Source organism: Pogona vitticeps, chromosome 3 (assembly GCF_051106095.1).
Source record: "Pogona vitticeps strain Pit_001003342236 chromosome 3, PviZW2.1, whole genome shotgun sequence".
Taxonomy (NCBI): Eukaryota; Metazoa; Chordata; class Lepidosauria; order Squamata; family Agamidae; genus Pogona; species Pogona vitticeps.
Window position 1 is genome coordinate 116,533,413 of NC_135785.1, and position 144,179 is coordinate 116,677,591.

Below are 144,179 nucleotides of genomic sequence, written 5' to 3' on the forward strand. Positions count from 1 at the left end.
CCGAAATCTGTGGCAGCAGCCGCAGAGATCGCAGATTTTATTTCCCAAATAAGAAAGCCCTTGGGTGAGGGGAAATCTGTAGGTAAACCCAAAGAAACCTACAGCAAGTACTCTCAGGGACCAGGGAAAAGCCAGCAAGGGGGAGGGGCCCATGGTGAAGGGAAGCCCTCAGACATGAAACCAAGACCTCAGATTTTGGAGGGAAAACCAAAACAAGATGAGAGAGAATCAAAATACGCCAGAAAATGTTATTTCTGTCAGGGAAAGGGTCATCTAATCTCAGAGTGTCAGAAATTAAAGCAGCTAAAAGGAATGGTGCCTCAGAATGCTAGTGGGACCAAGCCAAAAGCTGTGTTCTGTGTCCAGAAGGAGCAAAGCTCATTGTCACAGAGGGAGCCTGTTGCCATGACTACTCAGTCTGGAACAGCTACCTCTGCTGATCAGGCTGAGGAAAATGGTCCTCTTATGGAGGTGAAGCGCTGCTTGCTGATAAAAACAGATTCTCAGTTGTTTGAGACAGCAGGGGTGGACGTAGGAATACTTGACCGTCAGTATAGGGGACTGCGGGACACTTGTTCCCAGGTAACCCTGTGCCATCCAGATATCATCCCTAGGGAGTTTATAATCCCAAATGAGAGCATGAAGGTGGCAGGGATTGAGGGGCAGATAATCTCTCTGCCAGTAGCAGAGGTACCTGTCAACTTTCAAGGCTGGAGGGGAGATTGGCGGATAGCGATTTCATCGACTCTGCCAGCAGCCGTGCTCGTGGGAAATGACCTGGCTGAACATGTGAAACGGGTGCTAGTGATTACACGCTCACAAGCCACCACAGGGACAGTTCAGGGGGGTAATGATGAGCCAGAGACGGAAGCAGGTGGGGGGAGTTCAGAAGCTGTGGTGGAAACCTTAACCACAGACAGCAGATTTGGACAGGAGCAAAAGGCAGACGCCACTCTCCAAAAGTGTTTTGAACAGGTGACTGACGCCCAGCTAACACCTGAAACCCCAGTGAGATTTCTGGAGAAAAAGGGGATTTTATATAGAGAAACCCTGAGGAATATCTCAAAAGGGGGAGATGGGATCAGAAGTCAGCTGGTGGTACCTGAAAAGTATCGCCCTATGATCTTACAAAGGGGTCACTCTGACATGTTTGCTGCGCACTTAGGAGTGAACAAGACACAGCAGAGAATAACACAGAATTTCTACTGGCCTGACATAGGGAAGCAGATCAGGGAGTTCTGTAAACAATGTGATGTGTGTCAAAGGCAGGGGAATAACCGCGACAGGACCAAAGCAAAGTTGTGCCCTTTGCCTGTGATTGACACTCCGTTCAAATGCATAGGGGTGGATATAGTGGGACCTTTGCCCAAGGCCACAAAGAGGGGGAACAGGTTCATCCTAACAATTGTGGACCATGCCACAAGGTATCCTGAAGCCATACCCCTGACTAACATTGAAACTAACACAGTGGCCGATGCTTTGGTGGGGTATATGTCCAGGATGGGATTTGCCTCAGAGATAATCACAGATTTGGGAGCATCGTTCACATCAAAGCTCATGAAACGCTTATGGCAGATCTGTGGAATTAAGCACAAGGAAACCACTGCCTATCATCCTGAAAGTAATGGGTTAACTGAGAAGTTCAATGGGACTCTAATGCGCATGATTAGGGCTTACTTGGCAGAGAATCCAAACAATTGGGACCAGAAGCTGCAACCCCTTTTGTTTGCTTATCGATCAGTGCCACAAGCCAGTACCGGGTTTAGTCCATTTGAACTTCTATTTGGGAGACGGGTGAAAGGGCCCCTTGATTTGATCAAACAAAATTGGGAGCAGATCACCCAGGATGACCCACAAGACGTTGTGACTTACATAGACACCTTGATGAATGACCTAAAGCGAAATCTAGAGCTGGCAGCAGAAAACCTGCAAGCGCAGAAGGTCAAACAGAAAACATGGTATGACCGCAAAGCTAGAGAGAGGCACTTTGACCCAGGGGAGGAAGTGCTTTGGCTTAGGCCCTGCAGAGAGAATAAACTGCAGCTCAAATGGGCAGGACCATATAGGGTCATTTCCAAGATGTCAGACCTGAACTACCTAATAGAGCAGGAGGAGAACCAAGCAAGGAGGGTGGTTCATGTGAATGCCCTAAAACCCTACTACAGAGGGGAACAGAGGGTTTTATTCGCGATAAAAGCAGCTGAGAGTGAGGAAGCTGAATTACCCTTCTGGGAGGGTAGAGGGGAAGTAAAATACAACCCAGAGGAGGTAAAGATCAGTCCTGCACTCACCCAAGACCAGCAGCAAGAACTAAAAATGCTGCTTAATAAATATCAACAGGTGTTTTCCAACAAGCCGGGGATAGTGAAGGGAGTGATGCATCGGATCCACACAGGGGATGCACCCCCGCAGGCAGTATCCCCATACCGAGTAACGGGACCCTATAGGGACAAGGTGCGGAAGGAGCTGGACGAGATGCTGAGGGAGAACATAATCGTCCCCTCTTCTAGCCCTTGGTCCTCTCCGATAGTCCTGGTGGACAAGCCTGATGGGAGCATTAGGTTTTGTGTCGATTACAGGAAATTAAACCGTGTAACCACTCCTGATGCCTACCCAATGCCCAGGCTAGACAACCTGATTGAAACCATAGGGGGTTGTCGGTTCATCTCATCATTGGACCTGGTAAAGGGATATTGGCAATTAAGAATTGATCCCAGGGATCAAGAAAAGACTGCCTTTTGCAGCCCTTTTGGTCTCTATGAGTTTCGAGTCCTGAGCTTTGGTCTCAGAAATGCACCAGCCACATTCCAAAGGCTGATGGACCAGACCTTGGCAGGGCTCAGTGACTTTACAGTGGCCTACATTGACGACATAGGGATCTTCAGTAATACCTGGGAAGATCACCTGATACACCTGGAGTTAGTGCTGCAGAGGTTAAGTGCAGCAGGGCTAACAGTAAAGGCCAGCAAGTGTCAGCTGGGTAGCCCAGAAATAAAATACTTGGGTCACATGGTAGGGGGAGGAATGATAAAACCCCTGGAGGCCAAAATAGAAGCTGTTCGTGATTGGCCTAGACCCAACACCAAGAAAAAAGTCAAATCATTTCTTGGGTTGGTGGGCTACTACAGAAAGTTCATCCCGAGGTTTAGCGAGATTGCGGCTCCGCTGACCGATCTGACGAGGAAGAAGGCTGATGACCGCATCCCGTGGACCAGCGACTGTGAGGCGGCGTTCCAGAGGTTGAAGGAGGCGTTAATCAACTATCCTGTGTTGCGTGCTCCAGACTTCGACCGGGAGTTTATCATCTACACCGATGCGTCTAACAGCGGGGTAGGAGCAGTTCTGTGCCAGGAGGATGAGAATGGTGACCAGCATCCAGTGTCCTACCTGAGTAGGAAACTTCAAAAAGGACTATGACTTTGAAGTGAAGGTGGTCAGAGGGTCAGTGAACTGTGTTGCTGACGCCTTATCAAGAAGACCTGAAGACTGAAGACGGCGAAAGAACATGGACTATATGTATATAATGAAAACAAAAAGTTAAAATGTACCTGGTTTTAAATTGGTTTGTATTAATAAAGGTAAATTGATGTAATGTATATGGTAAATGTTTAAATGCCTATTTGAAATGTTTAACTTAGAATGTAAGTAAGTATAATATGGTAGGTATAATTGGTGTTATGTGTTTTATACAGGTTGTTTTTTTGGGAAAAGCACGTTAGCTTTCCCCCTACAAAACAACTTATAAAGAGGGGAGGTGTTACATAACAGCACTGATGTTACCTGTCTGTCATGGGTTTGGAGGGAAAGTTCCATCCTATGGGGAGTGGAAGGCGGGACATCAGGAGGAGGGGCTGTACTGTATAAATATGTGATGCCTGTGTGGTGAAGTTCAGATGCTGAGACAGACTGTGAGACACTGGGTTGGGACGAAGCAGCAGCTGGGGAAGAAGAAGCTGTTGTGGGAGTCTGGGTGTCTGACAGGGTACTACTGTGTGTCAGAGTACCAGCCTGAAAGGTTCAGGGGTCTGTGGGTTAGCCAGAACTGATGGGTTCAGGGTCTGTGCTTTAAGTTAAAGGTTCTAGGTGAACCAAACTGTATGCTTGTGTGTGTGAGAATAAGCCACGTTACTTTATTTTATTCACCTGATTGTTTTATTTACCCTGTTTGTATTTAAAATAAACCTTATTCTTTTATTGTTTAAAAATCCATCCCTGGTCTGTGTGACTTATTATAGGGAATGGTTGGTGGCAGCTTAGTAACTGTGTGATAGATCCCAGTAGGTCTGGGTTTGTCACACCAGGTAGCCGGCTCAAGGTTGACTCAGCCTTCCATCCTTCCGAGGTCGGTAAAATGAGTACCCAGCTTGCTGGGGGGGCAATGTGTTGCCTTTATAATTAAAATTGTAAACCGCCCGGAGAGTGCTTGTAGCGCTATGGGGCGGTATATAAATCCAATAAATAAATAAATAAAACAAACATGTTTTGAAGCTTACATTTGAAGATTACCAGCTAGGGGGTGTTGGAGGGTGGATTGGGCAAGGGCTGCAACCAAGCTCGCTTCTCCTCTTCTTCCCCACATGGTTCTGGCAAGCAAAAAAGGACCAGCCATGCCAGGCGGGAGAGGTGTGTGCGTGCGTGTGTATAGCAGTGAGCACTAGGCTGGAGGTGAGTTGGGGATTAAGGTGAAGTCTCCCTATTTGCTATTATGTTCTTCCATCTTCTGGCGGGGCTGCCATGGCTGTTGGAGGAAGAGGAGGAGAAATGCAGCAAATTACTTGAGACCAAAGGTGGGAGTGCACAGGGGGAGGGGCTCAGATCCAAAGCCCAAAGTGAAGGCAGTTCCTAATTGCAAAGTACAAGTCCTGTGGCCAAAACCCAAGGCACATAAGGTTAGGAGATGTGGGGCGGTTGTGTGTCTTGAGGCAGCTCTTTGACACAGGCATTTGTGTTCATTCATGTTCCCACAGCTCTAATTATTTCTCCTCAGAACTGACAGAGTGCTAAACTGAGATTCTTCATATTCTAGTGCAGAGCTATAAGCTGTGCTATTTAAAGTAAAAAAGAAGGGGAAGAGAGAAAAATACTATAATAAACCAATTGTCCCAGTAAAAGATCAGGTATGACCATTACAGTAAGTTGGAAAAGGAAGTAACTAGAGGAAAGAAAACAAACTCATGAGCAAACATAGCAGCCTCAGCACTACAACATGCATTTCACAGAGCACTAAACTAAACAGGCATATTAAAAAAAATACTTAGAGGAGAGATAACTTGAAGGGGATTATTCCACTGCTATGGCATACTGCACACCACTGAAGATCTCAGTGTTAATGCCACCCTAGGACACACCTGCAGTTGCCCCTTTGGACCAAGATAATTCACCCAACATGCCAGGGGGCAAAAAAAGTGAAGCAAGTGGAAATGGTACAAAATATCCACACACACACACACACACCGCTGGTTGACAAAAAGAAATTAATGTCCATGGAAACAGACTTGGCTTCTGCACAATGAGCTTTACATCATGTAGTTGGCAGAAAACCCATCGATTTTAACCATGCCAACTCAGACACAACTAGCAGGGTATAATGCAGTGTAGTCATACCCCCAGTTGGCTACATGATTTCCACAGTGGCAGAATGTTGACAGCCTGACTCATCTTGTCATTCTGTAGGGAGGCTATGGCCTCGACCTATTAAAACAGAACACAGAAAACTAGAAACAGACGAGTACTGCACCTGATATGGAAAAAAATAAACAGAATAGATAAGTTGTGCAGGTTTTTGTTTTTGAACTACAGCTCCCAGAATTCTCCAGGCAGCTCTGGGGAACTATAGCTATTAAATTCAGTATTATACATTTACAATTAAGGGAAACAATTATGTGTGACAATATTTTGCTTGGCATTCCAGAAGTTAATAAAGCTTTTCTTCTCCTCCAAGTCTATTTAGACTCATTCTTTCATTCTGATTATGCATATTTGTATATCAGTGGAGCGGAATCTACATGGGCGTGTTTCCAGAGTTACAACGGGTGAATGATGCATGGATGCAATTCTGGAGCAGAGGCCAAAAATGTGGGGTGTCAAGACATCTTGGTGCAGGCACAGAGCTCAGTCAAGAAGCAAGCTTTCATACACCATTCATAATCTTTCATACACCGTTCAAAATCTCAACAACAGGGCAAAAGGCATAACAACAAAAGAAATGGAAGATATCAAAATGCTCCCATTGAGCTCACTGGTGAGCAAAGAGAGAAAAGAAGAAAGAAATAAAAGTGGTGTGTGTGTGGGGGGGGGGGAGGCTGATCTCCTCCTCCTAATCTATGCACATGTTGTTATAGAGCAGAAGGTTCCAGCTAACCAAGCAAATCTATTGCAGTTATAGACCTACGGCAGGAGTCTGTAATTGAGGATCAAAATACATATTATACTTCTTTGAATTGCATGGATCTGAGCAGCATGATTTTGGTTATGCACGGATTTTTTTCCAATAAATAAATATTTTGATAAATAAATAAATATTCAATAAATACTGTACTGCTATTCATCTCCAGGAAGTGACTTGAGAATGGTGGGTCTCAGGCTTATCGAAGCTCCTGTTTTGAGCAGTGTGGTGGCCCCCAATCTGATGATGGCAGCCTGGCTGGCCCCCTCTTCTGGCAGGGCAGCTCCATGTGGCAGCTGGGGAGGATGCTGAGCTATGCCAGGAGGCTGACATGGGTCTGGGGAGGTCCCTACCTCCCTCTCTCGCTCCTGCCCTCCCTCCCTCTCTTCCGCTGTCTTTGTATGCATGTGTGTTAATCAATTGTTCGTGCTTTGTAGCTACATTTTGGGGAGCATAAGATTTATACATGGATTTTAAACTACACGGGGGATCCAGCACCCCTAACCTCAGTGTTGTTGAAAAGAGAAGTGTATGTTTAGCGTGTACAATATTTAGAAGAAATGCACCCTTTTGTGCTGAGCAACATCTATTTGTCATAGCACATGCTTATCTTCAACTTCATATCTTGCATTTAGCATGCTTTGTTAAAAATGAGCTTAATTTGGAAATGTTTGCTGAAACACACATCTCTGATGAAATTCATTTTGAAAAGCAAAATGGATTGAGGGGAATGTACAGTGCCTTTAATGTCTATTTTGACCTTAGATAGTAGAACATCAAATGCATTCTCATCAGCTCAGATGGTGTGATTGCTTAAGCTGATATGGAGGGGTTTATATTCATTCTTTCTGAGGCCATTCTAGTTGGCTACATCAACAATGCATGAGGCAGGGCAGCAGGGATGCTAGCTGCTATCTGAATCTTCTTCTCTGCAAACCTGGTGCATCTGATTTCATTTTCTCTTTTCTTTCCATTTCTTTATTTCTTTTAAAAAGCTTAATAATCTAGTGATAGGATAGCTAGATAAACAAAGGAGGGGAGGAAAAAAAGTGTGTAATCAGCAGAGAGAGGGGAGGAAGTTTAAAAATTGCAAACCTTGCTTGCAACTTTTTAAGGTAGCTCTGCTCTAACCGTGTACATACCCTGCAAACCCAGAGCAGAGCAGAGCTACCTTAACAAGCTGCAAAAAGCCTTTTAAGTGCCAATTTCCTTTCCCCTTTCTTACTCTTGTGAATTAACCAGGGGAAACCTGACTTGTGACTTCACAGTGGATCCATTTGCATGTTCCCTGTTGTGTAGTTGCAGCCTGTGTGTCCTCCTTTTCAACTATAGTGATGAATAAAATATTAACTTATAAAATTAGAAGTACAGTAATACATCATATTATAACATTAACATTCAGAAATACAGTACAAAAATCCTATAATACATTAAGATACAGAGAGTCACTGTGATGTATGGACAGAGTGTCAGACTAGGACTCTGAGAAACCTGGGTTCAAATCTCTGCTCAACCGTGGAAATAGTGGGTGGCATGGTAAACCACTCCTTGAACATCTTACGTATATCAAAAACCCTGTTAGAGTTTCCACATAACAGCACATATCAACAATATAGTTCAGAAAAAAATATTTCTGGCAATAAATCAATAAAACAGCAGCTTTGTAAAATTGGCACTGTTGGTCCCCATTCCACCACCAACCCCGTTGGTGGCAATTTTCTGGTTTTGAATCATTCTCTTTCCAGTTCTGCAGTTCCCAAAGGCTGCCCCAGGATGAAGGGGATCCCTAGGGATCCCCAGAACCTGGTGTGTGTGTGTGTGTGTGTGTGTGTCTGTGTGTCTGTGTGTCTGTGCGCTTTACTCTAGAAAGCTTTTTATTGCCCTGAAATGGCCGCAGCATAGCTGTGGCTGATGACATCATCCTTGCTGTGTGGTGCAGCTGAGCCAACAGAATTTCAGCCTATGAGTCTACAGAGCAGAGCTTCCTTCCTTCCTTTTATAATATGAGGCCAAAGGCCAAAGAGAGGGAGAGAGAGAGAGAGAGAGAGAGAGAGCATAGCATAATCCTGTCAAATAAATACAAGGCTCTTTGGCGTTTCCTTGCATATTGGGCCATCCACTGGTATACAACAGTGTCCTGGTTGCCTCATCACTTTGGTTGATTTCTTCTCCTGCTCATATGCAGCTGTACCGTTATTTATACAGGAAGGCAGATGCTGTTTCCTTGAGGTCCCTGGAACAATCCAGGGCAAATGGAGCAGCCAAGCCATAGTGGCTGGGCTCCTATGCAAGAAACCCATTTTTTCGCTGTCTTTCTTTCTTTTTTACTGAGTAATTGAATGAAAGAGGCAGTCGGAGCTGGTGGTGGGAGCTGACTTCAAGCCCAACATCATTAGGAGAACTACACACAATGGGAAATGACAGAGAGATTCAAGTGTCCAATTTCTCTCTTGAACTCTCTGAACAGGAGGCTCCAGTTAGGAAAGTCCCTGCTCCCCCTGCCTGTCCCTCACTTCCCTTCCCTGACAGTTTCTTTATTAATTAACAGAGTTGGCCAGGGGACGGAAACAGAGGACAATAATCAACACAGATGGGGCCACAGACCTATTTTTAATAATGTGCATTGCATCCATCCTAATTGGCAAAGAAACACTGACCTGATTGGAATGGCCAGGCGGGAGCCCCTTGGGCCTTTTCTTCCTTTCTTTTCACCCCCACCCCACCCCGCCTTCTCCCTGTACTTTAATTTTTGTTTGGTTCAAAACTGACTTGGGATCGAAGGGGCCAGCGGGTAAGAAAAAGGAAACCGAGCCTTGGAGGAATGAACATCAGAGAGCGGAAGGGTGGCAGACCAAGCCAAGACGCTCCGGTTGAGTTTGGGACTGGTGGATGATGGAGTGGGTGGGTGCGGGAGGAATCGGCTCATTTAGTGGCGGTATCACAAAAGGATGGGTGGAGGAGCACAGCTGCTGCCAGGGAGATGGGTCTACTCCTTGTCAGGAAACATTGGGGCTGGGGGAGGGAAGAGTATGTACGTCCGTGTGTGTGTATGTGTGTGTGTGTGTAGAAGGGCATCTAATCTCAAGACCAAAGCTGCCTGCTGAGCAATTATTACCACCCATGGTACAGCAGCTTTTGGCAGCCTTCATAGAAAGTCAGGTCCTAGGGTGCTCGGCACGGTGTGAAATCATTTGAAGAAAAAGATGTTAATAATGGGTCTGGCAGGATCAAAAAAAGAGAGGGGGTTAGGTGGGGATAGAATATTACAGCCATCTTGTCCTACAGAATCAAAACAAACAGCATGGCTGTGGAATGAGACTTGGCCTGGTGCATGCCTCTGGCAACCCCCCCAGCCTGCTCCCCTTGCTTCGCTCCCCCCCCACACCTGTAGTCCCCATGATGTCCTGGGAGGACCCTAGTGGGCCTGGCAATGATATACACTGCTCACGAGGAGAAAAAGGGCTAAGGGGGTTTATGGCCACTTTTGCCACTTGCTTTCAAAAGCCAACTCCCAGCACCATCTCAAGGAGGTTCGCCTGATGCGTTTTCAGTTGGAGTTGATGCCGGAAGGCTCCAGTGAGGTCTAAGATACTTAGTATTTATTTATTCAGCATTTAGAGCTCTTCCTAACCTGAGTCCCTAAACTATAGTTCACCTCATCCATAAATCTAAATTGCTCTGCCCCAAGTGCAATAACACTTGCACTGTCAGCTATACCTGGAGTATCCCAGTTTCTGCTCCAAAGGACAAGGAGACTGAGCCCCCCACCCACCCAGTGGCAGTCCCCTCCATTGTCTCCGCTTCTGTGTCAGTTGTTTTCCAGGTCAGCTGTCTTCCCCAGCAGCCAGAGCTCTGGCGAGGAAGGACCCTTCTGAAGGCTCAGTTGTCCTGGGAACCAGGCCCAGGAGAAGAAGAACATTTATCTCCTAAGCTTCTGAAGCCCACCTCTCTCTTAGTACATCATTTTCTTCCACCGCCGAGGGACTGCCAGCTGAGACAACATCTGCCAAGCACTTTTGCTGTCCTACAGATTATGGGTAGAAAGGCTGAAGTGACACATCCTGTGTGGATTCAGTCACTTGAACTCCTGTATTTTAGAAACAGCGGTTGTGTGGGGAGATTTGCTGATTTGAATTAAGGCAGACAGAGGTGTGTGTGTGTGTGTGTGTGTGTGTGTGTGTGTGTGTGTGTGTGTGTGTGTGTGTGTGTGTGTGTGTGTGTGTGTGTGTGTGTGTGTGTGTGTGTGTGTGTGTGTGTGTGTGTGTGTGAGAGAGAGAGAGAGAGAGAGAGAGAAGTCTAGCTGTTTGTGATATTGTTGAATACCCCAAAGTTCATTAACCTCATATTCAGCTTCAGATTTCCCCGTCTCTCACCAGTTTAGACAGGAGAGATGGAATCCAGGCAATCATTCTGGGGGGACAAAGCATTATTTCTCCACTTCTCTTAATGGCTTGTGTGCAAAGTGGACAAACTACCCTGATGTATTTTGTAAAGTTAAGATGTTGCAGCTCCCAGGCAAGAAATTCCCACACCAGATTTAATTCATCACTCAGGATAGATTTGAGAGGATAGCCACATTTGCATGTAAAGTGGTGGTGAGTCCCTTAGCTGAACAGTACTGTATAGAGTTGGCGAGAGAAACCTTCATCTTATGGTACACCTTGTTATTATTGTTATTGTTTTGGTATATGCTGGAGCACTCTCTGGGTAGTTCACAACATAATTATGCATGCTGTATGCAACTTTCCCCAAGATCAACTCACTTATCGTTTGGAGCTAGACTGCTTAAAGCAGTGGAATACATTGAAGCAGGAGGGAGTGGTGCTTGGTCCTCTCCCCTGCCTCTATTTTCCTTTTCATCTGAAGAATAAACCTCCTCCCTGCTCTGCATGTGAGTGGGGCAAACACATGAAGGACTGCCTCATCACATCAAGTTTAGCCCTACGGATGGAACTAACAGCAGGACTCACAGACACTCTTGTGCTGGATCTCTGTTGGAAGAATCTCTGCTGAAGGAGGGAGAAACCATGCCAAAATATCCTGGTGGGCGTTTCTAGGACAGGAGCTTTTAGAACTGCACGGCCCCTGCTCCTGCCAACCGTTCTTACATAACCGGAGGATGATTTGTAGACAGAGGCAGGGCTTAGATGGTGAACTACTGGCATGGTCCTCTTGAAGTACGTAGTTAAATCTTGATGACATTGTCACAACTTGAAAAAGTTTATTTTTGGACCCTAGGCAGCATGGCCCCCCCGGCTATATTGTCTGGGGATTCTGGGAGCTATAGTGAGAAGTATTGCTTTCCCAGGTTCCGAGTGTTGTGCACACAAATGAATTAATAGTCCCAAGCAAAGCAGTGAAAACTGAAGTGATTCACTAAGATCACATTCAACATCTGGAAAGCAAAAGCAGTCCAATGTCTATACATTTTGTTAAGCTACTGGGAAAGAGACAAATATATACCTAATAAATAAAATCATAGGCTCTCCTCATAGCAGCAACATCTACCACCACCCAGGAATCAGATAGATTAGAAGAATCAGATACATTAGACATGCTCCGTTCCTTGATAGAGAATTTACCTAGTAGATTCTGTCCATTCGTTCTCGGGCCATGCCATCTCCCTCCTCTTCAACCAAGGGTGATAAGAACCACTGGCCTGAGTTATACCTTCTGCCTGCAAAGGAAGGATATGATTTTGGAGACAGAGGGAAAAGCTGTGGAGCAAGCTTAAGTCACTCTATTCTCTAGGAACTTGCCAGCTCAGAACTCCATGTAAATCAAGGGCAACACTGACTAATTTCCTGGGTCGTTCATGATGAAAATACCATATTTCATGGCTTGTTACCTATTCATAGAAAACTCCTATTAAAACTTGCCAGATTATTTGTACAATTTAAACAAATGGTAATAAAAATTATGCAGTATTCTGTTGCCGTTAAAGAGGCCTTCAGGTTACTATGAGGTAGATATATATGTGGTAATAATCAGAAGATGGGTCTTCTATCAGGTCTGCCAGTTTTATTTATTGGTTTACCAAAAAATATACAAAGTGCTTTATGATCTTTAAGAACAAGGTAGAAAAGATACCACTAAATAATATCAATCCATTAAATTGCAGGTCAGATCAAAAGAGAAAAGGAAACCTAAGAAAATAAACGGAAACTAAGAATGAAAGACTTACCTTGAGAGATTTCTCTTGTCGCTTCACTGACAGTCAAGAGTTCTCCAATCTGGACACATGGAAAGTCCATTCTCTGCACCAGCACCACAGAAAGACTTGTCTAGCAGAAGGTAGGAGATGAGCAGGGCCTATAGAAGGAAACAGCCCCTTAGAGATCCTTGCCCAACCTGTTCCAGATGTTAAAAGTGATAACCAAGACTTTGAATTGTACCTAGAATAGAACCACCAACTGGTAGAATTACCTACAAGAGCACAGCAATATGCTTTCTACCACTGGTTTCAGTCTAAACTTGAGTTGTAAATCCTGATTTGTTTCATCTTCGCACAGAAAATGAGAGAATGCAAAGATTTCTCTCTTCATCATGAGAAGATGAGAAGGACTCACCCCCCCCAACTATCTTGGAGGGATTTTATGCATTTTCAAGACTGATTTCTAGAAATGCTCAAAATTGAAAACAGCAACAATTGTTACCTTGCTGCATAGACTACTGGACAGCTTTTTTTTTTTTTTTTTTTTTTTGCATTTGTGTGATTGATCAGTGTGATCATTTGGGCTTGATGTGCTCATTATCACAAAAAGAAAAAAAGACACTCATTTTGCTTAAAGGCATTTTTGTGCAAATTACAGAGAACATGAAGGAAAAAAAGCACTTTACGTAACTGATAGTGGAGCTAAAATGTTGTTTGGGGATCAAAGAATTTTCAACAGGATCTTTTCGTGTCAAGATAACTTGCCTCATCTGAAATCAAGACAGTGACAAAGCCTATTCATGCCACTAGTGAATTTTCTAGACCCTCATCCAGAACACACCCCTGTAGACTGTGTTGTAATAATTCAGTTTCGATATAACTAAGGTATTCATGGCTATGGCTGGAGCCTTCTGAAGGAATCAGCACAATTGGCCTCAAAGCTGGGCAGAAGCACACCTTGCTGGCATTATCACTTAAGAACCCAAAAGTAGCACAGGATCCAGAAACACCCTCAAGGCTGTAAAACAAACTTTACTATGAGTGCGATACCAGATCCAAAACAAGGCCGACCCTTGTGGGTCAGTTGACCTAATGACCCAGAGTATTTCTGCTTTGCATACATTGTCCATAATCACACCATTATAACATTGAAAACTTCTTCAAAACTTTTCTGGCATGATATGAAATAGAGAAAAGTTTTGTTCAAACAGTTTAGGGGACTCCATCATAAGCAGAAAGCCAAGGAATAGAGTAGGGGTCCCCCATTTTCTGGAATCTGTCCTCAGGAACTACTGTTCAAGAATGACTATAAAATCCAAAGATGGCCCAAAAAGATTCTATAAGTGCCAATATACTGAAAGCCAGCACAACAGGCAAACCCAGAGGAATTAGCATGCATGGACAGACACTCCCTAACCACAGGTGCCATGTCAATCTGAGCTGTTCAGTGTCAAAACCTGGCCAAAACCCAAATTGAAATGGATCTGGATTATAATTATTCATACTTCACTCTGTGTCTCTCATCACATTGCGCTATATTGGTGCTTTCTGTCCAGAATTTTTCTGAGAACAAAAGATATGTTGCAGAGGAGATCACCATGCAATGGAGCATAGAAGAAAATGTATGCACAAATTCTTATTTGCATCCATTTCTGCTTACATGATGAGTTCAACAATAATTGTATCCCTTCTGCTGTGTTCATAGCTCTAATTACTTTCAATATAATTACTCACTGGATGAATTTGTTCATGCTGGGAATGTTGTAATCCAAAAAAGTAGCTCCTTCAGTGTGTGAGGAGGGACTCCTCAGGTGTAAACTACTGACAGGTATAATACTTCTTTTTAACATTGGAAGTAAACAAGGAGACAGAGAGGCTACAGCCTTCAGCTAAAGCCTAAGTCTTATATGTCAATGGGCTATACAGTGGTGGAGCTTTTTTATACACAAAAAGCAATGTTATAATGTGCCAATGTCTGCAGGTCAAACTGTTGTTTAAAATGATAGATGTGGGTTAAAAAACAGGCAACCTTAGCAGAAATCTTTCAGCTGGGATAGGAGGGAGGTGGAAAGCGGATGTTTGGATAGCTCCTTCTATTTCCTTCTTCTTCCCAGCAAAGACACCAGATTAAAGCAAGTTGGTGATACAGTGAACCCTTCTGGAGTGGCAAGGACTTCAGATCCACTCTGGCATTTCTCTAGAATCTTGCAATGTCCAAACAAAGTTTTTTTTAAATGAAAGTGAGGTGGCCAAGAAAGCAGTACTGACCACCTGCACATGAAAAAGGTAACTGGCCAGCAGGGAGCACCATCGCCTTGCTTTCACTCAGCATTTCTACTGTGCCTTGGCAAAGGTAGAGGAGCAGCATGCTTAGTATGTGCGTGTGTGAGCATGTGCCTATGTGTACACACGTGCATGCAGAATTGGTCTTGTTTGACACCAGTAAGATCTGAAGCCAAGGGATGCAAACAGTGGCATTTGCCTCCCAGTGAGTCTTCTTCATGATTATGTAGTAAGACATGCAGTAGATGGCATATACAGAAGATGAGGGGTTTTGTGCCGTCCATCGTCCATGGCCCTGCCCAGACCAGGTTGCTGGTTTGTTTTCCCCCCTGAGAGTGCCAACATTGTGACAATTGTTGAAGAAAAATGGCATGAGCCTCCTTGCCTCACTTTGCCACAATCAAAGGGTATTAGGTTTTGCCAGGACAACAGCATCTCATTCACTGAGATTTCATGCCAGGGATCCTTGCAATGTCACAGAGGGGGGCAGGCCCAAATTGCTTCTGGGCCAGCTGGTTCTAGAAATGGCATTCTACTCCCTGCCTTGCTCTGCATGATACAATAGCTCAAAGTGCATGCAGTCCTCAGAGGCTCTTCCAGTTCCCTTTCCTTGCTCTTGGATTTTGGGAGCTTTGTCACTATGCAGGCATATTGAATATATGAATACCTTCACACTGAACCATGACCATTGGTGCCAGTTGGGAAAAATGCATTCCAGTCTTCAAAACCACCTCACACACAAAAATTAAACTCCCCCCCCCTTCCAGTGTCACTCACCTTCTCCTCCTGGAGACCTAGAGTGGCACGGAATTCCCTTGAGACTTAGCCAGGTGCCTAGAAACATGGCAACCCTGAAGTAGTATATTAGGAAAGTGTGGGGTAACTCTTCCTCAAATCAATAATAATTGCCTTTTATAGCACTTTTCCTGAGTAGCCAACAATACTTTATACACAATTATTCCAGTAATTCTTCTGAAAACTCAGACTTCTGCAAGGTAGGTTATCATTACTATTGCATATAAGGGAATCAGCTAAGTCTGAAAGAAAATGGCTTCCCTGAGTGAGGTATTATCTGAGGTGGCCTCAAGGTTGGGTGCCTGTTGCATTCCCTGCCCTGCTGTGTGTCTCCTCGAGAAATTGCCCTGAGGCCTTCGGGTATTCTTGGCAACACTTGCCTTTAGTATTCCTGTCCCAGGGCAAGTGGCTGTTGAAACAGATCATTTTACCCAACAGAGAAAGAGATGGGCCTGTTTCATGTTCTGACCTAGCTCTCTGTGTCCAACAAAATGAATATTATTCTTGACAACTTCCCATGCAGTTCTGTTCATTTCTTGGAAAGTGGAAATTTGCTAGAGAGACCTGCAAGTATCAGTCTTGTAGGCATACTTCTCAGCTTGCTTATCAAAGTAATATTTCTTTTAAATAACAAATAGTCAGCCTTTTCCAGGATAACACTACCTGATTATGCTGCAATGAATCTACTGAGCCATGCAGAACCCTCATTTTAACAACTGTTTCATGACAGTGGACCTCACGTTCCACAGACCTTTTGTTGAGCCATGGAGAGAGCAAAAGGGAATGACCAACACAAACAGTCATGTGATGTGATGTTGTGTGGAAGAACAAATTCTTCTGAGACAATATGTAAATCACCAGCAAGAAAATACCAGTTTAAATGCCAGCAGCATCCATAGTCTGGCAGTACTTTCATTGTGTGTGTATTATGAGCCATCACATTGGAACTGACTAACAGTGTAGAGACCTTAATGGAGTTTTCAAGGTAAGGTAAGTAAGTTAAATTTAAGGAGTAGTTTTACCAGTTCCACTCTTCCAGTGAGTTTCCATGGTTGAGCAGGAATTCAGACCCTGTTCTCCAGAATCATATAACAAACTATACAATGCCAGGCATTCAGAAATTAAATTCCACATTTAAAGTATTACGTAAAGAAAATGAAAAATCTTTATTCTCAAAATTCTAAAATAATTTTTTATGACACAGAAATGGAACAAGGAATAAATGTGGAATTAATAATTGCAAAAACAACATTTTGAAGAATATACCTGGCTTTGGAACTCACCAGAATTTTAAAAAACTGCTCAGTGCGTTTATCTGCGTACTAGTCACCATCCCAAACAGAAACTCTTAGCAACAATAAAGGAATCTGTCTATTTATCTGTCTGTGAAAGAACTGAAAAATATCCTACTGCTGGGCTGGATAAAATATAAGCAGTTCCTCAAATTTCTTTCTACAGATTGAGCGGGACAAATGTGGGCAGCAAAATTCCTTCCCAATCTCTTTCTCCCTTTTCTTATGGCAAGTGAGTGCTATTTTCATTCATATTGCTGAACTGCTGGAAGAAACAGGACTCAGCCCAAGTGTAGCAAATTGTTTATGAGCAAATGCTTCATCCTTTTGCTGATAAAGTAAACCCATCCTATCAATCCCATCCAGCCATTATGTTCCTTCCCCCAGATGTTACTGGGACTCAAGCAGAAGGTATAAAGGGGGGCAACTCATTTTGGAGGAGAGGAGTGGAAAAATGCACCATTGTTTTCGATTTCCTAATATCTTGGTTGAGAATTTTCATGATTTCCTCTCCTTATTGCAGCTTCCACCTCTTATGCAATACCCTCCATTCTCCTCCACCTTCTGGGCCATTTCAGATTTGGTCTCAGCATGTTTCCACAGAGAAAGATTGAAAGCAGGTCAGAAGCATCCCATTCCATGAGACTGAATGTCTAGAACCTGAGGCCCCTCTGGCATATCCTAGTGATGTCACAGGAGGTGGACCTTTGTCATATCAACATGGCAGGCCAGGCAAAGGTTGGGAAGTTAGGAAAAAAGGCCAGCACAACATACTTGCAAGCGCTTTCCTGCGAGGCCTGGCACCAGTTGGTAATGGTAAAGGTTTGTGCCGAGCCTTTCCAAATGCTTGTCTCACATAAAAATCAGTTTTTCTCCTCCTCTAATGCTGCCTGCCCTGCAGTTTGTTGCATTGCTTGTAGACGTGGAGGAACATAGCGGTTCTTCAGACTTCAGCTGGCAGTCTAAAAACCTGATAATCTTAATCGAGGGTGAGATCAGAGATGTTTATCCTGGTTTGATGCAGATTTCTCTACACCACACACTGGGATTTAAATCACTGCTGCAGGCCACACAGGCATGTTTCATTGTCCCAGGAACATGTGTTTCAAGTGTCCACCCATCATACAGACCCTGCCCTATCCTCTTCACCCTTCTCTGCCGCTATCTCCATTTTTGCTGGCACTGTTTTAAAAATGTGAAATAGCCCTGACGTATCAACAACTGGCAAGCATTTGATCAGTGCTGTATCACTTTAACACTATAGCCCTTAATGAAGAGAAAAAAAATATTTTACCAGCATGAGCAGAAGATGGGCAAAAGGAATGGGATTTTCTCTGTGCATCACCAGTCATGTCATCTGGACCTGCCCAGCAGCCACCCTGAAGGACTGATATAGATGATCGTAAGAGCCAAAAGCAACACAAAATAATCTGAATAGAAATGTTTCAAAAAAGCACAAGGCCTGCCAGCTGAAGGGGCTTGGGCTTTTTATGTACATCATACTCATGTCAAAAGATTGGATTTACTTGTAGTTAGTGCTAATGCTGTGTAGTTGACAGAACAAATATAGAAAGGAACGCAAAAAAAAAAAAAAAAAAGGTACAAACAGCAGGGAAAATGCCCATCTAATTGCTCCCTGAGAGACAAAAAGTGTCTCCTGAAAAATCAAACTACTATACATATGTTTAGTTGTGTGATTTCAATTCCTTGAGTGTATCTGGAAAAATCATGAAAAGGCCATATGGTTGGGGAAACAATACAAAAGCAGGAGCAGGTGATAACTTTAACTGTCCTTTAAGAGTATAAAACCAACAAAAAAACAACAAAAAATAGTGAGCTTTTGATGATAAATCGTCTTCTTCAAGGCTGTGCATCAAGTTCTTGTGGGCAGTTCCAAACTTACGTGCTGTTTTAAATGTCCCAAATTTGCATGGCTGATGGTGTATATGTGGGCTGTAAACTTGCAGGAAGGCTCTTTGAGATTACATTTGCTTAATCAAGTGAAGTGTTCAGATACTTCAGATATTGTTGGACTCCAGCTCCCATCAGCCCCAAACAGGATGGAAGGCCACAGGTTTCCCACCTTATTTAAATCAAAACCATTCCTTGCTTCAGCAGCTTTCCATCATCAGAGGAAAAAAAGCTTGGGGTGGACAGATCTGAGTGAACAAATGTCCTGAGGGAAAATCACTAAACTGTTGCTCATTCCTGCCACTCTTTTGCAGTTTGTTGGTGGTGCCTTTTGTTTGGGAAAACAATCCCACTGGGGAAAAGAATCATTCAAGTACACATAACGTGTAGCTTGGTTCTAATGAAACAGTTATTCTAGGACAAACATGGACTAAAAGGGTGTGTTCTTGTGTATAGGTGGATTCCTTCTGCACTGTTTCAATCCCACTTTTATCTTCCTTCCTTCCTTCCTTCCTTCCTTCCTTCCTTCCTTCCTTCCTTCCTTCCTTCCTTCCTTCCTTCCTTCCTTCCTCTAGTTTGGATTAATAATGATAATGACACTTTCAGTTGCTTGGTTTTCTGTGGAATTCACTGCATATCTTACTTTGAAGTCCCATTTATTTCAGTGAGGTTGACTCCAAAGTAAATACCTGTACTGCTGTTGACTCCGAATGTGGTAATATGTGCCTGGGAAATAAGCCCAGCAGTCACTGTGGGACTTGTATTTGAGGAACTGTGCATTTGAGGAAATAACCATATTTTAAACATATTGTAAACTTAACTCCTCTGAGAACTTTTGTCATGGCAGTCTTAAGAAGTCATTTGTTTTGACTAGGCTTGATTTTTTAGTTGGACAATATGGGAATGAGTTGACCAGATCATTTTCCTTCTGCAAGTGCCAATGACCTGATGAGTTGGTGCCCATGCTTGATCCAGAGTCTTTTCCATTCAAAAAAATAATTTTATTATGAATTGTACAGGCCAGAGATTCCTAGGTGGTGTCATCCCTTGTCAGGGCTGGCCCAAGGCACATTGCTGTCTGAGAGGTCCCTCAGCTGTGCAAGCCAAGGTGCATCATATCCAAAGTAGCACATCAATGAGAAAAGAGACAGAGAAGCAGAAAGACTGTTGCCACTGTCACCTAGCCCTCCCTCAACTGCTTGCCTTGCTCTTGCAACTCACACTAGAAGAGTCTGCACTGCCAAGAGCAGTGCTGAATGTGAAAAGCCAAGTACCCTTTTTGTAGTCTTCTGAGTGCCACACAAGGACCTTTTTATTCACCTCGAGGTGATTTCAAATCTTTTAAACAATCCGGGGGTCTTTTAATCTGAGCTTTGGTATCTGAGGTACCATTCATTACACCACAAAACTGGTGTTATCTCTTCTTTGTTTGTTCTTCAGTTTATCATCTCTATGTTTCCTATACGCACTACTTATTTTGCACATTGGTGTACATTTTCTTGCATGCTGGGTGAGTTATCGGGCTGTGTCCTGCCTTCCTGCATGACATGCACACAGAATTGCCCTATGCAGTGTGAACCCAGGCATAGCATCCATCCACTCATGAAACCAACTTGTGATTGGTCAAGTTGTATGGTAGCAGCAGCAATACAGTAGTATCAGAGAGAGGGGCAGAGGAACTGGAAGGGCAGGGCGAGATCATGATAGCACTGCTCTTCTTATTCCTCACCCCAATCCCAAGATAAAAATTCCTCAATAATAGCAGACAGCAAGACTGGTACCTCAAAGCATTGCTCTCAACCTTGACATCTTATTCTGAGCTCTGGTTCCAGTGCGAGCCCACCCACCCAAACAGCAAATCTGGTTCTTTCTGTAGAGGAGTCTAAGACGTCAACAGCCGGTCTCAACCCACTGATGCCCCTGTTATTCCTGCATTGTTTGAAAAGACTCTAGCTATTAGTATCCTAATATTTGTCCCAACTAGAGTAGAGCCATTGACACAACAGGTTTCACATGTGTTGACTTACCATTCAGAGATTGTTTCAACAGGTCTGCTCTTAATATGAACTAGCAAAAGGATACTGGGCTCAGTGTTAAGGCAAGGGGATCTCTGGTTACCTCAGAAGAAACAGAGTGTGCTGTGGGATCATTTTGAAGCTGTGGAGATTCTCCTCAGCTATGCTGTGTTTCTTGCACTGCAGACAGAAACTGAGCAGGGGGATGAACAAGACCACCACATCATTACTAGTATGGTCCAGGACTTGAGCAAGTAGTGCCAATCAGTCCTGCCACCTGCAGTGGGCAAAGGCAAAGAGGGCAAAAGTGGGCTTCCTTCTGGAGAAAACAGAACTGAACCCAAACTTCTGATTATAAAAAAAATCCTGTTTTTAGAAAGCCAGACTTCTTAGTACAGGAGGGAAGGGGAAGGGAAGAAAAGAACAGAACAGAACAGAAAAGAAAAGAAAAGAAAAGAAAAGAAAAGAAAGAGGCATATCTCTCAGCATTGTCTTACACCATGCAGAGTTTTAATAAAATCATCTGGAGGAAGCAAGCAAAGACTAATGATCTAAGGAAGGTGTATAGTGAAGGAGGAAGTGAGACAGCTGAGATGGTACATGGCAATTTTCAGGAAAATTCATTAGATGCAGGAGGTCAACCTGGAAGGTACAACACCCATGGTCTCCAGTCTCCATATACTATAGATCAGGGAGGACAGGAAATAGACACCATGAACCTGAACCCCAGTATGCGAACCAGTAAGATCTGACAGGTTACCAGCGAGATTTGGTGAGATGAGACTTATGGCTGAATCACCTTGAAGGGTATACTTTGTTCTAAAGAAACTGAAAGAGACGGGAGGTTGTATTATACATAAAGAATGTAGACACCTGTGTAGAAATTCACGAATCTGAGAATAAAAGCCCTGTTGAAAGCATCCACGGAGGAAAGAGAAAAGGAACGAACAAAAATGATACTGTTCTGGCAGTATGTGAGAGAGACCACCCAGTCAGCTGGAAGACATGGACGAAGCTGTCCTGAAACAGACAACAAAATGTTCACAGAGACAAGCCACAATCATAATGGGGATTTCAGTACCTTGATCTAGTCTAAGAATGGGGCAGGCAGTGATTTTTTGCCTTGCCTTGCTGACAACTCAGTCTCTCTCATAGTGGAGGAAGGAACAACAGGAACTACTTTCCTGGACCCAGTCCAGACCTACAGGGAAGAGCTGGTGGATAAAGTGAAAGTAATGGAAACCAAGAGGCAAAGAGACCATATTGTCTTGGAATCTGGGTATCAAAACACGTGGAAACTTCAGTATAGACAGTGATCTAACCCAGGGGTAGGCAATTAATTTCTATGGGGGGGGGCACATGAAAAATCTGAACTGTGTTCAGGGGCCAAACCGACTTTACTTAAAAATAAAATGAAACAGTGATGTTATGATTGTTTTTATTTTAAACCTGTTAATCTTCACAAATACTAAAGAGTTTTTTGCAGTATGTTAAAGATAAGCAACTGATCAACTTTAGACAAAAAGCTATAAATGGTTTTGATGTTCAAAACTGTCCACGGGCTGGACAGGAGCAGCTCGTGGGCCGTATGTAGCCCTTGGGCCGCATTTTGCCCAGGTCTGATCTAACCTGAAGTTTAGAAAAGCTGGTTTCAGAGAGGAGAGCCAGATGGGATCTCTTGACTAGAAATTTTGGAAAAGAAAATAATTCCAGGTGAATGTGGGACTCTTAGAAATAAAGTACTGAAGTCACAAACTATTCCAATATGAAGGAAAAATAGAAGACATCTAAAGAAGCCTATATGGGTAAACAGAGAACTCTCTAGGGAGCTGGGATCTTAAAAAGACATGAATGGGAGTTAGAAAGAGGGACAGATAATTAACGAGTACAATAGAGTAGCACAGGCCTATAAGGATGATGTCAGGAAGGATAAGATCCAGAATGATCTGAGGCTAATGAGGGATGATGTGAAGTATCAAGCAAGGGTTATGTTTGTAGAACGAAGAAGGAAGAACCCACTGTCTGGGGAAGATGGTGAAGTATTAGCATGTGTCAGAGAGAAGGAGGAAGTACTCAACCCTTTCTTTGCCTCAGTGCTCTCTTGCAAGGGGAAGTGTGTTCAAGGGGAGGCAAGCAAGACAAACGATGCAAGCAGAGATTGGTAGCTCAGGAATCGGGATACATCACAAGATGGATCATGAGAACATAGCATTTTAAAAGGTTACATCTTCACAACCATGATGCAGAAGAAACCTACAAAGCTTATTCTTTTTGAATCACTGTCCTCATCGAGGATTTTTAGATGTTAGGAAAGTGTGAAGGCAGGAGGAGAAGGGGATGACAGAGGATGAGATGGCTGGACAGTGTCATCAAAGCTACCAGCATGGGTTTGGCCCAACTCCGGGGGGCGGTGGAGGACAGGGGGGCCTGGCGTGCTCTGGTCTGTGGGGTCATGAAGAGTCGGACACGACTAAATGACTAAACAACAGCAACAAAAAGTAGTGTAAGACTAAAGATGAGTAAATGCAGTCCTAACTTCAAAATGGAGAGCAGGGGTGGCAGATCTGGGAAACTACAAACAAGCTAATACTGAAGAAAATTCTTGGACAGAATGGCCACACTAAAGAGTATCTAGAAAATACTGTGTTGATTTCTAGGAATCATAACGAGCTTACCAAAACAAGTTATGTCAGACGTACAGCTTGGAACAGTTTCTTTTTGGACTAAAACTCTCAGAATCTTTTTGCCAGCATGGGGTGTATGGGAGCTGCATAACCCACAAGAAACTTTCCCAAATGCTGACCAGAACAGCATTTCTCCTCCTCCTCCTTGAAAGTTACTGGTTTGTAGATTGTGGGAATGCTGTGCATATAATGTCAACTGGTTTCAATGAAGCATCTGCAGAAGTTTCCCATTATGTCTTTTTAACCTGATTGACAGAAAGGTAAAATGGGTGATGCTTCCATTAACTGGATCTGTAGTAATTCAGCAACCAGTGTCATTTCTTATGAATGGAACTGAGGCACCACATGTCTGGAAAAGATGTTATCACTCTCCAAAGCATGAACATCTGCAGAGATTTTTCTGGGACAAGGCAAAGCAGCACAGTATACAATGAAGAATCATTATAATTCGTGTGTGTTGCATGCTCTCATAACATGCTTGTGATTTTTTTCTTGTGTGTGGCACACACTTTTTTCCTTTTCATGTCAGTTAGAGGCATGCATAGTTGGACATACAGAGTACATTTTAAAAAAATTTCATTTGCTGTGATTGTCAACGTCTAGCTGTGCCAAGATCCCTCATGGAGACTCCCCCCCCCCCCACAAGCACCAGTTAGGTTTCCCAGCGTCCTGGTCTTGTTCCCCCGTTTTCTCAGGAAGAAAAAAAAACTTGCATAGGGAAATTTCACAGTAAGGAGAAAAGATGGATTTTTTTAAAAACCTGGCTTCTTGCTGAAAGTGTGAGGCTACGAGATTCACATCCCTCCAGCACCGCACAGCAGAAATTTGAAATTTGACAGCAGTAATGTAGAAAGCTGTACATATTCTAGCTTTACAAAACAGACACCTCAAACTCTAGCAACATTTTGTTTCAAGTGAAGGATATTTAACACAGAAACATGGGCATACACAGAAGGAGGAAAAACATCACCAGCAGGTGAACAAATGCAAGGCAGCAGTCTTAAGAATGTTTCAGTTTTAAAGACTTTTCATTTTACTTGCCACACTGTTATCAACCACCTTTCATTTCTGTATTGCTCGAATTTCTCTCGGAAATCCACATTTTGTGTCTGTAAAAGTATCTGATAGTCTGAACAACCTGGCCCCAGGGCTACCAAAAGAGGAAGATATGACCCCTGGAAAAGCTTTACCTAAGGTTCACACCTGTGCTTCTCAATGGGTAGATCTAGCATCCAGACAATTCCTACCCCCACCTCCAGGTGAAACTCTGAATAGTTCTCTTGTTCCTCTGGCTGTTGTAATGGTCCTTGGGGATGGCTATTAAATTGATATGGGAGGTACGCCTCCTCATGCACCTTGCAGTCAACCCCAGAATCTGTTACCACATCAAAGGGCAAGTCACATTAACAACAGAAAGCGATGTTAGCTCTCTTGGCTGTAAGAAAAACCTCAAAATTTGTATCAGGGCAATACCTACACTTGGCTCACCCAAAGATCACAAAACTGTACAAGCTTGTGAGACTCCTCATCAAGGAAGATTTTGTAAAAAGCTCTCATTCTGCGTATACCTTTTTAGCAGAAGAAAAGCTGGCTTCCTACTATACCTGTGAGATCTACGTACATGGCCAGTGCCTTATGATGAACTGCAAGAAGAAGAGGGTTTCAGTCTCTTTTCAAGTCACGTGCACACATACTAGAACACAGTACACTCTATCCAATAATGAAATTACCTGCTTCAAAGCACCCCCACACGCATACACAAAAGTGCTGCTACTTTCAAAAACCAAACCCTCCAGAAAACTGGACAGCAACATTGGACTATACTGAAAGGTCCCTCTCAGATGGTGTTGTATATACTCCTCAGAGGAAAACACTGGGCTCCTTTGAGTGGTTTGCATAACTTACAGTTTTTCAGCCACATTAACTACTACGTATATTCAGAGAAATAATACAGAATAATTTTATCTGCAGGAATTGCTGAGGTAATTCTTAAATGTTTACAAATTCTTAACCTATCCAACACAATTTTATAAGATTAGAAAAATCATGAACTCCTGTCATTATTGGGAGACTCTGCCTTTGTTAAGTGTGGGGTGGATTGTGGTTATACACAATCCCTAAATTTCTGTTTTGTTTTTTCAGTGGGGCAGCAGTCATCACATAGGAAGGTCTTTCACCCAAAGGCTTTAAAATCAATGATCTTATTATGATAGACAGTGTCTCTGTCATTAATTTACTGGCTAGAAATACACTGAGGGCAGGCTATCTTGTTACAAAACAAAGACGAACAGAAGACTGACTCCACGTTTTCCCAAATAATTTGACTTACCCAGGGGTTAGAGACTTGTTTCTAAACAACAACACCATCAACAACAAAACTGAAAACAGGGACTTTGGGGATTACATGGCTCTTCTAAGATGATAAGTGATCCCACCCATCAGTGGATTCCCATAGGCACCATGCAAACAAAATGCTGAATTTGATAGGCATATAGGCCAATCTAGTACTTAGCATTTTTTGCTTCAGTCTTTCTGACTGATATCTTAATACTTGAATTTTTGGTGAGGGACTTTATGCAGAGTTTTTTGAGAGTTCAAGTTTGCAGCAACACAGCTGGCACAATAGTCTAAGGCTCTGACTATACTGGCCCTTTAGGAGTGGGCTGGTGTGGTCTAAATAAGGTAGCCTTAGGTTGGGAGAGAAGCAATACACCATTTGATGCAATCCAGCTCCCTCCACTGTCAATTTCTGGTGTAGTAAAGTGGCTTAATAAATAAACCACCATATTGGCAAATTGAGCACTGCTCTCCTGCTCATCTGCAGAGGGGCAGGGGAAATGAAAATAATTTTTTGCCTCTGCTAGACTATCACTGATGCACTGAATCACTTAGATGAAATTTTAAATAAACATTCCTTTGCCTTCTGTGTAGTGCCAACGGGAAATGGCCTGCAGCAAGGTTTCAATCAGCTCTTCACACAAAGGAAAAGAAAATATTTTTAAAAAAGTTTTAAAATATATTTAAAATATTTAAAAAGTTTTAAAGATTATTTATAGGGTCACAAACATGTATGTTCTTTTGAAATTATTATTTTTTAAATTGTAAAGGACAAACTAAGAGTAGCTCCTAAATGTTTTCTGTTGGAGATGGGGGTATAGGATTAAGTTCTAATATCACCTTCCTCCAGCTTTGTGGCTCTAATCCATACAAACATCCCCCCCAAGGAAACATTAGGAAATCCAACTGTTGAAGTTTAGTATTTAAGGTGGTCTATCTTTGAGAAGTACTTCTCAATCAGGCATGATTTACAGTGAATTAGGATGTGCCTGTGATGTCTGATGAGCACGCGTTTTTGGAGGCCAGGCAACTGGCCTGCCCAAGGCACACAACAACAGGTCTTATCATCATCATCATTATGATGATGATGAACTGGTCTTATCTTTCTGAGTCAAACAAGTAGACCAGGGAATTAATAGGGACACTTTGGGGAGCCAGGTCCAAATGGTGGATTCTCCCAGCTCCTGTGCAAACTTCTAACTTTGGGTGATCTTGATCTCCACATTTCTATGTGAAGTTTTAAAATGTGCAAGCAGTAGAGGGGACAGCTGCCACCTCAGCGCCACACGTTCCAAGGAGACTGGCCTTTCCCCAATGTGGAATCCCTGAATGCTCCAACTTATTTGGCCTTGCCCAAAGAAGTTATGAAATGCAACCCCTAGGCTTTGGCACAGCTCCTTCTTCCCCAGAGTGTGTTTCTCTGCTCATGTGAGAGAGTTGATAATTGTGAGCGCTCCCTAAGAGAATCTGTGGGGCCATGGGCTACAATAGGCAAGGTTTGAGGGTCTGTAACTGTAGACTTTAATAAAGCCACTGACAGCAAATAAGAGTCTGACATGTGACTCAGATTACCGACAACAAGGGCTGCTTTGTGGCTCCATCTGCACCCTGATCAGGTCCCATACAGCAGCTGAAAGAACAGAACAAGCTGCGGCTGCCTTTAGTAAATACAAGAGTGACACAAAGGCAACTAAACAGACCAACTCTGTGCGGCTCTGCTACAGCCTCCTGCCTTCCCTCACCCATCGATGTGCTCTGTCCTTCCTGGAGTCTTTTTTCCACTGGAAATAAGGTGCTGACCAAAGGCCGAGGGGGGCAGGGGAGCCTGTTTCTTTGCCCCAAATTTCCTCCTCCTTGCACTGGCTTTCTAAAGGAAAGATGGAGGCTCTTGGGCTTGTGGTTAGCTGCTGTAAGCTCTACTTTCCTAGATGGATCCAATATATGTTCAAATAGTCCTGGAACAATCTGTGATAATGTGAAATGAACTGTAGAGGTGTAAGAATGCTAGGAGTTCTACTTACCTTGTGGCCTGTAGCTGAAAACTCTAGTGCTACTTAGTTTTCTTCTCAGGTGGCTAAACCCCTCTGGAAGCACTAGCCAAAGCCTCTGACCTTGTGGCCTGATATAAGCAGGCCTCCTCCTCCTTTGTAGCAGCTTGGGCTTCCTAATGGCTAGCTGTTTTTCTTCCCTGGCTCTCAGTGCCTGTGTAGCTGACAAAAGGAGAGAGAATAGTGTGTTGTCAAGTCAGTTCTGACTCATGGGGACAGTTTTCAGTGTTTTCTAGGTAGAGAGTACTCAGAAGCGGTTTACTGTTCCCTTCTTATGGCGACTCATTGGGACTCTGCAGCTTGCTGAAAGCCACACAGGCTGACCCTTCTGGGAAGCACCCTGAGGGAATTGAACTCCCAACTTCTGGCTCTGCAGCCAGATTCCTAACTCACCAAGCTCTCCAGCCAGCTGTATAATCACAAGAATGAAAGTAATCCAAAAAACTCTGTGCCAAATATTCCATGAAGTGGACAAGGCACACGATCGTTCGGCATTTCAAGTCTTTCCGAATGATTTGTGGATGTTTCCCAGAGATGTCCTCCACCTCCTCTCCGGCTGATGGTTCAAAAATACCAAGATGAAAGGGTGCATCAATGAAAGGAGCACCACCGTCTTCTTACAGTGGGGTCTTGACTTGAGAACTTAATCCGTACTGGAAGGCGGTTCTCAAGTCAAAAAGTCTGTAGGTCAAGTCTCCATTGACCTACAGTGCGTTGAAAACCGATTAATCCCGTAATAGGCCGTTTTTGTTCCATTTTGGTTTTTTTCTGGTCTGCAAGTCAATTCTCAGTCTGCAAGTCAAACCTAAATTTTGCGGCCAGAGAAGTCTGTAACTCAAAAAGTCTGTAAGTCAAGCTGTCTGTAAGTCAAGGGTCCACTGTATTTCCTTCTTCCTTCCTCCGCCTCACCCTCCCGCCACCGTGGGAGCTTCTGCTGTGGGCTCAGCCGTGTCACCTGGACTGCACCCCCACCCCCGACTGCTGCGGCGGTGGCTTCAAAGCTGCTGTGGAAACTGCTGCTGTGGCTGCTCTGGCCTCCCTGGTAGCTTCTCCTCCTTTGAGAACTTCAGACATTCCCAAGGTGAGAAGCCCGCCTGAATTTGCTATTCCGTACATGGAAGACTATTGAGTGGATGATGCTTACTCACCTTGTGCTTTGGTTTCCATCTGGAGTGCTATGAGAAAATGAATTGCGCAAGGGCAATTAGTCCCTGTGGTATTATTAATGATGAATGAAAATAATCTCTCCCCATGTACATTTGATATTACACAATCCTTTGGCAGTGGTTTTGCAGCCCTTCCTTCTCTTGGCTGAGGGCTGGTGCTTTAAAAATGAGTACCTTTTAAGCCTCCACCTTCTGGCATCAGTGTCTCTCCGAGGCTTCCTTTTCTCCATACGGATCTGCCTAGCCCAACCTCACAGTCTTCCCTCAATGCCCTGCCCATTGTTCCTCATTCATTGCCAGTGAAAGCGCAAGGAGTGGGCACAATGGACGGGCCTTTTCCCATCATGGTGCCAAGACAATGGAACAGGCTGCCCAAAGGAGTTTGCCTGGCACCGTCGTGATTCTCCTTTTGGCAGGCAGCGAATGCCGGCCTCTTTCAGCAGTTATTTTTAGGCACAGAGTTTTGAAATGTTTTGGGTTTGTTTTGTTTTTTTTTATTATCACTGGTGCTGTTTTTACTCTGCTTTACTATAATTCAGTCTGATCAGCATTGTGTGCCATCAGTTATAAGCAGCTCAAGAACATTGTGTAATTTTTAGAGAAAAATGGATTTTAAATACTGTAAATAAATGAAATACCGTGTGGGATACTTTGGAGAGATTTTTTAAAATAAAAAAACACAACCTCTTTACTGACCTTGAACAGCCTTAGATGCCAAGAGTCTTCAGAATGTTAAAACAGGAAAAATGGAAAGGCTGGCAAGATAACCCTATTAAGTTGTGTCCTATTAAGTGCCCTATGAAGTTGTGAGTGATCTCTTTTTTTTTCTTTTGGTCCTTCTTACAATTTAGTTGTGTTCTTTGTCCTTCCCACCCCTCAACATGGGAAAGCATCTCTGCCCAATGTTTATCAAATTATTGAACCCCTTCCTGGTGACAGAACTAATGCTCGAAGGGTTTCAGTCCTATGTACAGGGGAAAATGTTGCTTTGTACACTTTACAGCTCGTGCCACTTAGTTGTGTTTGCTCTTGTGGCTTGGGAGACTTCAACAGACTAGGAGCTCTGGTGGTCTTTTTGCTCACTTTATACAACCCCCTCATTGCACTAAGCAGGCAAACAGCTGGACTACAGGAGATTTTAGAGCTGGAAGGGATAGGGAAAAATTAGACTTATTTCCCCTGGGCTAACTCCACCCGGTGTGATGTAGTGCAGTGTCTCCCAACTTTGGGTAACACAGATCATTTTGAATTGCAACTCCCAGAAACCCTAGGCAGCACAGCTGGTGGTGAAGGCTTCTAAGAATTGCAGTCCAAGAACATCTGGACTACCCATGGTTGGGAACCACTGGTGTAGTGGATAGAGCAGCAGATTAGGATTCAGGAGACCTAGGTCTGAATCTTTGATTGGCCATGGAAACTCACTTGGGGTATGGAACTGGTAAAACCACTCTGTAAATATCTCACTTACTTTGAAAGCAAAACCAGCAAAATCAGGGAGCTGGACAGGGGAGAGATTGTATTTGTATTCAGTGTGGAAGGGATTGTCACTCTTGAATTGGCCTTCTCAGCCACACTAGACGCTGTTCCAAGTCCTCTAGTCAGACCATGTTACCATAGTCAGGTTGGACTTGAAAATACAGAACAATAACAATTCTACCAGTTAGACCCAACTAGAAAAGGCTCTTTTGTTTCTGTTCATGGAGTTTTCTTGACAAGGATACTGGAGCGGCTTGCCAGTTCCTGCTCCAGATGGATCGCGTTTAGTCAGAACTCTCCACCATGACCTGTCCATCTTGGGTGTCCCTGCATGGCATCACGCATAGCTTCTCTGAATTACTCAAGCCCCTTTGCCACAACAAGGCAGTAATCCATGAAGGGGACTTCCGGGAGGTAGTGGAAGACAGGAGGGCCTGGCGTGCTCTGGTCCATGGGGCCATGAAGAGTCGGACATGACTTAACAACTAAACAACAAAGAAAAGGCCCACTGGATTGCTAGTGCTTACCTAAGCATTGACTTAGCAGTTGGGCCTGCTGTAGTTGGGATGGGGACCAACAACTGGATTTAGGGATCTGTTTCAAAGAGAAGAGGGGCCCTGTCCAGTTATGGGTCTCATTATCTTTTTTTTTTTTAAAAGACTCAGGCTTGTGGGTAGTTTTGGATTTAGGGGTGACCTTGAAATGAGTGTGAATCATTTCTAGTGGAGGAGGGTGGTCTCTCCATGAGGGTCTTCTGGCCTAGGAGAGCCCAGTGGGTGGCGGCGGTGGGAGAGGAAAGGTCTCCAATAAGAAGATGTTAGCATCTTTCAGGCACTGAGTGCAGGAAAAGAGAACCTGCCCCTGATAACACCAATCAAAAGCAATTTCCCTGCTGAAAGGTGGCCCTGCAAAGGAGAGGAGCCACCAGCAGCAGCTGCATGCCTCTGCTGTCAGAGTTGGCCAGATCTGTCAATTAAGAGAACACAGAGCAATCTGTGCGTGCTGAAAGGGATCCCTTCAGCCGGCTTGGCGGCTGAGAGACAGGCCTTTTGTCTGCCTGCATGTCTCAAATAGTTTCAAGGTCCTGATAAGACGGCATCCCATAAAAACTGGCCTTGGATGGCATACCTCAGCTGCGGCACAGGAGGTGAGTGGAAGAAAGAGGTAATCGTGCACTTTGGTGCACTAGGGGGCAAGTTAGTGACAGATGCCTGATTTGGTGGTCCTGATGTAAAACCTGCTGTCACAAACTCTTGCTGATGGATAGAGTAATTTACCTTTCTCCTCTCAATGGAGTTTCATAATGAGCTGAGGGGTTATGACAGCACTGAAGAGGGGGTGGGCCACCTACTCTCAACATGAAGCAATGCTGGTGCTGAAAGTCTCTTTTAGGGGTGAGCTGGGAGGACCACCAGTGTTCTTTGATTAATGAATGAGCCATGATTTGAACACAGGGCAGCCACAGGGTGACTGACAAGAACAGGGTTACTCAGCATGCTTTGTGGCTGAACTGGACGAAGTTGAAGATGAAGATATAAGGAGCAGAACCAGGTGAATGCCCCCATCTCTGCCATTTTCATTCACTAACTGTTAGATGTAATGGTATTCTAGCAAGTCACTAGGCATTCTGCATGTCTGGGTGTTATTTGGGTTAATAGTCACTCCTAAATAAATGTTTGTGCTTTTCTAGTCCTAGCTGGTTGTCATTACACGGTATCTGTGGAGGAAGAAGGGGGCTGTGCATGGCACACCTTTCCCCAACACATCCGCGGGGCATTGGGTCCAACCCCTGCACCTTTTTGACTTGAGTGCAGTCAGCTGAAGGGAGATTCTAAGAAGGTTTGGCTGTACACACTTAGAATCCTACTCGGAAACACACTTAGCATTCTATTTCCAACCTTCCTCTCTGAGATTGGGGCAGCACTTCCACATGCCAGGAAGCTGGGTGCAGGGGCAATATATGGGTCCCTGCTTCCCTTTCATGGAGGCAGTTCAATAGCGCTGGAATGGCGCTTCTGATGTATGTACCTCCTGTGTTCATGGTTTTCAGTGGCAAGGCCTCTGGCTCTGACTGCTTATCGCTCCTAATAGGATCATTCAGGAGTCTAAATTGGTTGATCTTTGTGAAGTACGGATCGTTGCAAAGATGTTGAACTACTGAAACAAAACGGTAGACAATACAACATTTAGATTCTGATCTAATGTTTGATTTTGAAATTTGTAATCCCATAGCATTTAATGCAGTGTGGTGGCTAGGTAGTCTCTTGATTGGACTCTTGTACAGTCAGGACACAGTTAAGTTGTGCTTAACTGGATATCACCCCCTTCCAGTAGATTAGATTATCTGAATGGCAATGCCTTTGAGGGAGGTAATGTTGCCGACAATTTTGTTTGAGGAGAATATGTAATAATTTCAAAACTTGGATTCAATCTAGTAAATAATATGTTTCCACAGAGCTATTCATGGCAAGGACCACCTCTCAGTAACCAATTTACCAGAGAGATATAACATCATCAAATTACAAACTGATGCCTTGCTCCAGAAGTGTACTAGTAGTTTAAAAAAAACCTAGTTCAAATGTACCCAGGATAATATAACTATTCTTGGTTTTTCCACTCCAATTAATGATCCACCTACCTCAAAAGCACGCACATAGGTGAAGATGGAATTGTGCCTCTCCCTTCCTCCCTCTCTCTTTTTTGCAGCTTTTAAAACTCTTTGCTGGCTTTAGTGTAGTACCTTTCATCTGTAATGCACCTAATCCAGAGAGGTAACTGAAAGCACCGCCCAGCCATTTGTGTCTCCAATATTTTTCCCAGTTGTCTCCCTCTGAGCAAGCAGCCTGATTTCATAAAAGAAAGAGAGATGAGAAAAAAGAAGGGACACCAGCAGAGGAAAAAAGAGGGGGGTGGGTGGGGACAGAGGCACTAAAAGCTCATTTTCCTGGTAATTTACTCTTCTCTTCAGCTGGGTCCTGCTGCTCGGAAGCCTATTCCTGTTACAATATTAGATATAAACAAGTAAACTGTGTAATGGATCACATTAAGCAGACCCTGCATCTTGAGGCAGGATTTAATTTGCATGGCAGATTATCTTGTCTGCAGAAGGAGAGACACCCTGGGGCACTGACTGCATTAATAGGATCTAGTGTCTTAAAATCCATTAAGTCAATTGAGTGGACCAGTCTATAATCTCATTTCAAATACAGCGTGAAAATGCTTAAACACTGGCCCTGTGACATTGACAGCAGCGAAGAAGTGGCTAAAGGGATGCTGGAGACCTCACTGTATGTACCATATTGCTTGCTTGCTTGCCTGAGGCAAGTGTGTGTGTGTGTGTGTGTGTGTGTGTGTGTGTGTGTGTGTGTGTGTGTGTGTGTTGAGGGGGAGGGGATGTTCTCTTTTTGTAAACTCAGTTTGAAAAGAGCATGACAGCAGGAAGGAGCAGGACCCAGAATAGGAGGCCAGGGTGGTGGAGGGAATGAAGCTGGAATGTCTTCCAAAGCCTGGAGAGCTGCTGGCTGTACTGAGGTCCCAGGCTTAGAAAAAGATATAAGAAGGCCAACTTTATTACGGACGCCGCTCACATTTATTTTTGTGTCCTGCTTCATTTACCATTTCAATGACTTTGATTTTCTTCAGGTCTACAGTATATCACGATTTTTCTCAAAACAAGGCCTTCCTAGTTTGCCAAGGCTTCATATATTTTTTGGGGGAACCTGCAGGTCACATTCCCATACTGGGAAAATGCTGCAAACAGCCAACAATTTTAAGTGAAATCTGTTGCATTCTTTCCTTGCCTGGTCCAAGTAATCATGCTTGTAAAACCTCTAAGTAAGATCAGAAAAAAAGGAAGGGATGCAGGAACCCTGTTGACAAAGGGTTCCCAACAAAAGGGTTAGAAAAACGAATCAGCATGTGCATCTCTAAAGGAGGGCATTTCATGGTCATGGCCAGACAGGGGCGATCCCATTTATGCATCCGTATTGTCATTTATTTATTTTAGGTACAGCAGACAATAATCCGTAATTACAATTATAGTATAAATAATCACAGACATATGGTAAACTAAAAGCTACAGAATAATAAAAGCAGTATAATATACAGAGCAGGATTTGAAGTGTATCTCAAAAGCTTTTGTGTCTGGTAAGTGGCAGGTGATTGTCTCTAGAAAGAGCATTCCACATCGGGGGCACCACCACTAAGAAGGTCCTGTCTCTGGCTAATACTCGCTTTGCCTCATACACTGGATGTGGGAGTACAGTAATTATGAAACAAGAATAAAGGAAGGATGTGGTCTCTTTGGAGACATGTGATAATGCCCTCCCTTGCCTTTCTACAAAATTTCTAGGAACTATTTGCACTTTGGTCCTTTCAAGACTTGACCCCTTTCCACATTCACATCTATTAATGGATTTTTGAGAAAGAGTTCTGAATATGTATGTAATATAGGTATAATTTCCAGTATAATGTGAGGAACAAATAAGCTCATTTTATGATGAAGATCTCCAACTTTTCTTAGCCTGTTGGAGTTTAGCCGGATTGGGCATGATCAGTGCTACAAGAGCTTCTTTGTTTGGAATGGACAGCTCGTGGAAAAAGAAACTTGGGTTAGGCTTGGGTTTCATGAGGGAAATGTTTTCTAATGGTTCCCTTACTTTCCATACTTCTGTTGTACTGAATCATGGCCATGTGGAACTGATTTATTTCCTCCTATTTGAATCATTATGGCCAGCCACACCATGGTACCAGTTTATTTTATTTCTTGCTTTGAGGGGCAAATTAGCCCCTTGAGGTATAGAATGATAGATCGATTAATCAATCAAGAGATAGAGATAAAATTATATTTATCAGTACATTGATATATCAGGAACAAGGTTCCCTCTAAGGTGCATGACTTTACAAGTGCCCATGATTCTGCCCCCCTCTGCACAATTTTCCTTTTCTCCTGTGCACCCACAGCAATAATTTTTTAAAGCCAAGTTGGGTTATGATGGGTTATGTACAGCACTGAAACACAGGCCAGTGGCCACTGTGGAGGCAGCTGGGCAGCAAGTAAAAGGGTGCTGGGCAAGACCAGATAGAATAAGTTTTACTAGCTAAAAAACTGAAAACCTCACACAAAAGGAGCAGATTTTGGCATTCAGATTTACAAATTTGAAAGACAAAGAGAAGATATGGCAAAAGGCTACAGGAGGCACATTAGCAGGATGAAGGTTGGGGTTGACTCAGATTAAGCTCAGATTAATCAACACCCCAGTATGCTCAGAGGAGGGTTTTCTTTTGTTTTTTAATTTGATGGCTACTCTTGTTGCTGAACCTGTATGAGACAATTGACTAAATAATTTTAGTGACCTTGCAGAATCCCTCACAATAAGCAAGGTGACTGTAGAGATTCAAATTCCATGCTACAGCTCTCAGTGAGCAAAAGCTATTTTTCTGACCATGCCATCTTGTAGGAGACACATATTCCCACTCATTTAGATATCCAGTCTCTGGATCAATGCAAAGTTCTCCGAACCTTTTTGCTTTACCTCAGAACTAAAGCTGGCTTTACAAATCAGTACAAATTTGAATCATTTGCCTTAGATTTTGGCATTTGGCTAAGGCGACGCACAATCCTAGTGGCAACTGAAAGACTTAACAGGTTTCATTTGGCACCAGGTTTCATGGACTGCATCCCACTTCATGTCCACCCCCTCAAAAAGTTTGCATTGGAATGGGCTTTGAATGTCTCCATATTCCCTGAGAAGACCTGAGTGGAAACTGCATCAGGTCGTTGAATCAGAGGAACCAGGGAAGAATAGCCAGTGGAGGAGGGTCAGAGAGTTTTGCCCTATCTCATAGTGTGTGTGTGTGTGTGTGTGTGTGTGTGTGTGTGTGTGTGTTTTATTTTTCCTCCAATTTTCTTTAACCTAATTTCCCAACTGGGTGTTAGGCAGAAGCTTTGGAGGACCTGCACCTTCCACTTGTAATTCTGCAAAGCCTCTGGGAGGATGCTGGCATCTTTGTCAGGGTGGGCCTCATTAACTCAATTTGTAGCAAATAAAGCATGAATTATGGCTGTCGTTCTTTTACCCTTATAACATTCTTGTGGGAAAGGTTAAGGTGTGAGAAGAAAGAGCCAAGACTCCCTATAGTTACTGCAACATTACATGGACACTCACTGTTTTTCCCTTCAGCACAACGTATTCTTTAGCATCAGTGACCTGAGAGCACTTGTGTCTTGGGAATATATTAGAAGGGAATAAATAGCTATGTTTCTCAGGAAAGATGCCAGTCCTTGAAGGTTCACTTCAGTCTGTTTTAGGAACAAGAAAGAAAGAACTATATGGAGAAAAGCAGAGAGTACTTCCATTTTATAAGAGACTTCAGGTTAGGTCCTGTTATTCCCATTCCACAGATAAGAAAAATGAGGCTGACACTTTAAAATATTACTGCGTTAAAGTCATGCTGTATCCCATAAGCATACATTTCTCCACCTCCCACTCCAAAGAGGCACCCTTGAAGGACTGGTGAGTATAACACTTGATAGGTCAGATTCTTGAACTGAAGTAAGGAAGGTGCCTCACCTCCACCTTTCAAGCCCCTGTCCCAATCTTGGACTGCCAAGGACAAGGAACATACTGCTATTACATTTGTGAGGACATATGGATCCAAAGACAGTATTCCTGCCTGAACCCTCTGGTCTACAACATTAGGTGTAAAACAGCTGATCAGACAGAGAGGTGCACATTTGTGTTTTCCAAGGAGATCTAAGTAAAATAGAGCCATTTGTCATTAAGAACAGCTGACAAAGTGAGGGCTGGAGGTTACTCTTCAAAACTCATATCTGTTTACAAAAGGTGTTAAGGGCAATCATGGGAATTAGAGGTCTCAGTGAGCTTCACACTCGGACCAGGAAAAATGGCTGAGTAAATCATGAAAGGCAGGGTTATAAATGTTGAGATGAGCAAGGATGATCGAAGCAGGGGAACCAGCTTTTCTTCCGATTGGTGGCGGTTTTTCTCAGTCTTGATTCTGAGAAGGGGGAAAAAGACACAAAAAAGTAGGCTACTAAGATATGGAGAAAATGCCTATAAGATGAGGTAGTTCAAACAGAGGACTCCTCTCCCTTGTGTATCCACCACCAGATTTAGACAGGGCTTGCTGTATTGAGGAATCCTTATAGGAATGTTTGGGAAGGATAAGTCTTTGATGTGGGACCCATAAGGTTTTTGGCAGGAAAAAATAAAGGGAATTCTGTTTTCCTGAGCAGAACGAAACATGCTTAGAGGACAACGAATATAAATGATATCAGGCAACAACAACAACAACAGCAGCAGACAAAATCATTGTGGGTGCTGTATTTTAATGTGAGCTTTTGTGGATCAAGTCCACTTTTTCAGACTCAAGAAATATGTCTCTCGTATTTATACATGGCCCCATATAGACTCAATCGGTTGTCGATGTTTAAGGAAGTAGACATAGAAGCTCACATTAAAATATAGCAGTTAGTCTTTAAGATACCACAATACAGTGGTGCCTCGCATAGCGAGGTTAATCCGGAACGGATTAACCTTCGCTATGTGAAAACATCGCTGTACGGATCAAAGAAAGCCATTGGAACGCATTAAATTGGCAGAAAACTCACCGTACAGTGATGTTTTCTGGGTCCGGCAGCCATTTTCGCGCCCTCAGTAAGCAAGGGGAGGGCGCGAAAATGCTGCGCGCGGCCATTTCGGCCGCAGCGAGACCGTGGATCAGCTGTTCAGCGGGTCAAAAATGGCCGCCGGAACACCCAAAATGGCCATGCACAGCGTTTTCGCGCCCTCCCCTCGCTTACCAAGGGCGCGAAAATGCTGCCCGCGGCCATTTCGGGTGTTCCGGTGGCCATTTTTAACCCGCTGAACAGCTGATCCGCGGGTCGCAAAATGAAGGTCGGTAAGCGAAACGCTTACTGCCCTTCGCTATGCGAATTTCGCCCATTGGGGCCGAGCGATGCCTTCGCATTAGCGATCCCAGAAGAGGGATCGCTATGCAAATTCATCGCTGTACGGGGTGCTCGTTAAGCGAGGCACCACTGTATTTGTATCTCTTGGGTTTGGTTTTTGTTTGTTTCTTTGTTTATCTGATAATCTTGCACAGGGTAACATGGCTATTGCATTAATTAATTAATTAAATTTGTGTCCCGCCCGTTTAGATAGCGTCTACTCTGGGCGGCTCACAATAAAATGGAATAAAAATAATATCAAATAATATCAATTTAACAACAGTAAGAAAATCATTCAAGATGGAAAAAAGGGATAAATCAGATGGTGACCGGAGGGAAGTTTTCCTGGAAAACTACAGATATTCATAAGAAAGTTGTGTGTACTGTACTGGTGCAGTATGTTTGCAGAGGAGTGGTGGAGGAACCTAACGTGACTTGTCAGGGAGATTGGCAAAAGTGGATCACAAAAGTTTTTGGTTTTGTAAATGTGTTGTATTCTGAACTGGTTTCAGATTCTGAGCCAGCACAGCTTAATGCTGCTCTCAGCTCCCTGTCTGCTGAACTTTATTTAAATAAAGGGATTATTTAAGAGGCACCATAAATCTCCTTCAGAAGAAACTGATATTATCTCCTCTTTGGGGGATAGGGTAAGGTGAAACCACAGTTAATAGGTTTCCTTTAGGTAATTAGCTAGAGACTCTGTAGTTCCTATGGCATAACTACAGGGTGCTTCCTCAGAGGGCCCCCTCCAGAGGGAGCCCCAATCACAGGGGCCTCTGCCTTTTGTCAGGACCCCCACTCTCTCTCTCTGGACTCCTCAATCATCCAGTACGTTAGGCTAAGAAGTTAGTGTTGGTATTTGCTGCTGTGCTCTGAGTCATGTGATCTGGCATGCAATAGGAAAGGCCTACGCAATCTTCAGAACTTGTGGCAGTTCATCAATGAGGTTTACACTACTTGTCCTACACTGGCAGCTGTTAAGGAATAGATTTTGACCTATGAGAGCAAAGCTACTAAAAAGATGATGAGAAAAGCAGTCCTTTAAAAACTTCTGGTCATGATCAAAGATTCATGCCTGAAGAGTTGTGAATAAAGCCAAATCTGTACAATCTCCATGATGATGATAAAAGTCATTAATATTTGACTAGGAGATGATCCATGTATTCTTAGTCAGTAAACACTGTGCTTTGGACATTTTTATTGAACTGTAGGATCACCACAACAAAATGAAGTTTGAATTGCAAAGCATGCAGAAAGAACACTTTGTGAGCAAAATTATTCTGCAGACACTCTGACAAAATGTGTGTTGATGATGAGAAACAAATGCTATTTGGTATGTTATACTTCTGGTTTGGCCAGTATCTGACATTTTGATTCTTGAATCCTAAACACTAAATGTTGAGTTCCAAATGTTATTTCAGGAACATGCTCTTGATACATACCCCATCCCATTTTAACTGTGAATACATAATCTGTTTTTATATTTTTCCCTGCAATTACATTGTAGATTTTCCTGGGTTATGAATTTGGGTGAATTACTTGCTGTAGCTCTATGAAGTCTAATGAATCTTCTAGAATTAAAGTGAAATAATAAACACACTATGTTTACCATTTTCTAGTCTATCTCATCAGCTTCCTTCTAACAAGGGTGATCTTTAATCAGCATTTAAGTGCAGGGAGGAGAAAGAAGACCTGGCTGTGTAGGAGGTGCTTCTCTTGAAATATCCCACCCGTTTTCCCCAATTCTGCTCGTGGTAAGGCTTTCTTCCTGCACCAGCATGTGCTTTGCTTGTTGGTAGGCAGGCAGACAGACAGGCAGATGGAAAAAGGGGGAAGGAAGGGCAAAAGGAGACGCCGAGAGTGAGGGGCTGACTGCTGTGCTGCGGGAGCTTTGTGTGTGGCAGAGATTTGTGTGTGTTTGTGTGGAACAGGCACTGTTTAGATAAACAGATGGCAACAAATGGCATAAAATTATATACCCATAATGTCAGTTCATAACATTTTGTTCGACATACTTGATTTAATCGCCTAGCTGACGATTTTGCTTTTGGGCCCATATGGTGGCAAATGGCAAATGAACACTTTTACACAGCAACTCCAATCTGGTACTTTTATCACGGAGACTTGGGGAAGAATCCAGGAAAGGAGATGCAGATGGAGGCTAGATGAACAAAATCTCTCTCTCTCTCTCTCTCTCTCTCTCTCTCTCTCTCTCTCTCTCTCTCTCTGTGTGTGTGTGTGTGTGTGTGTGTGTAGTAATGGTAGGTGGGGGCAGAGAAGGAACTCCAGAGACACACACAGAGAGAAAAGATCAGGAATACCTGATGAATTTCAGGGAGCAAATTACAGCAGTAACCTCCAAAGATGGGTCTGGCAAGGTTTTAATAATCCTAAGGAAAAAGAGAGAAGTCGGGGAAGTCAACTGGCAGCAGGGAAAAGTTGGAGGGATTTCAGGAATGAGGAGAGGGTGTACAGCAAGTAGCTGAGTGGATGGGCTGGAAAACCTCTGCTCCAGACAGGATAGTGAAGCAATTAGGGAGCAAATGAGTCACAAGAATCTTCGATAAAGGAAGGAGGCAATATGCTATTTCGATACTTGACAGAAGAATTAAATTTAAAAGCAAGATTGAAAAAAGACAGGGAGAGGCATGGTGAGATATTTCTTACTGTTCACAAATAAAACTTGTTAGTGTTTAAGGTGCTACAAGGTTCTTTATTGTTCATTCTACAAAGCACTCTTTAGGCCTTGACTACTTATAATTTGGCATGTTCTCCTCTTCCAAAGTGTGCTAGCTGACTATTCCTGAACAGGAGGCCAATATATCTGTGAAGCTTGTAAAAGGGGCAGTTGAAACTCAGCTCATGGTTTTGAATCTGTTTTCATAAATGTTTTGCTGTGCTGAATGCCAGTATCTTCTCACATGGAGGACATAGTTAGAGTCTCTCCTGTAAGAAATTCCTTGACTCTTTACAGTATTAACAGTTTGCTTTTCCTTGGAGAATCTGGCCATGTATGTGCTCAGATAACTTACGTCTGTACTCATTTACTCTGTACTCTTGCTGGTTATGCAGCTGCTCTTCATCAGTTTTCCAAATCACAAATACCCCAAGAGAAGTGTAACTATGACACAGCCCCTGCCCCTGAGTATCAAAGAGTTCTGCCAGTGCCATTTTGGGAGGAAGTGGAAGTGAAAAGTAACCAGGATGCTCCTGCCTGACAGAAAGAAGACCATAAACTAGGTTATTTTTGAGGCAAATGCTGAGAGTGAACTGACAGTAGTTGGGGAACAGACGGTTCAGGATCGATCGTCCTTTGATGCATGGACTTATGTGTACTTCCGAATGTGAACAACTAGAAGAAGGTTCCAATGGGGATGGGACTTGTGGGCTCAGTTTGACTTCAGTGGACTCTATGTATGTTTCCATCCATCTGAGTTAGCAGCCATTTTGAATCCAGGCATGGCAAAGGGAGGGTGCCATGTCATTTCCTAGATGTATGGCTGTACTCTAGAGTTTGAGTCATATTTTTCTTTTAGGTAGCTACAGCGAGGCTGTGACTACATGGGCAAATTTGCTTCCCTTATAAAATGGGTGAATTTGAAGTATGACACAAAGGCTGTTTTTAAACTTTTCAGACTTTTTTTTTTTTTTTGGCTTCTAAAGCAGTTTTTCTCTCTCTGCCACTGAGAACATCTAGTTTTTCATGCTGGAAGGATTCGAAAAGGTTTTTCCCCATGTGGTTAGTTGTGACAGTTCTTGTAAAGACAGGGGGCATGACTGTGATGTTTCAATGATGTAGGCAGTTTGGGAATGATTTTCAGGGGACCAGGAAAACACACACAGAGAGACACACACACACACACTGCATTCTTTCCTCTCTCTGGATTGAATCCTTTGTGGGTGTTTTTTTTTTTTGCTTTTTTAGAAATTTCTTGCATACTGTATATGAGATTAATGCACTGATCATCATACAACAACAGCAGATTGGGTGCTGGAGCAAATCAGAGCAAACACACACACACACAAACACACACACACACAAACACACACACGCGCGCGCGCACACACACACACACACACACACACACACACACCATGGGTACCAAGGTTTTTTGTCCCAGTTTCTGTTGACATTCGCCCCCCCCCCCCCAAATTGCCAGCAGTCCCAGTCCAGATCTCTGTCTGGTTCCTACTAATGGCACAATAGTAACAGCAATCTCTTCCTTGTCCCCCAACTGATGGCTGATCCGTAAAAGAGTTTGTAAAAGTCAAAGAGAGAACACACAAAACAGTGTGTCCTAAGTCATGTACCATGATGATGATGATGATTGCGTCAACTGGAAATTGGAAATAGTAATGCCCATTGAATTAAAAGACCTCAAAAACATGGGGGTGGATAAATGGAATGTGAAAGTGAAGAGAGTCAAAACCTCTACAGCACTTTGGGGGGGGGGTAATTAAAACCACAGTAATAAAAGCCCAGCTGGGATGTATATGAAAGTTCAGGAAAGGTGCTGTCAAGTCCAAGAGGATGCCTGTGTGCTTAACGAGCAGTGCCACAGAAGCTAATAGAGGCAAGAAAACGTCCTGAAGAAAATGGCACTTTTTCCCAAATGGGGATAACCAAATGGAATGTAAACCTGGGGAAAAGAAAAGTAAATTAACAAAAAGGAATGAGAAAGAAAGAATTGAAGGAGTAGATTGCTAGAAATGATAAGATTGACAGCCATCAGTTCTTTAAATGCAGCAAAAGCAGAGACAGATGAGGGAGAGAAACTGAATGAATTCCTGGCATGCTGTAGCTTTGTCTACACACCCATTTTGGAGTGGATTGGAGTGGGCTAAATAGGGTTGCCGGGAGGTCCAGTCTGCCATTTGGCAAGCTCTTTGCCCCCAAATGGCATATGGGGCTGGTCCCCACCAGCCTGCTGTGGGAGGAGACAGGAGGGAACAAAAAGGGGGATTTTTGTTTGCTTTCTTCTTAAAGAACCAGTCCAGAAAAGGAAACAGAAATCCCCCTCTATTTCTTTCTGCCCTCCCCCCCCCCGCTGCTGCTTTGCTTGCCTCTTTTAAAAAGCCAAGCCAAATCACACACACACACATGCACAGGGAGACACACCACATGCACATGGACACACACACACACACAGGGGCACACTTGCACACAGGAGGGTTCAACTTTCCAAAGGCAGCCTCCTTGCACAGCTTTTGGAAATTAAACATGGAGCCAAGGAAGTGTTTAATTTGCCTTTATCATGAAGCAGCTGTCTTATTAAGCCACTTTACGATATTGGCAAATTGAAAGAGGAAGGCTTTCTTTGTTCCATTCTCAGTGATCACACATGCTGAAGGCCAACCAAAACAGAGCGATCCTGCCCACACCAAAAAAAAAGTAGAAACCCCTTGATAGGGGCCAGAAAGATGCTGGTAGGAAACCTCGGGGGGGGGGGGGAGGCTGGTTTGCTCTAGCAAAGATGTTGTCTGATCATCATCTTTACGAGTACACCAGCCCAGTGGTCTAAACAGTGGACTAGATGCCCATCTGATCATGTGAGAGTTTGGACAGATACTGAGGCAGAAACTTATTTTGCAGGAAGTCAGTTGGAAGAACTCAGGCATATAACGTGTGGTGAGATATGGCAATCTGGTATACCATTGGAAGAATTACAGAAGAATTCTCAAGAGAAATCACTAATCTTATGACAGAATTACATAACTTGACTCCAAGACTGCCTTCCATAGCAGAACATGGGGGAGGAAGATAATGTAACCCCATATTTACAGGAAGGGATCTGGGAGAGACTGTGGAAATTTCAGGCCCCTTAGTTTATTCTGCTGTGTGCAAGTGGATGGAAGATGCGTTTACAGATAAAATGATGGACCATATTACAGATCATTTTGCAGTGTTAGAACTGAATTCCAATTTGGGAAAAGTCTTGGCAGCATTTCATCTGTAGGCATGAGGGGAGGGAAAGGGGGCAGAACCTGTGGAAGGGTGGGGGAAACTTTGCAGAATGGATTAAGACTTCCAGCACTGATACGGAAGAACAAGTCTTGCTGAAGAAAAGTTCACAGGGTTTTTGCAAAAAGTTTTTTCACTAACCCTTTAGACTTCTTCGACGAACACGTAACAGTTTTCAAAGCGACAGTAGTGTCTGTCTGGACAAAAGGATTATCATCAACCAATGATGAAATAAATCTATTATTCTTAAAGGCCCCACAACCCTCATTCCCTATTTTGGGAATGGTGTCCAGAAGACACTGGACTCAACCAAGTTGCTAGTCCAGTTTTGAGTAGACTGGCTGAATCAACTACTGAGTCAACACTTTTATAAAGACCATTGATAAAATAAGTCTAATTAAGACTAGCAATTCAATGAGGCACTGCATACTTGGAATTCTAGGACGTTTTTGACAAAGACTCCTGAGTAAACCTAGCAGTCTTGGGTAAGAGAAGAAGATATGTTACCACACAAAGATCAGAGCCAGAATAAATGGACCGTTTTCACAATCAAGGGACATAAGAAGTAGAGTCCCTTAAAGATCTGTATTATGGTTTTTGTGTGTGTGTGCTTTCAACACGTTCATAAATGATTTGGAATCAGGGAAAAGCAATAAGGCACCCAAATTTGCTGATGACAACACTTATTTAAGACAGTTTAAAAAAAAGGATTGAAAGAAGTTTCAAAAGTGCAAAAATGCATGTAGAGGCAATAAAAGGGCAATTGTTGTTCATTCAGTACAGTGCATACATTCAGCGGAGTGCATGCAAGTCAATATAAAGTGTAAGGTAACACATATATAGGACAAAAAAGTTTCCAGCATCACATATTCACTGATGGGGTCTGAGCAACGGGCCATGAAAGGGATCTTGGGCTCATGGTGGAAAGCACAATGAAATAATCAATCCAATGTGTGGCAGCTATGAAAAAGGCAAATCCATCATAAGGAGAGGAATCGAAAAGAGAACAGCCCATATCATAATGCCTTTATACAAATCCATGATGTGACCACACTTGTGGACAGTTCTGATTGTCATATTTCAAAAAGGACTGTCGATCTCAACAAGATGCAGGGAAAGCTATGGAAATAGTTAGCGATCTGAGACAAGAAGGAAGGGATTGGAATATGTTTGGCTTTTATTTTGCAAAGAAAGATGTGTAAGGGGATGCAATAGAAATATACGAAGTTACACACAGTGTGGAGAAAACTAATGTCAAGAGATGTTCTCAGTTTCACATAATAAATGAACATGGGATCGCCCAATGAAACTGAGCAGTGGGAGATTTGTGACAGACAGAGGAAGCACTTCTCCAGCCAGCAAAGAGGAATCCCATGCCAAATGAACAGGTTCTATTGGTGTCAGTTTTTGAGGATGGCAGCCCATTCCATCAGAACATAAGTGCCACAAGACTGTTGTTTTATGCAACAAAAGAGGATTGGGCAATTTAATGGAGGATAAAGTTTTCAATGGATGCCATCCATGATGACTACATCCCACCCCCAAGACCAGAGGTCCTGCCTGAGTACCAGTGACTGTAGAGCATTGGTGGACTTTTGCCCTCATGCTTTGCTTTTGGGAGCTGATGAGTTCAGAAGTATCTGAGACATCTGATGAGACACTATGGGAAAGAGGCTGTTGGACTAGATAGTCTTTGGTCAGATCCTGCCATGTACTTATGTTTACTGTTAGATAGATTAAATAAGACAGAAGGGAGGGGGGAGGTACTTTTGTTAAGCTGGCCAAGAGAAACAGAAACAGAATTAATAGCTAAAAATTGGATGTGAAGAAATGTAGCCTGGAATGAGATTTTTTTTTGTCTGAAATACAGTTAACAGTAGACAACTTCACTGGGGTGAATGCAGAACTGAATAACAAGATGAAAATTCCTTCCTTCCTTCCTTCCTTCCTTCCTTCCTTCCTTCCTTCCTTCCTTCCTTCCTTCCTTCCTTCCTTCCTTCCTTCCTTCCTTCCTTCCTTCCTTCCTTCCTTCCTTCCTTCCTTCCTTCCTTCCTTCCTTCCCCTTTTGGGCCTAAGATCTCAGCTCCATCTCCCTTTGGGTGGGGTATCAGTGGGTGATACTGCAGATCATAGGAGGGTGGCAGCATGGAGCTATGCAAAAAATCCGAGAGACACTGGGGATGGAATTTCTAAGACTCAAGGAAGCACTGTAATAGCTCTTTCCCATTCTCTGTGGTTTCCCTTTGCCTTAATGTGTTGTGTGCACAAATTTATTTCTTTTCTTTGTGCTCATCTTTAAAAAACAACAAAAATCAGTGTCACGGGGGGCGGTTGTCCATTTATAATGAAGAGGGGCTGAAGATGAATTACCCAGACAGTGTAGTCATTAGATTGTAATAGGACAGAGCATTTTGCAGATAGGGAGCACTCCTTTATGCAATGGGGTAGAAGGCATGTTTTTAATTGAAAGATTGTCCCGTGATCCAGCTCGTCTCTGTTCCTTGCCTGGAATGGCCAGTGAGGACCACGGGGGAAGTAGCGATGAGCCACTGCTGTGACATGGAGGAGTGGAATTGGGCTCTGGAGGTCTTGTACCAGGAGGCATTCCCTGCAGGTGCCTTTACAGGCACGAATCAAACTGGTGGCATCAGTATAAAAACGGTTCAGCCAGATCTTGAGAACGGCCTCCAAGTGTATATGCAGAGTGTGTTACGCATCTTTAAAAGGAGGGAGGGAGGGAAGGACCGGTCTCACTGCCTGGAGCCACACTAGACACAGGATGGAGAAGGAGGAAGGTCTTGAATGCAAGCATCCCCTCCTCTTGATATTTGGGGTCGTGGATATAAGGAGCCATCACCAGGTGGAAGACAAAGGCACTGACAGGTGGTTTGACTCATTCTGTTCCCCAAAGAATGCTCTCCTTGCATACTTGTTCTTGCCATATACTGTCCATAGTCACTTTGGAAGAGCATTCAGTTTCCTTCTTTGGTGACGTGGTGGTTCAGTCTCTAGGAGAATTTGTATTTTGAGACAGGGGGCTCTTTCAGGCACGCTGTTCCACTTTACCCCAGTGAATGATTTTTGGTACTGATGTCCTAGTTTCTTCCATGTAAATCGCAAGGCAATTCCCATGCTTTTTACTCCTCTAGAGATGTTAATGCTTTTTTCAAAAAAAAAATTTAAAAAAATCCTGGCACTTTTGTTTCCTAATTATTCCACTTATGTGGTGTGTATTTATGACCCATGTGTTCCGTCATGCTCACCGGTGTGTCTTCTCTGATGTATGCTGCTGTGTGTTCTCACATTGCTTTGTTCTGTTGTTCTTTCATTTTGATTTTTAATTGCACATGATCTCCTGTCTCCACATTGGCAAATTCTCCTTTGCTGTTTTCTCATTTGTTCTCTCATTTGTTTTTAACTTTTTTTAAAACTATGGTAGGTAGCACTATGACTGCCTTCAGCTCAATGGAAGAAGGGCAGGATACAAATGTAACAAGAAGATAACACTCCCTACCCAAGTCTAAGTGAAGGACCCTACTAAAAATTTAACACTATAATAATGTTTTCATGTGCTGTGGTTTTCACCAGTAAGGTGAAGTCTTCTATGCCATACCATATTTGCCAATATTGCAGCTTAGCATTAAATCATAGCACTTAACCATTATCATCATTTTTTAAAAAAATAATAGCTGAAATCCTGTTGTGTAGCAATGGCTATGTTATCAGCAGCATCAGCAGCTAATTGCTGCTGAGTAAAAGTTTCCTTTGGCATTCTCAGGATACCTACGACTTTGTTGCATTCTGTGCTAGTTGTATGCACCCCGAAATTACCCTTTGCCAGTGGCAATTTGGATGTCATCCTTGTTGCACACAGAGAGCTGGGCAACAGGATTTCAGCCACTTCATCGCTGCAGCAGCAGGCTCATTTGGCACGGCAGTGATGTGCTCTACTTAAGGAGGGGAATAACACCTGGCATTTACAAAAAGCCTATACTCTGGTTTTTATCAGTGATGTGGGGTACCCAGTTTTACATATTTTTTTTGGCAATATTGCAGTTTAGCCCTGAATCATTGCCATTATTTTTTAATTGCATTATTGCCATGTCACTTAGGGCACTGGGCTGTAGTTAGGAAGATAGTAGAGCTATTGGCTCTTGCCTTTCCATTGGACTATTTGAGCAACATGGAGAGGGGGGATTTGCTGCTTGGGTAACAACCTATCCTCCATATTATTTTACCCAGGCTTCGTGCCCTGGAGAGGACACTCCAGCTTCGCATACAACATCGAAACACTAGACGCTGTTCCAAGTCCTCCATACCGAGCATGTTACCATAGTCTCTCAAGACTGAAGGAAGCCTATGTATTAGGCAGGAGGATGGAGCAGATCCAGGTCCAGTGTGGATGGCGTGCACAAGGGCACACAGGGCTGCTAAAAGGGACAACCTGCCTTTGGCAGTTGCATGAGATGCCCTAGTGCCAGCCTTAATTCCTGGAATGAATTGGTTTGAGATCCTTCTGGTCTGATTCCCTCTTTTGCTGATGCAAAGGGAGCTGCCACTCAATGGTTGCAGCAGCCTAGATGATGCTGAATCAGCTGTCCCCTCTTGTGGCACTGTGCCCGTGCCTGCTCTCTGATTGCAAATGGATGACTCCAGCACAGCCATGAGAGGCAGTGCCGATGGGATCACAGCCTTCACCGATGATCCTTTTAATTCCTCTCCCACCTGCACTGTCCCAACCTAGGGAAGAAAGAGGAGAAGGGTGAAAAGACCATGAGAGGGAGCTTCTATGAGGGGCCTCGCCTCTCCGACTCTCTTCAGCCTCGCCTCTGTCCCTGGAAGCATCCCCCCTTTCTCTCATTTTGTACCATTTCTGGCAGTTGGCAACAGGGACTGCTGGAGACAAGAGAAGCTCCCTGGTGTCTCTTTTAATTGCCATTTAGTTAAATGAGAACAGAGACCTACAAATAAATGCACACACACCCTTCCCCACTCCCTACTGCCAGAAGCTCTGCATTTCAGTCAAGTGCTCACTGGAGAATTTGCCCATTTACTCTTGTTATTTGCATGATAAAGGCAGCAGCAGCTAAGCCATGCTCCCCTTGAAAACCTGCTGAAGTTGGAGTGAGCAAGCAAAAGGCCTGGAGGTTGCCTGGCTGACAGTTGTTTTTTTTCTTTTCGTAGAGTAGGGGAGGGGGTTATTTTCACTATCATCAAAAAGCACTTCCACAGGTCAGTGTGCTATTGACCCCACCTTTTCAAACTATTTTGATTCCTAGTCCTGGACCCCTCAAGAGGAAGAACATGCAAAAGCTCCACCTTTCCCTCCCTCCCCACAACACACTGTTGGGCTCATTTGGCACAAACAGAGGAACCTGACGCTCTTGAGCTCTGGGAAAACAGAGCTGCATAATCTTTATGGATGCTCCAGCCCAAAAGTATTATTTAATCCTTAGCTATACAATAGTTATGCCATTTTCCTCTAATGAGAGCAAGGCCACATAAATGGCTTGTTTCTTTTCCCAGCTTTATCCCACAACAACCCTGGGACGCAGGTCAGGCTGAGGGACACGTGCGCCGGCCCAAGGATACACAGTAGATTTCATGGCTCAAGAGGACTTGGGACCCGGGTCTCGAGTCACAGTCCAATGTGCTTAGCGCTGGCTAGGCAGAATCTCTTTAGGTTTTCCCTGCTCTCAGACATGCACCTTTTGAGCTGGAAATTGCAAATCACAAAAAAACAGAACTGCTGTACTGTTTTTTTTTTTTTTTTTTTGCTGTACACCGCCAAACAGCCCAGAAAACCTACAACAACCATACAGTATTTTTTTTATTTAGAGTATTTCTATTGTGACAGCCAAAAAAAGTCCTCTAGGTAGTATACAGAAAATGTATGTGCTATAAAATATAAAAATATGACTGGAACACCCTGTCAGTAAATCATAAAACAGCTTCAGTAATATAAAATAAAACCACCCATAAACCAGCATTAATTGAAAAAATTGCTTCTGACTTAAACCCCCTCCCCCATATTTCTATGTTGTTGTTGAGTCCATAAGTTCCAAGAATATATGGGGTGGACAACATGAATATTAACACTTGCGATGCCTGGGTTCCAGTGGATCAGTGCCTAAACCCTCCCTTTCGGAGGGTCTGAAAAGGGAAGATCTGTGTCTTCAGCTGAAATTGCTGCTTTCCCTGCATGACTGGGAACAAGGAGGGAAATTTTCCCCTCCAGATCTTCCAGCCAGTTTGAGAGATCTGGGTGGCTGGTGGCTCTGCCAGTGATGGGAATGTTGTGAGCTATAGATCCCCTTAATCAGTTCTTGGAATGTGGAAAAGGTAATTTGTGATGGTGGAATCATATGTGTTGTTTTCATGCTCCAGCCTAAGGTTTCCGACCAACATACTGTGGCTGCTCCCAACCAACCTGCATCATCATAAACTGTCAAGCCAGGAAATCCTAACCCTCCCCACCCCCAGCCTCTGCTTGACATGTTATATTAAACGACTCCCTTACAATACTGCACATAAACATTTATTGATTTCTTTTATAACTGAGAATTCTAAAAAAGTATCCACATAGAATTCTAATGACTGGGTGGCAGGATGTGGGGTGAAAAAGGCACCTGCTCTAGAACAAAAGTGGAATCTAGTCATTACATTACTCGTGTGTGGGCAACCCATCATTTTATAGTTTAGCGCCTTGGTGATCTTGGACTTATTTCTGTGTAGAATCAAGGGTGTTTTGTGTTGGGTTGGGGAGTGACAGTAATTGTGTATGCCACAAGGGTTCCTCAGCCATTCTGTGACAGGTAGCCCAAGAGACTTTAGTGCCTTAAGCAGCACATTCCAGTGGGCAGTCCTGTGGAGGTTAAATTTAGTGCTATAAATATTCACCGTGCAGACATATACTGTACATACTGACAAAAAATGAGGTTCATTGTGTTCAACTGGGATAATGTCCTAGTACCTGAGATTAAGATTAACACATGAGCAAGTTCATGCCTCATCAAAAACTAGCAAACCTCATGCCAGCACACTTGTCTAATACCAAGCCAGCCTGTGCAGATTAGAAGGATTGGTGCAGCTTTTTTCCTAAATTCTCTGGGAATGGAAGGGATGCTTGATAGCTGTGCAGAAAGATTGTCTTGGTCTCCTGATATTTGTTTGTTTCTTCAAAAAGTTATAGCCTGCCTTTCTATCCTGCCTATAAGACCCTCAAGGCGATAACAAATCTCAGTGAAATGTTCACAGCATTAAAATACAATAGGACCAGATAAAAATCAGAGAATACTACAGGCCTCTTTCTTCTACTGAGTCCTCTAGATTAGAAAACAGCTGTGCCTCCACAGCACAGCAGAAGGTCAAAGAGAAGACTCCTCCTAGGCCCCATGGCAGGGCTTGAACCTTCATTTCTCAATCCAGGAGATACTCGAAGTTGTTGTTAGAGACTTTCTGTGTGGCCTGTTCAGGTTTTGCATTGCCTCTGTCATGCAAAATATTCCTCCTTACCTCCCCTCTGCCCCTGACCAAACTGGGCTTGGGTTAAAATCTTGTCCCAAGGTGGTTTGCGTTTTTATTTATTTATTTATTTATTTATTGGATTTCTATCCCACCCATCTAGACCAAAGGTCTAGATGCTGCCTTGAAAACAGGGGAGGTGTTGGTGTGAAGCCTCCCTGAGTTTACCCCACCCTTCCTGCCTTCCCTTTACGATGTGCAATCAGAACAATGCTTCTGAGAAGTGTATCAGGATGAGCAATGTAAACAGCAGTATAGTGCAATACGTTAGGCCACTTGACATCATGTATGCAGGATGCAATGTTCTGTCATTTTTAATAGAACCTGCGCACCGGCAGGAGTTGGGTGCAAAGTACACCAGGAGCCATGTTACTGTAATTAGGGGAACAAAAGGTGTTCCCCTAATTACAGTAATTAGACAGGGTTGATTTGAACCTGATTCAGGTTGATTTGAAGTTTCCTTCTATTGGGATGTGCTCCATGCATACCTCATACCTATGCTATCGACTTCTCTTATATGTAAATATGAGGTAGATAAGTTTGGCTTTATTATTTTCTTGTGTGGGGTCTTGACTTCCTTAAATTTGTCTCTTATGAGTTATGTTAAGTTATGTCTTTTTGCTTTTTGATGCTTTTAAGATACATTTGGTCTTTCTGCATTTTTATTTGACTTTAAGACAACATGAAATCTTCTCCGCCCAATGGCCTGGCCATTTGGTGAAGGCTCACTGGTGCTGAATCTACTCTTACCCCTTGCCTACCTACCAGGAGTTTGGTTTTGTTTCCCTTTTGTGGGTGCGGTGACAGAACTATCTTGCAAAGTGGGTTTGCTAGTGCAAGGTACCCAGCCTTGTGGATTTTTGTCTTCCTGGAAGCACAGCCACAGGTGGGAACAATGCGGTAAGGAGGGTCCCATAGTCATCGCCCCAACTCACCAATCTGGGTTTCACCCACTTCCAGAGACAACAGGCTAATGTGGCTTAGTGTCTAAAGAGGGGACCCCCAGGCATTTGCCAAAAAATCCTGGTTTCCTCTGCCATCGCATTATCTTCTTCTGTTGTAGAGCCCCATTGTTGAATAGTGCAAAAATGATGGCAAGTGGAATGGGGAATATATTCTAAGAATTAAGGGGAAAGAATGACTTTCAGCACATGCTCAGGCAAGAAATTTGCTTTCAATAGCAGAAATTCATCGTCATTTAGTCGTTTAGTCATGTCCGACTCTTCGTGACCCCATGGACCAGAGCACGCCAGGCCCTCCTGTCTGCCACTGCCTCCCGGATTTGTGTCAAATTCATGTTGGTTGCTTCAAAGCAGTGGTTCCCCAATGTTGAATTACCAGATGTTTTTGGACTACAACTCCCAGAAATCCTGGCCACCACAGCTAGCGGTGAATGCTTCTGGGAGTTTTAGTCCAAGAACATCTGAGGACCCAGGGTTGGGAACCACTACAAAGAGAGGCACTCTACCCCTACAGCAGCCCTCCTTACTAAAGCTTTCTTCTGTCTCATCAGCTTCCTCTAGAGGGGCAAAAATAAGTGTTTGCGCTTTGGCAATGAAACACTTGGAAGCTAGACACCTCACTGATTCACTGAAATAAATCAGACATTCTCCCAGAGGTGCTGATCTACTTCCTGCCCAAGATTTTGAAACACTTGGATCTATTTTAATGCCTTGATAGTGACATTATCTGTCAGTACCCTCACCACTTCTTTTTGGAGAGTATTATCCTAGCAACAATGTATTGTTGTCTAGTGACTTGGATTTGACACAGCAATTTTATAGTAATAATAAGATACAAATCTCAAAAAATTAGGAGTGTTACATCTTCCTTATTTGAGGCTATATTGTACAGCTAATCAAATGAGACATACTGGATGTTGTATCTCAGCCTAATAATTTAATATGGCTAATGTTGAAATTGCAGGAAGTTGGTTGTTATTATTAATTATTATTAAAAATATTTCTACTACACCTTTTTCCTAAAAAGGACTCAAGGCGGCTTACCTCATTAAAAGACAGTATTTAATGTTAACAATGGTAAGTATACAAATATAAAAGGATCAAACAATTGCCATATGAAAAAAACGTTAGCAACACCAAAACACATTCCAAGTAGTAATGTACAGTGGTGCCTCACTTAACGATTACCTCGTTAAATGACGAAACCGCTTGACGATGAAGTTTTTGTGATCGCTTTTGCGATCGCAAAACGATGTTTAGATAGGGAAATTTCGCTTGACGATGATTGGTTCCCTGCTTCGGGAACTGATTTTTTGCTAGATGATGATTTTTAAACAGCTGATCAGCAGTTCTAAAATGGCTGCCCACTGTGCAAAATGGCTCCCCGCTGTGTTTTAGGATGGATTCCTCGCTTTACAGGCACAGAAAATGGCTGCCCCTATGGAGGATCTTTGCTGGACGCTGAGGTATTTAGCCCATTGGAACGCATTGAACCAGTTTCAATGCATTTCAATGGCTTTTTTGTTTCGCTTGACGAGGATTTCGCTTAACAGCGATTTCAATGGAACGAATTATCCTCGTCAAGCGAGACACCACTGTACAAGAATCCATTTAAATCCACACTCAGGCAGCCAGTCAGTGAGGGAAAGCTTGCCTGAAGAGAAAGGTCTTCGCCTGCTTGCAAGAGGTTAGCAAAGATGGGGCCAGGCCAGCCTCCTGTGGGAGAGAGTTCCAAAGCCTGGGAGCAGCAACAGAGATGGCCCTGTCCTGTGTCCTCACCAAATGCACCTGTGAAGGTGATGGAACCAAGAGAAAGGTCACTCCTGATTATCTTGACAGCCAAGCAGGTGGTCCTTGAGATAGCTTGGGCCCAAGCTATTTAGGGCTTTATAGGTTTGAACCAGCAATTTGAATTCAGCTTGAAAATAAATCGGCAGCCAGTGGAGCTGCTGTAACAAGGGGATTGTGTGATCTCTGTGGCCAACTCCAGTTAGCAATCCGGCTGCAAATGTGCTTTGTGGCCACTGAGGTTTTCTCACACTTTCTACAGGCAGCCGCACACAGAAGGCATTGCAGTAATTCAGCAAAGAAGTAACTAGGGTATCTGTCACTGTGGCCAAATCAGACCTCTCAAGGAATGGGTGCAAAATGGCACACTAGTTTTAATTGCGCAAAAGAATTCCTGGCTACTGCCGATACCTGGGCATCCAGGCTCAGAGATGAATCCAGGAGTCCTATGCACCTTTGCTTTCAGTGGAAGTGCAATCCCATCTAGCACAGGCTGCCTGATTCGCCTTTCAACAGACCAGAAGCACCTCTGTCTTGTCTGGATTAAGTTTCAGTCTATTCCCCTTCATCCAGTCCATTACTGATAGCAGATACTGATCTAGAGCTGAAACAGTTTTCTTGAATTTAGATGGAAGGGAGAGATAGAGTTGGGTATCATCCGCATACTGGTGACATCGATCCTCCAAAGTCCAGATAATCTCTCTCAGTGGTTTTTTTTTAAATAAATAAATTTTATTTTCCAACATATAGTTCAAAAGCATATAAATATAACACCATATATCTTTAAAGGATAAACATAAATTGTAAGCTACAAGCTACAAGCATTCTTATTTATTGGTATGATTTTTCTGGTGAGATCCTATCCCATACTCCCCCCCCTTATAATTCATTTTTAGTTTCTTTATTGCGGGACTTTTGCTTTCCACCAATATAAATTCCAGCTTAAGTAAAAAGTTGACTTTTCTTGTCCTTTTAATCTTTTGGTTAATCTATCCATTTTTGCACTTTCTAGTATTTTCTTAGTACAGTGGTGCCTCGCTTAACGAGCGCCTCGCTGAGCGATGAAATCGCTTAACGAGGCGCTCTGGGCCATCGCTGGAGCATTCACTCAGCGATGGCCCCTATGGCGATTTTTCGCTTTGCGATATTCGCTAAGCGATTCGCTTAGCGAATATCGCATAACGAAGCCGGGGAGAACAGCTGATCGGCGGTTCCAAAATGGCCGCCGGAAGGTCTGCGCCGCATTTTCGCGCCCTGCCCTTGCTTACCAAGGGCGCGAAAATGGCGGCGCTATGGACGAGCCTTGCACAGCGGTGAGTTTTCAAGTTCAATGCGTTTCTATGGCTTTTTTATTCCCGCACAGCGATGTTTCGCTATAGCGAAGGTTAATCCGGAACGGATTAACCTCGCTATGCGAGGCACCACTGTAATCATATCATCCTTTGGTGGATTTTCCTCGTTCCATACCTGTGCCCATACTAACCTGGCTGCTGTCAGAACATGTATTACCAAGTAATAGATTTGTGTATTTATATTGTTTGGCAATAATCCTAATAAAAATATTTCTGGTTTAAATTCTATTTCCTGTTTTGACATTTGTTTAATCCACATATGAAGTTTAATCCAATAATTTCTTGCTTTATCACATGTCCACCATGCATGGTAATAAGTTCCTTCATGATTCTTGCATTTCCAACACTTATTTGACATACTTGGAAACATTTTTGCAAGCCTGCCTGGTGGCAGATGCCATCTATGGAACATGTTATATAAATTTTCTTTATAGGGGGTTGCTAATGTCAATTTATGGTTTTTTGTCCACAGTTGTTGCCATTTTCCTAAATCTGTACTATATCCAAAATTTTTAGACCATTTTAGCATTGTCTCTTTAACTTCTTCATCTTGTGTGTCCCAGTGCAGTAGAAATTTATACAGTTTTGAATTTCTTGTTCTTCTGTGGTAATATTTTGTCAAATATTATATATTCTTTATAGAATCCTTGTGCCTTCTTATCTTGATTATAGATTGATTGTAATTGCATTTGGGGCCACCATGACGAGATCAATCCTTGGTTCTCTAGTTGTCTTTAGAAGTCCCTCCGAGTTCAAGAGCTCATTTTACAGTTATTTTTTTTCAAAATTTAACAAATTTGGGTGTGTAAATGCTTCCATGGGTGAGATCCATCTAGGTGTTTTCACATATATTTTAAGATTATTTTCCCCCAGACCTTTAAAAAAGAATTCCTTATTACAGTGGTGCCCCGCTTAACGATTACCCCGCTCCACGATGAACCTGCTGCATGACAATGTTTTTGCAATCCCTTTTGCTATTGCAAAATGATGTTTTAATAGGAAAAAAATCTCTTGACGATGATCGGTTCCCTGCTTCGGGAACCGATTTTTTGCTTTACGATGATCTAAAAACAGCTGGTTGTCGGGTTTCAAAATGGCCACCCGCTGTGCAAAATGACTCTCCACTGTTTTCAGGACTGCTTTTTTGCTTTACAGGCACCGGAAAATGGCCACCCTATGGAGGATCTTCGCTGGACAATCAGGTATTTCGCCCATTAGAACTCATTAACCGGTTTCTAATGCATTCTAATTGGCTTTTTATTTTCGCTTGACAACGATTTCGTTCTACAGCGATTTTGCTGGAATGGATTATCGTCATCAAGGGGGCACCACTGTATATTTCTTTCAAAGTACTTGTGGGTTTTAGTTCTTCCATACCATAGTATTCCTTTATTCTATCTAATTTCTCTATTTAATGTTTCTAATGTCTCTTGGTGGTTTTATGTAGAAGCTAAATAACACAGGAGACAAAACAGAAGCATGAGAATAATTTTTAAACAAAATAGTAAGAATATTACTAAAAGAATTGAAAACCTTTAAAAAATATATGTTAAAAATAGAAAAATATTTATTCCATTAGTTTCTCCATTACATCTAGTTGTAAAAATTTCCAGGAAACTGGAAAAGGAATTTGAAAAATGTATTAAGGAAGAAATAGTTAGTTAGGCATCCTTCAGTCTTGAAAGACTATGGTACCGTCCTCTGTATGGAGGACTTGGAACAGCATCTAGTGTGGCTGAGAAGGCCAATTCGAGAGTGACAATCCCTTCCACACTGAAGACAAATGCAATCTGTCCCCTGCCCAGCTCCCTGATGTTGTTGCTTTCGTGAATGCCTCTTTGCCTCGGCCTGCTGGACAAGGGTCTCTTCAAATTGGGAGAGGCCATGATGCAGCGCCTGCCTCCAGGAATAAATAAGTTATTAGGTTAAAATACTAGTTGAAAAAGATAATAGCAGTATTATGATTGGAAAGAATATCTTGTTTAATCTTATTCAGTTAGAGCAATGGACTAATGACTGGGGAAAAAGAAATGGAAAATGCAGGGATCTTACAACATTTGAAGAAATGGTAATAATAAAGGTAGATGAAAATAAAAACGTAAAAGGAATAACAATTAGAATTTATTAGGTATTAATAGAAGCAGAGGACCAATAAGGTTTTCTTAAAGCAACATGGGAATATAATTTGGGATAAGAGATAAGTACCAAGGTATGGAAGAATATATGAGATAAAAGAATATTAAAGTGTATGTCTATAAGGATAAAGAAAAATCTTTATAAATTAGTTTGAGGATGGTATTTAATTTATGTTGGAAAGAATGTGAGGAAGTAGGTACTTATTTCCATATCTGGTGGGAATGTGTGAGAGAATATATTCAAATTCTAGAAGTTGGTCTTCAAGGAAATAAATGAAATAATTAAGTTAAATATAAAGGTTTGCCCTAAAATAACTCTTCTCAATATTTGATAAGAGGCAATGGAGCTGGGCAATGAAATAATTAATTTCAAATTTATTAACAACAGCAAGATTAATGATAGGAAGAAACTGAAAAATTATTCATGATTTTCAAATAGATGAATGGTATAAAGAAGTTTGGAATATATCTATTAATGATAAATTAATATGCAATAAGAACATTAAAAATGGATTGTTACATAAGAAAATCTTTGTTGCTATAAAGGGAGAATTTCTTGAATTTATGTTAAAAAGAAGGAAGGGCTATATTCCTGCACAAGAATCAATGAGGTTTTGGAATAAAACACCATAATGAAACAAAAATTGGTTATATCTCTAGATGGTCCTGAGCGGAGGAAGCACTGTTTTGTATTATTCTTTTATTATTGTGTTATTAAGTTGTTTTTGGTTAGCTGTGTCTCATTTTATTTTTTATGCTGGTTGTTAAAAAAAGCAGTTTTACTCTGTTCCTTTTCCTACAATCATGTACAATGTATATAAATATTTGACCTTGCTATTGACATTTTAGAAGCAATAGCCATGTAAGACTGTATAAGCATATCAGGCAAAAAATAAAAAATAAAAAAATTAAAACGACAAAAACATTGTGGCACCTTAAAGACTAATTGTTTTAGAGTAGGTCCCCCATATTTGCTGAGGATTGGTTCCAACCCCCACAGATACTGAAACCCGTAGGTAGGTAAGTAGGTAGGTAGGTAGGTAGGTAGGTAGGTACTGTAGGTAGAGAAAGAGAGAGAAAGAGACCAGAAAACAATATTTTCATGTGCATTACCAGAACTAAGCACTAGAGGATGCAAGGGATGATACTATGTATTCTTCACTAACTAGTATTCATATGTTGGTCTCTGGCTTCCTCTAGTGGCCAGTTCTAGTAATACATGTCAAAATAGTTTTTTCTGGATATTTTTCTTTTAATATTTTTAATATTTTCAGACCATGGATAAGTGAATCAGTGGATAAGAAAGTCCTACTGTATTTTAATGTAAGCTTTCATGGACCTTCTTTGCCCACTTCTTTAGACAAATGAGGTGGAATACACAGATCACACAGTAAAACATTTGTGCCAGATACTGTACTCCATGTGTCTCAGGAAATGGGTTGCAACCCGTGAAAGCCCTCACTGCAGCAATAAATATGCACATCTTAAAGGTGCCACAGTACTTTTTTTTTTAGTGACACAAATTTGGTTTGTTATAGCAAATACCTGCTCTTTGAAGAGCTGAAAAAACCTGTTTGTTTGGCCCTTTTTGTTGTTGTTGTTAAATGTTTTTCCCTGGCAACAGACAAATAAATTCTTCAAGAATTTTGAACTGCTGGCCTTGCACTGTTCAGAAACCTCCTCTATTCTGGTCTTTCCCCATGCCCTCTTTCATCCCCTTCTCTCCCCTTTGGAGTTAATAAGATAGCCCTTGCGCCCCTCTGTGTGCCAGTCGATCCCTCTCGCACCTGTTTGGATTGCACTATCTGAAGATACTTGCTCTCCTGCTTTGCTTCATCTACTTATACTTCTTACTGAAAAAAAATCACACACCTGGTTAATACAGTTTGCTTGTAGTACAATTTTATGTACACCCCCACAAAAGGTAGTGCCACTGAATTACTTTTACGAAACTGTGCACAGGCTTCAAGGCTGAGTCAGGTCATATCCATAATAATTAGCAGTTCACTAGTAAATATGAACACTTTGGTAGGCATCATAGGAGATGACAAAGAACCATATTTTCCCCAAGGAAAAAAAGTATTGTTTAAATGCAGCTGCATGACGCTTCTTGGCTCAAAAAAAATGTATGCATTTTAGATATTGCCTGCTTGAAATAAAGAATTTGCATTTTGCATTCAAAATTTCCGCAGACTAATGTAATAAAGCTACTCGAAGGAAGATTTCCCCCTGCCCCCCTGGTATCATAGAAAATGCTTCTTCTATGCATTTAAACTTCAGAGGTTGGTAACGTGTTAACTAAATGTGGAGTGGAAGGGAACCACCTAGGAGTCCCTTCTGCTTTTGCAGGCTCTCCATTGGGCAACTAGTAGCATGAGCAGTCATGCATTTAGTACAAGAAAGTGCATGCAACAGCGAGCATGATCGGTTGGAGGGAACATGTGTGTGACTTCCCTTCTGCTTTGCGTTTAGGCAACAGGATACTATCCTGTGTAGATACTTTGTATGCATCTATGATGTTTAAGACTACACACTCCAGGAAAACATGATCAATTCTGCGGTTACTCAACACCAAGACCTACTGTTATTTCAGCCAGAATCCAATCTAACTCTTTTCTGCTCTGGTTTTTACAGATACGTTGCCTGAGTCTCAAGTGATACAGAGCTACCCCTCCCCTGTGCCAGTTGTCTGCCTGTCCTTCCCCACCTCCACCATTCACCAACCACCTCACCCCTCCTTTGACCATTGTCATGTCTTTGATTTTTTCCTTCTTTGCACCCCCATTCACGCATGCAGTGTGCAATAATTCCTTTTTCTCTAAGTGTAATTAAAATTGCACATCTAAAGATACATATGCATACCTTTTCTTTAAAAGGGGGAGAAAGGAAGGGTTGCAGGGGGGGCATGATGTTCTTATCATGTAACATCATATCCAGCCCCTGACACTCCCATGGTGACAGTGTGCACACTGAATGAAAACAAGGAGAAAAGTGCTGCAATTTTGGCTTGTGTTACAAACTGGGTTGCTTTAGAAAGAAAGAAAGAAAGAAAGAAAGAAAGAAAGAAAGAAAGAAAGAAAGAAAGAAAGAAAGAAAGAAAGAAAGAAAGAAAGAAAGAAAGAAAGAAAGAAAGAAAGAAAGAAACCACTTTGGTTGATGACACTTTTGTCTTCCAGATGCAGCCTTGCTGAGAAAGTGTTTTGGTTGAGCTACAGCATCAATAGGAGAGGTTCGAAGGATGGTGGGGTCTCGTATTTGGGGTACGGACCACAGAAAAATGAACAATGACTGGACATGAGCCGTGAAATTATTGGCAGACAATCAGCACACAATCCTAGCAGCAGTTTTCAAATGCCAAAAATACATAATACAACCTTGAGAAGAAGAATATGATTTTTTTGATTTTTTTTTAAATGGAGTTATCTGCAATGATATGGATTGTGTGTCACCAGGAATAGTGAGGCTAAAATAAAGCTAATGGTCCTGATGGTGAGGTTATATGGTTGGATCAAGTTAGACGTGATGGCGAGCATTCTGAGCCATCCCTTTGTGGATGAAAAAAGAAAGCTTAAAATAGTCAGGGAGGGAACTGGATTCTAGCAAGCCTTTCTTGGCACATCTCAGAGATAGAGATGAGTTGCAGAGTTGGCTCTGTAGCCTAGATCCAGAGTTAGGGACACCTGATACAGTTGCGTGGAGAATGATGTTTTCTGCTTCTTTGGTTGAGGTCATCTAACGGTGTGTTGCTTGTTTCTTACTGGATCCACTGGAAACTTGTGCTTTCTCTCCCTCCCTGCTGAAGTTCTCAGCAACATAAAACAGAGGTAGGGGGGAGCAGCTGGTCTAACGACCCCCGCCACCCACTTGCTTGATGGGGTCAGAGATCAGGCTGGGCAGCTTGCACCAAGCTCTCCTCTCCAAGGGGAGTTCTGTTTTTATGGCTGTCTTGGATTAAGATTGATTTTCCTGGGATTTTGTCACCTCTTCTCCTGGGCCTAAGCACTAAATATCAAGTGACACAGAGGGTGCTCATTAACAACACCATTTTATCAGTGTTTAAACACAGAACACTTGCATTCTTGCTTCAGATTTTTTTTTTAAATGACTGAGGAAAACTCACCTCTTGGGTGTAGTTGCTGTTAGGGTCTGCCCTGCCCCTCAGTGCAAATGGCAGCTTTATGGCATTTCAGCTGGCATGGATTTACCTTCCCCACAACCAATCCTTGGCTGAGCAGGGAAAGTAGAGGTTGCTAAATGTATCTGATCAGCTTTCTCTTATTTTTTTAAAATAAAATAATTCAAGAGGGGGGCCATTTGGTAAGAAAAGAAGCAAAAAAACACTGTTTATGGATGCATGACACATCCGTATGCTTGATGATCTTCTCTCTTTCCTTCATAGCTGCCTTTCCAGGTCTCCCACTCTTCTCATTTCTTAGCTACAGTCTCCCTTTGAATTGAGGATTGAACCAAAATCTTCAACAATTTCGATTTCTTCATTGTCATCACTGAAGTCATGAAGCTTATCTATAAGTCATGGTTTTGTTTTCTTAATGCTGAGCAGCTTTGCACTTTCTTCTTTCACCTTCAGGAGTTGTTTTTAGTGTCTTCTGCTTTTTGCCAGCATGACAATGTCATCTCGGTATCTTAATGTTTCTTACACTAATTTTCACTTTGCCTTCATCTGTATCTAATCCAGCTCTCTGTATGATATACAGTGGTGCCTCGCTTAACGAGTGCACCATTTAACAATGAATCCGCATAGCGATCTATTTTTTAGATCACTAATGCAATCGCATTGCGATGTTCTGAATAGGCAAAACATTGCATTGCGATGATCGGTAAGCGTTTCACTTACTGATCTTCGCATTGCGATGTTTTTGTAAACAGCTGATCAGCGGTTCCAAAATGGCCGCCGGGTGCCCAAAATGGCCACCACAAGTGTTTTCGTGCCCTTGCTTACCGAGGGCGCGAAAATGGTAGTCCTATGGAGGAACTTTGCTGAACGGTGAGTTTGGGAGCCATAGGAATGCATTAAACAAAGTTTAATGTGTTCCTATGGCTTTTTCCATTCTGTTTAGCAATTTTTCTGCATAGCGACGATTAATCTGGAATGGATTAACGTCGCTATGCGGGGCACCACTGTATTCTGCATATGGACTGAAAACACAAGAGATAAAATACAATTCGTCTGACACCTTTATCTATGTGAAGCCATTCTCCATATTTTGTCCTAACTGTATCTTCTTGTCCATAGTGTAGGACATCAGGACAATCAACTGTTGAGGCACATTCATTTCTTTTAGAGCAATCTATAACTTATCACAATGCAAATATTCAAAGGGTGTGCTCTAATCTATAAAGAAGAGACTGGTCTTCTTCTGAAATTCTGTCATACTGTCTTGTAACCAACATGTATGTGTGGTATGATCCCTAGTGCCTCTTCCTTTTCAGAATCCATCTTTGAACGGCAAGCATTTCTTGTTCCATATAGGGTAAAGGTCTTGTTGCAACACATGGACATTACTTTGTTTATATTGGAAACTGATGAAATAGTTCTATAGTTACTGCACTTCTAGGCATTTCCTTTCTTGGGAACTCAAAAGTATATTGAATGCTTCTGATCTATTGTTTTTTCCCCCATATTGGTGGCATATTTTGAAAGACGAAGTCTCTGTGCCTTGGAATAGTTCTATTGGTTTCCCATCTACTCCTTGTGATTGATTTCTTCCAAGTGCTTTGAGAGCAGCTTTTGCTTCACTTTCTGAAATTGCAGGTTCTTCATTGTATAATTCCTCTTCAGAGGAATCTGTCATCCTTGCATCTCTTCTGTATAGTTCTTTAGGATATTGTTTCCACTTTATCTTTTAACCTGTTTCCCCTGTTGGTCTCTCAGCACCCGTAATCTAGGTTTATACTTCCTTTTGCTTTCCAGCTTCAGTGGATGATCCTGGATTCCAGTATTTTGAGAGAAGGGAAAGAACTTCTCCATAGCAACTTTTTCTGCACCATGCAATCTTTTATACACTTCTGCTATGTCTCCCCTTCCTTCTGCTTTTGTCCTAAGCTAAACAATCCGAAATGTTGCAGCCTTTTCTCACATAGAAGTTGTGCTAGCCCTGTGATGACACTTTGTTGTGGTTGCTCTTTTCCAGCACTGCACACAGCATCACGATTGTGATGGCACCATACACTTGCGTGAGAGTGGTAACATATTGACAATTTGCTTCCTTTCCTAATTATGCCCAATGTGGAGTTCGTCATTGTCACAGCTGCTGAACACTGACTTGACACGTTCATCACATTATCCATCACAACCCTGAGATCTCTTTCCCAGTCAGTCACTGCCAGTTCAGGTCCCATCAGCATATATATGAAGTTTGGGGATATTTTTTTTTGTCCTGGCTTGCATCACTGAACACTTGCTTACACGGAATCTCATTTGCCATTTTAATGTCTGTTCCCTCCACAATTCCTTTCAGTAAGCCTAGTGCAGCAGGCACTTGCTCACATGTGACTCCTTCCCACTATTGTTGTTGGAGGTAGGATTAAGTTTTGGATGGATGCATGTATGAAATGGATTGGCACTGTGTTTCTCAGTTTGCCGCCTCCATCTGCGGCACAATAGCTCATCCCAAAATGTACAGACTTTCTGAACATTACTGCACAGCAGGCTCCAGGAGGAAAATATGTGTGTGCAGAGCCTTCTCCTTTATCATTACACCAGTTTTACAAAACTTTGTCTGTTTTCCTAGTTAGTGTAATTATTCAAAACTTTTGAGATGGCACCGTCTCAGCTATTTTTCATTTTCCTTCCAAACTAATGCTTCCAACAAGCATCACTCCCTTGGCATGCCTTTGAACTGGAGAGCAGGGAACACTTGGTTTTCCATTGGGAAGCCTCGTTTCTCCAAGTATTTGCATTATTCTTTGCAGAAATGTCCCCCACAAGAGTTCATGCACAACAATCATATATAATCGTATCTACATAATGTTAAAGATGCAGAGCTAGAAGAGACCCTATGGATCATCAAGTTGAGCCCCTGTCAAGGAGGTTCAGTGGGGAATTGAACTCCCAACCATACCTTAGCCACTGAGCTGTCCAGCAGTTCAATAATAACCTATCACACTTCCCATGTGGAAACCATCAATAAGCAGAAGAAAGTCACAGGCTGGTGCTAAGGGAGAAGTAATCCATCTCTTCCAAAGACTTGTGCAGCTAGAGCGGAAAGGGGTGCATTTTCTTCTTTACAAATGTCCCAGCTGAGTGAGGTTTTTGGTTTTGTACTAAGAGAAACGATCTCCCATTGCACAGAATGGGAGGAGAAATTCTTAGACCAACTCAAATCTGGTTGAGGTGAGGTGTCTCTCAGGGGTTCTGGATCCAAGACCACCCCAACCTGCCCCAGCAGCCATCAGTTTCCGGGCTTACCATTCTCAGATACACTCTTGGTGGTACTCATACGTACCTCAGTGGGTTTTTTTGCGGCTATACTAGGTGCTCCTGAGACGGATGGACTGCCCACCAGAAGGACTTTCCTCTGCTGGGGGAGGGGCCCTTTGGCTTCATTCTGTTCCCCTCCTCCTCCTTAGCGAAACCTCAGCAGCAGCTAAGATTGCCTTGCCCATGGCTAAAGCAAAATTAATGTAACTATGTTTCTTAGCTGTACAACAGAAGGGAGAGAAATGAATCAGGTGAAAGAAAGAAATGTTTAATGGTATTCGCAAAAAACATCCAATCCCGCATGTTCATGCCTCATCACAACAACCCCTTTAGCCCTATTCAGGTGTTCAGAAAAGGGTTAATCTGAACATAAGAAAAATGGCAGAGTTCTAGCCCAATTGGTGTGGAGTGACAGTCTTCAGACCGAGCCTTTGGCTGTGTGTGGGGCCTGTCCATACAATCTGGAATTATGCTCTTTTGGGTCCTCAGCCTGACAGATGTACTCCCCGAAGGCATCTGCTTCAGAAAGTTCCTCTCCACACATGGAAAGTGACGACGGAGGGCTCAGGGCTAGGACTTGGCCCATCCTCATGTGTTTAAATTAACTCCTACTTTTGGAATACCTGATTAGGGCCCGTGCCTCTCATATGCAACATCAATGATGACGACATGTGTCCTCCAGGCTTTTTGGGAGCAGGATTCTCTCTGGAAGTGCATTGGCTGTCTAACAGAAGGAAAGCAATGAGGGAGAGGGTAGGTAAGGGAAAGGGTTAAGCACTCCTCCCTTCTGCCTGCAACTTACCTGCTGCAAAGCAATTAATGGCCACTCAAGTTCTCAAATCCTGATACTGAACATCTCATTCCACCCTCGGCCTCTCTATGTAGTAGACTAACGATATAAATTTATTAATACAATAAATAAAAAGAGATTGTGTGACCTTCCTCTCTCCTCTGGATCTTATTTATTTGTTTATAGTGCCTTTGTTGTCACTGATTTCAGCTGAACGGTATTATAGTAAAACGTATAGGCAATATAAGAAAAGAACCCAAGTCTCATAGAACAGCCACACTCTTCCACAAGATAATTAACATCACTTTTTAAAAACAGTCAAATATATCCATCACCTTTTTTAAAAGTCAGGTGTTGAAAATGGACAGTGAGGAAAGCTGACAGGGAAAAAACCTGATTCATTTGAAATGTGGTTCTGGAAGAGAGTTTAATGGATGCCCTGGACTGCTAGAAAGACAAAGAAGTGGGTCCTACAGCAAATCAAACCTGAACTATCTTAGGAAGCAAACTGAGGCTGCCTTACTTTGGGCACATCATGAGAAGACAGGATTCTCTGGGGAAGAGCATAATGGCAGGAAAGGTAGCCGAAAAGGAGGAGGTCCAAATACAAGATTGATTCCCTAAAGCAGTGGTCCCCAACCTTGGGCCTCCAGATGTTCTTGGATTACAACTCCCAGAAGCCTTCACCACCACCTCTGCTGGCCAGGATTTCTAGGAGTTGAAGTCCAAGAACATCTGGAGGCCCAAGGTTGGGGACCACTGCCCTAAAGGAACCCAACAGGACATGATGGAGATCGGTCACTCATAGGACCACAATAAGTTGGAGGCTACTTGACATCACATAACAGCAAGAAGTCAAATATGGCTTTGGAGTTAAAGCAATGTAAACAGAAATATATTCAATCTTAGTGCTAACTTCAACATAGTTATGCAACCTGTTGCAATACCCTATGTGGTGCAGGGTGATGGATTCATAAGATTTGGGTTTGAATCCACACTTAGCCATGGAAACTTAGTTGACATTGATGGAACTGGTAAAAACCACTCCTTAAATATCTTATTTACCTCAAAATCCCTGTTAGGGTCACTATACATTGGTTTTGACTTGACAACACATGACATATATGAGTGTACCCTAACCATATGCAAATATTAACTGGGCTAATTTGGCTAATTTGGTGCCATAGCTTGCTTGCAGCATAGTGACATGAGAAACTGCTGATAATCTCTCACTGAATTTATGAGAAAGGAGAAATTGAGTCTTAATTAATGAATTAAGGCAATCTGTGCAAACACAATTTCTTGGCCCAGCTCACACCTGGAACATGGATTTCCTCCCAAAGAGATCTCATACCCCTATCACATACATACAATATCTTGTGTCATGACAGAAATATTTCTCTTTCACTTTTGAATTTACATTATCAGCACTTCTGAAATTATACCACCCATGGTCCATGATCTGACTAGATCAAATGGAAAGCTCTTTAATCGCTCTAGATTGAGAGCAAAGACCAAAGTCCAACTGAAATGCATGCGGGACTTCCTGTTCGCCGATAATGCAGCCATTGTTGCCCACTCTGCTGAAGACCTCCAACAACTCATGAATAGTTTTAACAAGGCCTGCCAAGACTTTGGATTAACAATCAGCCTGAAGAAAACGCAAGTTATGAGCCAAAGTGTGGACTCACCTCCCTCTATTACCATCTCCACACAAGAATTGGAGGTTGTTCATGACTTTGTGTACCATGGCTCAACGATCTCTGACACTCTTTCCCTAGACGTCGAGCTGGATAGACGCGTTGGCAAAGCAGCTACCATGTTCTCAAGACTCGCAAAGAGAGTATGGCTCAATAAGAAGCTGACGGCATACACCAAGATCCAGGTCTACAGAGCCTGTGTCCTGAGCACACTTGTACTGCAGTGAGTCCTGGACCCTTTGTGCATGGCAGGAGAGGAAGCCGAACATGTTCCATATGCCTTGTCTCTGGCACATTTTTTGTATCACCTGGCAGGACAAAGTTCCAAATAGAGTAATCCTAGATCTACCTGGAATTTTCAGCATGTATACATTGCTGACACAGTGACGTCTACGTTAACTTGGGCATGATGTGAGAATGGCTGATGGTCAGATTCCAAAAGATCTCCTATATGGAGAATTAGTGCAGGGAAATCGCCTCAGAGGGGGACCACAGCTGTGATACAAGGATGACTGCAAGCGGGATCTGAAGGCCTTAGGAATGGACCTCAACAGATGGGAAACTCTGACATCTGAGCGTTCAGCCTGGAGCCAGACGGTCCATCACGGCCTCTTCCAATTTGAAGAGACCCTTGTCCAGCAGGCCGAGGCAAAGAGGCAGTCATGAAAGCAGCAAAATCAGGGAGCTGGAAGGGGTACAGATTGGATTTGTCTTCAGTGTGGAAGGGACTGTCACTTTCTAATTGGCTTTCTCAGCCACACTAGATGCTGTTCAAAGACCTCTATTCAGAGCACATTACCATAGTCTCTCGAGACTGAAGGATGCCTAATGTGCTAATGGTCCACCCTGAGACTTTTCTACTACATCTCCAAACACTTCCCACTTTTTTGCAATGTTCCTTTCACATAATATAAGTCTGAAGAAGAGACCCATGAGGCTCATTGGCTATTTTGTAACTTTTTGGTTGGTCCTGATAATCAGCTGGCTGGACAGCTCAGTGACTTAGGTTTCTGGCTGTGGACCCAGAGGTTGAGAGTTCACTTCCCTACAGTGCATCCCAGAAAAGCCAGCCTGTGTGGCCTTGGACAAGCTCCACAGTCCCAGAATGCACTGGGAAAACAGGGATGGGAAGCCACTTCTGTCTATTCTCTACCTGGAAAACTTTGGAAAGAATCACCATGTCAGAATTGACTGGACAGAACACAATTATTAATAATGCTAGCTCTTAATGCCAACTCTTCATGAGTTTTTGGTGGACCAGCACAGCTTAAAAACGTTCTTGTCCCGGCCTTTTCCATTGGCAAATAATGGATTTATTTTTTACAAAGTCAGTTTATCTTGCAAGCATTCTCATTACTTCCCCCTGCCCCTGGTTGGTTTATGACTATTGTGTGTGTCTAGTGATCTACTTTTTCACTCATACCTTCCCAAATAGCTATGCAGATAGCACTGGAAACTTGTAAGACCTAATCCACTTCTCCCCAAGCTATGCTCATAAGAAAAATCCCAACATCCACCATCATTTGCTAGGATCAGCCAAAAATGCACACAGTTATCAGTATCCCTTCTTTCTCCCCAGGCTAGGTGTTACCCAAAGCAATAGGGAAGGGAAAGGAGGAGGGAAAGAGCTGAGTTGATGTTACAGTCATGAGCCTAAATCCAGTGTTATTTCTGCCCAAAACAGACCTTTTGAAATGAACAGGTAAAGGTTCCCCTTGACATTTAGTCCAGTCATGTCGGATTCTAGGGCACGGTGCTCGTCCCCGTCTCCAAGCCATAGAGTCAGCATTTGTCTGAAGACAGTTTCCATGGTCACCTGGCCAGTGCGACTAGACACGGAATGCCGGTGCCTTCCCACCGTGGTGGTACCTATTTATCTACTTGCATTTTTACATGCTTTCGAACTGCTAGGTTGGCGGGAGCTGGGACAAGTGATGGGAGCTCACTCCGTCACATGGATTCAATCTTACAATGGCTGGTCTTCTGACCTTGCCGCACAGAGGCTTCTGTGGTTTAACCCTTAGCGCCACCACATCCCTTTGAAATGAATAGGTAAAGGTAAAGGTTCCCCTTGACAATTTTTGTCCAGTCATGTTCGATTCTAGGGGGCAGTGCTCATCCCCGTTTCCAAGCCATAGAGCCAGTGTTTTGTCTGAAGACAATCTTCCGTGGTCACATGGCCAGTGCGACTTAGACACGGAACACTGTTACCTTCCCACCGAGGTGGTCCCTATTGATCTACTTGCATTTGCTTGCTTTCGAACCGCTAGGTTGAAATGAATAGGACTTGTTAAATCCCATCTATTTCTAAAAGTCTGGTCTCAGTGCAATTAATGTTGGACTTAGGCCACAGATGTCCTGAATGGGATACAAGCAACCTTTCAAAATGGAATGGAGCTGAAGAACCCCAATTCCATTCGGAAGTTCTTCAGTGTTCCAGATTTCCGTCTCACGTGCCTGATCTCCATGTACAGTATTGATATGGGAGATCTACGGCAGGCTTCTAGCTCAAATGCAGAATTTGCATTACGTATTTGGAACCTTGGTGAAATGGTGTTCCCTGCTGTGTGGAGGCATCTTCATATATCTGTGTAAACCTGAGTGGAGTTTTCCTCCAAATGTTCAAATGCCATGCAGTTCCTCACAGAAGCGAAATCAAACATAACAGCTTTTCTATTAGTGAGGCTCAAGGTTAATTCTGGATGATGCAGGAAATAACTGGAGATTTCTCTTGAGTGGAGGCTATCAAAACGTGAGTGGTGATACGCCATTCACACTACCACTAAGAAGAAAGATTGATTTAAGGTATACATGAATGAAGGAACAAAAGTCGCAAATTTAGAACGGAGAGAGGAAGAGAGCAAGTCTTGTCCTTCAGAAATTGTTGGCATTGAGAGCTGACTGAAGCAAGAGCAGGGAAGCTTCGCTTTCGCCTCCCTTGCTGCCAGTTGTAGCTTGAATTGGGAAAACTCACCACCAGTTTGCACAGGGAAGGGAATTTCATGGGATTGTTTATTATGCAAATTGCAAATGCAGCCCCTCCCCCATCCAGACCTGAGCGAAAGCAGGGGCCAAAAGACTAACAAAAATAAAAATAAAAATCTCCGGTCATGCTATGGCCCCAGTCCAGATAGGAACCCAGTTTATGGAGGGAAAAACAACAACACTATGCTCAATGGTAAGCTATGTGATTACTGTTACATAAGGCTTGGTCTTTAGCAGAAGACAGATGCCATTTTGGTGATCAATACCTGGTGCCTCTTGCTTGACATCTAAAGTGGCGATAGGAAGTGTAATGCCTGATTGGAGGGCCTTTGCTGCTTGTCACTAGATAAATACAACAAACATCACAAAACACGGTGAGTGATGAGGGCCCCTTTCTCCAAAGAAGCCAGGCAGAGCTGACCCTGGAATGTCCTATGCTCAGAGATGTGAAGTGTATGGAACTATCTCACCATGCACACACACACAACCTGTCCCTTTCTGTGTGATGAAAAGGCTGCCAAAAGACTCCAAGTGCAGTTCTAATTAACTAAAGGCCAGCTGAGCTGACGTTAAACGAGCTGAAGCTGTGTTGAATCCAAACCTCCTCCAGCCTAGTGGGGTTGAAAATTAGTTAGAACTACTCTGGCCTAAATTTGTGCTGGCAATGCGGCTGAAACTGTAGGCTGGAGGAAGTCTGCATCTAGCCTCACCCACCTCCTGCCTGGCCTGTTTCTCCTCCCTACATTTTTCACTCTTGGCAGAGCTTAACCTGTTGAGCAGTTGTGCCCGCAGATCCCTCTGTGAAGAAAACAGCTGAGAAAAATAGTTCTGTTTGTGAAAGAGAAGGTCTGCTGGGAAAAGGACATTTCTGTCAGGAGGAACTCATGTGGCTATATCATAGATAGCACATCTTTGAGTTAGGACTGCATGGAAACCTCTCTCTCTCTCTCTCTCTCTCTCTCTCTCTCTCTCTCTCTTTCCCTTTTCTTTTTCTGCAAGGGGACATGCAAGTCTATCCATCACATGCACATCTGTAACTCTGAACATACAAAAAACTCTGCCTATATGGGTTTGGTGGGAGAAAATCTCATTGTCACGTTGTTCTAGTTTCCAATGGCTGTATTGCTTATATTTTTCTTAAACATGTTTGTTACCTGCCTTGAACTCTATTTTTAAATAGGATGTTTAATAATGAAAATATATACAACAAGAAAGAGAATGAAGGAGGCACTATGGAGGGGAGTATCTCAGGGAGGTTCATGGCTGGCTGGGTAGGTAGGTTCCTGAATGCTGACTATATTTCTCCACACTATGGCATTTTGTTATAGGTTGCTGTTGGTTCCGTTCTTCACAGAAAATCATACAATTCCAGAGAAGTAAATTTTTGAAATAGAGGTATACAAGAATGTTTTTTGTCATCATCATTAATCATCATCAAGCAAATGAACATGCTGCCTGAAACACTTGAGAGTATGTTTTTTTAAAAAAATGTAATGTAAAATAATTAAGGGGAGACATGAAAATATACCATTAATATCTGAATTACTGTCTAGAATTATTGTCTACAATTACATGTTTATTGATACGTAATTCCCACTTAGTTCAAAGGTACTTACTCTTAGGATTGTACCACTTTGGGAAAACAGCTGAGATTATGAGGCATGTGATACTTTTCTGTGTCTGAACTGAGCCAGGTTTTCTTTAAATTTCTTGGAGAGGAAACCTCCCTATTTATTACTATTCATCACCATCAAGTGATGAATAGTAATAAATACTTTGGAATACTAGAAGCAGATAACATCCTGTACATAATAGTTAAAGAACTGACAGAAAGGGAATACATCAAAAAATTATGGAAAATCTTAAATTCAAAATTAAATGATGGAAATACAATCAAAGTCATAAACATGTGGGCAGTTCCAATAATACCCAGCTGGAATAATTAGACCCAAAATGAATTAAAAGAATTGGATCGAAAAACACAGAAACTAATGAACAAGCATCATTCACTACATCCAAAAAGTAATGTAAACAGATTATATTTATCATGAATAACTGAAGGTTGTGGATTACTGCAAATACAGCAGGTAGTAGAGGAGGGAAAAGAAAGTCTAAATAATTATATTAGTACAAGGAGAGAAGAATTACTTAAGTCAGTGAAAATGGAAAATGTTTTGAAAACAGAAACAAAGGATCAATGTAAGAAACAACAATTTGAAAATCAATTAAGCAGTTGGAAAAATAACTCATTTCACAGAGAACACTTGAGAAATATTGGTGGAATGATAATAATTCAACATGGGCATGGCTAAAATTTGGTTCAAAATTGGGAAAGGAGTACGACAAGGCTGTATATTGTCCCCCAGCTTATTCAACTTATATGCAGAATACATCATGCGGAAGGCTGGACTGGAGGAATCCCAAGCCGGAATTAAGATTGCTGGAAGAAATATCAACAACCTCCGATATGCAGATGACACCACTCTGATGGCAGAAAGTGAGGAGGAATTAAAGAACCTTGTAATGAGGGTGAAAGAAGAGAGTGCAAAAAACGGTCTGAAACTCAACATCAAAAAAACTAAGATCATGGCCACTGGTCCCATCACCTCCTGGGAAATAGAAGGGGAAGATATGGAGGCAGTGACAGATTTTATTTTCCTGGGCTCCATGATCACTGCAGATGGAGACAGCAGCCACGAAATTAAAAGACGCCTGCTTCTTGGGAGGAAAGCGATGACAAATCTTGACAGCATCTTAAAAAGCAGAGACATCACCTTGCCAACAAAAGTCCGAATAGTCAAAGCTATGGTTTTTCCTGTCGTGATGTATGGAAGTGAGAGCTGGACCATAAAGAAAGCAGACCGCAGACGAATTGATGCCTTTGAATTGTGGTGCTGGAGGAGACTCTTGAGAATCCCCTGGACTGCAAGGAGAACAAACCTATCAGTTCTAAAGGAAATCAACCCTGAATGCTCACTTGAAGGACAGATCCTGAAGCTGAGGCTCCAGTACTTTGGCCATCTCATGAGAAGAAAAGAGTCCTTGGAAAAAACCTTGATGTTAGGAAGGTGTGATGGCAAGAGGAGAAGGGGACGACCGAGGATGAGATGGCTGGACAGTGTCTGCGAAGCAACCAACATGAATTTGACACAACTCCGGGAGGCAGTAGAAGACAGGAGGGCCTGGCGTGCTCTGGTCCATGGGGTCACGAAGAGTCGGACACGACTAAACGACTAAACGAAACGAATGGCTAAAATTGGGGACCACTAAAAAAGAAACCAGGAATATGGTGGCACTGTGGGTTAAACTACTGAAGCCTCTGTGCTGCAAGGTCAGAAGACCTGCAGTTGTAAGTTCGAATCCATGCGACGGAGTGAGCTCCCGTCACTTGTCCCAGCTCCTGCCAACCTAGTGGTTTGAAAGCATGCAAAATGCAAAAGTGCGAGTAGATAAATAGGTACCACCTCGGTGGGAAGGTAAACGGCATTCTGTGTCTAGTCACGCTGGCCATGTGACCACGGAGGATTGTCTGCGGACAAATGCTAGCTCTATGGGTTGGAAATGGAGATGAGCACCGCCGCCCAGAGTTGGACACGACTGGACAAAATTGTCAAGGGGAACTTTTACCTTTTTACCTAAAAAAGAAACCAAAGGCTTGATTTTTGCTGTCCAAGAATAAGCATTCCAAACCAATATGATGACAACTAAGATTCAAGGAATTAGTGCTAACAGCAAATGTTAACTCTACCAACAAAAAGACGAAACTGTGTCACACCTCATCTATGAATATCCAAAGACAGCACAAACAGATTAAAAGATTAGACATGATAGAATGACAAAAATTAGTGCAATTGTCATTATGTAAAAAAATATAACTTGCAAGCCTCCAAAAACCCATGAGAATATCAGGTAGAGAAGGTGTCAGAAAATGAGGAACTCAAGATCTTGTGGGTTTTCCAGATCCAAACTGATTAGGCATCTTGAACATAACACATCAGACATAATAGTAACAGAATGAAGAATTGTCTGGATCACTGACATTGCAATTCCAGGACATACCAGAGTTGAAAATAAATAATTGGGAAAAACTAACGAAATACAGAGATCTGGCAATCGAAATATCTCACTTGTAGATGAAACATTCTGCATTGGTCCATTTAACCTTCACTTTTCTGAATGTTGACAAAAATTGCCCCTCTGCATGGAAAAAGTTTCGCGCTGGAACTAAACACATGGCTCATTTCCTTCCTTTGTCTTGGCAATATTTTTAATGGTTTCTATGTAAGAATGAAGAATCTCGAAATGTACAGCTGAATCAGTCTTCCACTCCTTGGGGTCTCCACCACACTGACTGTGGTGTCCCCCAGCTGGGATTAGCACCAACCAAACACGTTGCTTGTAACTGCCCTGAAAAGATAGGTTGAGAGAGATATCACAGTGAGCTTCACTCCACAACCCTATCCAATATATTCATATTGCTAGTGATTTTAGAATGCATGGTATTACTGTCACCTGGGTTTTGAGATCAATATCAAGAAATTTCACACAGAATAACAAGCAGTTGCAGATTCCAGAAATAACATAAACAGAGCTACAAAATGACAATATTAAAAACGGCATCTCCCCAACCCCCCATCTGCAGCCCGGTGACGGTCCGTGGGCTTCCTGGAACTGGGCCATGGAGATGGATCTTTGCCCCCCGCACTCATGGTGGGCGTGTTGCGCTCGTGCACATGCACACAAGCGCAACACGCCCCTCCACAAGCATAACACGCCCCTCTGCAAGTGTAACATGCCCACCCGTGAGCGTGGCACACCCATCTGCAAGTGCGGGGGTGCCCCTGCCCTCCCACACATGGACCCTGCACCCCCCAACTGGTCCATGGTCCTGAAAAGGTTGGGGACCACTGTGTTATGTAATATCAGTCAATGTTTGTATAATTTTGATTGACTGAGGCTTTTTAAAAAAAAAAACACATCATCATTGTTGTTGTCATCATCATCATCATCCCATCAAGGAGGCACAGTGTGGAATTGAACTCCAAACGTCTGGCTCCATACCCAAACCGCTGAGCTATCCAGCGTAAGTGTGTAGCATAGCACTACAGAAGGAATTCAATATGTCCAATGCATAAGAAAAGCAAAAGTACTGTGGCACTAAGGAATGAACAGATCTACTTCAGTTAAAAGTACCACAATACTTCTCTTCCTATGTTGTTTTTGTTATACATGCTGAAACAGACTAACATGACTACCCCATAAATACAATGATGGTTACCACCCATCGTTGGTTTTCTGACCAATATTTCTTTTCTCTGATATAGTATGTAGGAAACTGTAACTGTGAATGACTTGTACCTTCATATGGTAACATTTGATTAAAATATTGAGGGGGAAAATTAATAAATAATGTGAAATTTGGCAAAGAAAAAGGTACAGTATATGAAGAACTAATGTTCTTGGATGTATTATTATTTAACTTTGGACATATTATTACAAAACATTGTCCTCTCCCCACTCCCACACACTTTTCCAAGAAAATCATCCCCTGTGCTGATTTTGCTCTGTAAGAGTGCTTGTGTCATTGCCACTCCCAATTACATGTTGGGGGGGGAGAGTTTTGCCCCACCCTATAAAAAGCTATGTGTATGCCCTAGTAGACACATTTATTTTTTAATAGTGAAATCAACAGGCTTCCTCATTTTCCTTTTGCAGTAGCTGCCAGTGGTATTTTCAGGGTAAAAAGAGGGACAACTTGCTCATGAAAACAATAGTAGTGGGACTTGCTGCAGTTTCAGCTTCAGGAAACCCAGAGCAGAAGACATAGATAATGGTGAGGGGGAGCCAGGTAATGGGGACAGGTGGAATTATGCACAATTTCTGAATAGAAAAAAACTCTAAGATGGGTAAAATTCAGCAAGTTCAAAAGTGAAGATGTGATGAGACATATTTCAAAAAAATAGATGATGCATTCATTTGCAAGAAATCAAAATTGAGAAATATTATTATTATGTCTCCCAGAATCCAACAGCCAACATGGGCATCGTTGGCATGCTGCCTGAGCTGTTGTTTATGAGGGTTGTTGTTAATGGACTTCTCTGAGAAATGTTTCAAATACTTCCACTATCGAACAAATCATCTAAATACTAAAGAGATTGAAAAGCCAAATGTGGAAGCTCTTCAGAAAGCAGATCTTTAGCTTTTGGTGTAATCATAAGTACGTGCACCCTTACCTCATCACACCATGTTGGGTCATACCAGAAGCCGTGTAATCTAGCATGGAATCCTCTCCCTCAAATGACCACCGGCCAGAAGTTCCAAGAGGCCTAAAAATGGGGCATGAAGGCAACTGGCATCATCTGCTATTTGTCCCCTAGCAAGTGGTATTCATTGGAAAGGTGACTTACCAAGGAAGCTGGGTGTTCAAGCTGGCTGTCGTGGCTCATCATCACTGCTCCTCAGAAACCTCTTCTACTCCGTGGTTCAATTGGTTCCCCCTTAAAGACATAAAAGTTGATGCCTATTAGTACATTTTGAGGCAGTGAATTCCTCACTGAGGTTATAAGATGTAATGCTTTCTTCAATTTATCTTGAATATCTCCTGATCAATCATTTTCACTGAAAAAACTCCCAAGAGACTAGCTACGTTGAGACAGAGACAAGGAAGAGCTTGGTGACCTCTTAAATGCTGGCATGTTTCATTCCTCACTCCCTCTGGGCGCTCCATCCCCAACACAAGAAAGGGAGAGAAAAGTCTACCTTCTTCCTCTTCAGCACAGTGACCTGGTAAGCTTTCCCAGCAGAGCTATGCAGAAGGCCTCTGGTCCCTTGGGCAGGTGAAGCTGGAAGCTCTCCAAAGAGGACCGGCATCTTGGAAATCTCGGAGCTCGGGAACCTTGGGGACACACTAGCTTGGGATCAGCTTCTACGTCCATGCCTCCTGTGGAAGCCATACTAGACACTGTGTGATCAGCACTTCCAAGGCACGGACGCAGTTTGCTTGAAAGGTGGCCAGGTGCTTCTCAGCTGAGTGCATTTGCTCCACAGTATTACAGCCGGCTGTTTCTCTTCTCGTGCTTTCCAAAGCTGCTGCAACAGAAGGCTGAGGCAGGCTCTTGGGTTGGGTCCAAGATCTCATGCAGTTCTGCCTCTTCTCTTCTCGGAGTCTCACTGTGCATGGAGCTGGCACCCCTGCTGTTCTGTTTCCAGCTTTTACAGCCACCCTGCCTGTCAAAACAAATGGCACAACTCAGAAAATAAACTTATCTCATTTGTATGAAAACACAGCCCCTCCGGTTAGAGTGCTGCGCTGCTGCTTTTAACAAGGCTTTAAGTTCCCCTGATTCAGAACATATAGGCAGGCCTGATGATACTAAAAAGCCTACCCTATCTACATTTTCTTCTCAACCCCTTCCGTGTTGGTGTCATCTCTTACAAACCAGGAAGTTAATGATTGTGCCTGGTGTTACATAACAGCACTGATGTTACCTGTCTGTCATGGGTTTGGAGGGAAAGTTCCATCCTATGGGGAGTGGAAGGCGGGACATCAGGAGGAGGGGCTGTACTGTATAAATATGTGATGCCTGTGTGGTGAAAGGAGATGCTGAGACAGACTGTGAGACACTGGGAGGGACGAAGCAGCAGCTGGGGAAGAAGAAGCTGTTGTGGGAGTCTGTGTGTCTGACAGGGTACTACTGTGTGTCAGAGTACCAACCTGAAAGGTTCAGGGGTCTGTTGGTTAGCCAGAACTGATGGGTTCAGGGTCTGCGCTTTAAGTTAAAGGTTCTAGGTGAACCAAACTGTATGCTTGTGTGTGTGAGAATAAGCCACGTTACTTTATTTTATTCACCTGATTGTTTTATTTACCCTGTTTGTATTTAAAATAAACCTTATTCTTTTATTTGTTTAAAAATCCATCCCTGGTCTGTGTGACTTATTATAGGGAATGGTTGGTGGCAGCTTAGTAACTGTGTGATAGATCCCAGTAGGTCTGGGTTTGTCACATTGATTGGTGTCCAGCGTGTGGGATACGACTGGTCCAGTTGTCCAGCGGTCCAGCAAAGCCTTGGCAAGTGTGCCCAGAGCAAGGGGGGTCTAGTCAGGGACAGTCTGAGGCGCGTAGGTAATCTTCTAGGTGTACCTCACGGGGAGGTGCACTAGTAGAAGAACGTGCCAACTGGGGAGACTTAGATTAAGGTGCTCTGAGGCAGCCTAGTTTTGGCGGGAAAACGCTGAGGCAAAACTGCGTAGCAACAGCGAGCTAGCTTGCCAGCTGAGAGGCCCAGCAGAGGGGGGTAGGCTCTGACTCGATACTGTTGCGATTTAAGTGCTGAAGAACAGCAGCAATCTCTAGGGAGAGCTGGTTCTGAGGCAAGAAGGAAAAAAAAAAGTGGTCGTTTTATTCTGAGGCTTGACTTTTAAAGCAGCCTGTTCTGAGGGGGGGTTATGCCCTTGACTCGAAGCCAAGTAGCAGAAATGAGTGAAGTGAAAGACCCCCAGATTGACCAAGGTTCTGAGGATGAATTTGGCTCAGTGCAGGGTGACAGCACAGGAGAACAGAACCCAGAGCTCAGAAAATTGCTCATAGCCCAACAGCATGAATTGAGGATGAGGCAATTGGAAAAAGAAGAAAGATTAGAGAGAGAGAGAATGGAAATGGAGAGGGAATTGCAGAGGGAGAAAATGGCGTTTGAATTAAAAAAACTGGAACTGATGAACCAGAACAATAATAATAATAGGGATTCTGAGGGAGGCCAATTGTCTAAGGCTGACCTGAAGAAATTCCCTGTGTACCACAAGGGAGATTGCCCTGAGGTGTTCTTTTCCTTAGTGGAAAGAGCGTTTGTGGACTTCTCAGTGAGGGAAACTGAGAAGATGACCATCATGCGATCTTTAATCAGTGGTAGCCTGGCTGAGGTTTATGCCGAGATGCCTGAGGAATTGATGAAAGATTTTGCAGAGTTTAAAAAACTGGTGTTTGCCAGACATGGGATAAATGCAGAGCAGCTGAGACAAAGATTCAGGTCCCTCACCAAAAAGCCAGAACAGACTTTTACCCAAGTGGGGGCCCAATTGGTGAGGCTGCTTGAGAAATGGCTATCGCAGGAAGGAACAGAGACCTATGAACAGCTTAAAGACTTGATAGCACTGGAACAGTTCTATTCAGTCCTGCAGGGGGAATTGAAATTCCAGGTGAGGGAAAGGAAACCGAAATCTGTGGCAGCAGCCGCAGAGATCGCAGATTTTATTTCCCAAATAAGAAAGCCCTTGGGTGAGGGGAAATCTGTAGGTAAACCCAAAGAAACCTACAGCAAGTACTCTCAGGGACCAGGGAAAAGCCAGCAAGGGGGAGGGGCCCATGGTGAAGGGAAGCCCTCAGGCATGAAACCAAGCCCTCAGAATTTGGAGGGAAAACCAAAACAAGAGGAGAGAGAATCAAAATACACCAGAAAATGCTATTTCTGTCAGGGAAAGGGTCATCTGATCTCAGAATGTGAGAAATTGAAGCAGCTAAAAGGAATGGTGCCTCAGAATTCTAGTGGGACCAAGCCAAAAGCTGTGTTCTGTGTCCAGAAAGAGCAAGGCTCAGTGTCACAGAGGGAGCCTGTTGCCATAGCTACTCAGTCTGGAACAGCTACCTCTGCTGATCAGGCTGAGGAAAATGGTCCTCTGGTGGAGGTAAAGCGCTGCTTGCTGATAAAAACAGATTCTCAGTTGTTTGAGACAGCAGGGGTGGACGTAGGAATACTTGACCGTCAGTATAGGGGGCTGCGGGACACTTGTTCCCAGGTAACCCTGTGCCATCCAGATATCATCCCTCGGGAGTTTATAATCCCAAATGAGAGCATGAAGGTGGCAGGTATTGAGGGGCAGGTAATCTCTCTGCCAGTAGCAGAGGTACCTGTCAACTTTCAAGGCTGGAGGGGAGCTTGGCGCCTAGCAATTTCATCGACTCTGCCAGCAGCCGTGCTCGTGGGAAATGACCTGGCTGAACATGTGAAACGGGTGCTAGTGATTACACGCTCACAAGCCACCACAGGGACAGTTCAGGGGGGTAATGATGAGCCAGAGACGGAAGCAGAGGGGAGTTCAGAAGCTGTGGTGGAAACCTTAACCACAGACAGCAGATTTGGACAGGAGCAGAAGGCAGACGCCACTCTCCAAAAGTGTTTTGAACAGGTGACTGACGCCCAGCTAACACCTGAAACCCCAGTGAGATTTCTGGAGAAAAAGGGGATTCTGTATAGAGAGACCCTGAGGAATATCTCAAAAGGGGGAGATGGGATCAGGAGTCAGCTAGTGGTACCTGAAAAGTATCGCCCCATGATCTTACAAAGGGGTCACTCTGACATGTTTGCTGCACACTTAGGAGTGAACAAAACACAGCAGAGAATCACACAGAATTTCTACTGGCCTGACATAGGGAAGCAGATCAGGGAGTTCTGTAAACAATGTGATGTGTGTCAAAGGCAGGGGAATAACCGCGACAGGACCAAAGCAAAGTTGTGCCCTTTGCCTGTGATTGACACTCCGTTCAAATGCATAGGGGTGGATATTGTGGGACCTTTGCCCAAGGCCACAAAGAGGGGGAATAGGTTCATACTAACAATTGTGGACCATGCCACAAGGTATCCTGAAGCCATACCCTTGACAAACATCGAAACTAACACAGTGGCCGATGCTTTGGTGGGGTACATGTCCAGGATGGGATTTGCCTCAGAGATAATCACAGATTTGGGCACATCGTTCACGTCAAAGCTCATGAAACGCTTATGGCAAATCTGTGGAATTAAGCACAAGGAAACCACTGCCTATCATCCGGAAAGTAATGGGTTAACTGAGAAGTTCAATGGGACTCTGATGCGCATGATAAGGGCTTACTTGGCAGAGAATCCAAACAATTGGGACCAGAAGCTGCAATCCCTTTTGTTTGCTTATCGATCAGTGCCACAAGCCAGTACCGGGTTCAGTCCATTCGAACTTTTATTTGGGAGAAGGGTGAAAGGGCCCCTTGATTTGATCAAACAAAATTGGGAGCAGATCACCCAGGATGACCCACAAGACGTTGTGACATATATAGACTCTTTAAGGAAGGACCTAAAGAGAAACCTAGAGCTAGCAGCAGAGACCCTGCAAGCTCAAAAGGTCAGAAAGAAAGCATGGTATGACCACAAAGCTAGAGAGAGGCACTTTGACCCAGGGGAGGAAGTGCTTTGGCCTAGGCCTTGCAAAAAGAACAAACTGCAGCTGGGTAGCCCAGAAGTAAAGTGCTTGGGTCACATGGTAGGGGGAGGAGTGATAAAACCCCTGGAGGCCAAAATAGAAGCTGTTCGTGATTGGCCTAGACCCAACACCAAGAAAAAAGTCAAATCATTTCTTGGGTTGGTGGGCTACTACAGAAAGTTCATCCCGAGGTTTAGCGAGATTGCGGCTCCGCTGACCGATCTGACGAGGAAGAAGGCTGATGACCGCATCCCGTGGACCAGCGACTGTGAGGCGGCGTTCCAGAGGTTGAAGGAGGCGTTAATCAACTATCCTGTCCTGCGTGCTCCAGACTTCGACCGGGAGTTCATCATCTACACCGATGCGTCTAACAGCGGGGTAGGAGCAGTTCTGTGCCAAGAGGATGAGAATGGTGACCAGCATCCAGTGTCCTACCTGAGTAGGAAACTTCAAAAAGGTGAGAGACATTTGGCAACCGTGGAGAAGGAGTGTTTGGCCATAGTCTACGCGATCCAGAAGGCCAAGCCTTACATCTGGGGAAGACATTTTATTCTGTGTACTGACCATTCACCATTGCAATGGTTAAAGACGATGAAAACCCACAATAGCAAACTTATGAGGTGGGCTTTGAACTTACAGGACTATGACTTTGAAGTGAAGGTGGTCAGAGGGTCAGTGAACTGTGTTGCTGACGCCTTATCAAGAAGACCTGAAGACTGAAGACGGCGAAAGAACATGGACTATATGTATATAATGAAAACAAAAAGTTAAAATGTACCTGGTTTTAAATTGGTTTGTATTAATAAAGGTAAAATTGATGTAATGCATATGGTAAATGTTTGAAATGCCTATTTGCTATGTTTAACTTGGAGTGTAAGTATATGTAAGTATTATATGGTATGTATAACTGTTGTTGTATGTTTTATACAGGTTGTTTTTTTGGTGAAAAGCACCTTAGCTTTCCCCCTACAAAACAACTTATAAAGAGGGGAGGTGTTACATAACAGCACTGATGTTACCTGTCTGTCATGGGTTTGGAGGGAAAGTTCCATCCTATGGGGAGTGGAAGGCGGGACATCAGGAGGAGGGGCTGTACTGTATAAATATGTGATGCCTGTGTGGTGAAAGGAGATGCTGAGACAGACTGTGAGACACTGGGAGGGACGAAGCAGCAGCTGGGGAAGAAGAAGCTGTTGTGGGAGTCTGTGTGTCTGACAGGGTACTACTGTGTGTCAGAGTACCAACCTGAAAGGTTCAGGGGTCTGTTGGTTAGCCAGAACTGATGGGTTCAGGGTCTGCGCTTTAAGTTAAAGGTTCTAGGTGAACCAAACTGTATGCTTGTGTGTGTGAGAATAAGCCACGTTACTTTATTTTATTCACCTGATTGTTTTATTTACCCTGTTTGTATTTAAAATAAACCTTATTCTTTTATTTGTTTAAAAATCCATCCCTGGTCTGTGTGACTTATTATAGGGAATGGTTGGTGGCAGCTTAGTAACTGTGTGATAGATCCCAGTAGGTCTGGGTTTGTCACACCTGGAACCCGCTGGGTCCTGTAAATCTTCACACACCTACAGATTAAGGAAGGGGCCAAAGAACTAAGGAAGAGACAGGACAGTACCAGCAACAGGGAGGGAAAGCAGCTCCTTTTCTTTTCTTTGTCTTTGTCTGCCCTTTTCATCAATGCAGAAGGAATATTTTGAATAAAAGCCAGTGTGTGAAAACAGTCCCAGGAAGCAGAGGGAGAACCTGGCAGGCTCCAGAGGTCTCCTGAGCTGGATGATGTCTTCATTCAGCCAACCTTCTAGCGGCCCCTCTTCTCATAAAGCAGCAGTGGTTGGTGATCAGGAATCCTGTTTTTTAGATCTGAAACTATGAGAGAGGGGGCAACAGGACGAACGGAGACCATTTAACCTGAGAGTAATTTGATCTCTGTGTCCATCCCATAAAAGGAGGGGGGATGCCTTTTAAATCCTGCAAAATGTTGGCAGACATGTTATTCACTTGCTGTGTATTTGTTCTTCCAAAACGCTCAAGACAATGACTTCCTTGGTCCTTCAACAGTTTGCTCTGAGGGTGATGGCAGAAAATGACTCACCAATGGAATTACATTTATTTATTTATTTATTTATTTATTTATTTATTTATTTATTTATTTATTTATTCAATTTATATGCCGCCCAAACTACCCAGAGGTCTCTGGGCGGCTTACAATAATTAAAATTCAATACAGCAAAAGATAAAATAATTACAATTAAAATACAATTAAAATTGCCATCAGACCCACAGCTAATATTATTTCAGTTAAAAGCCTTCTGGAACAGGAAGGTTTTGACCTGGCGCCGAAATGTCATCAGTGTCGGCGCCAGACGAATCTCAGTCGGGAGGGCATTCCATAGTCTGGGGGCAGCTGCCGAAAAGGCCCTTTGTCTACAAGCCGTCCCTCTTACCTCCTTGAGGGACGGCTCTTTCAAAAGGGCCCCCTGGCTAGATCTTAACTGCCGGGTAGGTTCATATGGAAGGAGGCGGTCCTTCAGGTATCCAGGGCCCAAGCCGTTTAGGGCTTTATATGTCAAAACAAGCACTTTGAATTGGGCCCGGGCAGCAACTGGTAGCCAATGTAACTTATACAGAATCGGCTTGATATGTTCCGTGGCAGCTGCACCACTCACCAGCCGCGCAGCTCGATTCTGGACCAGTTGCAATCGCCGGACCGTCTTCAAAGGCAGCCCCACGTAAAGCGCATTGCAGTAATCTATGCGGGATGTTACCAGTGCATGTGTGACTGTCATGAGACTCCGCTCGTCCAGGTAGGGCCATAGCTGGTATAATTTCCGCAGCTGAAGGAAGGCGCCCCTGGCCACCGAGTCCACCTGGGCTTCCAGTGTTAGACTGGGGTCCAGGAGCACCCCCAAGCTGTGGACCCTGTCCCTTAGGGGGAGTGTAACCCCATTCAGGGCGGGGAAATGGCCCTCCAGCCTGTCCGGCAAAGCACCCACTAACAGCACTTCCGTCTTGTCTGGATTGAGTTTCAATTTATTAACCCTCATCCAGTCCATTATCAGGTCCAGACACGAGTTCAGCACAGAAACTGCCTCACCTGGATTGGTGGAAAACGAGAGGTAGAGCTGAGTATCGTCAGCATATTGCTGACTCCTCAGCCCAAACCTCCTGATGACCTCTCCCAGCGGTTTCATGTAGATGTTGAACAGCATGGGGGACAGTATTGAGCCCTGAGGAACCCCATGACATAACTGCCATGGGGCAGAGCAACTGTCCCCCAGCACCACCCTCTGGACACGGTCAGCCAGGAAGGAGCGGAACCACTGTAAAACAGTGCCCCCAACTCCCAACCCAGCCAGCCTATCCAGAAGGACACCATGGTCGATGGTGTCGAAAGCCGCTGAGAGGTCCAGGAGTATCAACAGGGTCACACTCCCCCTGTCTCTCTCCCGGCAAAGGTCATCATACAGGGCGACCAAGGCAGTCTCTGTACCAAAACCCGGCCTGAAACCCGATTGAAATGGATCCAGAAAATCCGTTTCATCCAGCAGCGCCTGGAGTTGCCCGGCCACAACCCGCTCCAACACCTTGCCCAAATAAGGGAGGTTCGCCACTGGTCGGTAGTTGACCACCAGCCTTGGGTCCAGGTTAGGCTTTTTAAGGAGTGGTCGAATCACCGCCTCTTTCAAGGCGGTAGGGACCACTCCCTCTCTCAGAGAGGCATTCACGGCCTCCTGGACCCAGGTGTGAACCCCCCTGGCTGATCTTCCAATTAGCCAGGATGGGCAAGGGTCGAGCGGAGTGGTGGTAGAACGGACAGATCCAAGCACCCTGTCCACATCATCAGGTCTCAACAATTGAAACTCATCCATTAATACTGGACCTAAGCACGGCGCACTGGACACATCCTCTGATTCTGCAGTAACTGTGGAGTCCAACCCACTGCGAATCTGAGCGATTTTTCCCTCAAAATGTATGGCAAACTCATCACAGCGAGCTGATGAGCAGTCCGGGACCTCCACTGGATTTCCCGGTTGAAGAAGATCCCGGACCACCCGAAACAGCTCTGCTGGACGACATTCTGAGGAAGCAATACGGCTGGAGAAATATTGCCGTTTCGCCAGCCGTATTGCCACGAAATAGGCCCGATAATGGGCTCTAAGTCGTGTTCGATCGGACTCCCAGCGGGATTTCCTCCACCTGCGCTCCAGCCGTCTCCCCTCTCGCTTCATCGCCCGCAGTTCAGAAGTATACCAAGGAGCTGTCTGGGCTCGGTGAGCAGGGAGAGGACGCTTAGGCGCAATCGTGTCAACTGCCCGGGTCATCTCCCTATTCCATAGGGTGACCTGAGCTTCGACAGGAGCGCCGACCATATCAGACGGATAATCCCCCAGAGCATTCAGGAATCCATCTGGATCCATTAGTCTCCGAGGGCGGATCATCTTAATAGATCCCCCACCCTTGCAGAGGGAAGAAGACGCTAATAGACTGAACTTGACCAGGAAGTGGTCTGACCATGACAATGGGGTCACGACCAGCCCCTCCACATCCAAACCACCATCTTCCAGTCCCGTTGAGAAAACCAGGTCCAAGGTGTGGCCCTTCTCATGCGTCGGACCGATGACACATTGAGACAGCCCCATGGTTGTCATGGTGGCCATGAAGTCCTGAGCCGCCCCAGTCAAGGCAGCCTCGGCATGGATGTTGAAGTCCCCCAGCACCAACAGCCTGGGAGTCCTCAACATCAGGTCCGAGACTACCTCTGTCAGCTCAGGCAGGGAGACTGTTGGTACGCAGCAGGGTGGGCGGTACACCAACAGAATCCCTAACCTGTCTCGCGAGCCCAACACACAATACAGGCCCTCGAGACCTCCTCTCAAAGGGACAGGAAGCCTGGTCAAGGAGATAGAACTCCTATAGACTATAGCAACTCCCCCTCCCCGACCCTCCGAGCGACCCTGGTGCTGGACTGAGTACCCAGGCGGACATAGCTGGGAGAGGGGAACACCACCCTCCTCTCCCACCCAGGTCTCAGTAATGCACGCCAGGTCAGACCCCTCATCCAGAATTACATCATGGATGAGGGCAGTTTTATTTTGTACTGACCTGGCGTTCATCAACAGCACCGTGTGGCTCGAGGGTTTGCTGATATGGTCGCCTGATACCATCTGGTTGGGGGTAGAACTAGAAGAAGGGATAGATGTAAGATATCTAACCTCTCTTCTCCTACGCGGGCATGTCCTACCCCCACCGCCATTCCTTCCCCTACCCAGCACCACCTCAATGGCTGCCCCCTCCAACACCCTCCCCCCTTCCTGTTCCATTAGATCCACTGTGGGTCTCTTCTTCATTGATGGCAATTAATAACAATTTAAAAACATTTAAAACATATATAAAATAAAACTTTTCTAAAGCCCCTTCTCTCCCTCCCAGCCATGTAGCTCATGTTGAGAGGGGGATGAGGCAGCCAGGAGCAGCAGGGCCTGATCCTGCAGGCACAGGGGAAGGTTGAGCCAGCTCCCTTGAGAAAGGGCTGGCATCCAACAGGGGCCCGACCACAGTTCCACTGCCTCTCACCCAGTGGGCTGTGGCCGGCAGATGGTCTCTTGTTCCCTCTGTCAGCAGGCACGCTCGTCCGGTCAGGTCCCAAAGGAAGCTCCGGTTAAAACCTTTCTCTCCCCCTGGGCCAGGTGGCCGGTGTTGGTAGGGGATGAGGCAGCCAGGAGCAGCAGGGCCTGATCCTGCAGGCACAGGGGAAGGTTGAGCCAGCTCCCTTGAGAAAGGGCTGGCATCCAACAGGAGCCCGACCACAGTTCCACTGCCTCTCACCCAGTGGGCTGTGGCCGGCAGATGGTCTCTTGTTCCCTCTGTCAGCAGGCACGCTCGTCCGGTCAGGTCCCAAAGGAAGCTCCGGTTAAAACCTTTCTCTCCCCCTGGGCCAGGTGGCCGGTGTTGGTAGGGGATGAGGCAGCCGGGAGCAGCAGGGCCTGATCCTGCCAGCACAGGGGAAGGTTGAGCCAGCTCCCTTGAGAAAGGGCTGGCATCCAACAGGGGCCCGACCACAGTTCCACTGCCTCTCACATATGTCTGCTTATGGGTTACCACCAATATAGTCACCACCAATAAGGATGTGACCATTTGATTTCAATGCACTAACTGGTATCTCCCATGGTGGATGTTTTGTAGCCTCTAAGGTACTTTGTTTTTCTGAGTCAGCCAGAGTCAAGGTCTGTCTTTCCTAACAGGAGAAATGGGCCACAGTGGGGTCTTATCTGGATGGGAGCCACAGCAGGATCAGATACAAAGAAATGGAAGCACAATGTTTTGCTGGATCCTCTGCCTATCAAACCCGACAGATCAGCATGTTTAACCTTGCAAGCATCTGCTTCTGTTGCTGCTTCAGGAGCTATTGCTTCCGCTAGAGAATATTAGAGGAGTCTTCTCTCCCTGCCCCAAACTGGTGTTTTTGCAGAGTCTTCTCATAGAAGCCACAGACAAGGCAATCATGGAGCATCTCCAAATTTGGATAATTGCAATACTGTGCCAGATATCTAAACTTAGCAGCACACAATGAAATACTCTTGGCTATGTTTATAAAAAGAATTATTTCAGATGATTTGGGGCAGAAATGCCCTTGTAAGATGGCCAAAAGAACCTCATGTGATTTATTAACAAGTTGTGCTGAAGCCAAAGAAATCTGCCCCACAGACACTGCGTCTCTTCTCTGGAGTAGTTATACTATTTGTGACCAAAAGACAACTCCAGGCTTTCTGGATATAACCCACCCATTGGCTAGGATCCACGGGGCCGAATCCTTTAGCTTGCTCTTGTGTAGTTCAGATTCTATCATATGTGCTGAGCTGGAGTGTTTTGTAGTGATCTGAGTCACTACAAAAGATGAAGCCTGGCTTCAGCAGGAGTATTTGTGTCCCTTCTCCTCCATGTGAGAAAATACTGTGTGTAGCTCAGTACACATCCATCTTCACTAGAGGAGCTGATGATGAAGGGAAGACGAGGCAGCGGAAGCAAATTCAAGGATAACTTTAGTGATCAATGTTTACTAAGAAACGTTTACTGTAGACAAGATGGAAAGGTAACATGGAATCAGAGTGTTGAGTGGCTGACTCAGGCCATTACAGAAGGACCCGCCTTATCCATGGGATCAGTATCCATGGTTTTACTTATCCATGGCCTGAAAATATTAAAAATATTAAAAGAAAAAATCCAGAAAAAACCTATATTCACATTACCAGAATAGGCCACTGGATGGACCCAAAGTCCAAGCTATGAATACTTGTTGGCAAAGAATACAAAGCATGGCCTCTGTCACCCTCTCGTGGCTAGTTCTGGTAATTCATGTAATTTTTCCTTGGTTTTTTCCTTTTACCTACACATGCACACGCACACGCACACGTATACACACACACACACACACACACACACACACACACACACACACACACACACACACACACACACACAATGGGGCGGGCTTGGGTCCAATCCCCAGAAGATATGGGCGTCCTACTGTACTAGATATGATAAGTGTGGAGAGTAGATATAATCTGTTTGGTTATTTTTGACAATTCCTTTTCTGATATTAAATTAACCTGATGGAATTCCCTATTACGAAATGAAAATACACATTGTTGCAGTTTACAGATTCCACTGGTGGTTGTTATTATTATTACTGCAGTTTACAGACTTCACTGCCTCTTCAGTGGAGGAGAGTGTATATTGCCCCTCTTCATATGTGTTGCATGCTATATAGTGTTGCATCTTTTGGCTGTAAAGTTCTTCTAGGACAGTGGTGCTCAAACCTGAATCCCCGGATGTTGTTAGATGACAACTCAAACAATCCCTGATTATTGGCCATGCTGGCTGGAGCCTCTGGAAGCTGAAGATTGACCATCTTTGAGGATCCACTGCTGGGAACTCTTGCCCTCGGAAGCGAACCATGGATGGGAGTGAAGGAAGCAATCAGGCAATCAGGATGACTGATGACAGGGGCTCAGGTATCCACAGGAGCATGCTGAAGCCTGTTTTCTATGTGTATTCCCTGGTAAACCATGAAAGGCAGTATAATGCCACAAATATTTATAAAAGTTGGTATGTTTGGGTCTTTCTTCTTATATTTGTCACCTCAACATCTCCCTCCTTCCTCGGGCAGTGCAAGGCCACCACCAAAAAAAACAAGGAGAAAAGAAAGCCTAAAAGGGTGAAGAAGGATTTTCATTATGAAGTTAATTAGCTTCTGAGCCAAGCTGCACCTTTTCAAGAGGAGGAATTAGAGAGATTTAATTGCTTTATCAGCCTTCTCTTTGATTTTCAGCAATCAGGCTGATTCCATTTAATTTAACTGCCACAGATGAGAAGGAAATTGATGCACTCACCTGCCTTGGAGCAGAAAAGAGAAAGAAAGATGGGGGGGAGGGAGGGAAGGGAAGGCAAGAAATTGGCAGATTAATGAAAACCAACAGCATTTGCTCCCAATTGGAAATGATGTGCCTTGCCCCGAGGTGTTGGGATCTGTATGTCTCCTGCTGCAGTGAGGTGCACAGTGATGCGAGACCCATCTTAATGGTAGCAGTGGGGAGAAACGGGGTTTCTCTGCCCTTGTGAAGCAGGGAAAGGTATTCTCATGAAGGTCAGGGACCAATTAATGAACATACATGGGTGGTGATGAAGAACAGCAGTGCTTCTTGCAGTCACATGAACTGCAATGCCTCGGTTGAGTCTTAGCTGGTCCCCTCCTGGGTTGTCTCCCCAACCCTTCAAACATCAACCACACTCAACTTTCTGTGATTGAACCTGAGCTCAGAGGCCATCTGTTGGAGGACAGCTGTCATCGATATTCTCCTATTATAACCTGCTTACTTTGATTTATGTCTACCCTGTTGCATGGGTTCATAAATTTCCATCCAGAGTGTCATTATGCTAGGAGGGATCAAATGCCACTTAGCCCCAACTTCTGTGCCAAGGCAGATCTATCCATCACTAGCCTTCTCTCCTTTTCCATCTAAAGTGAATCATTAGGGACATTGTGGTAGGTGGCACAGGTCTTCTGACCAAAGTGCATTTAACTTTATAAGCCAGGGGAAAAGATGTAAGAGCAATAAGAGAATGGTGTCAGCCTCCTTGTTCACCTCCCATCCAGATCTTCGCTATCTCATCCAATCAATAGGAGAGTGTCTTGATCTGTTATTAGAAATCTCAGTTAGAAACACAAGAGCACACCCTCCTAATTAAAGAGACAAATTATCTGTTGTAAATAACATAAACTAGGCATGTCAATTAAGGGTTGTAAAAGTATTATTCATACATTTTATGATCTTTGCTACTCACCAGCATTGTTCTGTGAGACTGAATCACAGAATCATAGAATAACGTAATTGAAAGGGGCCTATAAGGCCATCAAGCCCAACCCCTTGCTAAATGCAGGAATCCAAATCAAAGTAGATCTCACAGATGGTTGCTCAACAGGCAACATTCACATTCCTTGACAATGAAACTGGAGATCTGAAGACATCCCTCTAGATGTAGAAACATCTTACTCAAATATACTTCCCCCTGAATTCAAATGTTAATCAATTCTCAGATTTTTTTTTAAATGCCAAGGTTTTATATAAAGGAACAACAGAAGGACCAAGTTTCAAGTATGTTTAAAAGTGTTTCTACCTGGTACTTTTGTTGGACTGGTTAACTGCACATGAATTGAATAAACACATTCTTTATTTAAACCTTAGAACCGGAAGGTCATTGTCATTTGACGTCCAGGTTACCCCCACGCAGATGAGTCCATAGAAGATGGGTGCAAGCTTTCTCAGGATTATGGGGAGCAGATGCTGGTGTGGGGTCAAGGAATTCAACTGCCCAACCTAAATCAGCCTTAACTAAACTGATATGAGAAAATTACAGCCACTTGTTAGGGAATTTTAACAAGTGTTATTAAGCTATATCTGCAGAGTTCCTTACATTTGTAAATATCATTAAAAAAACATACTTTGAACTTGAAGCTACAATAAGCCACTGAAAACAATTGTTGGGAGTAGACTATATAATTATTATCTCACATTTATTTTCTATGCCAGAAGTACAAGGGATTTCAGGAAGTATTAAGATTCAGTAGTCTTAGTCTTAGTCTTAGTCTCAGCCTTAGTCTTCAGGGATACCTGGCTGATTTTTTGAAGAAGCAGCTGTGTTAGTCTTGCAAACATAATATAAAAAACAAAACAAAACCAGCAAAAAAAAGGCATTGTGGCACCTGAAAGATTAACTGCTATATATTCATGTGAGATTTTGTGGATTAAATCCACTTGCCTGATGAAGCAGCCTTGATCCACAAAAGCTGACATTAAAATATAGCAATAAGTCTATACGGTATCCTACTGTTTTCGTCCTTTATCTTTTCCTGTTTTGTTTTTTAAGAATCTGGCTGATTCTTATGGAACACTTCCTGTCGTGTTGTTTTACCTGAATGGAAGGAAACAAGCTGCCGGATAGGGCTGGTGTTCAAAGTTGTACCTGCTGGGCATGCATGTGGAATTAGCACTCTTTAGTTCTATAGGCAAGAATCCCTCAGTAAAAAGATTTTGAAAGGGCAGGGGTTTTTTGGTACTTTGTAACTATTATTATAATTGATTCCTTTAAGAATGACTTCTCCAGCTCTGTGTTGATGGAACAAAAAAAACAAAAAACAAAAAAAACCCACTACCCACTTCATGTTGCCATACCGTCCATATCTGATATCACATGCTTGAAATAAAGACTCATTTCAGCATGCCAAAATATTTCCATTATCAGTATTAAATATTTTGTACAAAACCTAGGTCAGTTGTCCTCTCACCACACACACACAAACAACAATCAGTACTAAGTCCCAACAAAAGTAGGCCCATTGAAACAATTGCGGTTTGGTGAGTCAACTCCTCTGTAAGCTCCATTGTTTCAATGAACCTACTCTAGTTGGAACTTACTACTGGATTTCAGCCACTGAATCATCTAGGGATCTAGGTGTGAAAAGAGGTAACAACTCAAGAAGCATCTCCTGAAATAGCTGATAATAAACAGTACAGCACAAATTTATTCGCGAAGGCTTTCACGGCCGGGATCTAATAGTTGTTGTCGGTTTTTCGGGCTCTTTGGCTGTGTTCTGAAGGTTGTTCTTCCTAATGTTTTGCCAGTCTCTGTGGCCGGCATCTTCTGAAGATGCCGGCCACAGAGACTGGTGAAACGTTAGGAAGAACAGCCTTCAAAGAACACGGCCAAAGAGCCCGAAAAACCGACAAAAACCACAGCACAAATTATTTCAAATTTTTTCCTTTCAGCTGTTATTGATTGAATGAAATACTTTCCTCTCTGTTTTTGAAGTCACACGCAATATTCAAACATACGGACTCAAACATATGGACTCAATGGGCAACACAAGTGCCAGTTGGGCAGAATGGTAGAAGCAGGGCTGTTGCTTGGCTGTCTGGAATGGGAGAGTATGGAAAAGCATCCACTATCAATTTGACCAAGGAACTGGAATTAAGGAACATTATAGCCAGAGAAAGTAACTCTTCTTCTCTTTTCCCCTTGGTGTAGGGGTTAATTAGGAATTATTTCCCCACAGGAGTTTCAATTATAAGTCTCCTCACTGCCAGCCTGCCACCCTCTACTGAGCTCAGGGAATCAAAGGCTGGTTATTGTGAATATTGAGCTACTATAACCTCTGTCCCCTTTTATTAAAGTGGTATTGCCGTGAGTTTCTCAGTTAATCACATTTTGGCTTGCAGAGGTCAAGGAACTACAGCAGAGAGAGAGATGGGTAAAACAGTATTATGCAAATAGATTCTGAGAGAGTTCACATTTCCACTTGGTAACAAGCTAGAGCAGATAGCAACTCCAGCCACAAGCATTTCCAGTTTGTTTCTCTTTAGGAGGAGGCAAATCAGATGGTGTTGTAGTTGAAGGGGAAGGGTGATATCCCCTAGCAGCGGTGTCCTTCCTATTTGGCAGAAGAGAACAGCATGAAAAGCTGTCCTGAGGCTACAACATCCCAGAATATCTGGTGGGTGAAGGATAGAGAGGCCCCATCCATTGTTTCTGGGGCTGTGCTTGATGGGTGGCAAATAAAGCCTTGGAAACTATGCTAGCAGCAGCTTTCATACAGTAATCTTTATTTGTGCCAGAAGCATCACAGTACAATTAATAAATGCATCAGATAATTTCCCCTCATAATGGGCAACTTCAAGAGCATTTCAAGCAGCTAACATCAGGTCTTCAGCACATGATGAGGACCACAGACTACACTGACATGGGTGTGGAGCTACTTGTTCTTCTCCCCACTTTGTTGATGCAAAAACAAACAAACAAACAAACCAAAATGCCCTCCAAAACCCTAAACCAAACCAAAACAAAACCCTCCTTTCAAAAACCACCCCATTTCCTTAGGTTCACTTTGGTTCTGCCAACTTCACTCTGTAATTTATTAATTGACTTTCAAGTAGCTTGGTTCACTAGTGATCAGGGGCTGGACTTCCCTGGAGCGACATCCAGTTCTTTCTTTCCACATTCTAGTCCAGGCATGCTCTGCTGTCCTTCAAGATTCACTGATGTTCTCAAAAAGATCTTCCTTGATTTTAATTTGGGAGGGGTGAGATGGTAGCCAAGGAGAGGATGCTCTTTTGATGTAGATGCTTTCAGTCTTTCACTAGCAGCTGCTACCTCTCTCCGTATGTCACCTTGTGCAGTGCCTACCAGGTAACTGATATTATCAACAGGGGTTGACTTCAGGCATCCAGTAATAATTTTATGGCTTTCATTGAATGCTATGTCTACCTGTTTTCCATGGGCCTGAACTATACCAAACTGGGTGGCGTGTTCACTTGTAGAGTAGCATGGGGGAAACCAAGGCTGTAGTTCTTAGTATCAGAGGTGCCTGAACTGATTCCCAATAGCTTCAGCAAAATATTGTTCCATGCAGAGACCTTTTGCTTTGTATTTTGGTAATGTTTCTTATAGGTCACAGTACAATCCAAAGTAACAGCTAGGTATCTGGGGCAAAACAACAATGTAGTTGCCCTTCCAGGGTTTCTGAGGTTTCTGAGATGCCTAATTGTTTCTCAGGTAGAATGCACATATTTCAGTCTTAGAAAGGTTGGTTTTAGGTTGTATTCTATCATAATATGCACCATGTTCTTCTAATGCATCTGTTAGAAGAGTGGTCCCCAACCCCCGGTCCACGGCCCAGTGCTGGTCCATGGCCTGAGCCGGACCGGGCAGCTATGACAGACCTACCACCCACCCACCCCCACACTCATCCCCGCAGCCTGTTTGTGGCTGTGCGCGTGCTCCAGCATGCCCGTGCGAGTGCCACGCCGCCATTTGCACATGTACAAACAGCGACACGGCACTCGCATGGGTGCGCGCGTGCATGCGTGTGAGAGAGCATGGGGGTGTCCCACCTTTCCCAGCCGGTCCGAAAAGGTTGGGGACCGCTGTGTTAGAAGACGTTCCACCATCTGAAAGCTGTCCAACTGATCAGCAAGTGTGAGATTGTCAGCAAAAATAAAAGTTTTGGTGTCTTGAGGCAGTGGTTGGCCATTGGCATTGATGTTAAACAAAACAGAAGTCAGTACATTGCCCTTAGATGGCTATTCTTTGAGTCATTTTTGCCCTTGAAAGTTAATGAAAAATCTATGATTTTGCAAAAGGGATATTTTTTTATATTAATTAGTTTATAATCCTTGGTTAGGTTATAAAATTTTTGCAATAGCATTGACGATGAGCCTTCTTATAGGTAGCCAAGATGTCGAAAGAGGCTATCTCTATGTTCTTCTTAGTTTCAAAAGCCTCTTCACTATGTTATATTAGATGTAAGATTTGTGGTCTACAATTCTTCCCAGGTATAAAGACAGTTTGTTTTGGGGTGAGGAGTGTTTCCACTCCCTCTATTATAAGCATACAAGCTATTCTTTCCAGGACTTTATAAAGATAATAAAGTAGTGAGATCAGCCTGAAGATTTTTGGGCCTGTGAATTCTTTACCAGTTTTCAAAACAGCCTTTCTCTAAATTTTTGGAATCCTGAGAGGGTCAAGACAATTGCTAAATAAATTAAGGATTACAGTTTTTGTTACTGTGTCAAAATGTTCTACTTGTTCCATGTGGATGTCATAAAGGCCTGCTGCCTTATAGTTTTTGCAGGTGCACTACAAATAGCTTTTTCTAATATGCTTAAGCTGAATGGTCCTGTAAGGTCATTTATCTCCAGTTGCTTATTTCTTTCAAGTGTAATTCCTGATTTAATCATCATGATCACCATCATCTTAGGACTGCAAAGCTGGAAGGAAGCCTATGGATCATGAAGTCCAGCCTTTGTCAAGGAGTCACACTGAGGAGTTAAACTCCCAACCTCTGGCTCAGCAGCCAGATATCTAAACCACTGAGTTATCTCACTGTTCCTATGGCAATGTTCAGACCTGCCAGTAATGAGAAGTTGATGGGTTATCTGATTTGCTGAAATGTTTGTATGACTAGGGCTTTTACAGTGGTGCCTCGCTTAACGATTGCCTTGTTAAACGACAAAACCACTATATGATGACTGTTTTGTGATCGCTTTTGCGATCACAAAATGATGTTTTAATAGGCAAAATTCACTTCCCAACGATCGGTTCCCTGTTTCGGGAACTGATTTTTCGCTAGACGATGTTTCTAAAACAGCTGATTGGTGGCTTCAAAATGGCCACCCGCTGTGTAAAATGGCTCCCCAATGTGTTTTTGGACAGATTCCTCGCTTTACAGGCACCGAAAATGGCTGTCCCTATGGAGGATCTTCACTGGATGGTGAGTTTTCAGCCCATTGGAATGCATTGAACGGGTTTTCAATGCGTTTGAATGGGATTTTTTATTTCGCTTAACGAGGATTTCGCTCTACAGCGATTTCACTGGAACGGATTATCCTTGTTAAGTGAGGCACCACTGTACTTGTGTTATTGAGTGCCACAATGTTTTTGATTTCTTTTTTGTTTTTTGCTTTGTTTCGCCTGGCTTGCTAGCACAGACTAACACAGCTACCTCTTTGAAAACTACAAGTTTTCCAACAGTTGCAACAGATGCCCATAGTCCATTAGCTAATCACACAGAAGGGCTTGTTTCTGACTAGCATAAATCAATAACTAAATGAAACTTGTCCCAAATAGCAACTGTTTCTTTTGTCTTATTCCTCCTGTTCTATAAGGTGTAGGATGTACCACGCAGAGGTTTATCCCTGGGTGATGCGAATGTCTCTACATTGCACCTTGCCATTTAGATCACTGCTGTTCTTCACACAGAAATACTGTTGTCCACGGATCACGCAGCCCCTCTTTCCCCTTCTCTGCCTCTATCACCACCCTCTTGCTCACTCCTTCAATGCCATTCAGACATCTTATTTAAAAAAATCGTCTAGCAGTTGAAATAGTGCCGAACAGACAGGTAAGCATCTAAATGAGTATTTTTATCTGTTTAGCACTATGACGCTGAAAATAGGAGAAAAATATATTTTTAAAATACAATTTACAAATTGCATAGCAGTTGTTTTCCTTATCTGTACAAGCAGAACGCAGGCAAAAGGAGTGGGGTTCCCTCCCACATCTCACCCTACTCTGCCCTTCATCGATGGTGTCATATGGATATGCCCGACAATCACCATAAAGGACCATCAGAGATGCTCATGCAAGCTAAAAACAAGATGAATGAATGCAAATAGAAATGCTACAAAAAAAAACAAACCCAAACAACCCACCAGCTCTGCTGGTGAAACAAAATACATCTCATACTCATGCCAAAAGATTGGATCTACTTGTGATTCATCCTACTGTCGTGTGGTCAACAGAACAAATATTTAAAAACCATTGAGAAACACAGTACTAACAGTGGGACAAATGCCTGTCTAGTCAATCGCTTACTCTTTTGTAAAATGAATGTTTAGCATCCAGGCCAGATGGTGGGCCAAATGGATACCAGGTGGCTAAAATCTGGGTAAACGGGATGATATGGTAATCCTAGCAATTTTAACCCTGCCTCAATTAGGGATGCAAAGAATAGTCACTGAATTCTTCATTCAAATCCATTTTGTTTCTCATGACATGACAATGAATTGCTGGTTGAGACAGATTCATTGGAAATATCATTCCCTGCAAGATTCCTCTTTGCCAAGAACAAGCACTTTCTTTTTCAAGGTTTCTGCAACTTGGGCAAAGGGTCTCTGTGCAGAACTGGCACCTTCTCCCTTTGGGAAGCAGAGTACACCCCCTCAAAACAGGCACAGAAGGGCAAGCTGGTTGATCCACCCCAAAGATCAGTGAGAGCCAGCAATTCATCCAATGCCATTTAAAAGCCAGGACAACAAAGCAGCAGCTGTTGCAATTTTGGGGAGTTTGTGTTATTTGCACACACCCACATCCAAACGCAAATATGATTCAGGCCCAGTCCAGCCTGCTCCAGATCCTAAATCCAGTGGTGACTCTGCCTTTTTGACTTCATTAGCTGACTCATTAGCCAAATTACAGTTTCATTTGTCAAATGACAATCTGGCCCTCGTACTCAATCATTAGTGCAATGGCCAAAGCCAAACTCTAATTGTTAAGATAGAAATCCAATAGCATTTTGCTAAAAATGATGTCAGCAGGGTGGACCAGCCTGCAATCCAGAGGTCCCAATCTTCACATTTGGCCACAGCTTTTGTTTTTGTTTTGCTTTGTCATGCAGGTTCCATAGAATCCATAGAATCTTAGAATAATGGAGCTAGAAGGCAACTATAAGGCCGTTGAGTCAAACTCTCTAAATGCAAGAAGCAAAATTAAAACATATCTGACAGAGGGTTGTGCATGGTGTTTGAGGATGTGATAGTCTTCTCAGACCAGATGTCTACCAAACTGAAGGTGAGGTCAGTGAGTGCGCACGCGCACGTGCATGCATGTACATGCACGTGCAAATCACGTTTATAAAATTTCCAGAAAACTGCAGTTCCATTTTTAAAAAGTGTGTACAATCAGTTGAGTGCTCAGTCTTTCCAGTTCATGCTGCTCTTGTCCCTGCTGCCGGGAGTACCATGCTGGAATGCCTATGACTGTCTATTGGTTTGAAATACTGCACTGACAGTGCAATTAAAATAGAACATTATAATGGTGAGAGTTGAGGTTCAGCAGTGAACAGTGCAGATATAATGTAAAGTAAGCATTGATAAATCACTTTTCTTAAAATATGTGCTGATTTTCTGCATTTGTATTGCATTGGCCGAAATCCTCTTGCCCAGTTACACTGGCTTGATGTAAGCAGTGTAACCTTGGGAGGCAAACTGTCTTAAGTTAAGAAATTACTGTAGACTTTACTTGAGACATTATCACATCCTGAGTTATGTGATTCAGCATTTAACTCATAAGGGCTAGAGTGATTTCTTAACTTGGGGCAAATTTCCTCCCAAAGTTACATTGTTTACATAGCTTTGCAAGAGGATTTTGGCCATTCTCCTCTTGTGTGCTGCTTCTGTCAACTGATACTTACTCTCTCTGTATAGTTTACATGCTGACAGTAGATAGACAGGAGTGAAATATCGCTACCAGAAGTCTTGCCACTGGATCAGGGTCACCTGTGGCAATTCAATGGTGATCTCCCATTATTAAAGGCTCCACCCATTCCAAGAATCCCAAAGGTTTCCCAAGGGCAAGAGTGATCCCTAGGTAGTCTTGGAACCTGAAGGAGGGGAGGATAGGAAGTCATCTGGCTTGCATGGCAAAAATTTACACAAACAGGATTTCAGCATATGACTGAGAAGCCCTCGTAAGCACAGCAAAGTTTGGATCCAACTGGTAGCAAGAACTGCTCACTTATTTCTGGTTTGTGCTTCCTCTTCTTTAATTAGTTGTTGTTCCATAAGAGATCTGGTCTTAACCTGGTAAGTTTACTCATGAATTTTGAGAGACAGACTTCTGAAAATTCAGTAACAGTGTCTTTCAAATTATTAGTGTTCAGATATGCTTGTATTCCCGCACTGAAATATTAAATCCCCCAGTTTCTCAAAAACCTGGACCTTTTTGTTCACACAAAGCCTACAGCACTCTGTGTCTAAATCTTGGCTTCAAAGCAACTTCTTTGAAGTCCCTCCTTGCCAGGATAGCCTGTTCGTTGTTTAGCAGTTTCCATGTTTGCTTATTCTATTATTTTCATTTATAAGTGCAAAACACAAAAGCAATATATATAACAGTAACATTTGTTCATCATAGCCCCTGTGCTCTTTAACATTTTTATTATTGACCTGGATCAGGGGGTGCAGGGAATGTTAATCAAATTTGCAGATGACACAAAATTGGATGGACTAGCTAATACTTTGGAAGACAGAAACAAAATTCAAAATGATCTGGATAGGCTAGCACTGGGCTGAAAAAAAAACCCAGAATAATATTTAAAAGGGATAAGTACAAAGTACTGCCTCGAGGAAAAAGAAACCAAACACACAGTTACAAGGTTGGCTCAGCAAAACTACAAGTGGGAAGGATCTTGGAGTCATTGTAGATCACAAGCTGAATATGAGCCAACCTTGTGATGTGGCTACAAAAATGCAAATGCTATTTTAGTCTGCATTAACAGAAGTATAGTCTCCAAATCCCGTGAAGTACAGTAGTACTTCCCCTCTATTCAGCACTGGCTAGGCCTCACCTTGAGTACTGTGTCCAGAAGGAAGCTGACAAATTGGGACAAGTTCAGAGGAGGGCCACAAGGATGACCAGGGGGCTGGAAACCAAGCCCTGTGAGGAAAGACTGAAAGAACTGGGCATGTTTAGCCTTGAGAAAAGAAGACAGGGCGGTGATATGATAACAGTTTTCGAATACTTGAAAGGCTGTCATACAGAGGAGGGGCAGGATCTGTTCTTGATCATTCCAGAGCGCAGGACACAAAACAATGGGCTGAAGGTATAGAAAGCCAGATTTCGGTTGAATATCAGGAAAAAAAATCCTGTTAGAGCAGTATGGCAATGGAACCAGTTACCTCGAGAGGTGGTCAGTTCTCCAACTCTGGAGGCATTCAAGAGAAATTCAGACAACCACCTGGCAGATATCCTTTGATTTGTATTCCTGCATTGAGCAGCGGGTTGGACTCACTGGCCTTCCTTCCAACTTCATGATTCTATGGAAATGCCCCCATATAAATGATAAAGTACAACAAAAAGTGGCAACAATATAAACATGAACATATAAAAATGTGTGCCATGTAAGTGGTGGGCTAGCAATTCCTAGAAGCAGAAAGCCCAGTCAAAATAACTCCCGATTTACATTCCCTCCTGAATCCCTGCAAGGATGCCATCCTTTGCAGGAATTGTGGAAGATAATTTCAGAGCATGGACGCAACAATATGGAAGTTCTTCTGAGAATATACGCAAGCCACGCTGCTTCCTTTTGTTGTTCTTGGCTCTCAAAACCAGGTGCATCTGGGTGGTGGTGCTGGGAATTGAGAGTGTATCACAACAGCAGCATTGACGATCCCTCTCAAGTGTTGCCCGAGACGTCTGCCTACATTTGGTGACTGATGAGGCCAGATATTACTGCTACTTAGCATTTATATAGCACCTTTAACTTGCTTTGTGCTTCTCCACCTTTATTGAGTTACAGTTGCTCCCAACTCTTGGCCCTGAGGAAGCAGAAAAAGTAATGCAGAGACCTTTGCAAAGAGTATAGAAAAAGAAATGAGAAGCCAGTATGGTGCGCAACCAGGTGGTCTGGTGACATGCGGAAGAAGGAATGAGCACAGCAGGGCACTGCAGAACAGGCCATCTAATTAACTGCTTGCTCTCATTTTATTTCCTTCAGCCTTTCCACTCTTGCATCATTTGTTTCCTTGTTTAAGTGAAACAGCAAGATACTTACAATACGTCTTCTATATTTGCAGCACCCTTCTGAAGGGGGCTGCCACTGAGTCTTTTGGGGTGGGCTGTCCTGTGGCTTTGTTTCTGACTGTGCTGAGATAGCTAATGATTTTGGGATTAGCAGAACACAGCCCGTTTAAGAATGGTGCCAGGATCCCTGAGTATCATAATTAAGAATGGCCTTTGTCACCAGTAGCCTTGATGTCTCCTTTCTCCTGTCCCTGAAACTTTTATTTTAGCCAATAATCCGTCAGTGCTTGTTATAGGCTCTAAGTATCTCCTTCACAACAAGAGTTTTGCATCACAAGCAGAATAAAAACAGGGATAACTTTTTCTTATAAGAAAAACCAGGCAGGAGTAGTCCTTGTCAGATAGAAGGTAGATTTGGAGATATGGATTAAACCTTTGTTAGGAGAAGTCTCCTAGAGCCATAGCTTGAGAGTCCAACAAAATATTCAGGACATTTTGTATCCTTGAAATATTCTTATATTTTATAAGAGTATTTATGTATAGTAGAGACGATGGTAACATGCTCTGAACAGAGGTCTTGGAACAGCATCTAGTTTGGTTGAGAAGGCCAATTCGAGAGTGACAATCCCTTCCACACTGAAGACAAATACAATCTCTCCCCTGTCCATCTCCCTGATTTTGTTGTTTTTGGAAATGACTCTTTGCCTCAGCCTGCTGGACAAATGTCTCCTCAAGATGGGAGAGGCCATGATGCACCGCCTGCCTCCAGACTGAACGCTCAGATGTCAAGGTTTCCCATCTGTTGAGGTCCATTCCTAAGGCCTTCAGATCCCGCTTGCGGATATCCTTGTATCGCAGCTGTGGTCTCCCTCTGGGGTGATTTCCCTGCACTAATTCTCCATACAGGAGATCTTTTGGAAGACTCTCTGATTAAACCAATGTTTACCTTTTAATGACCAATTACACATCTCTCCCCCACACTAAAAGCATGCTCAAATGTAAAATGCAGATACGAGAAAAAATTATGCTAAGACAAACAGATACTTTAAATTATTTAAAGCACTTCTAGATATGGGCTAAACAAATTGTCTGATTTGACACTGGGTGGCCTTGAGAGACTGAATAATCTGCCTAGGGATTGGTGATGGTCACAAGTACACTTGCTCAGGTAAGGCTAATTTGCCAAATACAGTTATTTTGGTAAAGTGAAACACAACTGTAGTGACATTTGAAACCAAGTTCTACAACTGTAGAAACATTTGAAGCCAGTCCAAAATGCTTATGGCTGCTTACATGGAACATGTGACTTCCATGTCACAACAACTTTGCTGGCTACCCGCCTGTTCCCATCTATATTTGAAAGTGTTGGCTGTAACTTCAGCTTGAGATCAAGATCTTTGAAAGGCTGTATTCTCCCTTTTTAGGAGTTTTCAACAACATTCTCATGTTTGTCTGTTTCAATTTGTATAACAAATGTAAATGCAAAAGGATTGTGGCACTTCAGTGCATTTGTTTCACTGGATAATAATCCACTTCCTCAGAAACATAGACTGAAATCCTATTGCTTAGTGCAGTAAATCACAACTACAGTAGGCCTAATGAATCAATGGTACTTGCAGGGATTCAATCATCAAGTCCCCATAGATGTAATGGCCCTTCTCTGCTTGCCATTTACTACAGTGGACCCTCGACTTATGGAATTAATCCGTATTGGAATGATGGCTGCAGGTCAAAAAGTCTGTAGGTCGAGGCTCCTTTGACCTACAATGCATTGAAAACTGATTAATCCGTAACCAGCTGTTTTTGTTCCATTTTGTTTTGTTTTCCCGGTCTGTAGGTCGATTCTCCGGCTGCAAGTCGAACCTAAATTTTGCAGCCAGAGAAGTCTGTAACTCAAAAAGTCTGTCAGTGGAGCCATCTGTAAGTCAAGGGTCCACTGTATAGCAAGCAACAGGATTTCCACCGCAATTGCCCTTATGAACCTGCCTGAATTTTTCAAGAAGACCTTTTTGATCTGCTGCATATTTTGAGAATGTGAGAGAGGACTTCCTTGGGAGTCCAATCCTAGGCTATAGCTCAAGGAAACTTTTTTTTTAAATAATAAATATTTTTGTTTGTTTATTGCTAGTGTTTTAATTATGTTTGTGTTTATTTGACTTTTACTATTGTTAACCACTTCATTGAACTTTTTGGTAGAAATAAATTATATAGATGTGATTAAACATTTTTTAAAAAGGGAGGATGAAATAACAGGAAAATGGTCCATATTGGAGTTTCGCTTACAGCTATGTCAGACTCAGATTCACCATATTTATTTGGGAGGTGGGGGGGATATGTAAGAAAGTATTTAAGTTTTAATCTCTTAGATTTATATTATGTATTCATTATGTTAGGAAATTGTAGCTCTGTGCAAAGAAAGATATGTAGGGGTTGCACCCGGAGACTTCCCAAAGCCTAAGTTTAAGCATCCAATTTATTTATGCAACTTGAAGATTTATAAATCTGAGTTGTCAAGGCAGGGCTGGCACAAACCAGCTAAAAAATTCACTTTACATAGGAATGTGAACTTTTTCATTACAGTAATCAGTGCTTTCAAGAAAGAGAGAGAGAGAGAGAGAGAGAAAGAAAGAAAGAAGGAAAGAAAGAAAGAAAGAAAGAAAGAAAGAAAGAAAGAAAGAAAGAAAGAAAGAAAGAAAGAAAGAAAGAAAGAAAGAAAGAAAGAAAGAAAGAAAGAAAGAAAGAATTTTCAGTAGGTATGCCTCCTGAGAAATCTATATGTGGGACAGGAAGCAACAGTTAGAATTGAATATGGAACAACTGATTGGTTCAAAATTGGGAAAGGAGTAGGACAAGGCTGTATATTGTCCCCCTGCTTATTTAACTTATATGCAGAATACATCATGCGAAAGGCAGGATTGGAGGAATCCCAAACCGGAATTAAGATTTCAGATGATACCACTCTGATAGCAGAAAGTGAGGAGGAATTAAAGAACCTCTTAATGAGAGTGAAAGAGGAGAGTGCAAAAAATGGTCTGAAGCTCAACATCAAAAAAACTAAGATCATGGCCACTGGTCCCATCATCTCCTGGCAAATAGAAGGGGATATGGAGGAATTGACAGATTTTACTTTCTTGGGCTCCATGATCACTGCAGATGGTGACAGCAGCCATGAAATTAAAAGATGCCTGCTTCTTGGGAGGAAAGTGATGACAAACCTAGACAGCATCTTAAAAAGCAGAGACATCACCTTGCCGACAAAGGTTCGCATAGTCAAAGCTATGGTTTTTCCAGTAGCGATGTATGGAAGTGAGAGCTGGACCATAAAGAAGGCTGACTGCCGAAGAATTGTTACTTTTGAATTGTGGTGCTGGAGGAGGCTTTTGAGAGTCCCCTGGACTGCAAGGAGAACAAACCTATCAATTCTGAAGGAAATCAACCCTGAGTGCTCACTAGAAGGACAGATTCTGAAGCTGAGGCTCCAATATTTTGGCCATCTCATGAGAAGAGAAGACTCCTTGGAAAAGACCTTGATGTTAGGAAAGTGTGAAGGCAAGAGGAGAAGGGGATGACAGAGGACGAGATGGTTGGACAGTGTCATCGAAGCAACCGACATGAATTTGCCACAACTCCGGGAGGCAGTGGAAGACAGGAGGGCCTGGCGTGCTCTGGTCCATGGGGTTACAAAGAGTCGGACACAACTTAATGACTAAACAACAACTACAATGCTTGTCTATGTAAACATAATATTGGGAATGCTGGCAGCAACATGGCAGCAGTCCGAACATTTTCCAATATCCAAGGCTCCCAAAAGTTTTTCTAGCTCAAACGGGATCCCTGGGTCAAAATCGGATGGGTGGGATATGAAGTTTTCAAATAAATGAAATTAAAAAGCAACTCCATGGGTTCATGACATAATTGCCATTTACATTCATGCACTTGCACCCACAGAATTTCAGCTGCTGCATAGTAAGCTCATGATGTTCATGATGATTACTATGTAAATGTAAAGCAAGGAATGTACGATGCATGAAGACTTTGTGCATCACTGTTTTTTGGAAATGCAAACTTTGAAGGTGGAGTTGGAAATAAAAGTAGACGTTTGGGGGCTGACCTGCAATTTTATTGTTCTCTGGGGTGCTTAGAATGATGCTACTTCTGTACCACTTTCTCCTTATTTCAACTTCTTCATTCTACTCTTTAAACTTTGCCTGCCTTCCCTCTCTTCTCCTCTGTCTTCTCCTCTTCTGTCTGAGTTTGCTGCTTCTTGATTAAAATGTTGACTTTAACTTAGAATTAACCTGATTAATGTAATTGAAAGTAAAAGTCCACTGCTCAGCACTTTGGGTGATGAGTAGAGATGGATTGAGAAAGAAAGCTTTCAGATTGAATATACTTCTCTCCCTTGGCTGTTAATTGCTCCGTTTACTGGGACCTGCCTCACTGACCGTCACTGTTTAGTCCAGTTAATGATGATACACAGTCCATACTTTCCAGAGATAATTAAAAAACATTTCAACACCTAGGGTAGCGCAGCAAGTTTTCCTCTCAGTCACCGCCAGAATGCCTCAGGGGAGAAGAGGGCGCTGGGGGTGGGGTGGGGTGGATTAAGAAATATGTGTAGTTGTTTCTGTGGTGCTTTGCTAAGCATAAAGATGCCGTGTGGCCAAGCTCTTTGGTGGATTCAGGCAGCTATAGTCCAAAAAAGAAACTTTTTTCATCCCTGGGAGAACGAATTAAAAACAACAACAACGGTGTCAGAAGGATTAATGCAAGAGGGGGCACTCCTCACACTCATCCCACAGTTCTGGGGAAGATCACCTCTCTTCTCAGCTCTCTTGTGGCCAAGGGTATGAGCCTTGCTAATAGGGTGTACATAAGACATCCTGGATTAAAATTTTAATTAAAACAGCTGTAGTCTCCAACGGCTCAGTTTACAAGGCACCAGGCAGGGAAGGAGAAGGGAGTTTAAACAAGGGGATGGGAAAGAATAAATAAATGAAAGGGAGATTTAAACATGAGACAAAATGAAAGCTGACAATATAGTTAGACGTAGCTACTAAGATATGAGATATATGGTGATCTACAGCTCTTGATAGTATCTTTCTGATCCCATCAGCTCACAGGAACTAGATGATGGACACAATACCGGATCATTCAAATTAAACATTCAGCCCTGAAATCTCAGCTAATGGGATGCTGCTGACTGGTTGCCCAGTCAGCAGCGTCCCATTACTGGAGATTTCAGGGCTGAAACCTGAGTCAAGGGAGTAGCGGACCCTTCTAACCCTGCATGTGCAGGCCCTTGTGATGTCACGGAGGCAAGGCAAGCAAGGAAATGGAAGGAGGTCACAACTGCTTCTGGGCCGGCTGAATGCAGAGACAGGGAAAAGAAGAATCAAGAGAAATGGTCCCCAACCCATGTAAATTCAAGCTAAGAAGAGAAGATGACAAGCCTGAGATGGGGGGGGGAGCTCCACTATTTTGGGGAGCCAGCTGGGTGACAAAATGTAGTGAGAAGCTGCAATGTTTACTGGTGGGCACTTGCCTCCTGTGCTGCCTTCCTCAAAGCACACAATCACATGGGAGGTTTTTTTTCGCTCTCGGCACCCTTGCTTGTCCACAGGAAAACTTCCGTTTTTGGATGACAAAAACACTGCGAATCTACCAAACAACATGGCTGGTGGATTCTGATAGATGTACTTGAAAATGAACAACATTTCCCATTTCTGATGCAGTAGTCACACACACACACACACACACACACACACACACACACACACACACACACACACACACACACACACACACACACACACACACACACACACACACACACACACACACACACACACACACACACACAGAGGCGTGCAGTGGGAACAGAAACTTACAAATTCACCAGCAGACAATTGAGCAGCTCAGGGTTTGTGTTAGGTGAGTTAGCCCAGTGGGCTGAAGAGACAATCTCACTGAGCAAAAATCTCAACTTCTGTCACAAATAACTACATCACGCTGAGGGTCCGGCCCATTGACTTTTAATACACCCACAGTGCAGAATTGCAAGCTGAATTTGGTTCTGCCTCATACATTCTTACCAAATCCATGGGTTGAGTTCTAGCAGTAAAGCCTTCATTGCCGATGATAATGGACAAAGTGTAAAGAAGCCAGCTGGAGCTACTCATTTCAGGTGCACTGTTTTGTAACACTGCGAGTCTGTGGGAGGTAGTAAGGGAATTGTCTTTCCTGCTGATGACTGAATAACTCCATGGGAAGAGTTCTTGAACACACAGGATAGAAATCAACCCTGGGCCCAGCCTTCTCCAAGCTTGGCACCCATATTTATTGGCCATCATAGTATTCTACAGATGAGTTTTGTAGGAGATGGGTTTTCTCATGGAGCATCCTCAGGTCTTTGAACCATAAACTTCACCAGCCCTTAGTGTCAGTGAAGAGGAATTTGTCTTCTGGTTTAATAAATTCAAAACATGTTCTGACTTAACACTCATTTCAATTTAGTTATTTGTTTAGATATTTGAGTCTTATCTTCTAAATGAACTATGTTCATATTTGATAACCAGTTATTACTGGTAATGCAGAAGAAATTTTAGGTTAATTCCCCTAACAGGGAATTGACACATTGGTCTGCTGCCAGGAAAACTGATTTTGCAGAATATTTGTCCTTAATTCGAATGTTCTTTAATGAGCTATATACGGTCAAAGCAGCAGTACTTATTCTTTTTCATTGGTTAAGATTTTGAAAGCTGGTTCTTGATAAGAAGTCAAGCTATACAGAGTATCTGGTGGAGAAAATGAAAATGTAGAGGGGAGAGGTTTCAAGCTGACCACTGTATCTAAAAATAGTAGAGCAAAAGGAATCTGGGGATTTGAAAAATAAATGGGGTGGGGGGTTCCTGAACCCAAAGTGGATGGTGTTGCTGCTATGCCTGATGAGAAGGAAGATAGGATGCAGTTGATAACAGAGGAAATAAGGAAGCAAGTGGCACAAACAAACCAAAATAAAGATTTTTAAAATGTTTGGGTATTTAAAACTTAAAGCCAGAAGAAGATAAGATAAGGGAGAGTGTGACCCTATTGGTTAACTCTTGGGCCACTCGGCAGCTTTCAGTATAACTGACCAAGGTAGCTTTCCCATTAAATAGTTTGACCTGGAAGCCCTGCATGGGTGGCTGATTCCTCTCCATCTACTTTTCACTGACTACGGTAGAGGCAGTTAGCTTTCTGAAACAGTGTCTATGACAAAATGTAAAGTACACTCCCTCAAAGGATCAGGTTTGTGGTTTTGGGAGTGCTCTTGGATCCATCATCATCATCAGGAACAAACATGGTCTCTGTGGTTCAGAGAGCTTTTAACCAAGTCAGAGTTGTTGTTTTCAGCATACAGTTGGACACAAAATGTACAACTGGTGTGTGTGTGGGGGGAAAAGTTTGTTAGTAAAGCGATAGGTAAATCCTGATGCCCCACTGTTAAACCAGCCCATTTATTTTGAATTGACCTCTATTAGTTTCCAAATGATATTCCAATTTCTTTTCCACTTGCACAGTTTGTGCCCGAGTGCACGCTAGAAAGTAAAATTGTGCCAGATACTGATCCTTCCTAGACAGAGAGAGGCTTTCAACAGCATTTCAGTCTGGTATCTGCCCATTCGGATTACTGCAATGTATAGTGCAGGCTTTAGAAAACAGCCCTGATATTTTTCCATACTGGAGTAAATGAACTGTTAACTCAGACTGTCAGGGATGGTCATTTGGTGTAGTACTTTGCTATTTGCACTAGCTACTGATCTATTTCTGGGCCCAGTTCAAATTGCTGGTTTAAACTGTTAAAAGTATTAAATCATTAGGGCAAGGTTACATGAAAGAGAATCTCCTTCCATCTTGACCTACCCAGTCGTCATTTGAGGGCTTCATCTAGATACTCTTGTCAAAAGAGATGAAAAGGCCTTCTCAGTGGTGGTGGTACCATTTGCAGAAGGTCCTCCTCAGAGAGGCCCACCTGGCACCTTCATGAGGATTTGTTTGTTACTAGGTAAGGACTTTATTTTCTTAGTAATTTGGGGAATATTTCAGAGGTTTCAATCTTCTACATGGCTCTGGCTTGGGTAGTTGTTTTACTGTGGTTTTATTGTCTGCTGCAGTGTTTTTACCCTGTTGGTGCTTTGACTTTATGTTATTTTAACGTGTACTCTTCAACTTTAATTAAAATCATTTTTTTTATAAATGTAAACCATCCAGATAATATTTATTCTTGGGTCATCCTCAACTGAAACAAATATCCATCCATCCATCCATCCGTCCGTCCGTCCGTCCGTCCGTCCGGCCGTCCGTCCGTCCGTCCGTCCGTCCGTCCGTCCATCCATCCATCCATCCATCCATCCATCCATCCATCCATCCATCCATCCAGCCAGCCAGCCAGCCAGCCATCCATCCATCCATCCATCCAGCCAGCCAGCCAGCCAGCCAGCCTTTTGGGGCTCCCAATTACATAGGTTTCTAAATTTGCTCTCCCCATAACTCCTATCTATATCTACGAAGAAGAATGAATGTGTGTGTTTGCCTTTACAATCGCTTGAAGTCTGTCAGATCTAGACAAGTGAGACTTGACATGCAGAGGACCCTAGGAGTGTGCAAGTTTGGGTTACCTGTTTTTTTAATGGATTAAATTTTAGTTAATATGAATATGTGCTTTGGATGACAAGACCATTTTCAGCCATCAGATCATTTCCTTACTAGTAGTGAGGAAGTTCACGCCACCTGGACACGTCCATTTCTTAATGGGGCATCTTGATAACTCCGTATACGGCAGAGGCACAATAGAGAAAACAAAATGTCAGATGTGATGGCTGCTTCCTTCTGCAGGGATCCAAATTCTTCATAATGCAGAGGTGGGGGTGGAGAGAGAGAGAGAGAGAGTTCTGCAGCCTTGTAAAGGAATGAGAGGATACAGAAAGGTCATATGCACACCAGGTTGGATTGAGAGAAAGATAGTAAAAGAGAAAAAGAATGGAATAGGCAGAGAAGTAAAAGAGCAAAGATGAACTGCAGCAGCTTGGGGAATGATAAAGAACACCTGGCTAGAGAAAGAACTAGGAAGTCCAATGGAAGGAAAAAGTACAGAGGTGGAGTTAGAGGTTAGGAGACTGCCAAGGCTGGTCGGTTGAGGTGGGGAGATTAAGTACTGTAGTTGCTAATATTTGCAAAGCTGGGAACTTTGGCTAGTATTTCACACAATCACCTTCCAGACAGCAAGAGTCCTTAAAACTTGCTCACTCGCTCGCTTAGTCTTATATTCAACTGAAATAAACTTCTGTAGCCAAACTATATGCTTCACAAGTTATGGCTTCAACTCCTTCATATACTGTCTGAAAGTATGTTTCAGGGATGACTGGATGCTTGCTGAAGTTTTCCATGGTATACATTACTTGGGAGCCATATCACCTGGCAATTGGTGGTGGCTCTGCTGTTCAATTCCCCAGCCTGGAGATGATGAAAGGCAGACCAACAATACAGAGGTGCCATGAAGGCAAGGGTGACTGAGCACAAAGCTACCAATGAGCAGCAACTAGCAAGCTAGCAGGAAGACAGGAAAGAGAGCAGAGCAGGTAGAAAAACAGGTGGCAGCCTCACTGCTTCTCTGTTACTGACACAGAGCACGAAGCCTGCATAAAATAATATGGAGGAAAATCCCCTCTCTCCATGCTGCTGAAATAGTCCAATGGAAAGGCAAGAGCCAATACAACTGGTTCCAGCAACATCGCAGGAGTTGGCAGAATGACACAAACTGCTTCTGGGACTCCGGCTCTGGATTTTGCCTCAAGGTTAACCCCTGAAGGCTTTTCCATGAGTGGATATAGCCACAAGGCAGTGGAGGTTTTAAATCAGAGTTTTCCTTCTCCTAGATGGGCTGCCTTCCAAGGCTGACAAGCCCCATCTACCCGGCCTGCTCCCTGATAGTGTGGAGATTAGAATACAAGCCTCCAGCTGCCAGACCTTGTCTTCCACCAGCTGACAGAGCATTTCTACCCAGGCACCTCCTGCCTCAGCTCCTCTTCAGGAAAAGCCAAGATCCAGGTCTATAGAGCCTGTGTCCTGAGTACACTCCTGTACTGCAGTGAGTCCTGGACCCTTTGTGCACGGCAAGAGAGGAAGCTGAACATGTACCATATGCGTTGTCTCCAACACATTTTTTGTATCACTTGGCAGGACAAAGGTCCAAACAGAGTAATCCTAGAAAGAGCTGGAATTTTTAGCATGTATACATTACTGAAACAGCGATGTCTATGTTGGCTTGGGCATGTCATGAGAATGGCTGATGGTCAGATTCCAAAAGATCTCCTGTACGGAGAATTAGTGCAGGGAAATTGCCCCAGAGGGAGACCACAGCTGCGATACAAGGATATCTGCAAGCGAGATCTGAAGGCTTTAGGAATGGTCCTCAACAGGTGGGAAACCTTGACATCTGAGTGTTCAGCCCAGAGGCAAAATGGTGCTTCATGGCCTCTCCCAATTTGAAGAGACCCTTGTCCAGCAGGCCGAGGCAAAGAGGCAGACCCAAAATCAGCAAAATCAGGGAGCTGGACAGGGGACAGATTGTATTTGTTTCAGTGTGGAAGGGATTATCACTCTCGAATTGGCCTTCTCAGCCACATTAAATGCTGTCCCAAGTCCTCCATATACAGCATGTTACCATAGTCTCTCAAGACTAAAGGATGCCTAATCTAATTACTGACCAAGGGCTCCCAAGAGTCCTCAGTTGTTTGAGAGCAGCCAAAGCAGAATTTAATTCTGAGACTGTGACTACACTGAAAATATTTTGGGATTAATGCACGTGAATTCAAAGTATTTTTGAATGATCATGTCACACAAAGGCCAATGCAAATCAGCCTGGACCTTTTTTGCTTCTGATTCAAGAGTCCACCCCCTTGCAGCTTGGTGCTTCTACTTTCTAAAAAGCCAAAACAATGTTTCCCTGGATGATTGTTTGTTTTGGATGGGGGGGACCATGATACTGGGTGGTGTTATGGTGACATATGAAACTGGGGCATGATGTCTTGGGACAGTAGGAACACCCATTTTCCCATCTTTCTCCCTAGTCCTCTTGAAGTATTTTTTTAACAACTACTATGTTTAGCACTAGATCAACTTATCACTTGCATTGATACATTAGTTTAGCACTGGATCATCTCTGCACCAAAGGAAGGAAGGAAGGAGGAAGGAAGGAAGGAAGGAAGGAAGGAAGGAAGGAAGGAAGGAAGGAAGGAAGGAAGGAAGGAAGGAAGGAAGGAAGGAAGGAAGGAAGGAAGGAAGGAGGAAGGAAGGAAGGAAGGAAGGAAGGAAGGAAGGAAGGAAGGAAGGAAGGAAGGAAGGAAGGAAGGAAGGAAGGAAGGAAGGAAGGAAGGAAGGAAGGAAGGAAGGAAGCAGGAAGGAAGGAAGGAAGGGAAGGAAGGAAGGAAGGAAGGAAGGAAGGAAGGAAGGAAGGAAGGAAGGAAGGAAGGAAGGAAGGAAGGAAGGAAGGAAGGAAGGAAGGAAGGAAGGAAGGAAGGAAGGAAGGAAGGAAGGAAGGAAGGAAGGAAGGAAGGAAGGAAGGAAGGAAGGAAGGAAGGAAGGAAGGAAGGAAGGAAGGAAGGAAGGAAGGAAGGAAGGAAGGAAGGAAGGAAGGAAGGAAGGAAGGAAGGAAGGAAGGAAGGAAGGAAGGAAGGAAGGAAGGAAGGAAGGAAGGAAGGAAGGAAGGAAGGAAGGAAGGAAGGAAGGAAGGAAGGAAGGAAGGAAGGAAGGGAGGGAGGGAGGGAGGGAGGGAGGGAGGGAGGGAGGGAGGGAGGGAGGGAGGGAGGGAGGGAGGGAGGGAGGGAGGGAGTCAGGGATTTCCAGATGGTGGTATTAAAGGAAGGGGAAGCAGGGACTTTGGGTGCATATCAAATTGCATCAGACTGAGACCCAGTATGAATACTGGCACTGAAACAATCCAAGGGGCCTTTGTTTGATCAGCTAATCTGAACACACTCACCAAAGAGCCCGCAAATCAAGCTGCAGCAAAGTCAAATTGCTCTGATTCATCCTGAATCCAAAAAAGAAAAAGAAAGATTACCCTCAATACACCAAATTCACCATCTATAGAGGAAGGTATCCTGACTTTCCCAGAGATGCCAAATACATATGGAGATTTCAGTTTATGAAAGGAACAGGATGTCCTTCTCCAATTTCTGGTTAGTGATAAGGTGAGTCAGATCTGTGGACTAGCACTTCAAGACACAGGCCAGGATCGCACTATATCATAATGAGGCTGCTTCACCTCTGTGACTAGCCAGGTCAGCATTCTTAACTGATATAGGTCAAGAAAAACCTTTTTCTTATGAAGCAGTTTTTTGTTGATATCCACATTTGCTACAGTTTTTCTGTACCATCAACTGAAGAAAATAATGATACAAGCTATCCCTTATTCCACAGTGTATCATCTTTCCAAAGTCACATCATCTCATTATCTTGATGAGGAAAACCAACAGTTTTGGGACTGGTGTGCTCATATGTACAAAGTCTTCTTGATTTCTTAGCATTTATAACATTTATTCTAGTTCACCTTTGATAATGTTGTGCCTTCCAACTAAACAACGTTGGCATGCACCTCCAGGGGTTGTTTTCAGCACTCTGTGTCCTTAAAGAAGATCACAACAGCTCCACATTGCTAAATTTCAATAGCACAGCTCTTATCAGACAATAAGATACTTTAATCAAATAATCCTTTTAGTTTCTCATTTCTGCAAATGGGCAATCCGGTGCTGCAGGGCCCCAGTCCAGTGCCATGCGATACTAGATCGCCCATTTGCAGCCCCATAGCCTGCCCCTGCCCCATTCCCACTGCCCCCATCACCTCTCTACCTGGTCATGCCATCTCCTCTTCCTCATCCGGCACAGCAAATGGGTGAACCAGCAGTGTGCAGCCATTATCCGGTGCCACATGGTGCTGGATCACCCATTTGCAGCCCCACAACCTGCCCGCTGCCCCCCATCGCCTCCCAACCTGGTCCTTCCACCTCCTGATCCTCCTCTGCTTCTGCCATCTTGAGAGACAGGCTGAGCTTCCCTTTCAGAAGCCAGGCCTGCTGTCTCTGCCATGTGCGCACCTATCAGCTGGCAGGTTGGAGCCGACAACCGATTCTTCCAGAATCTGTTAATTTTAATGCTAATTTAATCCTCCCTTTTAAAATGAGTTTTAGTCATAGAATCGCCATATTGATGAATGTATTTTGTTATGTGGGGGTTTTAGGTTTTAATCTGCGAACTGCCCAAAGTAGTGCTTACACTAATGGGGTGGTATATAATTCTAATAAATAAATAAATGATCCACACACAAAAAGAATCAAGAACACTGACACAGAGCTACATATCAGAACAATGTATAAAAGACACAAATGGCTCTAAAGACAGATTCAGAGCAGAAACAAGAGATCCATAATTTGACTTGGAGGAATGAAACAAAGTTATCAGAAAGGTTCCAGTCTACTTGACTGAGTCTGAATATGGAAAACTGAATTATGGAAGAACCTTGAAAGGAGGAACTGCAGAGCAAAGGGATCTCAAGGCGTGCCCAGCTGGCACTCTAATCTGATCTCTCTCAGGAAGGCAAGCATGCTTCAGAACTGGGCCATATTTCTCCATTTGCCAATTTACAGCTTCCCATGTTTCAGCAGCTCCATGGGAGTAAAACCCTTTAATTTAATCAATGCAGAACATGCATAGAAAATTGTATTCTGACCCCTTTGCATTCATCTGGGGCTTTCTTTTCATTCCTGGCAGCCTTCAAGCCTCCAGCACTTGCTGCGTTGTTGTTTTTTTTAATGAGGTGATGGCGATAAATAAAAAGCCCCAGTGATACATGTACAGTTTGCCAACACATGTGAACTCTATAGCAAGCATGCTATAATTTTGACTAATATTGACCAATTGCTGATGTAGCGCCTCCTATGGCTCAGGTCCCAATTTTTTGTGACACTCTAGTTGCGCAATTCCCTTCTTATTTTGGAAACCTTGAGATCTGGCCTGCTGGGTAGTTCCCCAAATTCAATGGTATGATGAGAAACTGAGCCACAGCATTGGGATGGTGGGAATGATCCATAATGCCACTCTAAAACCTTAAATCAGTTTATAGCTGCCTTCACTTACTAGGTTAAAGGGCAAGAAGACTTTTGTACGTTCAAGTGAAGCTATACAGCTTTTCCACGTTTCAGTCTCTACCTATCAGATTCTCTCAGAAGTGAAGCACATATATAAATTTGTCATGGGAGATCAAAATTGGGATATATATATATTTAGTCAGAATTCAAGTATATCAGAGCTCATAAGTCTTTATCACTCAAACGCTGTTAATTAGCAATGTTTTTTTTTAAAAAAAACAAACCAAAATCATGTTAATGAACACTAATAACATAGAAAGGCACTAAGGAAAAATGATTAAGGAAAAACTTGGCTCTAATTTCTATTTTTTTTTAGCCCTCTTTGATAAAATAGCCAGATATTTTATGTCTGATGGGATGTCTAACAATCTTAGCAGGAGATGAAACCCATGAGTCAGATCATATAAGTCTATCTCTGCCTTTCTGGCATGAGATTTTTTTAAAAAAATCTGTTTTTATTTCAAACTATTTCCATTCAACCTGTTGTGCACAGTGTATTCAGAGTACACAGAAAGTAAATCATAATATAAATATACAAATATACAATATAGATTTGCAGTGTGCATAAAACATACTAAAGCATAACAAATCATTCATGAGCTCAATATAAAAATGACAGGCATGATAAATAATCAAATGCTGAGGTAAACTGAAATGTTTTCAACTATGTTTGGGTTTGTTCATGTTTCGTTTTGTGGGGAAGATATTGTGGAGAGTGGATGCAACCACACTTCGTGATCAAGAAATGCTTTATCTATTATAATCACTGTGTTTGACCTGACCCAATGAATAAAAACTTCTGTATCTGCTCTAATGCCCAGTTATGGACACTTGCTTATCACTTACACATTCCATGTTCTTTCTCTTCCTCCTCAGTATTCCCAGTTATAATGTGTGGATATAAAAATCTGGAAAATGAAAAAAAAATCTGACAGAAAAAAAGTTCAGCTCATTAAAAATGTGGTGTTGAAGGATAGCTTTACGAATACCATGGACTGCAAGGAAGACGAACAAATGTGTGCTGGATCAAATCAAGCCTGAACTCTCAACACTTTACGCCCCAAATTTTTGGCTTAATATCTGATTGGAGAGAAGATTCCCCTCCCCAGCTTTTAAAATTATTTTAATAGTGATCAAGCTGGTAAATTTTGGAGCTGGGAGGGAAGAGAAAGAAAGGAGAAGGGGAGGAAACGCAGTGGCTGACATTGTGGGGTCCCTATGAAAGAATTGAGCCTAAAGACAATTGACTCTTCTGCCTGGATGTGTCTCAACCTATTCTGGCCCAAACAGCAGCAGTGGCAACTCAGTTCACTTCCTGGAGCCACTGTCAGGCTGGATGGTTGGAAAATAAAAGTGAAATCCCAAGATGCAAGAGAGGGAGGAGAGATAGAAGGAAGAGATTGTGGGGAAGAGGAGAAGAGTAGCAGAGGCATTGGCAGCAATAGGGAGATGCAGTGATTTGAGGTTATGTGGTCTCCTCTCTCAAACGCCAGGATAAAGAGAACATTTCTGCATGAATGGAAACATCAATCTGTTGCTGTTTCACTGGCCCCATCATCTCAACTGAGCCCAGTCCAGCCTTATCTACCTTCCCTATCTAGTTGTATCCACAGGCTGATCAGCTTTGTTGTTCCTGTGACAAAATACCCAATTGCTGCTTTGTGTGTCATGTTTTTTAGCCTTTTGTTTCTGTCCATGGAAATCAACCCAGAGTTCTCATTGGAAGGACAGATCCTGAAGCTGAGGCTCCGATACTTTGGCCATCTCATGAGAAGAGAAGACTCCCCGGACAGAGGATGAGATGGTTGGACAGTGTCATTGAAGCAACCAACATAAATTTGACCCAACTCTGGTAGGCAGTGGAAGACAGGAGGGCCTGGCATGATCTGGTCCATGGGGTCATGAAGAGTTGGACACGACTTGATGACTAAACAACAAAGTGTCATGTTTGCCATTCACACTATGTAGAAGACAAGCACACACAGCGAAAAACGAAGGCAAAATGCTGCCAAAATAAAATCCAGCAGCAGCCATAAAAAAAGGAAAAAAGGGTGAAGTACAAAACAGGGGAAAGGGGAATAGCTTAGGGCCTACTCCTAATACTTGTTTGGAGGTTTCCAGAAGAGGAATGCAGCTACCATATACCTTTGACTGAAGAATGGTACACTTCTTCTATCTGAGACCTTTGCATTTCCACCAAGTGTGCAGCTTTCGGATGGATACACATGGAGTGGTGAGAGAGGAAAGGGACACCCAATTAGCCAGACAGATCAGCCCATTGGTGATCAATGGGGTGACAGATATTGCAGCCAGATCACCCTCAGCCTTACTCCAGACTAGATTTCATGGAATACCTCACCAAGAAAGATACTGCCCATGTGGTGTCAGGATGCCCAAATTTTTGTCACATACTCTTTTATATTGCACATTTTAGAAGCAAATTAGGCGCGATCTGATTCAACCCCTGCTGCACAAATTTCAAGGTTGCTCAGATAAATGGCTGGTCACGTGTTGCCTGTCAGACCAGAACTTTCAAGTGGCTAACGTCTTCATGGCTGCAATATGTAGAAGGGTTGCATTGTTTGCTGATGCCTGATGATTGTATTGGTTTCTTGTTCTTGTTTTCACTGTCTTTATGTACTTGCATGGGTCATATGACCACAATAAACTTTATTAAAATACTTCTAATGCTACTGGGATCTACTGCATCCCAATCCTGCATGACACAAATTTCACACACATAGACACTCAGTCAATTGGATTGAGCTCTGCAGCTGTTAAAAAGCAAGGAAGAAGAAAATTCCAATGCACACTCACCTTACCTCCTGAAAATTAAAGTGATACAAGTAACAACATTTCTATGCCCCCAACATGCTTCTCTTGCATAATAGCCACTGTTCACAGAGCCAGGACATTCCCTCCCAGGAGCTCCATGATTGGGATTTCTAGGAGTCCTCTATGTTTTCAGTAGCACAAGATGTCAATCTTCTTCTTCTTTATGCTTCCTGGTTCTTCTGTTACTGCATTGCTTTTGTTTTCCCAATGACTGCTTCTAATCCCCCCCCTCCCCAGTTTTTCTACCCTTAAAAATCACCACTTCAGGCTTACTCACTTTGCCTTGGATCAATCTGGAGACAAATAACTTCACTTCACTTTAGACTCTAAATTATTTCAAAGCATATCTCTACTGTAAGCCAGATCTCACCTGGCTTTGGTCTATAATGGCATAGTCACTTGAAATCAGCTATGTTCAGACCATCACCCTTACGCATACAATTAACAGCATGGAGTACAGGGTGCGTACCTTCTGCTGACTCCCAAATGAAGGCACAAAGTGCATGATTTGGTTGACCACTTCTAGGAACTTACTTCCAGTTGATGCACTGGTATGACCTGCTTTAGGATATCAGCAGGGAGGAAATCCACACTCATCTGTTGCTAGTTGTGTTTGCCTTTGTCCCTAGGAAGGCAGAAAATCTGAGTGTCTGGGTAGATTAAAAGCTGAATACCAATTTCTAAATTACATACAATTACTATAGTTAGACCTGCTGCTTGGTATTTAAATTCTTTACATCGAAGGGAGATGCACATTATTCAGATTTCACTGAATTCTATTGATGCTATACTTGCATTTGCTCTCTTTTGTTTTTTTCCATTTAATTCTGTGCTTTCACTTCTCTTTCCTTAAAATATAGAAAGCGAAAACACAACATAGAGTTCTGTGACTGGTGCAGGGACCATGCTTCAGACTGCCTTCTCTTCCTAGCTTTACAACCAAGGGTGAGAAAATGCCTGGAATAGACTTGAGGACTGATTGACAATTTAAACTTTACACTCTGGTGACCTGTTCCTCTGCAAGTCACCCACAAGCCCTGGGCAGGGCAGAGAGAGCTTGCACAAGCCTTCAGCTTCCATTTAAATCTGGAAACCTCTGTTTGCCTTCCATTTGCTGGGGACAAGGAGCAGTAAAGGCGATGAGTCCACACTGAGACAGTGACGTGTCCCCCTTGCTGTTGCATATAATTAATAAATAAAGCACAGGGGGAGTTCTTGCCATGCTGGCTGCTATGACAGGGGCTGTCTACAGTGCACTTAAGCATTAAATGACCAATTTCTGTCAGACTAACTTCCCAAGCCTACCCTCTCACACTCCTTCTTCTCTTCCCGTTTGGCTTTCTCACTTACAAAGCAGGCCTTCTCGCTCTCTGCACTTGGAGTTTTTCAGCAACTGATGGTTCCCGGTTCATTTCTGTGGAATTAATTGGTCCCTGAATGAATTGTTTTGACAGGGCAATTTATCATGTGTTTGGGTTGACAGTGCTGTGTACCAGAGGGGCTGGTGGGTGGGAGGAGGGAGATGGACAGGGTGGTGTATGCGTGTGCCAGGAATATATAGAGATTAGGAGGCTTAGAAGAAGAGAACAAAAAGCGGGTGGGAAGGTTGGTCAAACTAAAAAGACAACAGGCTGTCAAGCGATTATTTTCTCCTTCCCACTCCATGACATTGAGGAGAACCTGAAGACATAGATCTGACTGCTGTGAGGTCTGTTAACAACCCTTAATGACCACTGATTGGCCATCACCATAATGGACCTTCTGCATTTTTGTTTGCCTTTCATTACCCCTTCCTTCATATTTTTGTATAAATCGCTGTGTATTGAGTTGCACTTCAAAAGAAGTGGGTGTGAAGGGATCGGCCTCCTCAAGCGGATGGGGATCACAAAGGACACCTCAGTGTCATCAATCACAAAACAGGAAACCTAAAGCCAATATCCAAACAACAAACACAGACATTTATTAGGAACTAGTTACAAAAGTGCTCCCCCAATAAATTCCCTCCCACTATGCAGTAATGGGGTTTCCACTATTGTTCAATGTACAACAGGCTGAAGGCTTGCATGCTCTTAGCTGCCCTCCTCTTATGTCCCATGCCAAGTGACACAGACACTGGAAGTGTCTCTCTTGGTGCAGACAGTGGCACTGATTTTGGGTCATTTTATTTTATTTGTATGCCACTTTTCTCCCCATAGAGGATGCAAGGTGGTTCTCAACAACTAAAACTATAAAATAAATAGCATTAAAAATCATATTAAAAACAATTAAACATATATTAAGATTAAAAACAATTTTAAAGCAGCAATTAATATGACCTCCGCCCCCCCCAATAACGTTTCCCTTCAGGGTGCCCTGCAACTTAAGTTCAGTCTTTGGGGCCTTGTCAGGCTCTTCTAGCCTGAGATCCTTCAGAGAGTCTGGAACATAATCTGCCAGAGGAAGGTGGTGTCCAGAAAGCACCAAACCAGCATAGGCCTCAAAACCTGGCTCCTCATCCCCCCATTCAAGGGTGTCCACCCAGTTGTCTGTCTTGCTTTATGGAGGCGATTAGACTGGATTGGAAGAACAAAAGAAGCAATGTAGTTTCTTCTATGTGTGAAGTCTGGCTCTCCTAGAGCTTGGTCTACAAGGAAGCAGGAAACAATTCTTGATTTTTCCGACAGAAAATCCTATGGCACAGCAAGCTTTCCAAGATATATGATGGGTAGGGTCAAGGGAGTGAGGAGCAAAATAATGAGTGAAGTCTTCATTCTGCGAATGCCCATGTTTCATTGAGGATATAGATATCTTCATATCACATAAATGCCATAAATTTCCAGTAACGAGCTTCTAAGGAAATAGGATCTTGAACAAACTGTGGCCCTGAACTATTCTTGCTGCTTGGAAGTGTGTGCTCATTACACCCAGCATATGTTTGGGTACATTAATTAATTTTGATTTCTTTCTCTTTAGCTCATGGTGGACTGTTGTTAGGTGTTCTCAAGCTGCTTCTGACTTGCAGTAACCCTAACAGTCAAGGTATGTGAGATATTTAATGCGTGGTATTATCACTGCCACCTCTGGTGAGTTTCTATGGCCAAGCAGAGATTTGAACTCAGATCTCCTGAGTCCTAGTTCAACACTCTATCCGTCCACTTCATAACATTACCTCTCAACAGATAGCCTCAAGATGGGCTACCTACAGCTTTATTTTGTGTCTTCACAACAGTCACGAGGGAGATAGATTATACGGGTTCCCAAAGTGACCTGCTGTGAAGGTTTCCTATAAAATACTGGGCTAGCACAGAGTGTATTAAGAAATACTTAAAGGCAAATGTGGTTCTATTTGAGTGGTTCGAAAACTTGTGTAACTGGAAGCATTAACTCTTGAGCATTGGAAGAATTCCCAGCCTCTGATTCTAAGCTCTGAGCTTTTAAAACGTAGTCAGCTCTTAAGAAACCTGAACTGAAATCACTATTAATATAGTTGCAATAACTCCTTTTAATTTTTTTTGATGCAAATTACTATATTGTGCTCTTTGTGTTAAAAACCTTGTTGTTTTCCCCTCTTTTAAAAGAAGTCTTTCCCTAGGATCTCCAAGGAGCTTTGAAATTCCTGTATGTTTGGAAGCTCCTAAATGCTTCTGGGAGATGATATTTCAGAGTTGCATTATTCATGATACTATAGGTAGAAATCCATCTTCTGTGATCATATCCTACTGCTTAGCATCATTTGTAACATAATTCTTGAAGTTCTTTCCCTTTCCCTCACTGGATTGGCTCCTGGGTGCTCACTGTTTTTCCCACCCTCCTCTGGACACCCTCTCCATGAGAAGTTCCATTAAAGAAAAAATAAAGCAAAACTCCATGTCACCTCCACCCTCTATATGGTTGTCAGTGCAGCGTAGAATTGCACCAGGCTGTTGACCCATTACTTTGCCTTGCTGACTCTGTTTAGTTTGTGGTCCGCTAAAATCCTGGACCAACTTCTTATGCATTGCTGTCAAACTAGATGTTATTCATGCAGAATTTTAAGTTTATCTCTGTTGAAATTGATTTGTTAGTTTTTGCCCAATTCTCCATCCTCTGAAAGATCCCATTAAGTCCTCATTCTCTCTATCTAAAATGTTAGCTGTCCTATTCAGTTTAGTGTGACCTGAAGATTTGATGAACATTCTTTGTGCTCCTTTATCTGAATAATTCATAAAAATGTTAAACAAAGGGCTGAGGGCAGAACCTTCTGGCATCCCATCTGTCATTTTCCCCCCCTAAGTTGTCAAAGAACCTTTGGTTAGCAATGTTTCAGTATGGTCCATCAATCAGGGATGTTGGCAAGTCTTTGGATCCAAGTTCCGAGTCTTTGGTACCAAGTCTGAGTCTTTGGTACCAAGTCCTGAAACAAGCTTTTTTCCCAGAAAAAAAAGGAGGAGTTGGGTGGGTTCTGAGTCACAAGTTACTTGGGGGGGGGGGGGACAAAGTTGACACTGAGCTGAGTCTGAGTTGAGTCACCGGTGCAACATAAGTCTGATTTGACAGTGGGTCCCATGACAAGTCCCCATCCATCAAGTAGTTACCATTCTATGTGTCCAGTAAGTCCATAGATCTCTGTCAGAGCTGTTGTAGTCTTACTGCCACTATGTATACACAGGTTTGAAGAGCATATTTTGTGTGCACAAGTGAGAGGACTGTTTAGCCTACTTCAGACTGACATGGACAGTAGTGCTAACTAGTAGTACTATATGGAAGAAGGAGGAAACTAAAGATGTGCAAAATTCCTAGTTTGTTTTAGAATCAGCTTAGTGTTTGCAAGCATTGCATGTGAGGGGAAATGTGTATTTCTTGCTACTACAACATTTTCCACCTTGATAACCATATTGTTTCTTCAAAGTTCTGTGTCTATACAGTCAGACTTGTTAACGAAGCCCAGGCTTTTGGCTTTCTACAAAAGCTCTTCAGATCCCAGAAAGAAGGGGCAGTTTCCTTATCCAAAAATGTGTGTTTTATGTGTTGTCAAGTTGCTTCTGACTTGTAGCAACAGTAATAGGTTTTTGAAGCATATGAGATAGTCAATGAGTGGTATACCATTGCTGCCAACTCCAGTGACTTTCCATAGCTGAGCGGGTTTTTAAAACCAGGTCTGCAGCGTCCCAGTCTGACACAACACCGGCTTCCATGATTATGTGACATCAGGTCATTTCCAATTTCTGGTGACACCTTCCTAGGGTTTTCTATGAAAAAAAAAATACTCAGAGCCTACCAGTCTTTCCTTCTGGTGGTGCTTTAAGATTGTGCAGCTTGTTCAAACAGTATGGTTTGGCTCTTCTCCTGGCAGACACAATGGGCAATTGAATCCCCAACCCCTGCCTCCAATCTTGTGAGCTATCCAGCTGGCTCTGTTAGAGAACAGGGGAAATGCCATTTTGTTGTCAGTTCAACACAATTTCTGTGGGATTAGTCAGAATAAGATGGTGTGTAGAAGACAAAGAAGAAGATGGTGTAGAAGACAAAGACAAGAAATGGATTGGCACAAGAGGGAGAAACTACATAGACACTCATACCTGCACTTACCCATCCATCCACCTACCCACTCTGTGAAGCAGAGTGTCTTCATATACTGCCAAAAGGCTGTGAAGGTCACCTTGTAGAGTCTGTGGTCCTCATTCCTGGGCTGCTTCCCACTCTTTTCTGGATCAGTCTCCTCTCAGTCCATAGCACTATGGTTGCAGTTTGGCTCTATGACCACAGCTATGCTGTTGTGGGCCATGCCTTCCTATGCGTCCCTTAGGCCATGAGGCTATTTTGAAAAAGATGCCTGAACTCAGGGCCTAGAATTATGTTAGAAGAGAAATGGGCTAGGCTGCCTACTGTGTACAAATAACTCTGACATCTATGTCTTCTTCCTCCCACAATCTTTTTAAATCCAAGGAGGACTCAAGGCTGGATCACATGCCAAGGCTAATGCATCTTAAGACATCATCCCTCTACACATGCAGTCCTTTCAGCGTAGTGCTTGAGGCATTAAACATGCAGACAAAGCCTTGCTATCTATATTTAATTTGGTTTTTATTATGTGCCCTCTCTCTGGGAGAAAGACAGCATAAAAATTAAACAAACAAACACTGTCCAACGGACAGATTACAAAACAAAATCAAGCTGATTTGCCAAATCCAGATTGAGGCAAACTCCTGTTCAATCTGTTATTCCCCTTTAAGGGCGCACATCTTCTTGATGCAGAAGCAGCCTCTTGTCTACAGTGGCCCTGCTGTTCTGTTCAGATGGTCCCTCTGCTCAGAGGGCTGTGCTATGAGAGAATGGCAGGTGTCCCATGATTTACCCAAATGAGAAGAACCAATCAGAGGAGTCCCTTCCACTATTCCTGTCATCCAGTTTTGCTTGCAAAAGATGCACTTGATTGGCAGTTGCCTCAAAGTTCACAGTTTGTTGATTTTTTGCAAAAGAGCCAGATCTGCCAATTTAGACATGGGAGTGACACAGAACTTTCCATCTAAATGCACTAATTTTACCATGGGGAATTCCTTAGGAGAACATGCCAAGGCAGATGTATCAGCTCTACCTTATTTTTTTAAAGAGGGGATGACAAATACAAATGACAGTTCAGGGTTGATGGTTCATCAGCATCTGACACTTTGCAGGGGAGCATGAAACAAATACTGTAATAGGCAGAAAAGTGATTTGGAATCAGCTAAGCTTCAGTGAGAAAAGAGGGAAGAGAGAAGGCAGAAGACACAAGGAGCAGAGAATGCCTCTCCCTTGCCTCATCATCCTAGAGAAGCAATTTTACCATCCCCCCTAGAAGATGCTGGAAGGCACCATTTTCCAGGGAATGGTTGTAAGAAACACTGGGCATGCTGCTCCTGACCAGTAGGAATAGCTTTAAGGTCCCCTGTGTGATCTCATTTTGAGCCTTAATTTTATTTTATTTTTTAAAGTACATTTCTAGGCCTGAGAGTGTCACTAGCTAGCCTTTCTTTAACCTGTCACATAAGATGAGGTTTCAGAAAGCTTCATGCCCCAAAGCAAAACTAGCAGCTCCATAAAGACCAGACCATGGACCTCGAGAATAATAAAGAAGAATATGATACTGTTATATCAAGGTCATTGAATCAGTAATGCCAGGTCCCTGAATTACCACCTTAACCAGCTGGGTCACTGGTTTGAGTATTTTAGAAGAGCTGCCACGGACCAGCCTGGGGACTGTGGTCTGCCATGTGAAGACAAAACTTCAGGCCATATCCTTAAAATATAGCTCTATTAGTAAGTTGTATTGGGCTGGGGGGTTCCCAAGCATCCTAGTGGCTGAGATTCCCATGAGTTCCTAACCTCCCACGTGGCCATTAGCCTAGGGCTGCTCTTTCCAAAGTAATAATCGAGGCCTAGGGTACTGCTGGATACCTTGGCCTCTGTTTATGATAGCTCAGAGGCCCTGTTGTGGCGACTGTTAAAGAGCCTCAGGAGGGGCACAAGGTGTCGTCTGTAGCACCTCCGGTGTTTCTGCCTTGATGGAGCTTTTTATTCCAGCTTCTGGGATGAGCAGGTGTATCTCATAGTATTTATTTTTTAACAAACTGTGCCATTCTTGGCCCAATCTCCCATTGGGTAGACACATGGCTTCTTTTTACAGAGGACGCTCCTCTGCTGGAGGGATTACAAGATGACAGTCCTCTCAGGAAGGGCTGTCCAGTGATAATCCAGCGTAATGATGGTGATCAGGGTCTTTGAATCAGCCTGCCCATGGTTAGCTTCTGGACAGCAGGTTCACAGGGCACCTAGCCACAGTCTTTCCTCACTGGGGTGGAATGTATTATAAATCTGTTTAACTTTTAATGTTGCATCCAAACATAAAAATTAGCATCTGCAGTTTTATGCACATCAGTGTCTTGTTTCAGGAAAATGCTTGTCCTCTTTGAGGGTCATGTCTAAGCGGCCACCGTAATGCATATTCATGGTGGCTCCCTTCTTCCCTCTTCCTCCAGGTCATTCACAAACCCCTCCTGTCTCCTCCTTCCTTCCATCACATGTTGGGATCCTTTCTTGGCCCCCTCCATGGTGGCTGTTTGGCAGGTGCCTTGTGCCTGCTCCTTCCCACGTGCAAAGCATAGGCCGCCATCTGTCCTTTTCCTGGTTTTTTTAGTCCCAGCTGCTTATTGCGAAAGAGGGAGAGCCTGTGTGCCTCTTGCCCCAGCGGGCTGTCTCTCTGCTTTGGCTGAGCTCCCCCACCTTGCCTTCATGACCATCACTGTCTGCTTTTGAATGTTCTGCACGGCCTGTAGTGCCCTTCTTTCTTTCATACCTGTCTGCAAGCGTTCTTATATGATGATTTTGAGCATTTGGATGGGAAGCTTGGGGGGAGGGGTGCAGCCTCTTGAGAGTGTTTGTGCTTTTTCGGTGGCACGTTCAGCTCCTTTATGGCTCCTCAGGGTGGCCGGAGGTCCTTTTGGCCACTGCAGAACTTCCACAGGCAGAGCCGACCCTGTTCCTTCTCTGAGCCACACTTAGGACTTCAGATTGCACTGAAGCTTCCTTATGATGATTTTGACTCTATGGTTAGGAGGTATGGATTCTGCAAGCCCCACCTAGATCCCAGATTGCAGAACTTATTTCTTTTCTGATGCCTGACTCAGTTGTGATGTTGATTAGTGGATGCTTGTCCAGATCCTGTGTTATCTCAAAGAAAGCCTTTGCCATGTGGCTGCCGTTTTTATTTACATTTTTTATATTTATATTCAGCCACTTGATCCTCATAGGTAGCTCACAGCATGTGCATACCACCTGTTCCACCCACTGGCACTGTGTGGGATGTTAGTGCTTGGCTGGGCCAATGCATGAAGTACTGCTCAACAGTGCCTGATTGAAAGGGTGGATGAAGCAGGAGGCAGGTAATGAGAAGCAGGCACCTAACAAGTAGTGACAAAAGGTGGCTGAGGGAAGCCAGTACTTAACAGCATTGCAACAGTTGTAGTTAATAAGAGAAGGGATGAAGATCCCCATAAACAAGAAGAAGCAGAGTGGAAATTAATGCTGAATGCTTTAATCAATGCACGCATACATGTAATTAATGGCAAAATTCAAATGGAACTTCTGTTAAGAGTCCGGTGAATCAAATGGGAGTCAAGCCAACATGTGTATAAGAAACTCCTGGCAGATTTTTGTGCACATTATGTTTAAAACACTGTCCCAAATAATAAAGGATTTTTTTTAGCATCATGCAATCAAAAGGCTCATTAGTAAAAGAGCATGTAGTGGACTATTTACATATATTTTCTTGGTTCTTGAACTGGTTCATGAATCGATTGGTGTACAATGAAGTGCCTAATCAACTAAAAAAAAAAAAACATTGACAGCCCTAGTTTCAATACTTCGGCTTGTGTGAACAGTTTTTTCAAAGTGCTGAAGACTAAGGTCAAGATCTCACTGGAATTGGCCATTGCTGCTAGTGACTGCTACTATGGGTTGCTTAAATGCTCTCTGGAATGAAAGCCTGATCTTACAGTGGTTGCTTGTGTGTGTTCTTTCTCAGTGTCTGCCAGGCTGCTGCTCTTTGGTTTATGATACTTCTGGTGATGTGGAAAAAGTTTATAATGCAAGTAACAGAAATCCTGAACCAGATTTGATCAAATACTGCAGAGGCTCCTACAAGGTCTGCCTTGTGGCCCTAATGTAGCAAAGCAGGCCTCACTGCCACTGTATTTGCACAAGAAGCTCTGAAGTAATATGACATCCAGCACAGGTTTTCAGCTGGTTAAGCATATATTCTGCTTTTTGTTAAATCATCCTGCATTGAGCCACCTAGAGCACTTGAACATATTTTTGCACCATACTTTCCCAGTTGTATGGCATACATTAGATGACACAGTCCAAGTTGAACCTGAAGGGTTACTGAGAGCCCCTAATCTGTTTGCTTTTTCTAGTTTCATTTGTTTACTTCTTCCAGTATTAATATAGGATGGAGACCAGTGCAGGTGGCCCCACTTCCATTTCAGATTCTTTATACATTCAAGTAATATCTCACTTCTTAGTGAAAGCTGCTGAACTGGCCTACAAGCTTATTGAAACTTGTAAGAAACTGGATTATTCATCTATTGGCTCATCTCTAATGCTCATTTATTACAAAAATGGATGGATTGTGTAGCTGTAGTTCAAATACTCGCATTCTGAATGGCACATGCGTCCTTTAGTGTACATCAGTTTGATTTTCAGCTTAATACTAGGACTGCAAGAGCTTTGGTGGTCTCAGACGAAGACCTTTTCCCTAGAATTTGTCAGGGACAATAATTCTCTGTTGATTTTATTGTACCTTGCTGTGCCTTTGATCCAACAGACCATTGGCTTCTGTTAAATTGGCAGAAGGACTTGGTGGGATTTACAGAAAAGACAGCTCCCCTTTGTTAGCCATATGTAGGGGACGGTTCTAAGGGAAAAACCTCCTGGAAATCATCACGGGTGGGTACTACCACTACAAATGTGATTCTTTAACATCAATAGGGGACTATTATGAATGATAACCTGGAACTGTGGAGATGCTGGTTATACAGTGTTCAGTTCTATTTCATGAACTGCTGGATAGCTCAGTGGTTTAGGAGGCTGGGAATTCAATTCCCTAAAGGGCTTCCTTGACTGGACTTGATGATCCATAGGGTTTCTTTACAGCTTTGTAGTTCTAAGATGATGATGATGATGATTTTTACCAATGCAAAAGCCATTGAGCTACTAGGCTGGGATCCATGTCTACCTCAGAACATCTCCGGAGCACATTCATCTATTTACACTCAAATATTGGTATTCAGCCATAAGTCAAAGTCCTGATGCTCTAAAGAGCTTAGACATTGTATAATTTATGGAAAACACCTTCATCTCTATGTGCTCCCCCATTAATGTTAAATCTGGAAATAAAAATTACTCTATACTCTGTACTCTAGTGCCTACAGCTGTGAAGAGGGTGAAGAGAAATAGGACATTTTTTTTCATATTGCCCCCCATACCTACTTCAAGGAGACAAATCTATTCTCCAGACTTCTAGATTTTCTGACATCACATCAAGATGTTTTTGATTTAGCCAAGTCTTTCAGCTGAAGAATTAATAACATTTTGAGACAGTTCTTTTCAGTGATTAATGTTGTTTCTATATACACACCTTGCTTTGTGAGTTGGGGATTTATTACCCTATCCCTCTTGAATTGTCTACAGAAAATAATCCTGACTGAACGTAAGTGTGATGTCATATTGCTTGCTTGACTAGGATTGTGGAGACCCTGACACAAATCTTGGCTCCGCCACAAAAGTCAGTGGGTGATCTTGCATACTCATGATCTCCCAGCCTGACCTGCTCAACAGGACTGTGAAGATAAAATGAAGTACGTGTGGGGGGCAGCGGGGAGGGAGAGAAATGTATACAATGCCTTCAGCTCCTTGGAGGAAGGCAGAAATTAGTCTAACAAACACTAGGATACAAGGGATTCTCAGAGCAATGTTGTCTCTTAATATTTATCACTTACCCATTATTGCCTTGTGTTCCCCCAGCAGATAATCCATGAGGGAATGCAGGCTTTGACATTGAAAAAGCTTTCCATTCCTGCTTTAACTACTTCTCCCTCCTTTTATTCCAGCCTGTCATCTGCCCATCTTCTGCCCCATATTAATGTGCTGTTTTGCAACTCATGTCACATACTAACATAACCATGTTACGTCAGACCATGTTAGACATGCCAAAAATCTAAAACGGCATGAATGCCACTGCATATAGAAAATTATTTCCAGTTTCACCTTCTATGATTGGGTTTTTTTCATTTATGTTTCTGATTAGGGTTTTGACCATTTTGAAGGAGATCTCAACAATAGATTAAGTGTTCATTTGTCTTTCCCCTTAAGGGCTCCTCTTTTACACAGGCTTTACACAGCCCATTTATAACAGAAATCTTCTGCATCCCTTTCTACATCCTTTTTAAAAACTGGGCTATAAAAAGATGATTGGTTGATCAGTATTAAGGGGGTCAAAGCAGCAGTATTTTTCCCCCTTGTGTACCATGCCAATGGCAAGAGTCTATGCTACTTTTCTCTAACATGGGAAAGGAAATATATTAATTTTTGTCCTTCTTACATAAGTCCTTTTTTCAAAAAACACACACAAAACTTTAGCAATATAATAGGCTGTAGAGGAAATGCAGAAGAAGGGGCCAGAAAAAAGAAAGAGGCAAACAAGATGACAGGATATAGAAAGGAGAATAAAAGAGAAAAGCATGGTAAATAATTAGATCCCCCCCATTTATCCCCCAGGGTATGCAAATAAAATTAATGAGCAAAGAATCACAACACCCCACCAGGTAAGGGTGTTTCTTGTTTTTATTATTCCCACTCCCCTTGCACAGGTAGGGGAAACATAAACACAAGGAGGGAAGTCATGGCATGTCCAAATAAAGGCAAGGGGAGGAGGGGAACCCAAAATCCAAGTCTTGAGTCCACCTACTTGTGTTTTCAGTCAGACAATCCTGTGTGCAGGAGAAGCAACACCAAAGGAAGAACAATGGAGAAGAATCAAGGTAGTCAAAGTAGAGGAATCTGCACACATGGGTGGAGAAGCTAAAAAACCCATCAATTTTTTTGTCATTCCCTTTTGCATAGAGTTTTTGTTGTTGTTGTTGTTGTGCTGTGTGTGTGTGTGTGTGTGTGTGTGTGTGAGAGAGAGAGAGAGAGAGAGAGAGAGAGAGAGAGAGAGTGATTTTTCCCTGCATTTTTACTTTTTTGTTCTAATTTTTTTTTTAAAGATGTGATGAACCACTTTGGAGACTGCTTGAAGCTGCCAGGAAAAGGCCTCATCAGGTGTGGTTCTTCCACAGATTTTGAATTTGTCCTGTGCTTTATTGAACACAGAGCTTTCTTTCTTTCTTTCTTTGAACAGTACAGACAGTGTGTTCCTTATCTACACGATGAGGTGAGTCTGTTTCAATCACTAGCATGATAAAGATGCAGAATGGGCTTATATACAAGAGGAACTGCCTTCACATTACACACATCATCACCCTACAAAGTAGTAACCCTCCCCACCCAGCAAATAACAAAATATTAAATAATTGATAGAATCTTTGCATTTTCTGCATAGTCCAGAACAATGGGATATGCATGAAGATTGATGCTTGTCTTATGTATAATATCATCACATAGATCCCCATGTAAGTTACTAAACTTAACTATAATACTGTTTTACAATGCAACCCACCAACCATAATGGGAAAAAAGAAGCCAGGGGCCGACACAATACATTCTTTGGCAAATGTAATGCATACATCTGCAGAGGCTCTTACAAACAGCTGAGGAAAAAGACCAAGGCACCACCTGGTCCTTTGCATAGGATGTTCTGAGTGGAACTTCTTGCTTGCTTTACATTGTAGACCAATTAAAATTTTTTGTAATAGTATGTATGTATGTTAGCGGGCATTCAAGTTAAACGAACAGTGATAGAGTGATATCTATTTCCCTTCTTTTTTATTAGTCTAAGTGAAAGATCAGGAATGAAAGGTCAGACTTCTGTCAGTGGTTCTTTCCTTTATTTGTGTTTTTCTGGACCAGTGGATTTTAAGCAACTAAGATATGCCAATATTACGTTATTCCCTGTTTTCTGGGATAGCCAGTGCTGGGCAATCAAGTATCCTGCATTTCAAGAGTATGTTACAATCTAAACAATTTCCAGTGTGCTTAAACCACCTATTTTTCTTGCCAGACATTTGGGTAAATCACATTTAAGGCTAGTCAATGGGCAGTTAAAAGTATTGTTTTCTTCAACAGTTTTAAGTATACGCATAAGGAGTGCTTTTGTTTCTTAGAATTTTCTTAGAACTTTGAAGAAAACTGGATTTTAGATTTAAAAGGTGACACAAATGGTATTTGGTCACCCAATAGCATGCCTGGGAAGAGATAAAACAGCAGGTATATTTACACAAGGATATCCCTACTTTGTCCTTAAAATTTGGGGCTGAGAATGGCATATATATGCAGATGTGAATATACAATCCCTGGCAGAGTTGGAACCCAAGTTGTTCTTGTGAGCTTCCTTGACTCAAGAAAACAATTAATTGAATCCTAGCAAATAACCACTGAATCAACAGAAAGGTGCTCAGTAAACACATTAAGCATAAAAATGGAAAGGTGTCATGGGACTCCTGGCTATTAACATGCTTTGAAAATCCTATGGAAGAGGCCTGTAACGCCAAAGGATGCCACCCAAATGCAATGATTTATTTCCACATAATATTGGCAATTTTTAGAAGAGACAAAGGGGTGGTGGTGTAAAAATGTATTTTACTTGCTTGTAAGTACGTTCACACTCTGGCTCATGGCGCAGTCAACATGTACACAGGAAGGATGCAACAAGGATATTTTGTCTTCCTCAATGCTTGTTCCTCCTCTGATTTTTGAGATGTTAACCTAGAAGAAGTATTTGCTTATTTTCAGTGGAGACAATTCTTTCCTGCTATCTTATTTAAACAGACTCTCCCTCCCCTGGTCCAAATTCCTGATGTAAAATAATGTGGACGGAAAAGCTCCTTTTGTCCACAGAATGCTTCTGATGCAGCAATGCATTTCTACTGGTAAGAAGAGGGTACTCTTCACCTATATATCCTGCCTCTGCAGTCCACTGTCCTGTGCATGGAAATCAGCTCCACGAGGTTGGGAGACCCTCCAGAGCAGCATAAGAATTGCATCTGGGGCCTGCAAGGGGAGACAGAATTGGCAAGATTCCTTTCTCCCAGAGGCTTGAGCATCCTTATAAACTCTGCTTTGGGAGTATTCTAACTGGAAGGGATACTGGAACTAAAAAAGGAAAAAAAAGCAAGCAAACAAAATTAATGCATATATGCCTGCTTTGCATCAATTTGCACTCTCCTCATTTATTTTAACCCTCGCATTTGAGAATTTGCATTAATTACAATATTTTAAGAATCGGGTATCTCACAGTATTGTGAGAAGAGGCTGGTTACAGAACTGAAGTGAATAACATAATCAAAGATTAGAACTGAGGCGCACTGCCCTTGCTCCTCAAACACTCCCTGTAGGGCCCCCAAAGCTGAAGGGGCCCCATTGACTTTTTTCCTGCTGCTGAGAAGTTGCTCCTAGGTTCCGAGATGACAGTTTTCCCACTACATATAATTAACAGGAACAAAGATCTTTGTGAACATGGGTGGGGATGGAAGAGCCTCACCCAAACCCCATCAATCCTACTTCTTCAGATTGCTGTATTTCCCTTTGCTAGCAGCTCCAGCATAAAATTAGCCATTCTACTGACAATCTAGGTGGAATCCACCAATTCCCAGAGAACCCTAGAAATCAAGGGGTAGGACATAGAAGTTTAAAGCTTTGCCACTCTATGCAAAGAATGTGCAGAGCAGGAGACAGAGAGAGGGTACATGTGTTTTATAAGTGTGTAAAGAGTATGCAGACACACACAAGAGTATGTACACACATGTATGACTCCCAGGGGACATTGGTTGTGGCCCTTGAGGCCAAAAATGTGTACCCTAGGACAACCAGTAACGGAGGGCACAAAGATTCCATCCCTCTCAAACAAAAAGCTTCTGCAGAATATTGCAGGTACGTTTTCTTCTATGCGTCCACAAGGACAAGTAATTAGCTATTTTAAAAAGCAGGTGAAAATTGTAGGAAGCCAAATTCTGCTCAGTTTTTATGCATGCAAAAACAAGGAAATGAATGGCCCCAAGAACAAGGAATTTACTATGCTGGCTGTTGTTAAGACTTGGCTAAAATGTATGAGCAACCATGAAGTTCAGGAAGTAAACTTTTCTCCCCACCCCCACCGCCCCCTTGTGTTACTTATTTCAGAATACTGCAGCTCCACTGAGAGAAGAGAACCCCCAAACCTTCATCCAATCCCTATATAGTCAAATGCATGGCAGAAGCTGAAGGCAAGAGAACCAATAAATGGTTTTGGTTCAGTACCAGCTGCCAAAATATGCCCTTTCCTCCTCTGCAACAGGTTATAACTCTTTTGCAATGAGAATACAACTGTTGCAGATGTGCAATAATTTTGGGTAATAATTTTGTTTTTTCTTCCTACTTCTTATCATAGTTGCACAGTATATTGAATGGACTACTTCCCACAAAATGCACTGGCACTCCTGTCTGCCCCACATGTACATTCCAGTACATAACAAGAAGAGAAGGACATCTTGGAATGAAAGGGGAGAATTATTCTTCAGAGGAACATGTCTGCCATTCAGGTTGGGGTGACATTTCAGTTTAGTTTTACCATAACTTCTTGCTTTTTAGAAAACTGTGGATTTGTTCATTTTTTTTATCCTTTTTACAGATGTTCTGGACAAAGCATCAAAAACAGTTATATTTATATATCTATTTATATAGTTCTTCATTTTGCCATTTGGGTAGTTGACATCACTCCAGCCTCCTGTCTGACTCGACTCTATATTATATATGTGATACGCTGCCAAACTTCAGCCTGCAAGATTATGACATACTGGATGGATGCCGTCAATCCACATGTGGAACAGTGAGGAAAGAAGTCCTAATTGCTTCAACCAACCTATGGAGACAAGGGACAGAATGGGTCAAAGAGAAACCCTTGTGGAACTCGGGGAGAATGACCATGGTCTTTCCTCCTCTACCACACTGAACCAGACAGTTCTCCCCAGCTTTTGAAAATTGTTGTCCATCATTTGGAGGTGTTTTTACAATACAGCATTACTGGAGAACAATGAGTTGTATGCAGCCTTGTTCTTTTCTAGTTCCAGTCCATACCGCTATCAGAAGAGGACAGCACAGGCCGTATTGCTCACATTCCTCTCTCTGTTAGAGGTTCGGGAAGCCTCAGGTGAAAAGAATTGAAGGCCACAGAACCAAAGAACAATTCATGTGGGGCAGTCTGAAGTATTGCCATGCCATTAGCAACAATAGTAGTAGGATTACTGGCCACAGGCCTGCTTTTGCCATCATCTAATGAAGTCGCTTAGCTGAATTACAAAGGACATGAAGTTTTCAATCTGGTGGTAGCAAATACATGATATTCCAGTACGTTCTGTAGTCTTAAAGATGAGGGTGAGTAAAAAGGGTAGATGATGGAAATGGAGAGATTTTCTTCATCCTTCCAAGTGGTGCAGAATGTTCATCAGACAGGTACAATATGGAGGCCTAGGCTGTCACCCTGCAGTTTCATGTGGTTTCCATGGTAACTAGTGGCGGTCATAGGCAGCGGCAGCAGTGGGAGGTGCGGAGCCCCGGGATGTGGCACTATAATAATAAGGGGAACCTGAAAGTTAACACAGGAGAAGAATGGACTGATTGAAAGGACATACAGTAAAATAAAATAAGAGAGAAAGAGAAAGAAAAGAGAAAGAGAAAAAGGCATATTAAAAGGAATGGGGACTCATTTGTGTCCAATCTAGAAAACAGAGGATACTATAGGGACCTTATCTATAGGTGAAATGCTAGAATATTGGAAACCTATGTTTTCTGCATTATCTAATGCTAGTCATATAGAAAGAATTCTGATGTAGTGGTTTGCATCCTGGATTCTAGTTTGATTCTCTGGAGTATGCTCAACTTGTGTAATAATCGTCCTTTGCATGCATCCATAGAAGTAATTCTAAAAGTCACCCTAGAAATGTAAAATATCACACTGAAAGTCCCCTTGAGCTTATTACAGTTCAAAGTAGTTGTATACAATTTTCTTGCTTAAGATATTGCTCCATCTGCATGGTTTAAGAGCTTGTGATATGTAACAGGTCTGACTTGGTTTCAGCATGGCTTCCTGCCAGCGGGAGCACTCTTGGTAGATAGCAGTACTCCACTCAACAGGATGGGGCCCTCCTTTTAAGTAGTTACAAAAGGTCTCCAAAGCTTCACAGCAGATGTTTGGGGAATAAGGCGCTACAGAAGGAGGGGAGAGTTGGCAAAGAAAGCCCCCTCCTCGATTCCACTAATGGAAATGCTTTGTTGGATCAGAACCCTTCTAGGGATAAGAGGAGCCCTTCCACCCATGGAAGGCAGATCTGGATCAAACTCTTCATATTTTCAGATAATGTAGGTTGTTCTACAGTGGAAAGGGGGGGGCGGGAAGCAGTGATTTTATTCTTTATATTGCACCAAGCTGGTGGCCAGCTAGAATAACCTTTTTTTAAAAAGCTTTATTAGTTATTTGGGTATGTGCAAATTCAGGGAAAGATGATGTGAAGAACTTGAAAACAAAGCTAAAAAGCTGTCAGTGAAAACTGCTGATTACGATTCTGGCATTCCTGAACAAAGTAGACAGGAACCAGGATGGAGATGTGGGTTAAAACATTTCTTTTGTCCAGAGCGTTTTTGATGATGATGTTAAGGGTAAGGATGATATTTATTTTTTAAGATTCCAATCTGAGTAAACAAACAAAAAGCCCAAATATCATGCACTATGAAATGCCATATGCACAAAGTACACTTTGTTTAAGATAGTAATAGCATATCAGTTGAGCAAAACTGGCAAGTACACTGGTCCATTTTAGGGGATTTATGGGGAAAGTGTGTTTAATCATCCTTAAAAAGCAAAAAGGTTCTGTTTCACAGTGGATTTAGATCAACACTTGTTGCAGAAACCTAGTTAAAAAAATTCTATAGAACCTTAGTGTAAAACATATTGTACAATCTTTAATATCGTTACAGCAATTCTGGGATAAGAGAATTAACCTTCCTTAACATTTTAAGATAGGGAGAATTGTTACTTCTCACACAAATTACCAGGTGAACTGAAACTTCAGCCTATGTCAATTTCATTCACACTAGCTCTCTGTTAAAGTGCTTCTAGACTCTTCTCAATTTGCTGTCAATAGAACTGGACTAAAGCAATGGCCCTGTTTCACAGAATATGTGAAGAACTAACTGGTCAGGTGTTCAGATTGGTGAAGACAGGCTAGAAACAGGTCTAGAAAGACTAGCCATATTAAACAGATAAGCCACCATGGTTTGTTGGAACAACATCCATAGGTGGTAGGCATTCCTAGGAAAACAATTCTTTATAGGCTCGAGTATCTGATGTGTTTACATGAATAAGGGGCTAATCAAATGCATAAAAAGGATAATGCTAATGAAGAAGGCCCACTAGGAATTAAAAGCTCTTGTCTGAAATCTGTTTCATATTAGGATAAATGGCTCTGTAAATAACCATGGAGCCTACAGTAAACAGTGGTTTCCAGGAGGCAGCACACTTCAGAAAAAAAAAGCTTGCATAGGGTCCATAATTCCAATCAGGAAAAAAAATCCTGGATCTGGGGCCTATGGTTGCTTTTCTTCCAAAATGAAAATGGTTATATCAAGCTGTGTCAAACATGACTGGTCTTCTGGCAGACAAAGTTGGCCAGGGTTTGCAAGTCAATGCAGGTAAATCATAAGCTCATACTACAAAAGTGGGTATGATGAAATCATTAGGGGTTGTCTGTTTACATAAGGGGGAGCCAATAATTGTGTGTGGACATCTTTCTAACGTATATTGACGGTAGATTCAGAAAAGACATCACATCGATCATCTTGGGGTTAGGGTTAACTAAGTCTGCTGTAGTTGAATTCCTCACCTTATCCTGTAAAGCTGTTATGAGCAACTGCCTGCTGCTAAAGATCGGTAGACCCTCCCTGGTCAAATTGTCCAGTCTCTCCTTGGAAGGATCCAGGGTTCTCCATGGCCTCTCATTTCAATACTCCTACTGTGCATGCACATGTGTGTGTCTATGTGATTCACAAATAAGAAAAATAATTGCTGCAGATAGCATGGCTCTTAAGACAATTACATGACAAAAGCATCATTTCTAACAACGCACAAACTCTTCTTTTGTAGCACAAGGAAATCAAATTTGAAGCAGTGTCATTCCATTAGCCATGCTGCTTTTCTCTCTTCAGCCATTTTTCCTTTCACATTCCATCTTTATAGAATGTAAGTCTAAGGACTGTGTCCATAACTGGATGTAGCTGACCTGAGTCAATCTTCAGATTAGTATTAAAGCAACACCTTGTCAATAACGTTCCTTTGGTATCCTCCTAGCTATGGTTCAGGTCAGCTAAAGTCTGAGAACAATGCTGCACTGGAAGACGACTATTTAAATATTTTTGTTATGAGCAGTCAGCTTGAGAAGGTGGCTGAAGAAAACGAGTTAAAGGCACCTTGTTGGTATAAATGATTAGAGCACCCTCAGCTTATTACCTGCCAGAAGAGATTAACTGACCTACTGGCAGCTATAGGCCTGGGGAGAATAAACTGGGACTAGATCTCTGAATGTCCCCTGGATGTATGTCAATATCCTTCCTCTGAATTCAGCTGAGAGGAGGATGTGTAGGGACACAAAGCAGGGCACATCCACATTCCCCAGAGAGATAGAAAAATATAAGGAAAAGAAAACAAAGACAAACAGAAGGGAGAAAGTGAGAGATGGAAGGGTACGCAGCAGGTCAAAAGAGTTACTCACTTAGTAATGCCGGGTTGCTGAACCTCCAGGCCTCATTGTAGGTTGTGTACTGAGGGTGGCTGTAAGGATTTCCTGAGAATTCACTCCCTAGAATGAGCACAGGAGGGCAAGTCATTCCGTGAGGCATGTTATGCACTGAGAGAGGGAGGCAAAATAGTGACATTTCCTGACAACTTCTTTATCATTATTAGTTATATTTATATCCCACCTTTCCTACAGTGAGCTCAATGTGACATACAGAACCATCTACCTCTCTACTTTATGCCTACAACAACCCTCTCAGGTAGACCAGATAAGAGAGAGTCATGGGTCCAGGGTCACCCAGTGAGTTTCAATGGCTTAGTGAGGATCAGTATGTGGATTTCTTAAGTTCAGACCAACATTATCCATTTCATCCCACCAAATCTCAAGGGAGATGATCTATGACACAAAACTAATTTGTTTGCTTCTCTAGCACATTAATTTAATTCACTTCGACATGATGCAACATGGATTGCAAGAAAGAAAACAAGTAGGTCCTAGATCAAATCAAGTCTGAACTATCTCTGAAGGCCAAAAACTGAGGCTGTCCTACTTTGAGCACATTGTGAGAAGACAGGATTCTTTGGAAAAGGCAATAATGCTGAGAAAGGTGGAAGGCAGCAGAAAAAGAGGAAGACAAAATATGAAATGGACTGACTCCCTAAAGAGACCACAGACTTGAGACTGCAAGAGATGAGCAGGGCAGCTGAGGAGAGGACATTTTGGAAAGCGCTCATTTATAGGGTCAGCAAGAGTCTTTGGTAACTTCACGGCACATAACAACGTGATGTCAATAACAACATTTCCATGGACTCCCTTCAATTTCCCTTCTTTCTACATTGACTTCCAAGCCGATTTCATCTTCACTGAGCAGTAGTAATACAATGCAGACATTAAAATGTTACCTTGGGGGTGCCATGATACTTGTGAGGATTTTTATACCTATACTGTAGTAACAAATTGTGAGATAGAAGGAGGGAAATTACAAAGAACTTCATGGAAGTTCAGTCTCAGCAGAGCTGCAGTAAGAAAGGGATGTGCTCTCTCCAAAGACAAGTCAAAAAAGCTATGTATTTGTTAAAAAAAAAGGGGGGGTCAGTGGCTCCATTTCCATCTCTACATTGTCACCCTCAATGGTTCTCAGTGATTCTGAAGTACAGGTTAAGTAGAGGAGAAAGAGCTTTTCTCTCCCTCTCTCTCTCCAGAGCAGTCAAGGGGAGCCGGTGAGGGGTGAGGGAAGGAGGCAGAGGCAGCGAGTGTGAAAGGTGTTTATTGAGGAGGAGTGAAAAGAAACGTGCTGCAGGATAATGAGCTTCTGAGCTCAACTGTGACCAGGAGGAACTGAGCTATCTCCTTCCCAGATCACTAATGAAACACATGTAATTTCCTCATCAACCCTGGATTTTGTTTAACTGCGCCATTTCACAAGCAGCCCTTGGTTGTGACCTATCCTCTGTTGGTCCTGCACTTTCTCTGACAAAATCTAGGCTATTTCAGGGGGAGATAATGCCAAGAAGGAAAAAAAGAAAAAGAAAAAAGAAGGCGGCCAGCCAAATGAAACATAACAATGTTCAAACAGGAAAGGGATCCCTAGACATTACCGGCTGTGCCCCACTAGCCCAGAGTCACTCCTACAAACAAGAGGAGCTTCACCCTTTCAGATTCTGGCCCCATAGGAATGGACTGGCAGTCCCATTTTTCAGGGAGAAACTGGGTAGCCACGCTGTTTTCAGATTCAGATACTGGGATTTAAACAATATTTCTAGGCACAGGAAAGAAGAGAATAAGTAAATAATAAGTGCCATCCAGTTCTTGGGATAAGGCAACTTCAAGAGCCTTTCTACACTTCAGCATCCTGACAAGTTGCCATTTCACCTTCTGTTATATTTGTTTGATACCTTGGGTAGGTCTAACCAATCTGAATGTTCACTTTATTCAATTCCTAATAAATGGGCATCATGCTTAGAAGTACTGGATTCCTAGTATTTCCAAAATGTTTTTTAACATTTCAATATCACTCAAGTGCAGATACTCCTACCCCACTATCTCGTCAGCAATCATGTGGAGTGGGGTTTATGCAGATCTCATTCCTTCTAAAAGGAAGAGGTTACAGGCAGAAAATCATTCAGATTTTGTTTCCTTTGAATGGTACTCTCTACCAAGCTTCCAGAATGAAACCCTGAACTTTCAGGATACCCTCAGGCAACAAACAGGCTAGGTAATGGGTAGGTAGATGAATGTGTGTTTCAAATTGCAAACTTCTGTTTTTTAAAAATATATATTCACGTTAGCCTCTCCTCTTTGACACGAATCAACCATCAGCCAGTCAATCCAAACTACTGATCAGCAACCCATTCAGCCATATGCCCAGAATCTGGAAATATCTGCATAAAGCCACACTTAAGTAGCCATATATTAAGCCTGCCTATAATGCAGGCCTATTAGTTTTCATGGAAAAAAGTGATTCCTATGAATGCCACATATAATGTTGGAAACAAGCCTTTGAAGATTAATAATCCACTAGTTGCAGTTTAATGGGGACTTCATTAATTGAGAAGACATGTGGAATAAAATATACAAAATGTTCCATATTCCTTAGTCTCATGCTGTGTCCCCAGAGCATTAGATAAAAAGCAATACTGAAATAGGCCTTTGTCATCTTGATCCAGGCCTGTATGCCTATATTCCACAACAATTAGAAGCGTTGGTGGAAAAAACAGAATGGTTCGCTCCACTGGAGAGAGTATTTGTGCTTGGATGATAGGGGTGCACTGGGTTGTCCCAATACCGCCCACCTCTTTGCACACCTCCAAGATTGGTCCTAGAAGTCACACACCCCCTACAGAAACTGTCATGAGCTTTTGCCTATCTTCTCTGCCCTCTCTCCAACTATGTTATCCTCTCTTCCTTTCTTTCCTTGTTTTACCTGTTCACTGTTCCCAAACCTTCTTCTCTTTCCTGCAATGCTTTCTAATTTTAATTGTTTTGCTTTTGTTTTCAAGTTTCACTTCTGCACTATGCAGTAAAAGTGGTAACACTTTTTTTGAAAAATGGAAAAGCAGGAACCACTGCTTTTCCAGGAACCACTGATATGTTCTCTACCATCATTCTCACCTCCGTTCCCAACTCACTGCTCTCAAACAATCACCTTTTGGATATAATTTCCAATTTTATTCTTGTTTGGTTTCAGCTTTTACTTTTGCACTCTATGGGGCAAAAGTGATAACATTAAAAAAATTACAGGAACCATATCTCAAACAAACAAACAAAAAACAACGAACAGGAGCGGCACTAGGATGTGGATGGATATAGACTGATCAGTTTGAATACACCCATAAGCAAATGTTATCAGAAGATACATACTGTACCCACAAAGTGCATAGATCAGCATGCATCAATGTGGCACTAGGGTCCACGTGAGCACATGCACTGGAGCAAATCACAGCAAATCAGAATAAAGCATACCACCAACTAGCATTGGTGTAAAAAAACCCTGGCAATCAAGTTTTTTGTCCCACTTTAACACTGTTGACACTAGTTTCAGCCCTGTGCTATGTTGACGCTGGAATTAAGTACCAGTACAGTAGACCCTTGACTTACAGACGGCTTGACTTACAGACTTTTTGAGTTATAGACTTCTCTGGCTGCAAAATTTAGGTTTGACTTGCAGCCTGAGAATTGAGTTACAGACCAGAAAAAAACCAAAATGGAACAAAAATGGGCTGTTACTGGATTAATCGGTTTTCAATGCACTGTAGGTCAATGGAGACTTGACTTACAGACTTTTTGACTTGAGAACCGCCTTCCAATACGGATTAAGTTCTCAAGTCAAGACCCCATTGTATCATAAATGCAAGGAAAGCTGAATAAACGCTTAGTGCGGACAGGGACTTACACAACTGACAAAATCCAAAATCAATAAATATATAATAACTGTAAGAAAAACACTGCTTAAATAATCTAAAATAGTGAATAAAATTTAAAATCATCAGTAGATAAATCTAACTGAAAAGCAGTATACATAGAAAAGTCAGAGGGGAATATCTTTGATGCTCACCCAGAAGTTATTCTTGGAAACCAGCCCAATTTTTTTAGCACCACCACAGGAAAGATCCTCTCTCCTGTGCCCACAAGCTGTATATTCAGTGGCAGGAGAACTTGGAAAAGGCCCCTGTAGTAACTGGGCAAGCTAATAATGCGTTAGTGGTGAGATAGGAGATATGATTCCTGAGATATTTTTGGTCACCAAGTAGGAATGGAAAACAAATTTGTTCAGTTTGGTTTTCTGTTTGAAACTAAACTACCCAGTTTGTACCTCCTAATCAGACCTGAACTGAAATGCATCTTATATCAGAAATCCACATATTTTTTAGGCTCATCGAGCAATTTGAAGGGAAAAAAATATCCTCGAAGGCTTTCACGCCTGGGATCTGATGGTTATCGTGGGTTTTTC

At 42.9% G+C, this 144,179-nt stretch overlaps 1 protein-coding gene and 4 long non-coding RNA genes across 15 annotated transcripts in view; 3 read left to right on the plus strand and 2 right to left on the minus strand.

Moving 5' to 3' along the window:
- Nucleotides 1-56,493: 56,493 nt before the first annotated feature.
- Nucleotides 56,494-71,273, plus strand: LOC144588371 (uncharacterized). The gene is made up of 2 exons (XR_013543899.1): nt 56,494-57,308; nt 60,876-71,273. It is a non-coding gene; the product is annotated as an uncharacterized LOC144588371 (long non-coding RNA).
- A 4,143-nt stretch (nt 71,274-75,416) lies between these two features.
- On the minus strand, nt 75,417-78,349 carry LOC144588372 (uncharacterized). Its single transcript, XR_013543900.1, has 3 exons — nt 77,917-78,349; nt 77,565-77,654; nt 75,417-75,564 (listed from the first exon to the last, which is right to left on the minus strand). It is a non-coding gene; the product is annotated as an uncharacterized LOC144588372 (long non-coding RNA).
- A 2,471-nt stretch (nt 78,350-80,820) lies between these two features.
- LOC144588373 (uncharacterized) lies at nt 80,821-83,823 on the plus strand. Its single transcript, XR_013543901.1, has 2 exons — nt 80,821-82,837; nt 83,020-83,823. It is a non-coding gene; the product is annotated as an uncharacterized LOC144588373 (long non-coding RNA).
- A 36,317-nt stretch (nt 83,824-120,140) lies between these two features.
- On the plus strand, nt 120,141-135,574 carry LOC144588374 (uncharacterized). Its single transcript, XR_013543902.1, has 3 exons — nt 120,141-120,203; nt 122,211-122,276; nt 135,334-135,574. It is a non-coding gene; the product is annotated as an uncharacterized LOC144588374 (long non-coding RNA).
- Nucleotides 126,168-144,179, minus strand: part of PAX2 (paired box 2) — a 160,033-nt gene continuing 142,021 nt past the window's right edge. For 7 of the 11 annotated variants that reach the window (XM_072994927.2, XM_072994925.2, XM_072994922.2 and 4 more), the window contains 2 exons: nt 139,706-139,792; nt 126,168-136,508 (listed from right to left, as the gene is read on the minus strand). In XM_072994927.2, coding sequence (XP_072851028.1) covers nt 136,387-136,508; nt 139,706-139,792 — 209 coding nt within the window. In that variant the 3' untranslated portion in view covers nt 126,168-136,386. Of the gene's footprint in view, nt 136,528-139,705; nt 139,793-144,179 lie in introns of all 11 variants that reach the window. The other 4 variants (XM_072994931.2, XM_072994926.2, XM_072994929.2 and 1 more) reach the window with 1 other exon arrangement.